General features: G+C 36.1%; 2 protein-coding genes across 3 annotated transcripts; one reads left to right on the forward strand and one right to left on the reverse strand.

Moving 5' to 3' along the window:
* Positions 1 to 38,255: 38,255 nt before the first annotated feature.
* On the forward strand, positions 38,256 to 56,275 carry POU1F1 (POU class 1 homeobox 1). Of its 2 annotated transcripts, none has more exons than XM_047875722.1 (6): positions 38,256 to 38,397; positions 40,704 to 40,853; positions 51,134 to 51,358; positions 53,744 to 53,908; positions 55,078 to 55,138; positions 56,065 to 56,275. In XM_047875722.1, the coding sequence occupies exons 1-6, from the start codon at positions 38,256 to 38,258 to the stop codon at positions 56,273 to 56,275; spliced, it is 954 nt and encodes a 317-aa protein (XP_047731678.1). The 2 variants fall into 2 exon arrangements, with proteins under 2 accessions (XP_047731678.1, XP_047731679.1); XM_047875723.1 differs by having other exon boundaries at positions 40,782 to 40,853.
* Positions 56,276 to 61,691: 5,416 nt separating this feature from the next.
* Positions 61,692 to 91,422, reverse strand: CHMP2B (charged multivesicular body protein 2B). The gene is made up of 6 exons (XM_047876370.1): positions 91,145 to 91,422; positions 77,160 to 77,251; positions 71,055 to 71,249; positions 67,080 to 67,182; positions 62,372 to 62,478; positions 61,692 to 62,187 (listed from the first exon to the last, which is right to left on the reverse strand). Exons 1-6 carry the CDS (start codon positions 91,176 to 91,178, stop codon positions 62,077 to 62,079), a joined length of 642 nt encoding a protein of 213 aa, XP_047732326.1. The 5' UTR covers positions 91,179 to 91,422; the 3' UTR covers positions 61,692 to 62,076.
* Between the last annotated feature and the right edge of the window lie 52,757 nt (positions 91,423 to 144,179).

Consider the following 144,179-nt stretch of genomic DNA (forward strand, 5'->3'; position numbering starts at 1 on the left):
AACAACCCTGCACAGACAGGTTGGAGTCACTGTAGAGGGTTTAAAAGTTGATTATACTTATATACGGTTGCAATTTTTCAAGTTTAGTTCATCTCCAAAATGTTATTAATTGCATTGAAGATTACAGTTCATAAATATTTTTTCCCATTGCCTGTCAACAAAGAATATGGAGTAATAGCTTATGTTCTTAGCCAAGAACAGAACCACCATGGCGGATTTTTCCCAATTTAGTGGCTTTTTATAAGTGCTTTCTTGCTCTAATTTAGTCTCCACCTTTACGTTGCATTCTGGAGAAATGCATGAACTGAAATGGCCAGCAAAGCAGCTCCAACAGATAGTACTAGAGGGATATCAAAAAGTCTAGAAAAATTGTCATACGGGGGGTTAAAATGAAAATTTTATGTATGATCAGGGCAGGTGAATATTCCAGGAATTGGTGGAGGAAACAGATGGCAACAATAGCTTATTAGAGAGTACTACTCATTGTCTTAAATTATAAAGGGCGTCATAAAAAGTACTACACTCTGAGCAGAACCCAATAACAATGCATGAGTGGAAGCTGAAGGAAACTATGGCTGAGGGCCAAATTGCAAACTCTGAGGAGTTGATAAGAAGGAAACACCAACTGTCTTGAGCACATCTTCAAAGGTCTGTAAAGAAATGGACTACTATCTAGTCCATATTGATCGCACCCACCTTTGATGAGCATTATCTGTCTACAATTTTGATGTGGGTGAAGAGATGCTGGTAGGGTTTGTATAAAAAAATTAAGTTGCTTTGAGGGTTATTTGAGAGAAACAAGTTAAATTTTACTCAATGTTATGAGTAGCTATTTTGTTTTGCCAACACTGTAGGTCTGCGTTGAACTTGACTGAAACAGTCATCTATACAAATTGATAAACATAGCCATAGGATTGCATTTTATGTTAATAAGTTCAACTTCAAATGTAGATGAAGCAAGCTGAATATGTCTGTTTTACAAGGAACCCAACGGATACAAAAGAATAACTAATAATAGCATCAGGCGACTGTTTAGAATACTACAGCTTTCTAATGTGCCTTGAAATCCAGAATTGTAGTACCTCTAGCTTTGTTATCGTTTCTCAAGATTGTTTCAGGGGCATCTGGGTGGCTGAGTCAATTAAGCATCCAACTCTTGATTTTGGCCCTGGTCATGAACTCACGGTTTGGTTTGTGGGATTGAGCCCCACACCGGGCTCTGAGCTGATAGCACAGAGCCTGGTTGGGTTCTCTCTCTCCTTTTTGATCTCCCCCTCTCCCAGTCATACTCTTTTTCAAAATAAATAAATAAACTTAAAAAAAAAAGATTGCTTTAGTTATTTGGGGTCTTTTGTGGTTCCCTACAAATTTTAGTATTATTCGTTCTAATTCTGTGAAAAATATTGTTGGTATTTTGATAGGGATTGCATTAAATTTGTAGATTGCTTTGGGTAATGGACATTTTAACTATTAATTTAATAATCCATGAACGTGGAGTATCTTTCCATTTGTGTTGTCTTCAATTTTTTTCATCGGTGTTTTACAGTTTCAAATTACAAGTCTTTCTTTTTCCTTGGTTAAGTTTATTTCTAAGTGTTTTATTCTTTTGGATACAATAGTGAGTGGAGTTTTTTTTGAAATTTCTCTGGATGTTAATTTTGTGTCCTGCAGCTTTACTGAATTCATTTTTTTCTAGTAGTTTTTTGCTTGCAGTCTTCAGGGTTTCCTATGTAGAGTATGATGTCATCTTCTTTTTTATTTTTTATTTAAAAAAATTTTTATTAACCTTTTTTCCTTACCAGTATGAGTGCCTCTTCTTTCTCTTATCTGATTGCTGTGGGCAGGACTTCCAGTACTATGTTGAATAAAAGTGGCAAGAGTGGACATCCTTATCTTGTTCAGACCAATAAATACAGAGAGCAAACTGGTGGTTGCTAGAGGGAAGGGAGTGCGGGGTTGGGCAAAATGGGTGAAAAAGAGTGGGAAAGAAACAGTAGAGGAAATACGGTCAGATAATGTTTTTCAAGTTTTTACTTAAATTCCAGTTAATATACAGTGTGATATTAGTTTCAGGTGTACAATATAGGGATTGAATACTTCCATAAAACACCCAGTGCTCATCACAACTAATCAATGATATTGTAATAGGATTGAGTGGTTTCAGATGGTAGCTATACTTGTGGAGAGCATAGCGTAACATGTAGAGCTGTTGAAGCACTATGTTGTACACCTGAAACAAATGTGTGTGTCAACTATACTCAAATAAAAATAATTAAAAAAATATTATCAGGCAATTGAATAACAGCTTCTTAAAGGAAGTTTAAGATATTGTATATTGTCTTAGAATTTATTTAACATATTTTAGTTACAATGAAGACATTTTGTGGAGAAAAAGCCACTGTGCAAAGAAATAATGGAAATAATGCCATTAATACAAATATAAAAATATTTCAATCACATTGTTTATGGTAATAGTTGAAAATATTTTCTATTATCTCTTTCTGCCCATGTTTCCAAGCAACATGGACATTATAATCCATGTTTGTAATGTAGAGATTGTAACATAGAGAGGAAACCCATGTAGAAATAACTGTCCTGTAATGTTTCATCAATTAAGATATTTTTAACTGGAATACTAATATGGTTATTTTTTAAAGAATATATGTATGATTTTCAAATGCTAAATAGTTAAATTTTAGAATGTGATGAAAACACATGTGAATACAGTTGACCCTTGAACGGCACAGATTTGAACCGTATTGATCTACTTACGTATGGATTTTTTTATAAATATGGTACGATGCTCTAAATGTATTTTTCATCCTTACAATTCTCTTAACATTTTCTTTTCTCTAGCTTACCCCATTGTAAGAATACAGTCTATAATACATATAACATACAAAACATGTGTTAATGACTGCTTATGTTATTGGTAAGGCTTCTGATAAACAGTAGAGTCTTAGCAGTTGAGTTTCGGAGGAGTCAAAAGTTATGCTCAGTTTTGACTACGTGCGGTGTTGGCACCTCTAACTTCCACATGGCTCAAGGACCAACATTTATATGATTGACCTACTACCAACTCCAGTAATTTGATCCAATGATTTGAACAACAATTTAAAAAAATGTAAATAGGATATGTACAATGGAACAAAAATCAGGTTGCCTTCAAAATGTATCTGTGCAATGTCAAATAGGAGAAAATGAAACAATATCTACAGTACTTAGAAATGAAAAAATGAGTCGGTCACACGTTATTTAGGGGTAATAGTTAAATATGCAACCATAGAGATCATCTTAATGGTTAATTACAAAAAGACTTGCTAAAAAAGTGAGAAATGCATAAAAATTAGGAACTCATTATCTGGGTATTATAACTGAAAAGGATTTAACTTTGAGCATTAAATCAAAAATATACAGAGATAACCTAATTTATTGTAAATTTGCATGCCATGTCAAATTTAAACAAATGAAAAAAGGGAAAATTGGATAATAATTAAATCCTGAGTTAAATTAATGAAATTAGGTAAAAAGACAGTGGGAATACTGTTTTTTCCAAAAGGTAGAACAAAAATGGTGTATTTCTGATGTTTCTTACAAGAGTTTCAAAATGATTGTTACACACTTTTACATTTATGAGAAAAAATGGGAACATGAATTTTTAAAGATTTTTATAAGAAATATTGAAATATTTTGACAGTAGAAAAGGGATCTGTGAATTTATCATTAAGAAATAATCCCGTCTGTAGAATAAAATGCGTGAATATTTCAGTAGTATATTATTTTTAACAGCAGAAGCTTGAAAATAAACTTTTTAATACTAGGAAAATGGTTACATAAGTATAGTTATCCATAATACCGTTCATAAGTAGACATTAAAAGTAATGGTGAGAAATAATTCATAATACCATGTGGAAATGCTTAAAGTTTTAGATGAAAAATTCAAGTGTATATAATCTATATGTGCGTGTTTACACATGCATAGTACAAATTGCTTATATGGTCATGAAACTTTAGGTAATGCTTCTTCTTTAGGTAATGTTTAACACACACATGCACAATAGTAGTTCAGTTCTATATAGTCATCACAAACATTGAATTAGTGATATTAGGCTATTACTCCCCAGGAAAATACAAAGTTAGGTCCTTTACACTTTGGGTTGCAATATTTTCATCAATTAATGTATACATACACTTGTTTTTTATGTGTTTCTATTTAAAGACATTATTTAATATATATTTCTTACAAGTAATTATGTTCAGTATTTCTTTATAATAAAGAACTAGTCATGAAAGTTTTAACATTTTCCTGATTCTGGGTACATGACTGTAAATTATTTTGGCTTTCAGCCTCACAATAGTGATGTCCACAACACTGTTTTTAATATCATCTCATAAATTCACAAATTTAGCCATTTCCTATTTTTCCCATAACTTCATCAAGCATGACAGGTGTGACTTCACTTTCTAGAGCAGCCTCATGTCCAAATCAATGAATTTGTTCTTCTTTATCATGGATGTGTCATGTTGATTCATTAACATCGGACTCAAGGACAACAACATGAGAGTTCATGCTTGAATGAAACTTTACCCAACACTTGTATTTTGTCCTCCTTAAGACACATCACAGCCTTCTTCTTAGGAATACCAGGCAGCACGTCAGTCCTATACTTGGGACCCATTTTAAACAACAAATCACCAACAAAAAGCACACGAATGCAGAACACATGGTACTAAACTGACTAGGAAAAGGACACTTGTTCACCATATAAGAGCTGAAACAAGGAAGAGTATGACCTTCTTTGACCTCAGCTGGTCATGTGTGTCGTAGGGTGAATCAAATTTTCACTGCTTTGTGCATGTCCACAAATGATCTGAAATGATCATGAAAGCATTGGCAGTATTGATTTGAGGATTAAAAATAAATTTCAGTAAGTGAATTTGCGAATGCACAATCTGTGAATAATGAGGGTCAAGTGTGTGTGTACGTGTGTGTGTACATATATATGGCATAGTTTATTGCAGTCACATGTTTTTATACCTAGAAACTTAATTGGCTGAGAAAAAGTTATTTGTCTATAAAACTTATCAATTATGCTGCATATAAAAAAAAATTCATGCATAATGCCAACAATATAATACGTGTATCAATATTCTACAAATAGAAATTCTTAATTTTAAGTTAATAATTTTCTTTAGTTATAAATTTAATTGGCTGTAAAATTTAATTGGTTAATTATAAATTTAATTGTCAATAATTTTGTTAAGGAAATTTTAAAAATATAAGTAAATCTGGAAAAATATGTAAAAAATAGCCAAGCTGTATTTTTAAAAGAGGACTACAGGATTTCATAGTAAATATTAAAATTTAGTCACAGAAGGCTAGACAGGAAAAAAAATGTATCATAATAGATAAATCAGAAACACCTCTTATTACTATGTATAAGCATTTAATGAGTAATGAAGAGACTTCACACCTTAGAAGAAAAATCAGCAGTAAATACAGGCACACCTCATTTTATTGCACTTCACAGATGCTGCATTTTTTACAAAAGCCACAAAAGTTTGTGGCAATCCTGCATGGAACAAGTATTTTGGTGCCATTTTTCTAACAGCATTTGCTCACTTTGTGTCTTTGTGTCACAATTTGGTAATTCTTGCAACATTTCAAAACAGTTTTTAAAAGTATTACAGGAGTGCCTGGGTGGCTCATCCCCCTCTTGGGTTTGGGTGGGGTCATCACCTCATGGTTCATGACATGGAGCTCCACATCAGACTCTGTGCTGACAGCGCAGAGCCTGCTTGGGAGTCTCTTTCTCCCTCTCTCTCCGCCCTTCCCCCACTCGTACTCTCTCTCTCGCTCTCTCAAAATAAACATTAAAAAAAAAACACTTTTTTTTAATGTTTATTTATTTTTGAGACAGAGACAGTGTGAGCAGGGTTCACCAGAAACACAGAGAGGGAGAGGGAAACACAGAATCCAAAGCAGGCTCCAGGCTCCAAGCTGTCAGCCCAGACCCCAACATGGGGCTCAAACTCCTGGACTATGAGATCATGACCTGAGCTGAATTCAGACACTCAACCGACTGAGCCACCCAGGCACCCCTAAATAAACATTTTTATTTAAAAAAAATTTTTTTTTAATGTATGTTTATTTTTGAGACAGAGAGAGACCGAGCATGAGCAGAGAGAGAGACACACAGAATCTGAAACAGGCTCCAAAATCTGATCTGTCAGCACAGAGCCCAACGTGGGGCTCGAACTCACGGACTGTGAGATCATGACCTGAGCCGAAGTCGGACGCCCAACCAACTGAGCCACCCAGGCACCCCAATAAAACATTTTTAAAACATATTTTATTAATTAGAGTGATCTGTGATCAATGATTACGACATGCTAAAAACTCAGATGATGGTTACCATTTTTTAGCAATAAAGTATTTTAATTTTTTTAATCTAAAAAAATTTTTTTTAAGTTTTTATTTATTTTTGACAGAGAATGAGTGTGAGCTGGGGAGGCACAGAGAGAGAGGGAGACACAGAATCTGAGCAGGCTCCAGGCTCCGAGCTGTCAGCACAGAGCCGACGCAGGGCTGGAGCTCACAAGCCTGAGATCATGACCTGGGCCGAAGTCAGATGCCCAACTGACCAAGCCATCATGGTGCCGCAGCAAAAAGTACTTTTAAATTAAGGTATATACATTGTTCTTTAGACATAATGGTATTGTACAGTTAACAGACTATAGTGTAAAACTGAAAAACCAAAAAATTTGGCTTGCTTTACTGAGATAGTTGCTTTATTGCTGTGATCTGGAACTGAACCTACAATAATATCTCTGCAGTATGCCTGTAGTGTTAGGTTAACTGAGACCCTTGTTTTTTTTTTTTTTTAATTTTTAATGTTTTTATTTTATTTTTGAGAGAGAGTTTGAGCAGGGGAGGGGCAGAGAGAGAGGGAGACACAGAATCGGAAGCAGGCTCCAGGCTCTGAACTGTCAGCACAGAGCCCCACGTGGGGCTCAAACTCACCAGCGGTGAGGTCATGACCTGGTTCAACCGACTGAGTCACCAAAGCACCTGGAGACCTCATTTATTAATGTGTGTATGTATGTGTGTGTTTACACATGTTTTCATATAAATTAAAACTGTTGTTTTACTAAGCTATTTTTTTATCTAAAACCAGTCACTCAAATCCTCTGCATCTCGAATTCTTCATTTATACAATGAGGTAATAGATCTATAATTCTGTAATGAATGTTTGATAGCCTTAATATTCAGTGGGTCCTGGAGCAAGCCATCAGGTGCATGAAAGCTGCTTGAACACATCTTTTCCCAATTCAATTTTTAGTGGCAGCAAGTTGGTAGCTTGTAATTGACCATGGTGGGAATACTTACAATATAAAGCATTTATTATTCCAAAATAATTTCTAATGAGTAAGAATTTCAATAGCATGAAGGATGAAAACCAGAATGCTGTGAAATTGTATTTGTGATAATAATTTTGGTATAAACATAAAATAGACATTGAGAATAATATGGAGATATTTGGGATATAAAATCTAGGTGTTGCCATTTCAGGCATGCGAATGATTTAGAGTACTGATGCGCGGTTCTGACTATATAGTTGAATCACATGAGGCACTTGCTGGGGACTCTGTCCCCAACATTTTATGATTAATTGATTTGGAATGGGGCCCAGGCATTACTGCTTATTTAAAAGTTCCTCAAGTGAATCTACTGTGTGGTCAGATTGTCCTAAGGTAATTATATAGTGATAAGGTAATGATAAGGTAATTATATAGTGTTCTCTAACTACATAATTAGAGAGCTTCACCTTCCAAGTTCCCATTTATGCCAAGATGTGCTTGAGTATAAAGTTTTGTGTGATTTTAAAAGTTGCAATTAAAAATTTCACTTTTTGTACCTCTGCCTTTACAGACTGACAAGCGAGAATATGGTAAATGAGCTCAGAGCTAGTTTCTTTGGCTTAAAAAAATTTTGTTGCTTAGACTAGCAAATTAAGCTATGAATAGAATGTCTGGAAGTCTAAGGCTGACATATAATTTTTAAATCAGCAGGGAAGTAAACTGGAAATAAGGAAAATTCAGCAATCTAACAGAAAACAAAGGAGTAAAGCATATGATGTAGAAAAATAGCATTTCCAAAACTATTAAGATGGTAGAAATAACATCAATTACCATAAATATAAAGGAACTAAACATGGCAATGAAAAGATGAGAAAGCCTTTATTAAAGAATATCCCGATTATATGTTATATTTGCATATGAGAGATACATCAGAAACATGAGGAAAAGCAAAAGCTATAGTCACTTTCTCATTTTTTCATTTAGCCCCCAATTTTTTTTTTTTTTGAGTACCTGCTCTGTTGGATGATCTTCCGTGTTCTAACAGTGTAGCCATAAAACAAATCCCTGCCCTCGTGGAGAATAAGGGTGAGGTCAAGGGATAACAGACTCGAACCAAAGTAACTGCTCTATACTATGTTAGTAGGGGTGAGTACTTTATGAGGAAAAATCAGAAAAAGATGATAGAAAATGTGAAGAGAGTGCAATTTAAAATAGAACGACCAGGGGGGCAGGACAGGAAATAAAATTTGAGTAAATTCAAAAAGGGCTGCTAAGTTTCAGCAGCATGGGGTTGGGGAGCTCGAGCCCTGGAAGGAAATGGCCACTTGGGGGCCTGCCTGGATGTTCAAGAACTAGCAAGGAAGCCTGAATGAGCAAAGGAAGAGTGGAGGAAATGAGGACAGGAAGGTCATGTCCAGATTGCACAGAACTTCTTGAATCATATAAGCATTTTGCCTTTAATGCTGAGTGGAATTAAAAGCTACCGAAGCTTTACCAAGAGTGGATGAAACTGGCTTTTAATTTAAAAGAAACCTAACTGGTTGGTCCATAATGAGGAAGGGACCAACCTGTTAGGAGGATGTTGTGTGAATCTGCACAAGAGAAGATGGTGATTTAGCCCAGGATGGTAGCAATGGAGGTGCTAGGAGGTAGAGCCTGTAGATTCTCTCATGATTGCATAAGAACAAAGAGAAATCAGAGTTGACTCCAGTAGTTCTGGCCTGAGTAACTGGATATATGAAATTTACATGATCCCAAGTAGGGTTTTTAAGGGTTGCAGATAGGAGAGGGAGAAGGTAGGAGTTTGAATTCAACTGGCTGACAAAAGCAGTGACACTGGAGATTAAGGCTGAATATAGTGAATTTGAAAAGAATGGGAGAGGAGGAAATAGAGTGAGTTCAAATAGTTTTACAGTTAAAAAAGAATGGGGCAAAGTAGTGCCAAGAATTTTTAATCATGGGATATATAAGAACACGTTTGTTTGATGGGTTAAATCTCAGGTAGGGAAATATTTTTAAAATATTTTATATGTATTGACAATAATCCCCAAAGTTACATGACATTACCAGTATTCAAGTTGAAATAAACTTTTCTAAACTATCAATAATATAAAATACATCATTTCCCCCCAAATTTCTTATACTTGAAATCTATGGTGATTTATTTTGTTTTAAATAAATTCTATTTTTTACCTAATTTTATATTTATTATTTTGTACTCTTTTCCTAAAGAGGGCCCTTAAAATTTGTAAGCTCTGGCCCCATAAAACCTGGACCTGTCCTGTTGGCAAGATGTCCTTGGGAGGTTAAAACTAATAGGATTTAGAATGCAAAAGGAGGTACCACTCATAGAAATTGAAGATGAGGTAGAAGACATGGATGAATATGCAGGTAAGTGGGAGAGAAGGTAGTGGGAGCTTCTGGAAGCTTTCTGATTATGCTTTCTCAGTGAAATAGGAAGCCAGGTAGTTATCAGAGAATAAAGATGAGAGAGGACAAGTTAGAAATTTAAGGAATGAGGAAATGGCATGAAATCAATGTGAAACAGAGGGAGAGAATGAGTGGATTGGGGAAATACATGATTCTTGAGCAGCATTCAGAGCCCACTTGAGGCTGGTGATCATGGGTGTCAGGTATCACTTAGCCTGGCCTTTCAAGAGACCTTTCCCTCTCTGTAGGAAGATGCACAAAACAGGCAAAATGGCCTTACTTGTATGATTTCATCATACTAAGAGAGAAGGGCAAGAGCGTTGAAGAAGTATGGTAGAAATAACATCAGTTATCAGAATACATGATAAGTATCAGAATACATGATAAGAAAGTGCATTCACATGAGGAGAATGAGAACACAAGAGAGCAACAATAAGAAGTAGAGATATCTGGGCACCTGGGTGGCTCAGTCGGTTAAGCGTCCGGCTTCAGCTCAGGTCACGATCTTGCGGTCCGTGAGTTCGAGCCCCGCGTCAGGCTCTGGGCTGATGGCTCAGAACCTGGAGCCTGCTTCCGATTCTGTGTTTCCCTCTCTCTCTTCCCCTCCCCCGTTCATGCTCTGTCTCTCTCTGTCCCAAAAATAAATAAACGCTAAAAAAAAAAAAAAAGTAGAGATATCAATGGGTTATAAGTCCTTGTGGGGCTTAAATAATGTCAGAGTTATCAAATATATATATATAGTTGATGTATGGAAAGCTGGATATTTCCATAGACATAATTGAAAATGTCACCATTATGGGTAATAACATAGTCTAACATATGCCCACTAGTGGTGGAGGTAGGATGGAGGAGAAATCAAGGAACTAAGTGACCAGTATCCTAGAATTATTAATCAAATAGACATTGAAATCAACAAGAATTAGGTCACGAATAATGCTGTAGAGAGTGGCAATGAATCCAGATTCCATTGGTGACAGCAATCAAAAGGGAGTGTAGATGATGTAGTTAGATGATATGACATTTAAAGCTGAGGAGGTTTTGAGAGGAGTGGGTGGTGAATAACCTTAAAGGCAGAATGAATAACAAACAAGGTGAAAATCTTCCTTTCCCCTCTAGTCCAATGGCACTTGAGGATGGAAAACAGAACTTCTTTTTTTTTTCTCTTGTTTATTTATTTTGAGAGAGAGAGCATGGGAGGGGCAGAAATAAAGGAGGAGAGCGAGAACCCCAAGCAGAATCCTCACTGTCAGTGCAGAGCCCAATGTGAGGCTTGAACCCACGAACCATGAGATCATGACCTGAGCTGAAACCAAGAGTCAGCTGCTTAAATGACTTAAAAGCCAGCCAGCCAGCCACCCCAAGGATGGAAAAGAGGACTTCTAAACTGCAGAGGAAAAACTGTTCCCATGGGATATCAGTAGAGAGTGAGAGGCACATTAAAAGAAGTAAAATTATGTAACAAAAAAAATTAAAACAAATTGATGGGACTATATTAATTCAGCCAAAACTGATTATGGCAAATGAATGTTAGAGGTGATTTCTAACCTCACCAGGTCCATCAGTTCCTGTGGACATTGCCATGATGATTGCTCCATGCAGCGTTTGAAACTAGTGTCCAAGTCCTCTCAAGAATCTACTTGGCACCCACCAAGTAGAAAAAGTGTGAAGGAGTTAACACTGGTGAATCCATTCTTGACCGAGGAGGATGGGAGTGCTTTTGTTTCCTGGGCAAATAGTTATGAAATGCATTTGTAAGGTAACTAAGAACATCCTCTGGAACTTAGCTTTAGGTGCCGACAGTGATGACCAATTCCATAAGGCAACCTTGATGGGCTTTCCTTCCTTCTTTATTCCACTTGGCTTGTCCCTCCCTCTTGCTCCCCGGCATTGTCTCCAAATAAACCACCTGCCTACAAGCCTTTTTATCAGGCTCTGCTTTTGAAGGAAGCCAAGCTAAGTATGTAATTATAATATTTACAATATTTTGTGGCCAGTTTACATACATGTGTTTGTGATTAGAAATAGATCTTAGGATAGTTCATGTTGTGATGATTTCTGTGCAGTTTGTATACCTTTATAGGTTCCAAAAACTTAAGAGAACCTGATATATTAGTCATGTGGTTTCAACTGAATAGGAGAATTTGATTATGTTTAATGGATTTATAAAATCAAGTTCTTAAACACGAAGTGAGACTCTGACAGTTCCTCTTTGTGCAAAAGATTTCTCAAGTACTGAAGATGTTGCAACAACTCTAACCACTTATGAAAGAGGCACAGAGAACTTTCAGCCTTCCTTGGGAATTTTTAAGAACTTTGGAGATAAGTAATCTGGGAAACTGAGGGTAATGGGTTCTGAGCCTCAGAACAGCAGACCTCAAGTCCTTAGGAATCCTGAGGAGGGGGTGTGGTCTTTCTGTGGCTCCCAGTCAGTCTCATTTAAACATAGTCTGCAGCAACCCCCCTTCCAATCCAGGAACGTATGCACACTTCATTGATCCCTGGCCCTTTCTTAGTCTTTTGGAAGTCTAATGTCTCCATGTCCCTGGAGCTTGTCAGCGAATCTCCAACTTCAGTAGCATCATGTTGCTTATTTTCTGCCAAAAGCTGAACGTTCCTCTTTATTCAATTTGCTCTCTCTCGCACAAGGAAGCTCAGAACAAATATTCCAAAACCTGGTTGTGCTTTTTTAGAGAAAGTAGACAGGTTTAAACAAACAAAAAAAGCTGATTAGTTCATAACGGCAAAATAACTAAAAAAATATCGGGTAGGGGGGACTCATTAATCGATTAGCCAACGTGTTATTCAATAAATGTTTTCTTCTATTTTGAAGTATTTCTTGAGAAGAGATTCCCAGAAGTTCAATACCTAAGCAAAATCACATATACCATTTACATATATAAGTGCACTCTATTTGATCCTCACTAGCAAACTGAACCCCCTACATTACAGAGACCGGTAAACACACCAGTTTTCCTTCATTATAGCTGACGTTGTTTTAAAGCATTTGCTGAGTTAATAGTAAAAATGAAAAGAAAAACTGACCACATACCCATTAGCATTCTCTGTTACAACTGCTACTTTTTGGTAATTAAATTCTGTAATTTTTCTAAATTATTTTATCAGCAAGCAAGTGGAAGCAGCCCACTGTTTGTGTACAGTTTTTATTTAAAACAAAAATTGTTTAATTATGTCATCATCCATTGAGAATAATCATCTGAGCAATTTACGACCAAGGATCCTCACTATCTGTAAATGCCGAGTGTAATCAATTAAGTTAAATGCTTCACTGAAGCAGAAAGAATTGTCCCCTAAATATTTATTCTGATTACCTGCCATGAGTCGAATGTATCCATAAGGCATGAGCTTCAGAATGATGGCCCCATGCAGATTGGTCTCTCTAAACCTTAGCATTAACCAGTTAACTATGATCACAACATTTATTTAGTATCAGCCAGTATTGACTGATAATATGAACCACAGACTAAAATGATTGAACATGTTGGGTAATTGGTAGCAGGAAGTCTCCTTCCAAACCACAAGGTGTGTTCAATCCCGGCAAAGTTAAGTCCATGGGAATTATAGCTGACACCACTTAACCTGTTAGTTCAGTATTTAAGTAACAAGGGTGTTTTTGTGAGCATCCTAGTTTGTCTTCATCTGGCCAAGATATAATTGGGATACATACAAAGTGTGTCTCTGAATTGTTCTAGCCTATATCTGTAAAAAAAAAAAAAAATCTGTATATCTAATTTTAATCTCTTCTTGAACTTCAGGTTTCTATATTCAATTACCTACTGGCTGTTCCTAACAGACTCAACTTCAAAATATGCAAAATTAAATTTTTGTCTTTCTACCCATACATTTGCCTATGCCTAGTGTTCCCTGTCTCATTGAATGGCTCCACCCCCCTGCCCCATTGTCTAAACCGGAAATTCCATTACTACCCTTGGCTTCTCTCTACCTCCATCTATGTGTTCAGCTAAGTACCATCTTCTATCCGAACTTTATGCTGTCATCCAATATTTATTGAAAAGCTAAAAGTGTGATAGGCCAGTGCTTCATAGACTTTAATGTGTATACTAATCACTTGGGTCTTGTTTGGCTACTAATGTAGTAGTTCTAGAATTCTGCATTTTTAATAATCTCCCAGGTGATGCGCATGCTGCTTGGTCCCCAGATCATACTTTGAGCAGCAAAGTGTTATGAAATTTTCTAAGAACCAGGGATAGTACGGTGATACAAAGTTCCTGGCCTCAGGCATCTTATATACTAATGATGGGAGACAGAAAATACACAAAATATCAGAGGAAGATTAGCCCTGTGAAAAAGTAAAGCACAGTAAAGGGGTCCAGTATGAAGGTGAAGCTGTTATAGTGTGAGAACATGCATAGATAACACACAAACAAATGAGAATAACTATGTTCCAATAAAATGTATTTACCAAAACTGATGATGAGCCAGATTTGGCTGCCCACATCTAGAAGGCTTTTCTACTGTGTTGTCCTAGAGTATTGACGAGGATATATTAAACAGAAAACATGCATTTTATTTCATTTATAATTAGGGATACAGAGTAAATCAGTATTCACTCAGTAGATTTTATTTTCTTCACATACTTTGTGATATTTGGCAAGTTTTATGCTAGCAGACGAGTTTAATGTGGGCTTTGATACTGCAAATTTAGAACATAGTTTGTATCAGAGCATAACTTTAGTTTTTTAAAAAATGTTATTTCATTCCCTCATGTATCTATGGTTTCAGTGGTAAGATTATTTAAATAGAATAAAATGTTACATTTTTCTTCTTGAGAACTGAAACAGAATAATTGTCACTTACCTATGATTCAGAATTCATTCCAGTTTCATCATGGAGTATTTTTCTTAGTCAATAAATTCAGTACATTTGGGAATCCCCTGAAAATGCCACTTGAAGGGCCTTCCAGGCACCAGGCAAAACTACAAAATGATCTGCTCTCTTTCTATTTGTCCTAGAAACACATTCAGTGTGCATTCTAGGTGCTTCCCTGTCTCTATGTATCTTTGATCATCTCTGTATAATTCATAAACGTGCTAAGAAGTCAAGCTTTGACTTTTCATTATAGGTATTACTTAAAAAATAATAGACTTGTTTTTAAGAAAAGTCTATTTTCCTGACAGTAATCAACACTCTCAGATAAATCTTAATTCCTTTTGTTTTCCTGGCTCTAGGTGTGTGTAGTGCCACCTGCTGGTGTACATGAAGCAAATGTCAGTATCATGAATAAAAGCAATCCACATTGAACAGAATAAAAGTGGATTGTGAGGAGCTAGAAAAATAACGTTGAGCACTATTCAAGGTGCATAAGGTTGTTTTGCCTAAACTGAATTTCATTTTCTAAAGGTTCATTTTTAAATGCAGTGAAATTATCAATCTCAGACTTTTAATGACCTTTTTTGTGACAATAAAACTTTTTAAACTTTCTAATGAAGATTTATAAGTTTAGGCACCAAAATTTGGTTTCCTTTCAACTTTTTTTTTGAAATTTTAATAAAATGTCTTTATACGTCTTAGTTTTCTTGAACAGGATATTAAGAAAACAATTTATCTGATGTATTCAAGAAAACAACCTAAACAATTAACAAAACTTAAAGCTGCTTTTAAAATAACATTTAAAAATAATCAGAATGGAAAGATTAGTGTCAGTTTGCAAAAAGGCTTGCAATTTATTGCTAGAGTGTGTTTTGCGGGAGGAGGAGAGAAGACCAATCCCTACCTTAGAAAGTTTGTTTTTTAGGAGCAGCTTGGTGGCTCAGTTGGTTAAGTGTCTGACTTCGGTTTAGGTCATGATCTTGCAGTTCGTAAGTTCAAGTCCTGCATCAGGCTCTGACTCATCAGGTTCTGTGCTGACAGCTCAGAGACCAGATCCTGTTTTGAATTCTGTGTCTCTCTCTTTCTCTCTGCCCTGCTTACACGTGCTGTCTCTCTCTCTCTCTGTCTCAAAAATAAACGTTAAAAAAATTTTTTTTAAGACAATTTTTTTTTAACTTTTAGTTATTTAGAGAGAGAGTGAGAGAGCATGGGGCAGAGGCAAGAGAGAAAGTGAGAATCCCAGGCAGGCTCCTTGCTGTAAGCACGAGCTGGATGCAGGACTCCATCTCACAAACCATGAGATCATGATCTGAGCCGAAATCTAGAGTTGGTTGCTTGCTTAACTGACTGAACCACCCAGGAGCTCCTAGAAAGTTTTGTGTTTTGTTTTTTAATAAATGAGTGAACCAAAAGGGTTAGCACCATGTATTAACTCTCAGAAACTGGATAACTTTGATTTACCCCATTCCTCCAACATCTTTTGAGCAACAGTTAACTACTATTATCCTAGGGCAGAAAAATAAGGAGAGAAATGGCAAAGCAGAGTCACCCTGAAGGTAAAGTTGTGTAGTAGACAAAATGCATATAAATGTAGTAGTTTCCTCATGTCAACTTTCTGGGCATTTCTAGAATCTTCTCTGGCAACCGTCCCCCCATTTAATATCTATGTCTTCATGCTACACTCCATTTACACAGTGATTGCCACTATAATACTAATTCTTGGGATATTTACTGTCTCCCTTAGTGCAGGACCTGGACCAAAGTCTACAGTACCACTCTCTGCTTCCCTTTGGATAGATAGCTTTTGATATTTTTTTAGTCCATTTTTAATTGTCAAATTATAAGTGCTTTTGCAGTAAGTGACCTCAAATTCCTTTCCAAAACAGTGTGGGCATTCTTTAAACATATTCAATAAATACCTATCATAGGCTTTTTTTTTTTTTTTTTTTTTACCGCAAACCAGAGTGGCCCCTATGGGAATTTAACAGTGAAGGTGTGTGGACAGCTCTTGCCCTAGTTTCTGTTCACATTACAGCCCAATTTGACAAAACAAACAGAATTTCTAAAACTTTTGTGGGCTTGCCTAGTGTAAAACAAATCTAATGTGATTTCCATACAAAAATACTGAGTGCTTGCATATTCTAACAAAATGCAGCAAAGCCATGTATTATCACCTATCATTGTGGGCACACATTACTTGACCTGAATAAAAAATACTGTGTATTAATTCAAAGTATTAATCTCCTTTTGAGGATAAAATTCCCTGCTGTATCACTAAATGATAGTCAATGCCAAGCATCTGCTTGTATAAGCAACAAGAAAAGTAACTAATTCCACTTGGTGCTAATTTATTGAGGATTTGAGTTGACATACCTTTGAAGAAACCCTCTTTTGTTCTCTTAAACAACTTCTGTCTTTATGTCAGTTGACTGAAAGTATCCTCTCTGCCTCTATGGAACTTTTTAAGAGTTTCAGTCTGAATAAGAAAACTTCAACTTATCCCATTACACTTAAAATTCTCAAACTATACTTGGAGACTGCCTGGCCCATCCTTGACACCTCACAATGTACAGTCAATAAACCACTCTGTAAGCGTAAGTTGGATAACTTTGAATACGCAAAAGCTAATAGAATGAAAAATAAATCCTAATTTTGTGAAAAGTGCCTGCTTTTATGATAGAAGATTATTTGCCATTAGAAGATGATGACAAATTATCTCCCCCTGTGTTATTAACGTTTATCATGATTAACAAGTGGTAACAGACTAATTCTAAGACTGAAAGGTCTGGCTGTGATTTGCTTACGTGCATGTACGTCACTACAGTATTGGTGAATGTGAATGCCCAGTAAATGTCCTGATGGTCAAATGCCAAAACCTGGGACCTAGAAAAGTACATGAAGTATTTCCTAAGTCATAAGGATCCTGGGAAATACAGGGACTCGGGTATTAATTAGTCTATTTGCTTATCTAAACTCAGCGCTGGTATAATTTGCTATTCTGATTACCAACGTGGTAGATAAAGTTGGTTTTTTTTCTTTTTTATATCGTATTCAATTTTTTATCATGATAAGTGTACTTTTTAATTCCCAACCCCTATTTCTTCATCTTCCCACCCATCTCCCTTCTGGTAACCATTAGTTCTCTATAGTTGAGTCTGTTTCTGGATTTGTCTCTCTCTCACTTTTTCTTTATTTCTTAAATTCCACCTATGAGTGATATCATATGTGTTTGTCTTTTTCTGACTTATTTCACTTAGTATTATATGCTCTAGTTCCACCCATGTTGCAAATGGCAAGATTTCATTCTTTTTAAGACTGAATAATATTCCAGTGTGTGTGCACGCGCGCGTGTGTGCACATGCACACACGCGCGCACACGCACACACCACCTCTTCTTGATCCATTCTTCTATTGAGGGACACTTAGGCTTCTTCTGTAGTTGACTATTGTAGATAATGCTGCAATAGACATGGGGGTGTGTGTATCCCTTCAAATTAGTGTTTTTGTATTTTTTTGGTAAATACCCAGTAGTGCGATTACTGGGCTTTAAGTTTTTTTGCGGAAAATCCATACTGTTTTCCAGAGTGGCTGCATCATTTTGCATTCCCACCAACAGTGCAAGAGGGTTCCTTTTTCTCCAATCCTTGCCAACACTCATTGTTTCTTGTGTTTTTTTTTATTTTAGCCATTCTGACAGGTGTGAGGTGATATATCATTGTGGTTTTGATATGCATGTCCCTGATCAGTGATGTTGAGTATCTTTTCATGTGTCTGTGGCCATTTAGATGTCTTCTTTGAAGAAAATATGTTCATTCCTTCTGCCCATTTCTAATTGTATTATTCATTTTGGGGGTATTGAGCTGTATCAGTTCTTTATATATTTTGGATATTAACTCTATCAGATATGTCATCTGCAAATATTTTCCCCTATTCAGGTTACCTTTTAGTTTTGTTGATTGTTTCCTTTGCTGTGCAGAAAATTTTTATTTTGATGAAGTCCCAATAGTGTATTTTTGCTTTTATTTCCCTTGTCCCAGGAGACAGATCTAGAAAAATGTTTTGACCGATGTCAGAGACATTAACTGCCTGTGCTCTCTTCTGGGATTTTTATGGTTTTGGATTTCACATTTAGGTCTTTAATCCATTTTGAGTTTATCTTTGTGTTGGTGAAAGAAAATGTTCCAGTTTCATTCTTTTGCATGTGACTGTCCCATTTTCCCAATACCATTTGTTGAAGAGACTATCTTTTTCCCACTGGATATTCATTCCTCCTTTGTCAAAGATTAATTGACCATATAATTGTGGGTATATTTGTGTTTCCTGTTCTAGGTATATAAATTTTGAACACCCAGTTATATCACTTGCTATTAAGATTATAGTAATATAGACAACGCAAAATTTAAATGCAGCCTATGTATGACATTGTGGTAAGCAACCCTTGATTTAGAAATAATTTAAGTGTTTTCTCAAGTGTTTAACCTGTTTGCTTAAATCTGCCAGTATACCTAGGTAGATATGTACGTTAAGAATAATAAACATTTTTTTTACTATGGGAGGGAATACTTATCAACTTTCTTATTAATAGTTATTTAAAAGTATATTGATACTTTGCAAGATGTAGAAATATGACAATATTAACTGATTCTTCCCTCAATAGCAATGCATTCTATAAATATATTTATCCTCTTTTTAACATCTTCTGTATCCACAAAATCTGACATTTCTTGAGTTACATTTGACATATGGCAATGCTTTGGCAATATTTGCCATTTGAGAAGAAACTGCAAAAATGTTTCAAGTAAACATGTAGAGGGCTTGAGTCATAGCTTATGAAAAAGGTTTAAATACTAGCTCTGGAGAATGCTTCATTCTAGGCACATATTTGTAGGGTCAGTTGTAGGATATCATGATATCATTGGTGCCCTGATAGTTTTACTTCAAATCCTTTTTCACAGTAATATTTCACAATATTTTATTGTCTTATTCCACTATAAAATTTGTAGTTCTCTAGACTATGATACTAGATAGGATATTGACAGCACCAGAAATAATCATTTATCTGACCATCTGGAATGTCACTATCCATGCTAGTGTATGAAGTTGGAAACCACTTATAAACAGATCATGGAGATTTTTCTATCGTCAATACAATACAATTTACAATTTATTTAATGTATGCTGCTAGCACATTCAGTTTTACATTTATACCTGACTAATTTTAGTTATAATTTTACCTTAAAACATACTTTAAACTCTTTTAAATTCTGAAATCCCAGCATATTCTGGTATAATCTCATGGATTGTGTTTTTCTGTGCATTTCACGTCTCTTCCAGTTCTGATTAGAATTGCTACTTTAAGCAAGGTATTGTTGTTAACAATAGTAAGGATAATTCAGCTAGCTGATAATCTTGAACACTAATGTGATTAATAGCTGTATCAGGTTTTTCCTGAGAAATAGACACATAGAATCATAGAATGTGTGTGTGCATGTGTGCGTACATGCATGCATATACTTACAGGAATTGGCTCATGTTTGTGGAGGCTAGCAAGTTGGAAATCTTTAGGGCAGTCAACCCATTGGAAACTCAGAAGTTGATGTTGCACACTTGAGGTAGAATTTCTTCTTGTCTGTGAAATCTCAATTTTTGCTCTTTTATAAAAGCCTTTGACTAATTGGATTGGGTCGATAATATTATTGAGGGTCATCTCCTTTTCTTAAGGTCAACTGCTTGTAGATATTAACTACATCTGCAAAATACCTTCATAGCAACACCTATGTTAGTGTTTGATTAAATCACTGGTGACTACAACCTAGCCAAGTTAACATAGAAAAATTAACATCACAGCAGCTAATGGAATTGATTTCTCCTTGTTACCATTTTTTTTCTCTATTACTTTTCCAAAGCCTTTGAGTGAAAGGACGGAATGTTACAGTCATAAGGGTGGTACTATTTTGGAAAAGCCGCTACACTTAAAGTGCTGTTAAAATGAAATTACTCACATTAAAGAATTAATTGTATTTGTTGAACAGACTGATTTCGGAAGACTCAAAGAGGAGTAAATGTTCTAAAAATGGAATGAATAATGCAAAAGACACCACTATGGAAAGGAAAAAAAGACTATGTTTTTAACAAGGCCAATAAATGGAAGCTTTAAATGAGCAATTATTCAAATGAAGGAAACAAACTGGTTGAATTATGAATTATAATATACCCTGTTCTTTTTCTTATCTATATTTTCTCTTATTGGGGCAACCTAGATGAGGGAATATTTAGTGAGACCAAACAAACACTTGAGAAATATGTATGTTTGTTTCACTTTCTAAATAAGGACGTCTAATTCCTACACTGCACAGATGGAATATTCCTTACACCTGCTCTGCATTATCATGGCAGCTTAGTTCACTGGGCACTTGGAACATGTGCATGCTTCCTCAAGATTTACCAGTGCAAAGTCTCTGAGATGCAAATATCGTGAGCTTTTATCAGCATCCCCAGATGGCAGATGGGTTTATTGTTACAAAACTTGGAAGAGAATATTTCTGATGCTATCCACAATTAAGACTGCCAGGAACAGACAGAAAACTACCAGCTCTCCCTGGATCCCTGCTGCAACCCCACCTGCCCAACATCTCTTCTTTCATAACTCGATGCTGCAACCAAGCAGTCAGGTGGTAATGACAAGCCAGTTAATGTCTGTAGGTCCTTTTCATAAAAAGAACTGTGGGACTAGTTTGGAAGACTTCTTTTGAAAAGCCTTCCAGAACTGACCATTTGTCACCTAAGTAATTTGCTAAATTCTTGGAGGTGTAGATAACTTCCAAAGTCTTTTCTGGCTTTCATATTCTTAAGCAATGCTAGCATGATTGTGCCTGTTAGTCATTTTTAATATTTCCTTCCTGTATGCCAGTCTTCAAAATTAGTCAGGTATAATGGTATCAATGGAAAGGGAAGACTGCTGAAATTATATATATATAATAATATTGACAGTGCATTCAATATTCTTCCATATTAGTGTTCTCCGATAAAAAATTAAGACCGAACAGGGGCACCTGGGTGGCTCATTTAAACATCCAACTCTTGACTTCCACTCAAGTCATAATCTCACGGTTTGCAGGTTCAAGCTCCATGTCAGGCTCTGCGCTAACAGTTTGGAGCCTGCTTGTGATTCTGTCTCTTCCTCTCTCTCTACCCCTCCTCCATTTGCATACTCTGCCTCTTTAAATAAATAAACAAATAAGACAGGACCAAACAAAACTATGTAGTTGAAAATCAGATACCATATTCTTTCTATCCACATACTGTTGTCCAATACTTCGAGGGCATGTTGACAACTTCACATTCCAGAATAGCTGGTAAGAGTATAAACTTAAAGGTCCTCTATAGAAGGTAATTTGCCAGTATGTATCTCAGCTCTTAACATTGTTCCTATCTTTTCAACAATCCATTTTCATTTTCATAACAATTCATTTGTAGGAGTCTAAGGAAGTAACCACAGGTATTAGCACATATTTATAAATAAAATTTTCATGAGTGCATGTGTAGTCAAATGTTGAAATTGTCCTAACTATTCAGCAATAAGTCAACATTAAATGAATACACCAATATATAATGAAATATGTAGACAGTTAAAATATATTTGTTAGACTTTTTAAACACATGCAAAAATACCTATGCTGTGAAATGAAAATGATATGAATATATATTGATAGAAATTATTAACCAAATTTTATATGGCTTCTTAAACACATATGTCCTAGTGGGTTTTTTCTTTTTTTCTTTTTTTTTGTAATTGGCATAAAATTGACATATAGCATTATATTAGTTTCAGGTGGTGTACAACATAATGATTTGATATTTGAATATATTGTAAAATGAACACCAAGGTAAGTCTATTTAACATCCCCTCCCACACTAGTTACAGTGTTTTTTATTCTTGGGATAAGATCTTTTAAGGTTTACTCTCTTAGCAACTTTCAAATATGCAATACAGAATTATTAACTGTAACCACCATGATTTACCTTACTTCCTCTGATTTATTTATTTTATAACTGAAAGTTTGTACTTTTTTTTTTTACCCCCTTCACCCGTTTTGCCCACCTGCACCCCCACCTTGTGACAACCATTAATCTGTTCTCTGTGTCTATGAACATGTTTTTTTTCTTTTTTAATTACACATATAAGTGAGGTCATACAATATTTGTCTTTGATTTATTCCACTTAGCATAATGCTTTTGAGGTCCATCCGATGAAAAAATCAATTAAAAATTAATTGTAGGCCTTAAATTAGAGCTCAAATATTAAATTCAATAACATTTTAGATAGCAGTCATAATCTAGTTGATAAAAGGAAGAAAGTCATATTATTTTTAATCAATATTTTTAACAATATTTAAAAAATACTCCCTAAGTCACTGTAGCAAATCTGGATAGTGGATAGTTGGTTTTTATTTTATTCCCATTAATCTATGGAAAGTGAATGTCCTTGCCTTCTACTATATTTTATATATATTTTTGGCCCCTCAGTTACAAGCTATCCCGCCAGGATGCCCAAATTAAATATTCCCACCATCTGTTTCTAAACCCCCTATCAAAATATACTTCCTTTTTTTTTTTAGTGTTTGTTTATTTTTTGAGAGTGTGTGTGTGTGTGAGTTGGGGGAGGGGCAAAGAAAGAGGAAGAAAGAAGATCCGAAGTGGGTTCTGTGCTGACGGCAGAAAACCCTGTGTGGGGCTTGAACTCACAAACCGTGAAGTTATGCCCTGAGACAAAGTTAGCTGCCTGACTGACTGAGCCAACCAGGCACCCCCAAAATATACTCCTTATATGTCCATTTGGGTTTCTGTTTTGGGCTATATAAATCTTACAAGTAACGGTCATGATGAGCCATAACTGCTTCCTCAACCATGCCAGACACACATCATATGGAGCCCTATCTATATCCAGTTACTCAGTTCACACAGTAAAAATTGTTCCACAGTACAACTTTTAAAATAACACGTTTCTTCTAAAAGCTATCCATATTTGGATAATAAACTATATGGTCACCCTAATCATAAGAGAAGGGGACTAGTCTAGTAAAGCGATAACCGGTGGTCATCATCAAAGACCTGTGAGTGAAGATATCTAGGGAGTAAGAAGGGCATGTTCAGGGGTCACTGGGTGGCTCAGTCAATTAAGCCTCTGACTCTTGATTATGGCTCAGGTCATGGTCTCATGGTTTATGGGATTGAGCCCTGTTTGCTTAGGATTCTCTCACTCACTCACTCTGCCTCTCCCGCTCTCACATACCATGTGCGCATCTGTGAATTAGCCTTAATGTAGGACTAGTCCTGTTCTTGACTTAGTGTCAGAAATGAATTTTCTCAGTGCTTTACAATCATTTATTAATTCTATTTTTGCCACTGATTAATTTTTGGAAACTTGATTCCCTCATTGTAAACTGGTATTACCATACTAATTGCAAAAATGGATTGCACAATTTAATAAAACTATCTTAAATTCACTGGAAAAAATATATGCCACATTATTTTACAAAGATCTGCCTCTTTTTTGTCACATCTATTTTGGTTACTTCTGTTTTTTAATTAATGTGTCTCATTTATGTGTACTTTCGTAAGGTATCATAACTTATTCCATATCCTCATAAGAAGCCTGATTCCTTCTAGCCAAAGGGGTTAAGTTTGATTTATTTATTTTTTTTAATGTTTGTTTTTGAGAGAGAGAGAGAGAGAGAGAGAGAGAGAACAAACTAGTGGAGGAGGGGCAGAGGGAGAGACACAGATACAGAATCCAAAGCAGGCTCCAGGCTCTGATCTGTCAGCACAGGGGCACCTGGGTGGCTCATTTGGTTAAGCATCCAACTTCAGCTCAGGTTATTAACTCATGGTTCATAGGTGCGGGCCCCATGTGGGGCTCTGTGCTGACATTTCAGAGCCTGGAGCCTGCTTCAGATTCTGTGTCTCCCTCTCTCTCTGCCCCTCCCCACTCATGCTATCCTTGTCTCTCAAAAATAAATAAACATTGATCTGTCTGCACAGAGCTGGACTTGGGGATTGAACTCACAAACCACAAGATCATGACCTGAGCCAAATTCGGGTGCTTACCAGACTAAGCCACACAGGCACCCCTGATTTTTTTAAACTTCCCATGAAAGTATTCATTTCATTTTCAAAAATCATCTTTTAGATTTTAATACTCAATGTTAATTGAAGAAGACACTGATGCTCTGTCTCCAAGGCTATGATTTCAGTAAGTGAGATAATACAGCACTGCAAATCATCATTTAAAATCAACAGATGTACGTATTCCAAAATCTAGTTTCTCCAATAGTGGTGGATGAGGCCAGGACACATACATGATTCTTACTCATCTCAAATATGTAATTTTTAAAAATGTAGTAAAGATCATTATACTGGAGAGACCCACATATGAAGAGATTTGGCGAGGTTTTATGGTATATTCTTTTTGTTCCTTTTAATTATTATTATTCAACAAGTTCCAGCTCCTCTCCACATCCAAGATTATTTATTTATTTGGATAAAGTGAGATTTGGATTTTTTAAATTTAAATTCAGTGTTTGAAAATGGTGGTGTAATTAGGATATTGTCCTGGTGGCCATGAAAACTGGCCAAGAAAATGGTCCAGTTGCTTACCGTTTCCTCCAACACCTCTCTGCAGCTTTTCTAATTATGTCTTATAGTTGTGCCAGCCTAGAATGTCTTTCCTTCAGTTGAATTACTACTCATTCTTCACAGCTGGATTCCAGCCTCAAGCTCTCCATAAATAATTTTCATGATGACTTCCACTGGCACAGTATTTTCTATTTGCAATCTCCTTGAAATAAGTCTTAGAATGTCGGGTAAAATACTTTCTGGAAACGTTCATTTATATTTTCTCTTTTCGTTCCCCGTCTTTTCTTTCCATCTCTTAAAGTGTTTCCATGACTTTTGGGGCAAGGCTTCCTGGATTATATTTCCAGAAGTCTAAAGACCTGAGGAAAGGGAGATGTGTGCCCTCAAACTCTCCAGGCTGAGAACAGAGTGCTGTTGGCACAGGGAGACAGGGGACATGCAAACTACTCCCTGGCAGGACCCAAGGAACTCAGGGTGGACACGAGTGCTTGAAAAGGTTCGATCCTTGTGCAGACGTCTGTGCCAGAGATTTCTGTGTCTCAAACATGGCAGAAACATAAAAATCATGGTTTGAAGTGACCATACCAGCAACCCAGATGTGGTATTGATTCACTAATATATTTACCCCTATTTGTTTCTATTATCTAGAGATTCCCTTCCTTCCCTCCTTCCTGTACTCCCTCCCTCCCTGTCTCCTTCCTTCCTTCCTTTCCTTCCATGTATAGCTCAGCTACACATACTAAAAAATGATTTCATGCAGCATTTCTATTGTGACAGAAAGTTTTCTAGGTTATAGGAGTGCCATTGTTCCAGATTTCAAAGTATCAACTTAGTGTGTTTGTGGTGATTTTGATATAAAGACCTTTTAAAATATGTATATATGTAGCCAAATCTGCATGCCTTTTCCTTAAATTAAAAAAAAATTGAAAGTTGGGGTGCCTGGGCGGTTCAGTTGGTTGAGCGTCCAACTTCAGCTCAGGTCATGATCTTGCGGTTCATGAGTTCAAGCCCCACATGGGGCTCTGTGCTGACAGCTCAGAGCCTGGAGCCTGCCTTGGATTCTGTGTCTCCCTCTCTATCTGCCCCTTCCCCTCTCACACTCCATCTCTCTCTCCCTCCCTCCCTCCCTCCCTCCCTCCCTCTCTCTCTCTCTCTCTCTCTCTCTCTCTCTCTCTCTCAAAAATAAACATTAAAAGAAATGGTTTTAAGTCAATTTATATCATGAGTTAATCACCTATAAATTTTGTTTGGAAGATTGCTTTTTTTTAAGTAACACACTTCAATCCATGTGTACTTATTTGAAATATGCTCAGAAGCAAACGTCTTATTCCAGTGTTTTTCAAAAATAAGCCAAGTGTCACAGGACCACTTATTAAATAACACTTTCTTTTCTCACTGATTATTAAAAACATTTTCACCAGAAACAAAATTCTCACATTGACATTTGTATAAATGATTTTGAAATTATTAGAATTTGACAAGTTGTAAATATGAAATATTAAAAACTATTTTGTTAGAAAACAATTCCACTGTAATGTTTTTAGGTTCAAGTCTTCTGTATCTTCTGTTTCAAAGTGTTACAAGTGACCTTTTACAGGTGCTGGGCATTGATTTGAATATGCTGATGAAATCACTTGGCTTGCAAGATGTTTGATAGAAAAATGAAACCTTAAACTACCAAGTGTGTTTGAACAGATGATGTTTTTCTGCTTAATACACCAATATTCATTAAACAGAAGTATGTGTCCAAAGTTCAGGTATGAATAAAAATGAAATGGCTTTTCTGGGTGCTTACATGTTAATCTCCATTAGGTCATTATTTCTCAATACCATTATGATTTGTACTTTGCTCTTCAATATAAAAGAAGCAATTAAAATATTACAAAGCCCCTATGAACTCCAAAGAACTTTTGTTCTCATTACTAACCATTTGTAAACTGAAATTCTGTAGTTAGCTTTACAAACTTGCGTAATTGACTAATTCTAGGAACTTGTTCTACTCCTATTTTCATCCTTATTTCCCTAAATTTTCTCTCCAAATTATGGGCATCAAGTACCAGTAGAGGAACTACTGAGAATAATAATTTAAGAAGACAAAATTCTTCATGATATTTTATATTGTGCTTACTACCTCTATCATAATGAACTGAATCATATGACGGTATAATTTGCTTTTCTGTCATATGTGAAACATAGGTAGCATTCTCTGCTATATATGTTCCATGCACCTGTTCCTACCTACCATAAAACAGGATTCTCAAGGGTCTTGAAATAAGTCGTATATGATTAATCCTCTTCAGTCCCTCCATCTCACTTCCTCTGACTCCCTTCCCCCGTCTCCCTCTAAGTTGCCCTCTTTCCTTCTCCCCTTACCCTTTCCAATCTATTTGACCTCTTGGAAAATACAGAGAGTTAAAGTAAATACAAGTAAGAAACATGTTCATTTCACTGTATACCAACAAGTCAATACATATATTTATTAAAGGGAAATCTATTTGGAAAAGTAATTGTCATGCATTTTTTACATTTTGTAAATATCAGTATTTTAATTCATCATTTATGACTTCTGAATCACTGATTCAATTTTTCGTTAGAAACATTATATTCAATTTAATACATAATGTACTCTTAAGTCATCTTATTTCATAGTGTGAAGTGATTAAGTGATTCTGGTCAGATTCAACTTTATGTTTCATTAGATGACTTTATTAAAACTCACATTTTAATTTTCATGTATCCATGTTTCTTAATATCAATGCCATTGGTTTTATGACACTTACTGGTTTTATTTCTTTTATGTGTTCAGTTTTGTCATAAACACGTCCAGTTGAGTTCATTGTTAGACGATCATCCTTTATAATTCAAAATTTAGCTTACCTAGTTTTTTAAAAATTGTGTCAAGACACTTTGTTTACAGCCTACATGTTCTCTGAGAACCGTGGGAAGAAGAGCTTTATCCTCAGAGATAGTTCCTTTCTTCAGGGTAAAACAGAGTGGTTTTGATTTGCAGACTCAATCTAGTGCAAGGCAGGTGTCTCAGTGAAAGAAATTCTAATTTTATTTACCCTTTATTGAACCCTTCATTTTTTATTAAACTTCTGGGTTTCTGTCAAGAATAATGTAATTATGTTTGTTTTTATTCAGAGACCTAAGATCTAGACAGTTGATTAATTACAAATATATATAAATATGTGTGTGTATACAGACAGACACACACACACTCTTACAACATATTTATATGTTAATTGCTGTTATTCAGGGCATGAGGAAGTATTCTCCTTAAGTTGTCTTTCTCTATTCTCTCCATTTTTCCTTGCAGAGACAAACCGGATCTACTTGCTTCTTAAATGACTAAGCTTGAATTTTTCTCCATAGATTTGTCCAGTTACTACTTCAAAAGACTTCTAGTACTTGGAGAGATTACTATTTTCAAAGTAAAGTGCGAATGTTTGGATATTTCTGTGATAGTAACACTACAAGAAATATAAAAGAAGCAATTTCAAGTAAAGATACAAATACTGATATTTACAAAATGTAAAAAATGCATGATAATATCTAATGAAACATATCTAACAACGTTGAGAAAATAAAGGACAGAGATTAGCATAAAACCCCTTGGAGATCATTAGAATTACATTCATTTAAATAAAATGATGAAATAACATATTTCAAAGCACTTAGGGCAAGTGGGTCACAGAGTAGATGTTCAGTAAACAGTTAATTGAATATGAATTCATATGTTAGAAAGAAATGTCTTATTAAAAACAAAAACGTTCTTTTCTAATAATTGAGCACTACATAGAGCTACATAGTGCACTACATGTGCCTATGTGCCAAGAATTGGCCTCAGCATTATTTTTGAATAATGTCTCTCAATCACTGGAATTTTTCAATACATTTAGTCTACTGGCACTTAGTTCTCCCACATCCATCAAGCCATTCATTTTCTCCATTTGAATTATTGAGAGAGATTTAGCCATATCTGATTCAGGGTAGTAAGGACTTGTGAAAATTTAGGTTATTAGATCTTCTGTTCCTCAAATGATGACACAGAAATTTACAAAGATTTCATCTGCTCATGACATTCCTGCAATATAAGTAGGAAATATAAAAGCATAAATTATACTTTTAAACATGGTAATAAAAAGTAAGTAGAAGAGGATATAAATGGTATAGATAACATTTTAGGGTGGATAGTGTTAAAGCAGAACATAGTATGACTCTGTCTGCTGAAAGCTTTCTATTTCTTCACTATAATCTGCAATAAGTCTTGCTTAAATTCACTTTTATAATTTTTTTTAACAAAACGTTGTGAATTACACAGAAATGACTGATTGTTTTAGTTGACATATTCTGCCCCCCTCAAAAACAACAAAACACCGAGACAATCCCAAATAATCAAACTTAGCCTTTGATCTCTATCAGAGGAAATGAAACACCTTTCTTTCTCCCACTTTGCACCCCTGTTTACCTTGTCTCCCTTCTACAACCCCCTACATTAGATTATCTTGTATCATGAACTAAGCCATAGCCAGATGATTATAATTAAATAACCTCATTGCAGTAACTAAGGAAAACATTCTGCTTCTTTCATCTTCAGAGATGCCTAAATGAAAAAAGGAGGCAGACTCACCCAGCATAGTATCAATTAATTTGCTGTGTTCTGTATTTATTTCTTGTTACACCATATGATATGCCTGTGTCACTCAGTAAGACTACTAAAGAGTAATCATTTTTTTTTTTTCATCATGAGGTTAAGAAATAAAAATGTAACTTCTAATTCAGGTTCAAATTGAAAACATCTCTTGTCAAAGATTTATACACTTCAGAATGTACCTCTATGCATCGTATATTAATGCTGTCTAATAAAATTCAGAGCAAAGAGGTTTCCCAACTAAATTAACTCAGGCGCGGCAGTCCATTGTTTAGACAAGACTTATTCTATTTAAGTGAGTGAGACAAATGATAAATCTATCCATGAACTGTATAGTACAATGGGGATATGGCCCTTATGGGTGAGCATCATTCCTAAGTCAGTGTCTCACCTTGACATTTATTTTCCATAAGTAATGAGTTTACCCTTTAGACAGCCTTAAGACAGCATTCATCTTCAGGAAGGTTGCAAGCCATTGACATTATCTCTTCCTTGGGCAATAAAGAACCTTGATTTCTGGATATGAAAGAATTTACGTAAGAAAGAACTGAATAATGCACACATTCAAAGCTGTTTTCACAATCAATAAAGAGCCAAACATGGCATGCATGACTGATGTGCACTTTAAATAATGTCTGCTTCCAATGTGACAGAGTTCCTTTTCAGGCCATATGGCTGTATAATCTTTTCCCTAAAAAACTGCTTTGAGTAAAATTCATCATCTTTTCAAAAGTTATGAGTTGTGGGAATACTACATTTTATTGCCACTTAGAGTATCTGAATAAATTAATTTAGATTCATTTTCATATCCTAATGGGAATCCCCCATCTTAATTCCTTTTCTCTCCTTCTCTTTCTATATATATGTAAATATAAGTATATAGTTACAGATGTAGATAGATTTATATATATATATATGTATGTATATGTGTGTGTGTATATATATAATAATATGTATATTATATATATTATAACATATATAAATATATGTGTGTGTATATATATAATTATATATATATATATACACACACACATATATTTAAATTTTTTTTAATGTTTACTTAAATTTGAGAGAGAGGGACAGTGCATGAGCAGGGGAGGGGCAGAGAGAGAGACAGAATCTGAAGCAGGCTCCAAGCTCTGAGTTGTCAGCACAGAGCCCACCACGGGGCTTGAGCTCATGAGCTGTGACATCATGACCTGAGCCAAAGTCAGATGCTTAACCGACTGAGCCACCCAGGTACCCCATATATTTAAAATACCCACAAATTTGAATCAGTATGAAATGCTTTGAACTGCAAGTTGGTGAAGAAATAATAACATCAATTGAATGAATTATTTGATAGGGTTATATTATTCAGCAGTGCCGGTCCATTGCCCCACGAGAGGTAATGTCTATGTTTTTCATGTAATATACCTGCATATTCCTTATTGGTGGATATAGCAATCCAGATGCTGAAAATATAGGACACTACATATCTTGGAAAGTTATCTTTTTTGCCATGTTTTCTCTCTGAAGCCATGTGACAAACAGTCTACCTATAGAGGTGCATAGAGATATGGAATGGAGTTAGATAAATCTCACTATCAACATACTTTTTTCTTATACAATAAAAGGCAGTAAGTATTATGTGGCTTGCTTGGCCTTTAAACTACTTGAATTCCTATACCAGCTCCACTATTTACTGTATGACTTTTGGAAAGTCTTTATCCTCTCCACGCCTCAGTTTCCCAGTCTGTACAGTAGAGCCTACCTCATTGGATTAATGTCAGGATTAGATGGAATACTCATAAAGAATGTAGATTTAATAAACATAAACATTAATATAAAAGGGCACTTATTAATAATTGCTAATATTTATTGAGAGTTTGTTCATTTGTTTGTTTATTGAGGCATTGTCCTAAATGAAATGAGTATTTTTATTATCTCCATTTTTTGGGATAAGATAAAGTGAGACACTGAAAGGTGAAGTTAATTGCCAATCATTCCATAGCTGCAAAGGTGTAAAACTTGAGTTAAAGATCACACAGTTTGGCTCCAGAATCTATCTACATGCTGAATCATTATAGTTTTCTTTTTTTAATTTTTTTTTAGTGTTTACGTTTTTTTTTTTTATTTTTTTAAATTTTTTTTTTTTTTCAGTGTTTATTTATTTTTGGGACAGAGAGAGACAGAGCATGAACGGGGGAGGGGCAGAGAGAGAGGGAGACACAGAATCGGAAACAGGCTCCAGGCTCCGAGCCATCAGCCCAGAGCCCGACGCGGGGCTCAAACTCACGGACCGCGAGATCGTGACCTGGCTGAAGTCGGACGCTTAACCGACTGCGCCACCCAGGCGCCCCTAGTGTTTACGTTTGAGACAGAAACAGAACATGAGTTGGGGAGGGGCAGAGAGAGAGAGTGGGAGACACAGAATCCTTAGTAGGCTCCAGGCTCTGAGCTGTCAGATCATGACCCGAGCTGAAGTCAGACGCTTTACCAACTGAGCCACCCAAGCATCCCTACACTATCGTTTTCAACACAAGCAAACACATGGAGAAATTAGAAAACATAGATATGAAAAAAATAAAAGTTCTCAATTCTCTTACCTGGAGATTTGAGTATTATTTCTTAATAGCATGTTTTCTAGATTTGTAGGTTTTTCGCACAATATTATCATTCTGTCAAAATTTAGATACTGTATTTAAGAAAAACTCCTTGGTTTAATTGAAGACAAGATACGATGAATGAGGCTACTAAATTTGCCCAAGACTTCTGCTATATTTTCCTTTATTAGCTTAACCTGATTAGATTTTTCTTTTTATTTATCAGATAGTTTTCAAATTGCGCTATAATATTCATTAGTATCTAAACAATTATAAAGAAACTCTAGAAATATAATGAATATAGCAGCTTATGTCAAGAGGAATTTAAAAAAAAAAATTTTAATGTATGTTTATTTTTGAGAGACCAAGACACAGCAGGAGCAGGGGAGGGGCAGAGAGAGAGGGAGACAGAACGAAGCAGGCCCCAGGCTCTAGGCTCTGAGCCATCAGCACAGAGCCCGATGCAGGGCTCAAACCCACAAACTGCGAGATCACAACCTGAGCTGAAGTTGGATGCTTAACTGACTGGGCCACCTGGGTGCCCCAAAGGGAATTTTTAAGTCTCCAAAATAACAAAACACAAAGCAAAAATAAATAAATATAATTTCTGAGTAAGAGAAAATTTAAAACCTTAAAATTAAGAAATGCACAAAAGGTCAACTAATTTAGCTCCTACCTAAAATATTATGTATGTCGGTGTCCAACATAAATTTAAAAGACAAACAAGAAATTAGAAAATTTTTAACCATAAAATAAAAACACCAAAAATATTAATATACTTTAAAATAAATAAATTGATAATAAAACAAAAGGATATTCAATAAGAGGGTGAATGGGGCACTTGGTGGCTCAATCAGGTATCCAACTCTTGATTTTGTCTTAGGTCATGACCTTACAGTTTGTGCGTTCGAGCCCTGCATCAGGCTTTGTGTTGACAGTTCGAAGCCTGCTTGGGATTCTCTCTTTCTCTATCTCTCACTCTCAAAATAAATCCACATTAAAAGTTAAAAAATAAATTTATAAAAGGTGAAATATACCGTCTGCTAACAAAACTAAACACAAATAACATATATATGAAAAGATAGCATATTAGCAATCAAAAATGCAATTTCTATTAATAAGATGTCATTGTCTTAACAGACTAATAAAGCCTAAGTAGTTTTATTATTGACATTGGGAATGCAAGAGAATTGTCAGTTTTACTCTACTGGTGCATTTGTAAAATGGTGGAACAGCATCTGTCGCATTTTATGAATGTCTTCCCAGATAACAATCTATCACTTATTGTCTACGAATGCCTGAGTGCTTCCAGTGCAAACCAATCCATTCATAAGTGTGGGTACCAGGAACAGTGTTTTACCTCTAGAACACATCCATAGCCGTGGCCAATCAGAATGTAAACTGAGCAGTAGCAAGGTAATCTTTTTGCCTGGCTAAAAGCTTAAGTCATGGGGCAACTGGGTGGCTCAGTCGGTTAGGCGTCTGACTCTTGATTTCTGCGTAGGTCATGATCTCACAGTTTGTGGATTTGAGCCCTGTATGGGGCTCTGTGATGACGGCATGGAATCTGCTTGGAATTCTCTCTCTCTCTTTCTCTCTGCCCCTCCGCACTTGTGATTTTTCTCTCTCAAAATAAATAAACATTAAAAAAAAGCTTAAGGCATGATATGATCTGGAGATATGTGAAGTGGCCATAGATGGAGAATCAGCCAGACTGTTTTGCAGAGATTCAGAAAAGTGAGAGACACAGGGAAAAGGAGATAGGTGAGTCAGATTTAGCAGATGGCTTTCTAATTTCTATTCAGTCTCTCCCAATGGCCTGATTTCCATGAGTTCCAGGAAACCCCATGTCTCCTAATAACAAACAACTATTTTTCGTTCAACTTGTTCTTGATATTTGAAACCAAATAATAATAGAATAAATTGCTTGAAAAATTAATTCAGAATGTAAGCCAAAGACTGGAAGAAAATATTTGAAAAAGACATATCTGATAATGGATTGTTACCCAAAATATAAAAAGAGCACATAAAACTCAACAAGGATACTAACACCCAATTAAAAATGATTAAATGACCTGAATAAGCACCTCACTAAAGAAGATATATAGATAGTAAATAAGCATATTAAAAGATGCTCAATGACATATGCTACCATGGAATTAAAAAATTAACACAGTGAGATACCACTGCACACCTACCTGAATGGCTAAGACCCAAAATAGTGACAACACTAAATGTTGACAAGGATATGGAGCAACAGAAACTCTCTCTTTCATACGTTCCTAGTGGGAATACAAAATGGTACAACCACTTTGGATGGCATTTTGGTAGTTTCTTACAAAACTGAACATACATTAACCATACAATCCAACAGTCATGTTCCTTCATATTTATCCAAAGGGGTTGGAAACTTATGTCTACACGAAAATCTGCAGACAAATGTTTTTAGCATCCTTATCCATAATGCATAAGACTTGGAAGCAACAAAATATTCTTCAGTACGTGAATGGATAAATCAACTGGTGCATCCAGACAATGGAATATTTTTCAGTGCTAAAAAGAAATGAGCTATCGAGCATGAAAGACCAGGAGGAATCTTAAATGCATATTACTAAGCAAAAGATGTCAATCTGAAAAGGCTACATTCTACGAAATTCAAACTATGACATTCTGGAAAAGGCAAAACGTCGTAGACAATAAAAAGGGTAAGTGGTACCAGAGGTTAGACGGGAGAAATGAATAGAGAACAGAGGATGTGTTGGGCAGTGAAACTATTCTGTATTTTCTTGATACTATAATGGTAGACACAAGTCGTTATACATTTGTCAAAACCCATAGAATATTTAACAACAGTGAACTTTGAAATAATTGACTTAGGGTGATAATGCTGTGTCAATGTGGATTCAATTGTAACAAATATACCATTCTGGTGGGTGGTTTTAATAGTGGAGAGGACTGTTCACATTTGAGGGCAGGGAGTATATGGGAACTCTCATACTTTCTGCTCAATTATGCTGTGAACCTAAAACTACTCTTAAGTTTTGTTTTTTTTAAGCAATTTGGGAATGTTTTTTAAGAACTTTAAAAATCTTTTGTTTTCAGAGCTTTTATTTTTTTAATGTATTTCTTTTTTATTTAAATCCAAGTTAATATAATTTATTTAATTTAAATAAATTAATAAATTTATTTAAATCCAAGTGTAATAATGGTTTGTGGAGTAGAATTTAGTGATTCATCACTTACATGTAACACCCAGTGCTCATCCCAACAAATGCCCTCCTTAATGCCCATCACTCATTTAGCTATCCCACCACTCAATACCCCTCCAGCAACCCTGTTTGTTCTCTACAGTTCTCTACAGTCTCTTATGGTTTTCCTCCGTCTCTGTTTTTATCTTATTTTTCCTTCCCTTCCCCTATGTCATCTGTTTTGTTTCTTAAATTCCACATAGGAGTGATATCCTATGATATTTGTCTCTGACTGACTTATTTCACTTAATATATTCTAGTTCCAACCACGTAGTTGCAAAAGACAAGGTTTCATTCTTTTTGATCACCAAGCAATATTCCATTATATTGCATATAATATATATATGCAATATATAATATATATATCATATATATCATATATTATATATACATATATATATATATATATATATATATGTACATGCCACACATTCTTTATCCATTCATCAGTCTATGGAAATTTTAGCTCTTTCCATAATTTGGCTATTATTGATAGTGCTGCTATAAACATTGCGGTGCATGTGCCCCTTCAAATAAGCCCTTTAAAAATAAGATAAACCCAATAATCCCACTTCTGAAAACCTGTCCTATGGGAGGATATTTAGATAATACTGTAAAATACAGATTATATTGTGAAAATGCTTTGTGTAAAAAAAAGTTTAGAATAAAAACATTTATTGCATTGTTATTTATAAAAGTAAAAGGCAGAAAGTGATTATAAATACCCAACGATAAAGAAATGGTCAAATTGTAATAGATCTATACAACTCAATATAATACAATATTAAAACCGCTTACAAAACTGATAAATTTACAGTTGGAAACATCTATTTTTTGGTTTTATACAAACTAAAACATCCAGTTTTTAGTTTTATACAAACCAAACATCTATTTTTTTGGTTTTGTTTTATTTTTGAGAGAGAGCACAAGCCAGGAAGGGGGGCAGAGAGACAGAGGGAGACCCAGAATATGAAGCAGGCTCCAGGCTTTGAGCTGTCAGCACAGATCCCGACACAGGGCTCAAACTCATGGACTCTGAGATCATGACCTAAGCTGATGTTGGACACTTAATCCACTGAGCCACCCAGGTGCCCCTGGTTTTATACAATTTTAACGGGGGCGTTCTGGTTTGCATTTCACACTGCAGTTAAAAATTTTTAAACTTCATTGAAGAAATGCTGTCTAAGATTGCAACTGTAGAATTTTAGATAGCATGGCAAACTGCTGAGAAAGCTTTTTCTTGTCGTCCAGGGAGGTTTTCCAGTGCTCCTCACTATCTACCACTGGGTTAATATACTTACCAGCATATTCCAATGACTCTTTCGTTTAGCTTATTTTTTAAAATATTCTTTGTCCAAGGAACTTATTTTTATTTAAATTTCTCTATAATTTTAATTTTTCTAGTAAATTCTCTTCATAAACACATTGAAAACCATTTTTTTTGTTTATGTGGTTTGAAAAATTAAAAACTAAACTCTGCAAGAGTGTAATAAATACTTTTGATTACTTCTGACTTTCTCTCCTTGGAGAAAACTAAGAGAGCTTCAAAGATGCAGAATTCAGAATGAAAAAATATGTCACACAATAAATATTTTTCAGTCAGTATCTAATGATTTGAGTAACCTTATATTTTCCTATAAAATATCAGTTGGTTAGTACCAAAGTGTCCAAGTTGCAAGATTTTTGAAAAAGTATCTTGTCAATGTTAAGTTTAGCACAAAACAACCAATTCCAAGTTACCTTGAAACATTCCATAATACAAAATTTCAAAAAAATTCTTATGAAGTATGGCCATCGCTTATGTCAGTAATATCTATGGCTCTCAGGTTACTTATGTTTGCTACAGTATCCCCAGCATGGTTTTCATAGCTTTTCAAAATTGCATTGTTGAGTCTGAATCAGTAGTTGGCAATATATTTGTTCATTAGTTTTCTCTAGACCTTTTGATTTAAACTTTTAATATTTATAGTTTCTTAAAATTTTGTAGTATGTTTTATTTTCAAGATCTAGTGAGAAGTCATAAAAAAAAAAACCTGTCACATATAAACATTTGTTACTGTATTAGTAGCAAAAAGACACCTAGTATTTTTCAATTCACTTTAGGATTATTTCTTTGAGGGACACTTATTTTTGAAGTTCTTGATTCCTTTCTAAAATGTCTGAATTACTGAAGTTGTCAAAGTTTCAGATTTCTCCCTTTCCGTCCATCTATACCCCAGAACCAGGTTCCCTCTTGGGCACGGATTATGTGTGGGTGAGGAGGAAGATGGTTCAGATTGATAAAGCAATACCCCTGGGAAAAAGACGATTAACATGTAGAAAGGGATTTCCCTGCAGTATAAATACCAGCACGCGCCCTCCTGGTTGCTTCAGAGCCTTCCTGATGTATATATGCAGGTAGTGAGATTTGAAACGGCCCTTTGAAACAGTAATATAATCAAACTCTGATTTGGGGAGCAGCAGTTCTCCTCCTTTTTCTACTCTCTTGTGGGAATGAGTTGCCAACCTTTTACTTCGGCTGATACCTTTATACCTCTGAATTCCGAGTCTTCTGCAACTCTGCCTCTGATAATGCATCACAGCGCTGCCGAGTGCCTCCCGGTCTCCAACCACGCCACCAATGTGATGTCTACAGGTACTGACTCCCATCCGGGTCTCCGTGCGGCTGGGCCTAAAGGTTTCAGGATGGATCCTTTGGATCTTGTTAGCTTAGAATCTCCTCGCTTCTTTTATTTTCTCCTTTAATTTAAGTTAAATATTAAGTACATTTAGAAAGCCAAAGTACCTAAGAAATTGTTAAAGAACTATTAGTAAGCGTTGTAATTTCAATTGTTGGTTTTATTATAAAGAGGATTTTCTACATAACAGTGAGTCTGGGTGTTTTTAATCCAAAAAGCATTTTTATGTAAGCATTTATGGATCAAGAGCAAACTAAAGCAATAGCCTAAATAGTGTTTAAAAGGTGTTACTTCTTTATCTTAAAGATATATTTGGTTTTACCATGTCCAAAAACAGCCATATACCTCACAGTAAACACAACTGAATGATTCCCAATATCAAAACTACGGATTTCAAAGAATAAAATAATTAAATGATTTTAACAAACATATTTTTAGCATAATTCAAAATACAAAAATCAAAACTAGAAGACACATGTAACATTTAGAACCCATAAAACTGAGTTAAAATCTCTCAAAACTGAGTTCTGAAGAGACTTCAATCTCTAACGAAATTTTAATATTTTCTTACAGAACTTTCTTATGTAAAAATTAAACTTGAAAATTTGAATATATTGTCTCAAACACAAATAGGTATGTGTTGCTAATGCACCCTTTCTTTATGCAGTAACAAAGTTTTTAAAGTAGATTTATAAGCGGACAAAGTTTTGAATTAAGTAAATTTCTTTCATAAGTAAGTTTGGGATTAATCTGCAGCTGAATTTTTTTTTAAATCTAGAGAGTATGTATCTGGATTGTGGTAAAATTATTAATGTAGAGGGTTTTTTTTTTCATCTACCAAAGATTCTCATAATTTAAATAAAAAGGCAATAATGGAAGTCTCCCAAACATATTTTTTGGAAAATATAATAAAGTATTTTAACCAAAAATATGTGCTATAATTAAATGTAAGCAGTTATCACAGTTAATTGTATATTTTAAATAATAGATATATCTATTCTAAGTATATATTTAAATAATATTTACATGATTATAGCATTTGATTTTATAATTTTTCCATCAGACCAAATTATAATATACTAGGTAAGGAAGTAGAAATAATGCCTATAATGAAAAGAGCATTGGATATAACATGGGTTTCATGTTTGTTTAATTTTGGATTGCATAGTGAGATTTTTATATTTGATCATTATAATATAAAATATTATAATATAAAATTACTTCAGTTCTTTCTACATGTCAATTTTAAAATGAAAATTTGAAGATTTATCAATAGTAAGAGAAATGTTGCTTTCTGGTGACCTCATATCTCTAATCACTAGATTGTATCTCAGAATTTTCAAAGGATTCTAATTCTATACTTAATAATATCTTATATTTATTCAAGAATTTATAATCATATTTATGCAAACCTATCACTATGTTCAGGATATGAAGGAAAAATGAGAAAATACATAAGGAGTGGTTTTATTGTCAATACCCATACTTTTAGTCAACTTGGTGATTCATGCTTAAAGCTTGATTAAAGTTTAGCAATTCAAATTTATTTTCATAATACACATTGATTCCACAAGACAAGTAAAACTATGAATGAGGTAATATTTATATACTGCTTTCAAACTTTATAGATCTCAAGTCACTCAACAATTTTTTTTGACCAGCTTTATTATTAGAATTTTTGCATTGATTGTGGGCATCCAGAAAACTTCTTGATTTCAACATCAACATAAAGACATCATCCACTGTCATGGATTTTTCATCAACATCTGCATTTAGTGGGGTTTTTATGATTGTATCCAAATAGAGACCGGTTGCTTGGCCATTTTCTCTTTGATGGAAGAAATTGTTAGGAGAATAGAGATAATGACTGTTCAAGAGTTGGTTTATGTATCCATTCTTCTAGAGAAAGACCACTATATACAACCATATTATACAAGAATTTTACGAGATTATTTCTCCAGTTTATTGTAATGTGTATATGAGATGGAACCTACAAGAATTCTGCAACTCCCAATTGGCCAATGTCCAAGCCGGTCAGTCACCCCTCATAGAGCACAACATAATTAAAGATTGTTATCATCCACATTGATAATTTATGATCTGGTTACCTAAGACAAAATTTGATTTCTGCTTTTAGCCTCCTCAGCAGAGAATTTCCCCCAAGTGAAAACAAATCATTGCCATATAACTTTAAGAATCCCATAAATGTGTCTTTTTGCAATGAAATGACTGTGTCTTGAACCCTCATACATTTTCTTACCAGTCCCATCTATTTTGTCTTTGATCCAAACTCCTAAATGTTTGTGTGCATATTTCCTGGTGACATCGTTGGGAAACACAGCAACAGGACTTCATTATTCTGTTCCTTCCTGTCATTATGGAAACCAGCCATCGACCTATGGAGTGATGGCAGGTAAGAAAAATTGTCTGCATTTGTGAGGTTGAGTCTGGGGACACTAAGGTGGATTTCTTGGGTCTGAGAGAATCTTATTTATTATTTTTTATTCTCAACTTAGTTAACATACAGCATAGTCTTGGCTTCAGGAGGGTCTGAGGGAACCTTTAGCAGAATGTGTCATGAAATTCTTATCGCTTAACCTTGGAAATTGCTGGTAAACCACTACTTACTGAAATGTTCCCTAATATGTGATGCCTTCAGAGATCATAATGGTTACACCTGATTGCCCTTATTCTACATAACCCTGAACTTCTGTGCTTCACTCTTTTGTTTGCTTTGTATGAATTTTACTCTAATTCATTACTGCCAAACTGCAGATTGCCACTTGATGTTATTGATGTTACTTATGTCACCAGTTATAATATGGTTGTGACTAGCCTCTCGTGCTTATTTAAGTTTAAACATAAACTAGCTAAAATAAGGTCAAATTTAAAATTTAGTTCTTCGGTTGCAGTAGCCACATTTCAAGTGTTAATAAACTCATGTGGCTACCAAGGCAGACAGCACAGACTTCTACAACATCTCCCTCATTGCAGTATTTCTTCTGGACATTTGGCCCGTGAAGGTAAATAAGACATTGAAAGCTAAGAGTGAATCGTAGCGGCTTTAGTGATAGTTGTTTAAAGCTGTGGCAGCTCTGAGTTGTTGTTAGTCTTAAATGAGATTGAAATAGTTGAAGTTACTTTTGTTTTTCCTCTGGACAAAAAAGCATCACTAGATCAAGGTTAATTATTTATTGATGCTTGTATGAAAGCACTGATAACACATTTCTTAACAGGAAAATCTGACCTAATCTATTCATAACAAACCTTATGACTTAATTTTAAGATATGGCCAGACAAAAGATTTTAAGGGTTTAATAAAGTACACAATTTTGTATACATATTTTTTGGGTATTCTTTGACCTTTTATATTGGTTACTACAGGGAGAGAAACCTTATGGGTGACAATAAACTACTGAAGTTCTGTGTGAGAAAATAAGAGAGAGAGTATGTGTGATACTGAGGGAGAAGCTTTAGATAAATGAATCCTATATTAAGGAAATCTTTTTTTTTTAAGTTTATTTATTTTGATAGGAAGAGAGAGAATCCCAAGCAGGCTCCATGCTGTCAGCTCGAGCCCCATGTGGAGCTTGATCTCAGGAAAAATGAGATCATGATCTAAGCAGAAATCAAGAGTCAGACACTTAACTGACCGAGCCACCCAAGCACTCTTGAGGAAATCTTTTCTAACTGCTGTGTCTTGTTATCAGCCCTAATAAGTGATGGGGGGGGGGGGGGGGAGCCCATGGATTTACAGCTATAAATTTGAAATAAAATTTAACAAGTATTTTAGTTCAACATTTAATTTCTCCAATTTTTTTCATGTTGAGACTAAATAAAACATTAAAACTTAAAGCTATTCCAGAAACAATGTTCTCCACTTACATTCCGTCAATGAGCATTCTACATAAACTAGTATCCTCACCTTTATGGTAAGATGAAGACTAATGAAGACCTGTAAGTCCTAGTATCTTTTTTTAGTAATTATGAAATGGGGATGGCCATATTTTTCCCCTTGGAAGACTGATTATTTATGATTCATATATTTAGTAGTTAGTCAGTATTCATGGTTAATGAGAACAGCCCTTGTTGATGATAAGCTACTCTCATTATAAACATAGTAGAATGTGCATTGAGCCACTAGAGGTGTAGGCAGAATGCTTTGTATGGCCCACACCACATTGGGATCTTGAAGACCAGATGTGACCAGCACATGGCTGTACGCGACTGTCTCTTGGAGGAGCAGCCTTGCTGACCACAAAGCCAGGTCCAACTTGAGATGCCTTCGAAACTAGCAACAGGTGGCAGAGGATGGAGGTTCACCACAGACCAAACACTGAGATGGTTTTTGCTACCACCTCCCTACCCCTTGAGGCTACTGCCCTAGTGGGTTTGCAGCTGGCCTGAGAATTCTAACCCGTTTCTAGTTTCCAGGCCCAGGCTCACAATGAGAGTCCACAGGCAGTGGGGGCTGTACTGACAAGCCCCTCGGCAGGCACTCAGCAAACCCTCTTCCTCACTGCAGTTGAAAAGGAGAGTTTCCAGAAAAGCCCTTTAAAATGATCCAAAGCCTGCGTTAGTGACATGAACAGCAACATGGTCATGCTAAGACTTGAATGTATCACTAGAGTCTTAAAAGTTATTTATATTTAGTCACCGAAAGAAAAACTCACCGTGGCAAGCATCGAGATTATATTTGAATATCTTTTGAGAGTGATATGCTTTATTATTGGAATGTCATTATTTTGACATATATTTAGTATTGGTTTTTGCATCATAGATTAAACCCCAGAAAATCTGAACTCTTCTGTCTTTGTCCCCAGAGAAGCTACACAAATTGAGTTATAAAACGCAGGAATTCAAAAATAAGAGCACAGAGATATAAAATACACCAGAGAAACCTGGCTATGTCATTGGAATTTTCTGAGAAGCCTCAGAGCATTCATCAAATCAGCCACTTGCCCACACTCCGCAGAAGCGTCTTATTATGTACAATAAAGACAGGTTTATTGTCATGTATGCGATATGAAAGGAATCTAGAGAAAGACATATATTTCAAAGGATGTGAAATTGCTTTATTTTACTGTGGTACTCTTATACCCGTACTCTGATGCTTACATTTAGTTTGAATGTTTTGTTAAATTAATAACCCACTGGAAGGGAAGAGCTATAGCTAATATTTGTTAAGGTTAGTAGGGAGGATTTTTTTAAATTATGAAATGAATCCACCATGCCTTATCCATATGTGGGCACACCAAAGAGAAAGATTCATTGGGAACGATGAATTAGCCACACCATGGACTAATTACAAACCTGTTCAAGTCACTTAGCCTCTCTGAGTTTCAATCTCTTCCTATCTGAGTTGTGGTGAGAGCTACAACTTTATTGAGGTTGAATTGGGGCAATTTTGTACCAACTTGACCTGGCTTTCCCATGATCTTCTCTTTAGATACTGTTGCAGCTAAATGCCTTCTTCTGTCCCTTCATCCCTGAGAATTTAGATCATTCAACAGCCTACAACATGGATAACAGGAAACAGTGAATTAAAATTGCTCTTTAAGGGGAGGCTGGTGGCTCAGTAGGTTGAGCGTCCAACTCTTGACTTTGGCTCCAGTCATGATCCCAGAATCATGGGATTGAGCCCTATGTGGGATTCCGCACGAGCAAAGAGCCTGCTTAAGATTCTCTCTCTCTTCCTCTGCCCCTCTCCCCTACTCTCTTTATTTAAAATAAAAAAATTTTTCAATGTCAATTAAAAAAAATTTTTTTTTTAATTTTTTTTTTTCAACATTTATTTATTTTTGGGACAGAGAGAGACAGAGCATGAACGGGGGAGGGGCAGAGAGAGGGAGACAGAATCGGAAACAGGCTCCAGGCTCCGAGCCATCAGCCCAGAGCCTGACGCGGGGCTCGAACTCACGGACCGCGAGATCGTGACCTGGCTGAAGTCGGACGCTCAACCGACTGCGCCACCCAGGCGCCCCTAAAAAATTTTTAAAAAGCTCTTCAAAGTCTCTTCTAGATGAACACAACACAACACAAAAGAACAACAAAAAGACCTCAAATGCTAATTCTTGAGTATTTGAAATTGTTTCTCTTCTCCAGTTTCTGAAGGGGGGTGAAAGCTAGGCAACACGCTCAGTGGGCTGTCCGCTCTGCCCACCATCCTGGGGAAACTGAGCAAATCAGTGGCACAGTAATGTGTGTTAAACACAGCAAGGTCATATTATATAACGGCCAAGCCAAAATGAGGTATGAGAGTCCTCACTTAAAAATTAATTTCAAGAGGGGGGCTCCTGGGTGGCTCAGTCGGTTGGGCGTCTGACTTCGGCTCAGGCCATGATCTCACAGTTCGTGAGTTCGAGCCCCGCGTCGGGCTCTGTGCTGGCAGCTCGGAGCCTGGAGCCTGTTTCAGATTCTGTGTCTCCCTCTCTCTGACCCTCCCCTGTTCATGCTCTGTCTCTCCCTGTCTCAAAAATAAATAAAACATTAAAAAAAATAATTTCAAGAGAAAAGTAAAATAGCTGAGGTTTGGAAAGATGAATTTTTTTTTAAGTTTATTTTTGAGAAAGAAAGAAAATGGGGGAGGGGCAGAGAGAGAGGGAGATGCAGAATCCAAAGCAGGCTTCAGGCTCTGAGCTGTCAGCACAAAGCCTGACACGGGGCTAGAACCCACGAACTGTGAGATTATGACCTGAGCTGAAGTTGGAAGCGTAACTGACTGAACCATCCAGGCACCCGCATTGTTTTGTTTTGTTTCTTTTTAATAATAAGTGAATAAGAAAAGATAATTATGACCGAAAATGACCTCTCTAACTGCTCGTATGCAATAGACAACAGAAATCAGTTTGATGGTTGACATAGAGAAATAGTCAACTTTGGAGCCCAGCTCTCATTCTGAAGTTGTTTTCTTTCCTCTTCTCCTCCTTTGTCTCCCCCTCTGCAGTTCTTCGTTCCTCCCCCACTCCTTCCTTCCTCTTCCTTTCTCTTCTTCCTTCTTTCTCCTCCTTTTTTCTACTTCTCCTTTTTTATTTTGTTTCTCCCTAACTTGTTCTGGTGGTGTTGACTCTGAGGGAGGAAGTAATTCTGAAGGTTTGGGGTTTTTGTTTGTTTGTTTGTTTTTTAACCTCTGAATCAGAAAAAACTGTTTCGTAGCAGTAACATGAGGCATTTTCCCTAAGTTTTCTTAGTCTCTCAACTACTCAATTTGATCACTGTAGCAGGAAAGCATTCCCAGGCCACGTGGAAACAAATGGGCATGGCTGTGTTCCAAATAAATTACAAAACCATGCAGAGGATCCCTGCTGTATATGGATAAGATTTTCCCCGTGCATAGAAAAGATCACAATTCACACTTCTGGTTTGCCTCACTTGGTCAGGTGTGAAGAAAAACAAACAAATAAATAAATAAATGAATGGAAACATTGAAATACACATTCCTTTGCATGTCTCCAGCAAAATGGTGAATTTTACTGTGACCCTCTGGTTCCCCTGTGTGTTCTTGTAAGGCTTCAAGTCCGGACCCTCAGAGACATTGTCAGCATCCAGAGCCACGTGCTCTGGAAGAGCAATTCGCCCCATACCATAGTGTGTTGAACCAGCCACCCCGGCCTCCCCATTGCTAGCTTTAAAAGATTTACCTCTTTTCTTCTCCCATGTCCGCCACATGGAAATCTATGACCCGGCAATTTAGGAAAGCTTTTGTGAGGAGCACCTGGGTGGCTCTGTCCATTAAGCATTCTGCTCAGGTCTTGATCTCACAGTTTGTCAGTTCAAGCCCCACATCTGGCTGAGCACTGATGGTACAAGGTTCTCTCTCTCCCTCCCTCTCTTCCCCTTCCCTGCTCGTGCCCTCTCCCTCTCTCAACACAAATAAAAGAAAGGTTTGGGTGGATTAATCTACAACATGAAAATATACTTCAGACTGTAAAGAAGGTGCAAACACTTCCAAGAGGTTTAGCTGTGTGCTTCTCTAGGCTCACACTGCTTTATCCGTGTTTTGGAAATTGTTTATGAGACTCTGGCTACAGAGGATTCATTGCTTCTTTTATCTTCTTCCCATTTTTAAAAATTTTTTTGGGCGCCTGGGTGGCGCAGTCGGTTAAGCGTCCGACTTCAGCCAGGTCACGATCTCGCAGTCCGTGAGTTCGAGCCCCGCGTCAGGCTCTGGGCTGATGGCTCGGAGCCTGGAGCCTGTTTCCGATTCTGTGTCTCCCTCTCTCTCTGCCCCTCCCCCGTTCATGCTCTGTCTCTCTCTGTCCCAAAAATAAATAACGTTGAAAAAAAAATAAATAAAAAATAAATTTTTTTATGACATCTCTTTTTTAACATTTATTTACTTTTGAGAGAGACAGAGCATGAGCAGGGGAGGGGCAGAGAGAGAGGAGACAAAATCCGAAGCAGGCTCCAGGCTCTGAGCTGTCAGGACAGAGCCTCACACGGGCCCAAACCCACGAACCGTGAGATCATGACCTGAGCCAAAGTTGGACGCTTAGCCAACTTACCCAGGTGCCCCGTTTTTGTTTTTGTTTTTAATCAGTGCTTCAGAAAGATTTAATATCTTTCCATACATACCCTGCCAGTCACTGTCCACTCTCCCCCAAATATAGGATCATATGAGACACACAGCACTTTGCCTTTGCTTATGACTGTCATGAATTTCTGTTTAAAGTTAATTCCAGGAGAAATGTGTCTGTGCAGATAACTGTGGATATATTCACTTAATGAAAAATGCAAACATATCACACATTGTGTTTTCCTTTGCTCTGGATGCCAAACCTTTGAACATAGTATCTCCTGTGTACTTTTCATGGACTCACGTTCAAATTTATATTTTAAATGTTGATTTTCCCAGAGTATTTTTTAAGTTTATTTATTTTGAGAGAGAGAGGGTGAGAGACAACGCAGGGGAGAGGCAGAGAGAGAATCCCAAGCAGGGTCTGAACTGTCAGATGCAGGGCTCAAACTCATGGACTGTGAGATCATGACGTGAGCCGAAATCAAGAGTCAGATGCCTAAGGGACTCAGCCACTCAGGCACCCCTTTCCAGGGTATTTATAATGTATAAACTACCTCTATAATTTTCCAGAATTAGAGGTGGCTCTCTTCTAATATTTTAATAAGCTATATTTTCATCTGAAAGTATATGTTTAATGTAGCCAAATATATTTAAACTGCAGCTGTCTTTAAAGGGAAGTACACTTGGCTTACCTGAGTACAGGTTGCCTAAAAATTGAATGAGGTGATTATTTCAGTGTGGTTTATTACAGTGCTCATTGGATTTTAGATCTGGTTTTAGCTGTATAGTTGGTTCATTGTAGCATCCAATGGAGGTTGTTTAACTTCCTTTTACTTAAATTTTCTAAATTTTAAATTGTGAATAAAATTTGTTTCTATTTCACTTATATAAAGACAAGATGACAAGTGTGAAATGGACACAGCACAAAGTATCACGTAGATTTGTAGCAGTGTGTGACTATGGTCAGCAAGAAAAATCAAAAACGATGACCACAAAGGCTAATAAATTCAGACCTTATGGCATAGCATATAAAAGATATGTAACAAATTATTTATGGAAAATAAAAATTTTACTTAGGTAAAATGAGTTATCTGAAGTGCTTTAAAATACATTAAATGTGTAAAATCACACAGCAGATGGCACATATACATACACAGTGGGATATTACTCTGCCTTAAAGAATGAGGTGGCCATTTGTCATGGATGGAGCTAGGGAGTATTATGCTAACTGAAATAAGTCAGAGAAAGACAAATACCAAATGAGTTTACTTATATGTGGAATCTAAAAAAACAAATGAACGAACAAAGCAGAAACAGACCCATATATACAAAGAAAAAACTGATGGTTGCCAGAGGAAAAAGGGAGAGACATGGGCAAAATGGGTGAGGGGGAGTAGGAGATACAGGCTTCCAGGTATGGAATGAGTAAGCCACAGGGATGAAAGGTAGAGCACAAGGAATGTGGTCAATGATATTGCTTAAATTTTTTTTTTAATGTTTATTTTTGAGACAGCATGAACAGGGGAGGGTCAGAGAGAGAGGGAGACACAGAATGTGAAGCAGGCTCCAGGCTCTGAGCTGTCAGCACAGAGCCCGACGTGGGGCTCGAACTCACGGACTGTGAGATCATGACCTGAGCCGAAGTCGGACGCTCAACCGACTGAGCCACCCAGGCACCCCTGTGGTCAATGATATTGTAACAGCATCATCTGGTGACAGATGGCAGTAGCTATACTTAGAGCAAGCACAGCAAACAGAGTCGTCCAATCACTATGGCATATACCTGAACCAACGTAACATTGTCAAATATACTTCAATACAAAAAATAATAAAATAGTAAGGTAGAGAAAAAACCTCAGCAGCTTATTTTTTTCTCGCTGCTTTTACTCTTTCTCATAGTACTTCATCATTAAGTGTCTTGAGTGACATTTGGTGTTTCTGAATGATACAAGAAGTGAAGATTGTTTTCATATATCTGAGTACCAACTCTTAAAGCCTAAGTGGAAGCAAAGTCTTGAGATAAATATTAAGCAAATCCTAAAATAAACATGATCGGTTTCCTTTTATGTAATTTCTTTTACTTCAACTAGCAGAAATGCAAATTAGTAAACATTGGGACACCTGGGTGGCTCAGTCAGTTGAGTGTCCGACTTCGGCTCAGGTCATAATCTCATGGTTCATGAGTTAAAGCCCCACATCGACCTCTGACCACTCAGAGCCTGGAGGCTGCTTCAGATTCTGTGTCTCCCTAGCTCTCTGCCCCTCCACCACTCACTCTCTGTCTCTTTCTCTCTCTCAAAAATAAACATTAAAAAAAAAGAAATTAATATTTTAAAAATTGATAGAACTGCTTTTGAAAATTTTATCTTGTCTGATCAATATACCACCCACTAAAGCATAGAGTGGACAATTAACTGACTTTAAAAAGTAAAACTGGGTAATTTGGGTTTGTAAAAGAAGCATGAATTTTTTTAGACAGGAATAGTTTCTTTCAAATATATTTCACAGCAGCTAAATTTATTTTATGCTATTTTTGTTTAACTCCTCACTTGTATATTACTTTGTTCCCAAAAAGGACATAGTCTATGGAAAGGGGCACACTTTATAATTACATATTGTCATATAAATAATGCAAGTCGATCATTTGCTGACTTACACTATTCTTTGGTTATTACATATTGATATATTAATATAAGATTTATATATTCTAGAAAATTACATTATTACTCATGTCTTTGATTTGTGAATGTATTTATAGAAAAATAATAGGTAGCATAAACTTGATATATTTTTTCAGTGTTTCCAAGAATGATTATTGCATACATTCTATAGTAATTTATTTTTAGCTTAAATACTTATTTATACTCATAAGAAAAATGATAAATTACCAAGTATTTTATTTGTATAAAATGTCTTGCTTATACAAGTGTCATTAACTATAAATTGAAGTGAAATCTCTACCAATAAAAACAATGTATTGATGAGGAAAACAGAAATAAAATGTGTCGAAATTTGGCTGATGCTGACCTGTCATCCACCCATGCTCCCCAACTGAGAGTGACTCTCCTTTCCTAGTACAGAATGAGATCTGGAAGAAGTTTTTAAAAAATCACATCTTTTAGTGTTTTTGTGATTTATTATTTAGCTCAGTCAGTTGATCTAATGCTTCATCATTTATGGGCGATTGCCTATCATATCTAGAATTGCACCCTTCCTTGTCATTAGTTTTGCTCCTTCAATAATAATCAAGAAATGATTCCATTATATTGTATACTTTTCAAGAAATCTTGATGCTGCCTTTTAACAGAACTTTAAAAATTACCTTTTTTCCTTTCACTCCTTGAATCTATTTAACCATATTAATGTATTTCATGTTCTCATTATTTTCTTTTCACCTGCCTTTGTTAAAAAAAAAGGACATGATTATTTTCCCTTGAAATTAAGCATTGACTGATAAAACAGGGGAGCTTCTTAATATTGTAAAATTAATTTTCTAATACTAAGAAAACTTCCCAGCACAGCACTTTAAGCATATGCCTTGTTTATAATAAACATCACAGATTATTTGCGTAATGAATTAAAATAACAGAGATTGAAATCTACATTCCAGTTTTAGTTGAACCTCAGATTCACAGGAACAGGTGTCTTAAGAGAAAAATGAAATAATGGGAAACATACTTCTGAGAGTATTTGCTTATTTCTATTTTAATTATTTGCAATTCCCTGCTTTTTTCCTTTGGCATTATTTTTGTTTTCGCTGCTCTGGGGAAGGTGGAAAAGAAACATCATTTTTACTAAGCTACTCTGACTGCTATTTTAGAAGGCTGAATGTTACTTAACCTTTCAGAACTGTGATAGCTAGGGGCGCCTGGTTGGCTCAGTCAGTTAAGCATCCAACTCGATTTTGGCTCAGGTCATGATCTCACAGTTTCTGAGATCAAGCCCTATGTTGGGCTCTGGGCTGACAGCATGGAGGTGGTTGGGATTCCCTGTCTCCCTCTCTCTCTCTGCTCCTCCCCCTCTCTCTCTTTCTCAAATAAATATGAAAAAAAAAATCTTTTTTTACTTTGACAGCTGTAGGGAAATAATGGTTTCAAAGGTGCAAAACTTTTGCTTGTATAGAAATGGCGGACAATTACAAATCCCTTTCCTTTCCTCTCTTTGTTTATTCACAGGTAGCTTAACCCCTTGTCTTTACAAGTTTCCTGACCACACCTTGAGTCATGGCTTTCCTCCCATGCACCAGCCTCTTCTGGCAGAAGACCCCACCGTCACTGATTTCAAGCAGGAACTCAGGCGGAAAAGTAAACTGATTGAAGAGCCGATAGACATGGATTCTCCGGAAATCCGAGAACTTGAGAAATTTGCCAATGAATTTAAAGTGAGAAGAATTAAGTTAGGTATGCACTTTTTAAGAGTAACAGGCATACACCTTAGTCTGCAAATCCTTACTATATTACTGTTCAGTCTCTTATACTCTACTCAGAAGTCTAAGTTCTCATTCTTCATCTCTGCTGTGGATAGAAGTTACTCCAATTATGGAAATCCTACAAAAACCTTTATCTCCTTGTTAATTCTTAATATCCTAAATACATAGGTTTTTAAATTAATGCTATTTTTTCCCACTTACCTACCTCAAAATTTGTCTAGAAGTACTTGTTTTTCTATTTTATTTGAACTTAGGAATAGATAAGTCATTCATATGATTCGAAGGCATAAGGGGCGTAAGTGAGATATATCCTTTCTGTTTGTCTTTCCTGTTTATCAGGTTTCTTTGCATCCTTCCAGAGATACCTTATGTACATATAAGCAACTATAGAGACCTTTCAATATAGATTTTTTTCAAAATATTTTTTATGTTTATTTATTTAGAAGAGGGCTGGACAAAGAGGGAGACAGAGAATCCCGAGCAGGCTCCACGATCAGCAGAGCCTGACATGGAACTAGAACCTATAAACCATGAGATCATGATCTAAACCAAAATCAAGAGTCAGATGCTCAACCAACTGAACCACTCAGGTGCCCCCAGATATTTTTTATTTAACTGTTTATTTTAGAGAGCTTTCCTAATAGTTTTTTTTTTAATGGGTCTATCAAATTCCGTCACATGAATTTATTTTTAATCAGTCCCTATTGATGGTAAATTCAGGTCATCTCCAATCTTACATTGTTAAACAGTCCTCCTACAGGGGCATCTGAGTGGCTCATTCGGTTGAGCATCCGACTCTTGATTTTGACTCCAGTCACAATCTCGTGGTGCATGAGTTTGAGCCCCACTTTGGGCTCCATGCTGACAATGCAGAGCCCACTTGGGATTCTCTCTCTCTCTCTCTCTCTGCCCCTCCCCTGCTTTCACGCTATGTCTCTCTCTAAAACTCATTTTTAAAAAATCCTATGATGATTCACATCATAAATGCCATTTTGTACCTACATAAATTTATATGTAGGACAAGTGTTAAAAACACAATTTCTTAAAGTGTGTGTATTTGTAATTTTGATAGATGTTGTCAAATTGGTCTGTATAGAGGTTGTACCAAATTTTACCACCACGAGTGTCTCTTGGCAAACTGCTCAGAATATAATCTTTATGAAGGCAGGAATTTTTTATTTTTATTTTTCCTTAAAAGCATATCCTTGGCACTTAGAACAGTGACTGACAGCACACAGAATAAAATTGTTGAAGAAAAATGTGGTTTAATCTTTTGGGTCTTTGCAAATCAGGTAAATCAGATAGGTCAAAGTGGTACCTCACGGTACTTTCATTTTAAATTTGAGTGAAGATTGAAAAGCGGTACTTCATGTGTTTTATAGTCATTTGGAATTCTTTCTCTGTGAACTGTAGATAGCCTTTGAATGCTTTCTATTCAATCGTGGTTTTTTAACATAAAATAACTATAAAAATTAACCTTGATTTAAATTCATGAAGTAGTGTATCTTTTAAATGGATTGAAAATGATAGTTCCACCCTCTGCACCTGTGGAATGAACCACAGGTAATTTTGTAATATTTATTGATGGGCATTGTATGTAACCATTTTATGCATACAGATATATAGCTATAGGCCCTGAATTAATATGCAATGACTATATATGATAAACACAGCAATAGGCATCTTTACAACAACCATTTTCAATGAGCTATTTATATTGCTGTTAATATTTCAAATTCAATGCTGATGGTTGATATCAACTTGTACTCTAAAAATGTTTTGGGACAATCGATGAGGATCTTTGGCCTGAAGCATTACCAAATGATATAATAAATGTCCTCGAAGATACATGTAAAATACACATGTAAAAGACCGAAGATCACGGTCTTGTAATAAACATGTTTTTAGGGAAAGTAAACATAATTCTTAGTTTTACTTGGTACCCTTTAGCAATATAGTTGAAAATTTTATAGTTGAGATAAAAATATTTGTGATATATCATATATTTTATGCATCATATTTAATACACTGTATTTTTTAGCATATGTCATCAGACATTTAATAAAGACAGCAAAAATGTTTTAGTGTCTTATAAAATGTTTGACACCTCTATCCAATGTCACTAAGTACTGTGAATGGCACACATTCCTGTCTGAATTGTTTTGCCTTCTAGAAAAAATTAACTAAGAGTATTTTTTGAAGTACTTGACAATTCTACATGGAACTTACTAAACAGTTCTAAATTGCCAATGCATATGTTTAAAAGAAATACTTCATAGTTAAAGACCAAAAGAAAGACCAAAGTGAATCTTTCTTGAACAGCTGGAGCTAATGGGTCTTTATTGCCCTCTCACAGGATACACCCAAACCAATGTCGGGGAAGCCCTGGCAGCTGTGCATGGCTCAGAATTCAGTCAAACGACTATCTGCCGATTTGAAAACCTGCAGCTCAGCTTTAAAAATGCATGCAAACTAAAAGCAATATTATCAAAATGGCTGGAGGAAGCAGAGCAAGTCGGAGGTACTGAAGTTAGATCTCTGAGGGCTGTGTGATGTTTTAACCTAGAAACAATGGTAGGGAAAGACAGATACCATATGTTTTCACTCTTATGTGGATCCTGAGAAACTTAACAGAAGACCATGGGGGAGGGGCAGGAAAAAAAAAAAAAGGTTAGAGAGGGAGGGAGCCAAAGCATAAGAGACTCTTAAAAAGGAGAATGAGCTGAGGGTTGATGGGGGGTGGGAGGGAGGGGAGGTGGGTGGGTGGTGGGCATTGAGGAGGGCACCTATTGGGATGAGCACTGGGTGTTGTATGGAAGCCAATTTGACAATAAATTTCATATTACAAAAAATGTTTCATAATACTAAAAAAAGGAAGGATAATGAAAGCATAGGAATAAGTTTACTGAGAAGGGTAAACCGAGTGAGAAGATAAGCTGTAGAAGAACAGGTTTCTTTTTTTAAATTTTTTTTTCAACGTTTTTTATTTATTTTTGGGACAGAGAGAGACAGAGCATGAGTGGGGGAGGGGCAGAGAGAGAGGGAGACACAGAATCGGAAACAGGCTCCAGGCTCTGAGCCATCAGCCCAGAGCCCGACGCGGGGCTCGAACTCACGCGAGATCGTGACCTGGCTGAAGTCGGATGCTTAACCGACTGCGCCACCCAGGCGCCCCTGAAGAACAGGTTTCTAGATAACGTGGCACAGGCACGAGGTGGTGACATGACTTTTTTTTTTTTTTTAAACACATCCAGATTTTTTGCCTCTGTGCTATACCATAGTGATCGTACAGGAATTTTTATAACCTAATATTACCGTAGGCAGAGAATTTGTACACACCAGTCTTCCAAATAAGTACGTAAGCAATTGCTAATGTAATAAAATTACCTACTCATACTACCATCAAAGCTGGATAAAGAGCAAAGTTTGAGAGCATTTCAATAAAATGTTCTAAGGAAACTATGGTAGGGTCATCATTTATAGACGTTTGTCTTTGCAGAGTTCGTATTTCTGCCTTAACATTTTTGTGTTGGGTCTTGTACTATAAAATAACACAGAATGCAAAACTGTAAAACAAAAATGTATAGACTTTATTTTGCATTGTTTTATAAAGAAAACTTGAAACTCAAATCTGACAGTTTTTTAAAACCTACTTTGTTTTTGCAATTGTTTCTCTTTTCCCCATTACAGCTTTATACAATGAAAAAGTGGGAGCAAATGAAAGGAAAAGGAAGCGAAGAACAACTATAAGGTATTCTTTTGAGACATTAAAAGGTATAGAGGAAATGGAATATATACATATATATAGTATATCTATGTATATGTTCATATAGATATATATATAGTGTGTGTGTGTGTGTGTGTGTGTATATATATATATATATATGGAAGAGTATTTGAGAATATAGGTGCAACATAACACAAATGCATGGTGAATAGAGTCCATTGAAAAAACAAGATTGGTGGAAAAGCATAATTTAATAACCTAGAGCTAGTAATTTTTTAACATTTGATGGAAAAGTATGTTATTTGATTCGAGAACACTCCACAGGTTTTTGGCTAAAACAAGAATTAATTACTTATACAAAGTGTTTATTTCTGCTGTCCTTTCAGATATGTTTTGCTCTGGCAATATGGTATCTATGTTATTAAAAATAGCAAAAGTAGCAATCAGTATTTCAGTCTCTTAAAGTCCAACATGATTCCTTGCATTTCAAGCTAGAAAGACTGTTGGCTCATCTTTTGGTAATTTGTGTGAAAATTACAGAGGAAATGCTAAAATATACATTTTGTTTTGGTCGATGAGTTATTCACTAAATATCTCACCTATTATAAATAACTTAAATGATTTCTGAGGGACATTTAGAAATGCCCACAGAAGTGTTCATTTCCTTTTCAGGAAGTCAGTGCCCTCTAGTGGCACAAAGTTGGATAAACATAGAAAGTCTAAATTCCCTTGTTTCTTCCTGTGACTCTGCTTACGGTACCCTGTGTAACACAAGCATCTAAATGTTCTACAGGCTACACACTTATCTTTGTTGAAGCTTTGGAAATGTTTTCAGTCTTTAAATATTTTCATGTTGATATTTATGAAATTCAACATTATTGAATTTTGATCTGCCAAAACATCATTAAAACACCTTAATCTCACCCTTCTCTATACCCCTCCCTACTCAGTATCGCTGCTAAAGATGCTCTGGAGAGACACTTTGGAGAACAGAATAAACCTTCCTCTCAAGAGATCATGCGAATGGCTGAAGAACTGAATCTTGAGAAAGAAGTAGTAAGAGTTTGGTTTTGCAATAGAAGGCAGAGAGAAAAACGGGTGAAAACAAGTCTGAATCAGAGTTTATTTACTATTTCTAAGGAGCACCTTGAATGCAGATAAAATTTACTATTGTGTAACATCCAATTTTTCTGTTTCTCCTTCCTTTCTTTTCCCCAACAAAAATAGAAATTAGTTATTTGGTTGGCTTCAAAAATTTTATATCAACAACTTTTGCAGACACTTTTCTACTTTAAAAAATTAATACAATTTAAATATTGGTGACTTATTTTCTTTAAAATATTCTCAGAAGCCAAACTGTATATTTTTAAGCCAAAGATACCAATAGGAATAAAACAATAATTCTTTCAAAGTCTTTCTCACTCCCTCTTTATCTACACACGCACACATGGAGTGTGCACATGGGTCTTTCAAGATTCCTTTTCCCAAGGCTGTTTATTAGCTTTTTAATATTTCAGTCATAATGCTAAATAAAGAATATCACCATAGAAAATACAATTAGAAAATTGTGACCAATGTCCTGTTTACCATCAGCACTAATAGTTTGTTTGAACTAAATTGTTTGCACTTAAGAGCTGGAGGTGTGTTAGAATTTTATTAGTGCTTTTAGGAATAAATCTTAATTAGAAGTGACACTTTTGATCTTTTTATTCTTCCCAAAGATTTAGCTTTTTTGATGTTTATTTATAGAAAATAGGCTTTATGGATCCTGAACCCAAACTATTTTGTAAGCTGCAACAGTGCAGGAATGATGTCTGCCTTGTTTACTGTTGTTTGTCCAGTGCCTAGGAAAGTGCTTGTAGTGGGCACGCGAGCTTCGTTAAATGAAGAAATGTGCTGTTGTGATATTACCAATGAAGGAGTGTGCTGTTAACAATTGCTACAAACTTGAAGGGTGCGTAATTTAATAACACTATTTAAGTCTCACAACCCAGAAAATCATCAGGATCCTATGAAAAAGACTATCACTTTGTTTTAATTGGCTAGAATATGATGTTATTGATGAAAAAGTTTGACAATCGAGTATTTTAATTTAGCGATTTATATCTAAGGAACATAGTTAATTTATAAGAATGAACTTTTTTGAAACTTGCAAATAGAAGCAAATGGTAACATAATAGCAATCTAAGTGATTTTTTTTTTGCATTGAAAATATAAATCTGCTGGCAATGTTTATTTTATATAACAAAAATGGAAACAATTAGACCAAATTTTATTAATGATTTAGAATGCTTAATAAATTACACTGTCCAGTCTGCTTTTAGTGATACTAATAAAGATCAAACATTATTTCATAATCTCTATAGATCATATATGTTTATGCACACATAATCACCATTAATTGGATTGCTAGAAACTTGGATATAGTAACAAAAAGAGATTGTTTAGAGTGGCTTAATCATCTATGCTTAAGTACACATCTAGCACCCAGGAGGTGTTGAACAAAATATACATACAAGGACTTTTATTTTTCAAGAGTAAATTCCATATTATTGAGCCATGTAGATATTTAAGTTCTTCTCTGTATAATTCACCTGCTTACCACATACGTTAATTGGGAAGGGATTCTTGAGTTTGTAAAAGGCAGGAATAGGATGTATATACATACATATATACTAGATACATACACAAAAATGCATATATGCATGTCTGAAAGTTGCAAATAGAAAAAAAAATAATGCAATATAAATCTATAGTAGTGACTTTTTTGCACTTTAAATATAAATCTGAGAATGTTTCATCTGACTTTATACAACAAAAATAAGCATGTATAAATGCTTATATCATCCTCACATATATATGATAATATCAGACATTCATCCATAAAGTCATTCAGGTTTAGATACAGCTAGCATTGGGAAATAATTTTTCTCCCTAAAAGGAGTTATTTTGAATCAATACTTAATATCAAAATAACAAATCTATAGTTATTCACATTAGTTGTAAATGCATTAGTATTTAGAATTAATTTATTTGTATTAAAAAGTTTTTGAGACTATTCTAACTACATTGAGATATTTTAGGGGCGCCTGGGTGGCTCAGTCGGTTAAGCATCTGACTTTGGCTCAGGTCATGATCTCGCACTCCGTGAGTTCGAGCCCCGCGTTGGGCTCTGTGCTGACAGCTCAGAGCCTGGAACCTGTTTCGGATTCTGTGTCTCCCTCTCTCTCTGACCCTCCCCTGTTATGCTCTGTCTCTCCCTGTCTCAAAAATAAACGTTAAAAAATATATATATATAAAGAGATATTTTAATATAGATTGATCTTTTTATAAAAATAGAAAATGGTTAATGCTATTTAGAATCCTAAACTGCAATTAAATAAATGACAAATGTAATTTGCTATGCAGTTATCTATGTGTTCATACGTTCAGGAATAAATGGCAAAACCTGACTTTAGCAATAGTCTTTCTATCTAAAGTTCTTGTGAACTCTTCAGTGGTAAATCTTTAGGAATTCAGAATAGTCCATTAAAATGGAAAGATCTGTCACTTATACCAATTGGTACATTCAATTTTATCTTGCACAGATGGTTGACATTCATCCGTTGACCCTTCCATCTCTAATGGTGGAATAATTGATCTAGTAAAAAATATTTTCAGTGTTTTGGGGATGGGAGCAATGTGTCTTTGTGCACCCGCTCTCAACTTCTGGGGGAGATGGGGGTGGGGGAAGGGGAGTGTGTGTTGTGTGTTGTCCCAACAATTAGAGTCCCTTGTATCAGCCGTCACATTCATCAGGCTTCCTCTAAGGTAAATTCAATCCAGTTGACTCAAAGGAACTAAATTTAGAAGAATGGTGTCAAGTCCCTTTATGGGAGACTCAATTTCTACAGAGAGGAAACTGGAAAGTTGATCTGTTTTTCTACAGCTGCAAAAAACCTTTTCCTGCAGAATAATGGTAATCAAAGGAGAAAGTTATTATCAGTCTCTCTTCAGATCTGGACACACACCTAGTTTTAACATAAGAGTATCTAAAATAGGAGTGCACAAAAAAAATAAGAGTGCACATATTTAAATTAGGTCCACAGGGATCAGGCTAGAAGTGTGGCCACTGGGTAGTAAGGAATGTACTTGTGGCTGAGGGGAGAATGCACTTTTCTCCTAAAGGCAATCAGATGCAAATAATAAAATATACATCACTGTGCAGGTTGAATAAAGCCCAAGGCTGCCAGATTCCCTGTGTCTACAGAGACACAATCTTGAACCCCTTTCCACTGGCCCCTGCCTTAGCCAGGTACTCCTCTCCGAGCATGGAATATAATCTATGCAACGCAGTCACCTGACAAATGATTTTATTTTCTAACCACATTCTACTTCTCTGGTATTCTGAGATCTCTTCCACCTGTGACTTTTACATCCCAACAGAATGTGACATTGGACTGCATCCTTCTTGGTAAAACAGGTATTGCTATACTTTTCCATTCTCTATTGGCAACCTCTTGTCTGAATACAGTTGTTAAAGTAATCCTTTCACCGAAAAAAGAGAAATTAGGGAAACAAACAAAAAATACAGTTGACCATTGAACAACATGGGTTTACCCTGTGCAGGGTCCACATATTTATATGTGGATTTTTTTCAATAAATACAGTACAGTACCATAAATGTATTTTCTCTTATGATTTTCTTAACATTTTATTGTCCCTAAACTTACTCTATAGGATACAATATATTATACAGTTAACATACAAAATGTGTGTTAATTGATATGTTATTGGTAAGGCTACTGGCTATTAGTAAAGTTTTGGGGAAGTCAAAAGTTATATGCAGACTTGTGACTGCATGAGGTCACTGCCCCAATACCCACATTGTTGAAAGATCAACTCTATTTTCATTAAACTCAATGTATAAGAATCCTTGTTTCCGAATCTTAAGTGTGGAGAATAAGTTTCATTTTTAGTCAAGGATAGTGTAACATAATTTTACAACGATTGTGAAAATTGCTACAAGAGCATTTTATAAATATGACCAAATCAGAATGGCTCTTCTCTCTACTTTGAGTCCCAAAGCCTTCCGTAGTATCCAGGTTTGCCTGAAAATAAAGGAAATCACTAAGACTTATCTGCTTAAAAATAGTATTTAAAAATGTTTATCCCCTACAAGTTCTAGAAAAGGAATCATCAGATGAATTACATGTGAAACCAATTCTTAGACTTATTCCATTCACAAACATCAATCCTGTACCAACTGCTAATTCTTAGGAAAGACATTTAAAATTTAAGAAGCAGAGTTACCTATTTTCCTTCCAGAAAAATAATAAAAATCATTCTTTTGAAAAATTACCAGATATGCATAAAAATGTTAACTTTAGCAGAAGCCAAAAACAGAGTAAAAGGGGAAAAAAGCATAATAGCAATAAATCTTTATTGGAATCTTTTTAACAAAATAATTTTTAAAAACAAAAGCCCCCCGCATGTAAACAAGAAAGTAAATAAAGTTAGTTGGCATTATTATGTACATCCAAGAATCAAAACAAATTCTGGGTTAACATTCCATAATCCAGTAAAATGTTTTGACCCATCAATGTCCAGGGAAACTAATACTGTAAACAATGCAACCTTATCTATGAACATCATACAATGCTTCATGAATTATAAATTAAATAGTTTAACTTTTCATTCATCCCACCAATCCATATACCATATGGATACTAGCCCTAAAATGGATTTACCTTGTCAACATTAGACCAAAATGTCCATCGTCAGATGTTGATCTGGTCACACCTAATCTCTCCTCCAACGTTTATGGTGGGATGTGCTAAAACCCATATATTACAACAGAACTTTTTCAAACTAACCTAATCCTAAATTCTCTAATCTGCCACTTTACTTTTTCCTCACTTTCTATACATACATTAAATACCATAGCAACTTCACCTTAAAAAATACTGCTAATACATTAATACACATTTAGGAAATAATTTCTGACAAAGTTGTAGTTTATTTACCAAGGAAAAAATGCTAATTTTTATTTTAAAATTTAGGTTAAGTATTGTCATAGTAGTCTTAAACTAAAGATGGCTTCCATTTAGAGTGTTCAATATACACAATAAAGATCAAAATTAAACATATTAAATAGCATCTCACATGGGGAAAATTTTCTCAGTTCTTGGAAGAAAGACCAAAATGTAGTTTTATTACTATAAAATGTTATTAATTCAGTGTCTGTTTTTGCTAATTATTTTCATTTTTATAAGCTTTTACAAAAGAGAACCAGGATAATTTTTCTAAGAGGCCTCAATATTAATTTAAAATGTAATTTTTTCTGTCAGTTAAAATAAAGATGTGCACAATATATTTGTTCTGTTTAAGGCAGGTGCCAAGCACATTTTGAAAGGTAATAAACTTACCAACTAGAATGTTCTCCCAAAGGAAAAAAAAGGAAAAAGGAAAAACCCATGACAGTTTTTAAGACAAATGTTTATATAGCACTCTTCTTTTGGCTCATTTAAAAATAATTTGGCAGCTGAACCGCCTATGGTCATAACACATATCACTCACAAATGACAAGCAACAGATACAGAATTAATGATATATTTTTAATATTTTTTACAAGTCTCTTTAGTTGGTGCCTAGTGGCATTTAACAAGATTTTTGTATTCCGTGTAAAAACACATAGAACGTAAACACTACGTAATGAATATAATTTCTCTATGCCATGCAAAAAAGAAGTCAACTTTTTACACATCCTCGCTCCTAAATAGTTCTCATTAAAATCCAACTGTTCCCATTTTTGCATCCTTGTCATTCTTTGGTAAAAGATTCAAAATAGCCATAGGTTAGGAAACAACTGTTTGCTCGTGGTCTTCATTTTTGCAAATAAATGTGTTTTGTAAAAGGAATCTGCACTGTGCCTGATTTATACTAAATAATTGTAAGTAAGCAAAATATCATGGCTTTTCTGACTAATCTACTCCTAAAGCTTTGAGTTGCCGTTCAATCTCTTCATCGGAGATCGTAGCCTTTGAAGTAGAGGCAGATGGTAAGCTTCGAGCAGCTGATGGAGCTTTGGCCATCTATATTAAAGGTAAAGGGGAAAAAATGTGCATTACCAAATGTGGGGCAAGGACACAAAGGATGTGCTTCAAAGATGTTTACTTTACATTCAAACAAATATAAAATCACACATCTAACAGGAAAGGGTAACTTACAGTGACAAAAGTGGTAGAAACGATTTCTGAGAGAAGAAGACATTCATACCTTTCCAGAGATTTCAATTCCGATTTCATCAAGAACTTGATTCACAATATCTTGGCTTTCTTCTTCATCGTCAGAGCCATCAAAGATGTCATCAAGTGTGTCATTGACTTGGGAAGGGGAGAAACAAAGCAATTACTTTCAAACCGATTTCAAGTTAGATTTACAGTTTTAGAAGGTGGTCCAACTATGTGCACACATTTGTATATTACACAAGGGCAAACTTAACCAACAAACTACAGAAGTCCTTTTTAAATGTTCGTGAATTTCACTTATACATTTTTGAGTTACTAAATCTGGAGTAATTTTCGTTGCAACACAAATTTTCCTATAATAAAACAAGTCTACCCTGATTTTTTTAAATGTGTATTTAATAACAACTATATGAAATTCACAGCTAAAGGCTTAAAGTGTTTTTGTTTTTGTTTTTTTTAAGTTTGAGGAAAAGTTATGGAGGGGCAGAAAGAGAGGGGGAGAGAGAATTCCAAGCAGGCTCCATGCTGTCAGCAAAGAGCCCGAAATAGGGCTTGATGTCACAAACCATGAAATCATGACCTGAGCTGAAACCAAGAGTCAGATGATCAACCGAATTAGCCACCCAGGTACCCCTAAAGTTTTAAAATATGATTCCACAAATTGTATTCATTGAGCTAGTAGCTGTTAAATCTGACCATGGAAGAATATTTAGGAATCAAGTATCTTATAAATATTTGGGAGACAATTTGCTCTGTTTATACCTATAATTATTTTTCAACTTAAATTTATATTCAACATGTAGGTAGAATATTCTAACAAAATCTAAGGTTTGATATACTATTTATGGAAAGCCTTCTGTACAGAAGGTATCATGTTAGGATTATGCCTTGTTTATTATCCCTGAATCAAAGGGCCTAGCATGTAGTACAAATACAATTAATGGATAGACAGAGAAAAATGAAGACCTTAAGTAGTGTACACTTAGAAAAGAAAAAATCAGATTGTGGTAACTAAGATAAAATGATTATAAAAAGGGAAGAGATTACATCCAACTGGGAGGAAGTAACATGTGAGGTGGTCCTTGAAGACTGCAAAGCATTTGATCAAACAGGTGGAAAAGGATGAGCAAAGACTTGGTGGAAGACAATAGGGATATATTCAAGGAAGATTAAGTACTTCTGTTGTGTGCATGAGTGGAAAATGCTTAGGAGGGAAAGAATTAAAGCAGATGGACCATAATCATTCTCCTGATCACTGGGGGATGCCCCCAAAGGAAAAAAGACAGGTAACAAAGTCTATCTCCTTGTAAGTACGCTGCTAATTGTACTCCTGGTAAACAGACTAATATTTGCCAGTAAGAGTGTCCTTGTCTATGGAATGTTGTTAGCAGAATGTCCTTGGTTTAGGACTGCTATAGTAAACAAACCTACAATGTAGGAGTTTATATGCGATGACTTCCTAGGAAATATCAGCTAAGACAGATAACCATCTGAGGGATAAATTTAAGATGTTTCATAACCTAAATGTTTCCTTCAACATGAGATGATATGCAAACCTCATTAGCCACATCATCTATTATTCTGGGTCAAAGAGCTTATGTCTGATATGGGAAAAAAAGATCTGGGGAATAATTTGAGATGTCCCAGCCCTCTCCCTGTTTCACATGTGCATCTTAATTGCTTGTATCCTTGACAATATTAATAAAGCTCTCTGGTTGGTATGAGCATGATTTGACAATTTGATTTTTTGTGTTAGCTCAAAAAGTAAATTTGGAAAAGGTTATATTAAATTTAAGGACAAAAAATGAAATATCATCTCTGAAGAAATAAAGCAAATGTCAAGACTTCAATTAGAGTCTCAATTCTTCCATTTAGTACCTATTCAACTTGTGGAGACCGTCCTTTTACCTCTGCTCACTGGCAAAATAAAGGGGCATGACTTGAAAATTGTTTTTGATTTACATCTGAGAATTTTATTTTGATGTCAGCAAGAAGCAACTAAAGGAATCTCACTGGCATGCTCAGAGATAAGTTTCTGGAAAAATAATTTAGCAGCCCTAATAATCCAATGCTAGTGAAGTAATGATGGAGGTGGGGAATCCAGGTCAAAGTCTGTAAGTGCCTCAAGAAGTAGTGCAGAAAAAAAATGAAAGAAGGGAATAGATGAGAAAGAACAGAAAGGTATAATCCGGGATTAAAAAGAATGCTTTCAGAAAAACTGTAACCATTTATAAATATATGTATACATACATATATATAAAATATGGTTATGTAATATATACATATGTGTGTATGTGTGTATATGTGTGTGTGTGTATATATATATATACATAAATATATATATATATATATATGTATACATATATATATATATACAGACTTCTCAAAGAACCTGTTTCCAAAATACAGACTTCTCAAAGAACCTGTTTCCAAAACTTGAATGTGAACAAGATCTGGAGCAGCAGTGCACAACATAAATATCAATTGGAAAAAGATCTATCAATTTAAACCTTGAATCCTTGACTTTATCTTTAAATGAAACACTGTTAATGTAATTTAGTAGGTTATAGAAGAAATGAGTAATCACCAACAATTACTATTCTTTCAGACTCATTTGCCAAGTACTAAAACATAAATGAAAACTATGATAGATAAGAGTTGTAAGTATGAGCTTATTGATTCTCTTCATTATAGCTTAATGGAAAAGTTAATTCCTCTAAGATCTCACACCTGTGCCATCACTGGAAGCCACATAAACATGATACTGCAATCATTATATAAATGACAATTCTCACAGTCATTAAAAATTCACTAATGATTCAAAAAAGTCATATTTTTAAAGATTCATTATCTCCTAAAAGGAAAATAGATATTCTGAAATTGAATACTTGAACAGTTGTGAGTTTAGTAATTTAATCTGGTAATTTAATCTGACACTATTTTATACACTACATGCCATTAAATTAAAATGCTAGTAACTATGCAGAACTAATCTGGCATAGCTGTACATAATTGTAAAACAATTAGGAAATACCTTTGCAAAATAATGATATCAGTTTGACATATCATTTCAGGTAATTATTCAATGTTGACCAGATGCTGTAACTGGCAAAATAAAGATTGGTATTGTCTTTCTGAGAAGAATTTGGTAGTATAAACCAAAAGCCTTATAAACGTTAATACTCTGAGATTCAGAAAAGTAGACAAAAATAATATAGAAACATTTATCAAAGGATTATCAAATACAAATTTTAAAACAGTCTTATTGACCAATGTAAGAATGGTTCAATAAATTAAGATGGATATTATTTAATATTGATGTTATGCAGTATTTTTTTTTTAGTGTTTATTTTTGAGAGATACAGAGACACAGAGGGAGACAGAATCTGAAGCAGGCTCCAGGCTCTGAGCTGTCAGCACAGAGCCTGACACGGGGCTCGAACTCACAAGCTGTGAGATCATGACCTGGGCCGAAGTTGGACACTCAACCCATTGAGGCACCCAGGGGGTCCAATGTTATGCAGTATTAACACCATTTAAAAAAAAAGACTTCAGGGGCGCCTGGGTGGCGCAGTCGGTTGAGCGTCCGACTTCAGCCAGGTCACGATCTCGCGGTCCGTGAGTTCGAGCCCCGCGTCAGGCTCTGGGCTGATGGCTCGGAGCCTGGAGCCTGTTTCCGATTCTGTGTCTCCCTCTCTCTCTGCCCCTCCCCCGTTCATGCTCTGTCTCTCTCTGTCCCAAAAATAAATAAACGTTGAAAAAAAAAATTTTTTTAAATAAAAAAAAGACTTCAGAGAAGACTTAAGGTCATAAGTACATGCATATGTCATACTAGTATGTTTTTTAAAAGCAGAATAAGGTTCAAAATTACACATATAATAGGATTAACTACTATAAGATATGGAAAAATATAGGAAAGGAACATACCATATTAACAGTAACTATATCTGTGAGATGTGATAATAGATTTTTCATAAATTTCATTCCTTTGTATTCCCTATATTTCTACTACAACATGCAATTAGCTTATAGTCAAAAAGAAGAAAACTAAGTATTAAGTAACTCTGGGAAGGAAAAGAAAAAAATAACAGAAGAGCTCCATTATCTCTACCTCCAATAAAAACACACATCTTCTACAGTATGAAAGAATCAACACAACTCTGAAACTATCAAATTCATATCAGGAAGAGTTATTTTATTCACAAGTTGGTTTTGCTGCACTAATCAATAAAGTAAAACTGCTGTGGCCAATATGGCATAGAAATATGGCATATCATATTTTATATTTTTCCTTCCACTAAAGTTGGATAGAATTTTGAGCCTTATACATTGCCAATTTAAAAATGCATTAGGAGTGCCTGGGTGGCTTAGTCGGTTAAGCGTCCAACTTCAGCTCAGGTCATGATCTCACAGTTTGTGAGTCTGAGCTAAGTTTGAGCCCCCCAAGCCCCCATCAAGCTTTGTGCTGACAGCTCAGAGCCTGGAGCCTGCTTCAGATTCTGTGTTTTACTCTTTTGCTCCTCCCCTGCTCTCTCTCAAAAGCAAACATTTAAAAATTTTTTTAATTAAATAAAAATTATTAGAGTTACAATACAGACATCTATTCAGAAGGGTGCTGTATCATTTTTTTCAACATTTGTCCTTTTATGGATTAGAATATAAGGTTGCTAGTAAATAAACTTGGCTAACTCAAAGATGAAAAAACTGCAAATTTCATTGTAAGTTATTAAACTTACTCATTTCTTCAGTCATTTCCATTTTCATGTTCTCCTTCTGGAAGTTCTGCATTGTTTGTAACGTCTTTTGTGGATCCATCTTCTTGTTAACTGCTTGCATTGTCTTTAAATATATGAAAAGATTCGTGTTGGCTACATAATTGGAAAAATTTTACTATGAAATAAGTTCAAAGGGAACACATCAAATTAGATAGTGTTTCTAAAAATATACATTCTGTCATCATCAAATATAAGAGTATCAAGTATTCTAGAAAAAAATGAAATATTTGGATACCATCTGCTTAACTGTTGTATAATAAAGACCAGGTGAAAAACTCATATGAACAGTAGGCTAAATAAATAAATAAATAAAGTAATTAAAAAACATTGTCAGCAACAACAAAAAATCCAATGCTATTCAAATGGGAAAACTACATTTGCCTATTATGTGCCAAGCAGTTAATGTCTAAATTGAAAATAATTGTAATTTAAATTTTAAAAATTTGTCACTTAGCTTTTGATGTCTAAATGAAAAAGGATACACAGCATGAATACTTAAACCGTTAACATATTTTAAATCACAGTTTGGAGAAATGAACAGAACGAGTTTTGCAAGAAAATGTGAAAAGAATTCTTACATTTTATATTCACAAGTTATTTCATTAAAAGAGATTAATGCTATCTAGTATGGGCAAATATTTATACATATTATATACAAAATTTACATATGTATTACACAGTTAGTTCAGTATTGAAAGATACTATACAATATAAAACACATCAGTTTCAAAGATACCAAGCAGTCTTTTCTCAATCTGTATGTAATGCTGCAGCCAAAGTAACTAGTAACACTGGATTTCCCCCATCCCCCTCCAGCGCATACCTCTCAAGTGGCTTCCCATTGTTCTTAGTAGTAAAAGCCAAATTCTAGAATTCTCTGAGACCAAACACCACCGAACTCTGCTGAACAAGCTAGTCTTATTTTGTACCGCTGCCCTCTAGCCACACTGATATCACTTGTTATAAATGAAATTCTCTATTTATTGATGTAAATTATATTACTTGCAACTTAATAATACTAACAACAATGATGATGATGATGATAAAGCAGTAAATGCCTATATAGCCTTAACTATGTGCCAGGCCCTGTACCTAAAGCATAATTATTTATATATAACATTTAAAGTTAAAAGACATTTAGACCTAACAAATGTTTATGTACTAGGCACCACCATTTTCCCTACACTATAAATGGAGAATGAAGGCACAGAAAGGCAAATTCACTTGCCACAAGTCCTAAAGCTACTAAATAGAAGTGAGATTTGAACTCAAATAATCTGGTTCAAAATGTATGCTCCTAATCACTACACTGAACCACCTCTTCGAGTGAGCTGTTTTGGGAACAGACTGTCCATTTTAAGCCCCTGCCTGGTTTTGCTGTCTACTTCATCCCCATCATTTGTTATAGTTCCTACTCTAGGGTCTAAACAAGTATTTGCAGAATTAAGACATTTCTAAGATAATTAAGTGAAAATTCCAGTTCAGCCATCTCTGCATGACAGGACCATATTCAGTACCTTCTCCTAACCTACTACCTGTGAAAGAAAAAACTGCAATGTAGATGGTTTTCCCCTTATTACTGAAAGGTTACCCAGCTCAACTGTGTGATCATCACATATGATCTTTTCCCAAATTAGATGTTTAGTCCTGTCCACTTGTGAAAACAAAAAAGGAAAACAAAAGTTTTTGGTCTTAACTGTGTATTTTTTACTGTAAAATGACAAAGATCCATCAAGAGTAAATTAACAGAACAAACTTACATTGAAATTTCCTCCATTTTTTTTAAGAACATAATGTGTCACTATACTTACTGCACCTGAGAAAGGCAAATTCTATTTTCGTGTGCTCTGTAATCTAAAAACAATTATAGTTGCTCCTCATTATTTCTGGATTCCATATGTGTGGATATGCCTACTCACTAAATTTATTTGTAACTGCAGACCAATACTCACAGTGCTTTTCTGTTCTTTGTGGACACACAGGGAATGGCAAAAAAATTGAGTTATCCAACATGGTTGTTTCCAGCTGAGGTCAAACAAGGTGACCTCTGCTTTCTTGTCTCAACTCTCATACTGTACAGAAGTGTCCTTATTGTGGTCTATTTAGTGCCACATTTTTGTAACTTTTGTTGATGACTTTGCCATTTAAAATGGCCCCAACCATAGTACTAAAGTGTTGTGTAGTGCTCCTAAGTGTAGGAAGCTATAATGTGTTTGTGGAAAAATACATATTAGCTCTGATTAGGCATGAATTCAATGTTAATGAATCAATAATACTTATTAAATATGGAGTCCTTCAACAGAAACACACATTAAACAATGTTAGCGTATAAGCTGGTTGACAAAAATGTTGTCACCAAAGGCTCACAGGAACCTAACCTTGTATTTCCCTAGGAGCAATGATTCGATATTCACTAACTCAGTGTTCCCAACTACAGAACATTAACTACTTCAAGTAACAAGAATCCACTGTACATACCATTTTTCTAATATGAACCTCATACTTGCTCTTCCTCTGTGGCTTTCTTTTCTTTTGGTCTCCATATTCAAATACTCCTCCTTCCTTATATTTAACAACTAGTGATATTTTTCACACCTAGGTCTTCTAAAAGTCTTTCAGATCACTCAATTCAAAGATCTGAACAGTTCACTGAAATTTAGCACACACTGATGTATAGTGGGTAGTTTCCCATTAGAAATAGTTTAACCTCCCTGCTCCTTACTCCCACCCCATCCTCAACTGAACAATAAAATCTGTGAGAGCAGCGCCTTTGTCTTAAAAGTCTTCTTAGGGGCGCCTGGGTGGCGTAGTCAGTTAAACGTCCGACTTCAGCCAGGTCACGATCTCACGGTCCGTGAGTTCGAGCCCCGCGTCAGGCTCTGGGCTGATGGCTCAGAGCCTGGAGCCTGTTTCCGATTCTGTGTCTCCCTCTCTCTCTGCCCCTCCCCCATTCATGCTCTGTCTCTCTCTGTCCCAAAAATAAAATAAAAACGTTGGAAAAAAAAAAAAATTTAAAAGTCTTCTTATTCTTCACAGTACTTCATACACATCAAGGGGCTCATTATTTATTAAAAAATCAAAAAGCTCAAAGTCCCTTAAACTCCATAGTGAAAACATTTATTTTTTTATACAAAGGGTGTAAGTTAAACATAATTTTCTGACAAAATTAACTGGTAAATCCTTATGACAGAAATCACATGTCCTTCTGACATATACATGAAAATGGATCAAGAGGAAATTACTACTCAGAAGTAATCAAAACTTACAACTTAATGAAATAACAAGACCAAAAATCTTCTGACAATTTAAGGGAAAAAGCAAATAATACTTTAAGTCGATTTAAAAAATTTAGAAGCTAAATGTGACCCTGGGACAATCAACATGTCCTAACAAAGAAATTTTATAGTAAAACAAATCAGTAAAGAATCTATGTACATATTATATACAATATTGTACATATGTACAATATTATACATATTATATACAATATCTAATATAATATTGTTAGTTAACTATATTTCAATGAAAAAAATCTAGAAGTATTTATTTAGATTATCTAGTCTTATAACTTCTTTTACTAAATATTACACAGATTCTGTACCCCATATACATCAGGAGGTACTTTTAAATCTGATTTGAGGGGCGCCTGGGTGGCGCAGTCGGTTAAGCGTCCGACTTCAGCCAGGTCACGATCTCACGGTCCGTGAGTTCGAGCCCTGCATCATGCTCTGGGCTGATGGCTCAGAGCCTGGAGCCTGTTTCCGATTCTGTGTCTCCCTCTCTCTCTGGCCCTCCCCCGTTCATGCTCTGTCTCTCTCTGTCCCAAAAATAAACGTTGAAAAATAAATAAATAAATAAGTAAATCTGATTTGAATACTGACATTTAAATATCTTAGATAAAATTATAAATGTATGGATATAAAGGTCCCCACTTACTTTTGCTGTAGTAGACATTGCTCCTGCCATCTTCATCTGGGAATTCATCACTTTTGTTTGTGTGGACATAGAAGTGACTTTAGAACTTACAGCAAAAGTTCTTGTTTTCTGTTTCCGTAGATGTACAAGCTGTTTCGCTAAAACTCTGCAAGCTTCTTTATTACCAATCTTAGCCATTTTCTTAATTTCTAATTCCTAAGAAAGGAAATAAAAACAGGGGGAAAAAATCATTGATAGGTCGTTCCCAATGATTTATTTCAGAAGAAAAATCAAACACACATCATATACCCTTTTCTCCCTGATCACGAAGACAGGAAGAGGCGGTCATAAGGTCAGAGAAAAAGAGTAATTGGAGAGGGCAATTTCTTCCATATGTTTACATGGGAAAGACAGAACTAGTACCTTCATCCACAAATACAAAGCAAGTCTACAAAATAGTATTCACAAAAAGCCCCAGAAGAAAAGGAAAAAGCTCAACCCAAAAGTCAGTAGGATAAAGAAAAACAAAAAACAAAAAACAAAAAACAAAGAGTTGGTGGGACAGAGAAAAAAGCACAAGGGTAGATTTAAGGCTAATTATATAGACAATTACATTAAGTAAGAAGGTTCATCCAACACTTTAATAAAAGGCAAGTTGTCATTTTAGATAAGAATATAAACCCACATATATGCTATATCAAGAAACCAACTTTAATTACAAAAAACAAAACTAAGTAAAAGGATAGGAAATATACTCTATAATTATTTATTAAATTCTGAAAATCTGGAATGGCTACATTAATATCAGATTCAAAAAAACTTGAGAAAGGAGTATCATAGGAAATAAAAAGGGGCATTTCATAATGATAAAGATATATTTCATAATATAAAGATACTAAAACAATCCTATATGTGCATGCATCTAAGAACAGTGCTTCAACCTTGAAGCACAGGGGCACCTGCGTGGCTTAGTCGGTTAAGTGTCCAACTTCAGCTCAGGTCATGATCTCACAGTTCATGAGTGAGTTCAAGCCCCGCATCGGGCCCTGTGCTGACAGCTCAGAGCCTGGAGCCTGCTTCGGATTCTGTGTCTCCCTCTCTTTCTGCCTCCCCCCTGCTCACGCTCTGTCTCTCTCTCTCTCTCTCAAAAATAAATAAACATTAAGAAAAAATATGTGAAGCACAACTGAAAGAACTGAAAAGAGAAACAAATACACAATTAGTATGAGGAATATCAACAACTTCTCTCTTAAGTACACTGCTATAATTGTTAGAACATGTGAACAGAGACTATGTAATGCTATAGATTTACAAGAACACTATCACCAACTTGACCTAAACAACATTTTTATTTTTAAAATAACAACAGCAGAACACTCTTTTTACAAGTGTACACTAAAGAAAAATCACCAAAATATACCACATTTTGTATCAGAAAACAAGGCTCAATAAATTTACAAGGACTGAAATCATACAAAGTGTGTTCTCTAACCACATGAAATAAAACTGGAAATCTGGAAAACTGGAAGGAATATCATAAATAAGCAGAAATTAAACAACATGGTTCTAAATAAGTCATGGGTTGGAAAGATCTCAGGAGAAATAAGATAATATTTTGAACTTGGAACAAAAAGGAAAATGCAACATATCAAAATGTGTGGGCTATAGTTAAAACAGTTCTTAGAGGGAACTTTATAGCATTAAAGCTTATATTAGAAAAAAATGAATATCTCATAAGCTTCAAAATAGAGAAAGTAAAAAAAAAGTAAAACACTAAGTAAACAAGGAAAAATACAAACAATAAAAGAAATCTAGATAATAGGAAAGAAAAACAATATAGAAAATTAATGAAATCAAAAGCCATTTTTTATAAGAGATTGGCATTGATAGACCATTAGCCAGATAGATGAGGGGAAAAAGTGATACAAAGAGAGCATAAAAATTACAAAGATGAGGAATGCAAAGGGGGGGCATCACTTCATATCCTAAAGATGTTAAAGGATAATATGGGAACATTATGAATAATAGGTCATTACATTTTAACATTTAGTAAACATGGATCTTGACAGATGCTAACTACCAAAGCTCATTTAAAAAGACAGATTATTGGGGCACCTGGGTGGCTCAGTCGGTTGAGCGTCCGACTTCGGCTCAGGTCATGATCTCACGGTTTGTGAGTTCGAGCCCCACGTCGGGCTCTGTGCTGACAGCTAGGAGCCTGGAGCCTGCTTCAGATTCTGTGTCTCCTCTCTCTGCCCCTCTCCCACTTGTGCTCTGTCTCTCTCTGTCTCTCAAAAATAAATGTAAAAAAAACAAATTAAAATAAAATAAAATAAAAAGATTATCTGATGATCCATTCTATAGCTGTTTTTTCTAAAAACTGAACTGGTAGTTTAAGAACCTATCCACAAAGACAGCTTTACTGATGAATCTTCTCAAATATTTAAGGAAGAAATACACATTCTTCCAGTAAAGAAATAAGAGAAACCAACTCATGCTTTAAAGTCAGCATCACTCAGACGTCAAAACCAAATAAAGACACTGCATGAAAAGATAACTACAAATCAGTATCTTTCACAAACACAGATACAAATATTCTTTACTTTTTCTTTGTGAGAGACAGAGGGGTAACACATACAGGAGGGGCAGAAGAGGGGTAGGAGAGAGAGAATCTCAAGCAGGTTCCATATGCAACACAGGTTTGATACCACAACCATGATATCACGACCTGAGTCAAAATGAAGAGTTGGACACTTAACTGACTGAGTCACCCAGCACCCCTAGATGCAAATACAGTAAAACCTTGGACTGCGAGTGCTCTGCAAGACAAGCAAACATTTCTAATAATTTTTAACTTGATAAACAAGCGATGTCTTGCAATACGAGTAGTATGTGATGCTGAACATCACATGATCACAACTGAGCCAATGGTTCTTCTCTCTCTCTCTCTCCATATCACTGTGGAATTGTGAGTGATCGTCTCCCATGCTCAGATGCTCGATCTTAGACCGAGATGTTTGGCAGAAATTGGTGATTTTTCAGAATGTTGGAAGGTGCCCACAACTGGCACTAGTGTATTTTTTTGTCACTTCAAAGCACCAATGGATGGTTTTTTGCTTTTCCAAACAAGAGTAAGCTTAGGAATGTTCTGCTTCATTCCAAGTCAGGCTGCCTTCATACAGAGACCCTTTCCCCTGCTGCCTTATTGTCAGTTACATTAAATACAGTATATGACAAAAGTTTATAAATACTGTACTGTAGTCAACATCTGTGTGAGTGTACCCCACACAGGAAAAGGTTGAAAAGAAAGGCGGTAAGATGAAGGAGGTGATTATGGTGAAAGTTAAGGAAATTATCGAGAAGTACAAACAAGGTATGCAAGTGGCTGAAACAGCAAGATTTTATAAGAAGTCTATGTCTGCATCTTGTCTGCAGTGAAGGAGGAGGAAAAGGCAGAGGAATCCCTCACTTCAAATGAGATTAGGGAGATGTGTAAAATGTGAGATATAGCGCAAAATTTTGCAGAAAAGCACCACCCGAATAAGGCTGTGGCAGTGCAAACAACAAATCTGTTTAACGACAGTGCAATGTCACACTTAACGTGAAATCCTCAAAAGGAAGCAAAAGCAAGTATCATTGGATAGGTTCTTTGTAAAGCTGCATGAAAAGAAAAAGATTCTATTGAGCCAATAGATAGTATTGATTGTTAGTGACAGTGAAAGTTGTCCTACACAATAACCCTCCTCTCTCTGGTCTCTCACATACCAGCCACAAAGGTTTTCAAAGGTAAGTGCAGGCTAATTTGCTTATTTTCCTTTATATTTTGTATTTTCCTTATTATTTTGTATTGTATTACAATATTGTAATCATTTTTATATTAATATTTTGGGGTTGTAGAACAAATCGTGTGAGTTTCCATTATTTCTTATGAGGCAATTTGCTTTGATATACAAGTGCTTTGGATTACAAGCATGTTTCTGGAATGAACTGTGCTCGCAAACCAAGGTTTTACTGTATTCTTAACAAATTTCAGCTTACTGAAAATAGTATCTCAAAAAAACACGTCATTACCAATGTAACTTATCCCAGGAGCAAAAGCCTGATTTTAACTTTAATAAATCAATAAATGCAGTTCACTAGGTTAACAGACTAAAGAAGAAAAACTGCATGACCATCATCTCAAAAGATGCAGAAGTGAACCTCCATGTTCACCTGATAACACAGTGAAACTTAATTCCATATGGTTCAGTGTCCTAAATGTAACAACTAAAACTATAATTCTTCTAGGAGAAAACAGAAGGGAAAATATTAGCGACTTTGGGTTAGAGAAAGATTTCTTAGGACACTAAAAGTACTAGTCATAGAAGAAGAAATTTCACTTGATTAAAATAAAAATCTTCTGTTCCACAAAAGACACTATTCGGAAAATAAAAGAGGCAAGGCCAATAACTGGAGAAGATATTTACCAAATATATATTTAATAAAGTACTTATATTTGAAATATATAAAAAGCTCTTACAAATAAACAAAAGGAAACAACATGATGAAAAAAATGGGTAAAATATTTCAGTAGACACTTTTGGCAAAAAGATATGTAAATGGCAAACAGGCACATGAAAAGATGCTGAACGTCATTAGCAATAAGTGAAATGCAACTTAAAATGACCATCTACTATACACCACTAGAATGACTAATATGTAAAGACTGTTGACTCCAACTATTAGCCAGGTTGTGGAACAACTTTACTTTCACATCTAGCTGGTGGGAACAGAAAACATTACAGCTGATTTGAAAAACTGTCTAGTAGTTTCTTACACAGTTAAATATACATTTACCCCATAATCTAGCAATCCCAATCCTAGGGATATACCCAAGAGAAACGAAAATATATGTTCACACAAAGACTCCAATTGTATCTTAACAGCAACTTCATTCAAAATAGCCCAAACCTGGAAATAACCCAAATATCCACTGGCTGCTGAACAGATAAACTATGAAAACACCCATACAATAAAGTAATATTCATCAATTAAAAAATTAATACTGATTATATAACATTGATTAATCTCAAAATAATTATGACTGAAGGAAGCCACATTTAAAAAAGGTATTCATAGGGGCGCCTGGGTGACTCAGTTGGTTAAGCATCCAACTTCGGCTCAGGTCATGATCTCACGGTTTGTGGGTCCGAGCCCTGCCATCGGGCTCTGTGCTGCCAGCTCAGGGCGTGGAGCCTGCTTCAGATTCTGTCTCCCTTTCTCTCTGCCCCTCCCCCACTGTGCTCTGTCTCTCAAAGATGAATAAATGTTAAAAAAAAAAAAAATTTAAAGTATTCATATTATATGATTTCATTTATATAAAGTCTAGAAAATGTAAACTAACCTACAGTGACAGATCAGTATTTACTGCAAAGGAGGGTGTCAGGGAGGGATGCATAGGTAAAAGTAATTGCGAAGGGAATAAGGAAACTTTTCAGGATGGTGGGGATGTTCATTATTATCTTGATTGTAGTAAAGGTTTCATCATATATATATATATATATATATATATATATATATGCTGAAATGTATCAAATTATATGCTTTAAATAATGGAGTTTACTGCATGTCAATAATACCTCAATCATGCTGTTTGTTTAAAAGATTTAAAGCAACATATAAAAACATAACATAAAAATATTTAAAGACAAGCAAGGCAGTCTATTTAAAAAAAAGGACATTCATTATCACAGACATAATGATCACTAAAACATCAAGTAAGATATCTCTGAGTTAACATAATTATTTCCTGTAACTTTTTGTTATTCAGGACCATTTAATCTTTGTTATTAACTGACAATAAAGTAGCTGTGTTTTGAGAAATATTTCCTCCTGGGCATTCATAACTTCTACAAACTGAAGAATAATTTGATTTTATAATCAGCAGAATACACAGAATCCTGATAAAAGTCAGCAGAATGACACAATAAACAAAGGTAAGCAGAAAATTCAGGAAGACATAAAATGCCATTTCTTAGTAAATCACTTACCACCTGCCATGTGTCTTTTTCTTAGTTAGCTAATTATTCTAACACTAATTTCCAAATTTGTTTGAAAAGTTAAGCTGAAATTTAATGTTCTACTTACCAGCTGTTTTTCTTGTTTCTCTAAAGCTGCTCGATCTCTGATTATAGCCCTCTGCGTACCTCGTAATTCTCGATTCTGTTCCTTTATTACATCTAGGAGAATCACAAAAGAAACTTAAATGTAATTTTCTTCAATACCATTTAAAATATCAGACTTGGAGACTTTATTAAAAAAAAAAAAAGAAACCATGTTTTACTAGATGTTAATTTTTTTATTCAATATAGTACATATATATATATAAAGTCAAATATATTAAAACTTGAATTATAAATATTAATTAAAGAACTACAAAAGATAACTGCAGATATGCTATAGTATCCAAAAGTGTATATACATCACAATAAAAGATTCCCTTAGAGAACTGATACTATACAATGTTTTATATAGCACATAAATATGTCACAAACACATTCTTCATCTCTTCTTACCCAGTATTATATGAAATTCCAGGAAGGAAGACAGGTCACTAAGTCATCATATCATCATAACAGAAATAGTGGACCTTCCAATGAGGCAGACCTGGATTTGAATCCTCCCTCTGCCACCTGATCATTATATGATGGTATCTTGGGAAAGTTAGTTAATATTCTAAACCTCAGGTTGCTTATTCATAAAATAAGGATAACTGTTAAGAAGTAAATAACACACAATGTCCTGATATACTATTAAAGTTCCACTCAATCTTGAAGTTTTTCTAATTTATTCATTTGGATCCATCAGGTCCCATCTTTTGAAGAATTAAAGGCTAGTCTAGGTCCAAGGGACTATAATTTGGGTTAGCTGTTACTAAATAGTAATTTCTTCAAAGATCACAGATATTGATGGTAATTCTTGCCAAAACTGATCTTTCATTACCAGGAACCTTGCGAAGTGTTGTACATATATTATGCAATATAATATCGACAATAATGCTATGGAGTTGATTTTTCTATTATTTTAAATTTTTTTTAACATTTATTCATTTTTGAGAGACAGAGAAAGAGTGTGAGTGGGGGAGGGGCAGACAGAGGAGAGAGAGGGAGACACAGCATCCAAAGCAGGCTCTAGGCTCCAAGCTGTTAGCACACAGCCCAACGCGGGGCTCCAACTCACAAACCCGAGAGATCATGACCTGAGCAGAAGTCGCGCGGGCTCTTAAATGACCGAGCCACCTAGGGGCCCCTTATTTTACATTTAAAGAAAACTGAGAGTTGGGAAGTTTCAATAACTTGCCCAAGGTCACAAGACAGTATGCAGTAATGCCAGATTTGGATCCAAGTGTTCTGTCTCCTGAATCAGTAATCTTAATCACTTCACTAGAGTACCTTTCTAGTCAAGAAGTAGATTTAAAAACAATGGTAACAGAAAGAATAGTCTCTTTATCAAATGGCATTGGGACAATAGGATGTCTACATGAAAAAGAATGAAATTGGGCCCCTACCTCACAATGTATATGAAAATTAACTAAAAAAAGATTAACGACCCAAATGTAAGAACTGAAATTACATAATTCTTAGAAGAATACATAGGAGTAAATCTGCATGATCTAGGACTTAGCAATAGATTCTTAGATATGACACTAAAAGCATGAACAACAAAAGAAAAAAAAAGATAAATTGGACTTTGTTAAAATTAAAGGCTGTGCACCAAAGGAAAGACATCCCACAGAAAAGGAAAAAATATATACAAACTATATATACATATATATATATGTACATATATATATATGTATATATATACACACATACACACATTATTAATATATAGAGAGTCTAGTATTCAGAATATATAAATAACTTAAAATCCCAAAACAAGACTACACACACACACACACACACACACACATATGTCAAGAGTCTAGTATCCAGAATATATAAATAACTCTTAAAACTCAAAAACAAGACAATCTAATTAAAAATGGGTGAAGGACCTGAATAGATACTTATACAAAGGAGATACAGAAATGGACAATAAACACAAAAAGAAGATGCTCAACATCATTAGTCATAAGGGAAATGAGAGACATTTCACATCTACCAGAATGGCTATAATCAAAAACAAAAAAGGAAAATAACAAGTGTTAATGAGAATGTGAAGACTGGTACCCTTATATATTGGTAGTAAGAATGTAAATTGTTTCAGCCACTGTGGATAAAAATTTGGTGGTTCCTTAAAAAGTTAAACATAAAATTACCATATGATCTTACCAACTCCACTTCTAGGTATGAGAGCTGGAGTATAATAAGAAATGAAGTCCTAATACATACTACAACATGAATAAACCATTAATATATTATACTAAGTGAAAGATGCCAGATACAAATGGTAACATTTTATGATTATACTCAGATGAGATATCAGAATAGATTGATCATAGGGGCGCTTGGGTGGCTCAGTCGGTTAAGTGTCCGACTTCATTTCAGGTCATGATCTCACAGCTCCCGGGTTCAAGCCCTGTGTCGGGTTCTGTGCTGTCAGCTCAGAGCCTGGAGCCTGCTTTGGATTCTGTGTCTCCCTCTCTTTCTGCCCCTCCCCTGCTCATGCTCTGTCTCTGTGTCTCAAAAATGAATAAACGTTAAAAAAAATTTTAAAAAAGAAAAAAGAATAGACAAATCACAAAGACAGAAAGCAGACTGGTATTTGCCAGGAGTTGGGGAGAGAGAATGCAGAGTGACTGCTTATCATGTACAGGATTTTAGTGTGAGGTGACGAAATGTTTTAGAACTAGAGATGGTGGTTACACACCATTGTGAAAGTACTAATGCCACTGAACTGCTGTTCACTTTACAATGGTTAACGTTATATGAATTTCACCTCAAATAAAACGACAGAGCCAACACTCGTTATCCTTTTACTGATGGAACACCAAACTTATACATTTCTGTGTATAATGTATAACTTTACTCATAATAAAAATAACTACAGTCACCTGGGTGGCTCAGTTGGTTAAGTGCCCGCTCTTGATCTCAGCTCAGGTCATGGTCTCATGGTTTGTGAGCTGAGCCTCACATCAGGCTCTGTGCTGATAGCGTGCAGCTTGCTTGAGATTCTCTCTCCCCGTCTCTCTGCCCCTCTGCCCCTAATAGTTGAATAGGTTTCTTTGCTCCAAGGCCTCTAAGACTATTTAGTATATGAATATGCAGTCAATTCTTAAGTGGAGAACATATTATAGATTATTTCCTACATTTGTTAAGTCAAGAATTCCTTTTAAGAATCTCTATTAACATTTCCTAGATGTTAATGTTCCATGGAGCACTGGTTGGGATTCTGTTCTAAAATAACACAATTTATTAGTTTCCTACGGCTACTATAACAAATACCACAGACTGGGTAGCTTAAAAAACAGAAAACTAATTTTCTCACAGTTCTGGAAGCTGAAAGTCCAAGGTCAAGGTACTGGCAGGTGTGACTTTTCCTGAGGTCTCTCTCTTTAGCCTGCAGATGTCTGCCTTCTTTGCTGTGTTCTCATATGGCCTTTTCTCTGTGTGTGCCCATCCCTGGTACCTCTTTCTCTTCTTATAAGGTCACCCTCATCCTGAATTAGGGCCACATCTTCATAACCTTTTAACCTCAATTACCTCTTTACAACCCTATCTCCAAATACAGTCACATTAGGGGTTAGGACTTAGCACGAATTTTGCAGGGGTGCCTGGGTGGCTCAGTCAGTTAAGCATCCAACTCTTGATTTCAGCTCAGGTCATGATCTCATGGCTCATGGGATCAAGCCCCAAGTCCATGCTGTGCTGCTTGAAGCCTGCTTAGAATTCTCTCTCTCCTTCTTTCTCTGCCCCTCCCCTACTTGCACTTTTTCTTTCTGTCTCCCCACCCTCCCCCCCACCCTTCCCCAGCTTACTAGCTCACATGTGTTCTCTCTCTCCCTCTCAAAATGAATAAACTTAAAAAAAAAAACAAAAAAAACATGAATTTTGTGGGCATACAATTCAGTCCACAGCACACAGTATCTTTCCTCTGACATGTGCAGACAGACACTAAGTGGCAAAGCTCTTATTTTCCCTATCTTTAAAAGCGATCATGAGCCTTTTCATCCCCAACACTCAAATATTCCTAATTTTCTTCTTTTGAACTTAGCACCCTATCTTGCCAAAGCCAACAAATTGGTTTAAAAACATTCACCACTTACCCTACTGTTTCAACAGAAAATATGTTCTAAATTTAAAACTATGAAATTACAAATAAACTTTTGGAGTGTAACATCTTTGTGTACTGAAAAGTCCCTAAACTCAACTAATATAAAATGAAATGGTAATACTGAGATAGTGATGAGAGTCTTCTAAAGCCACAAGAGTACAGAGATGAAAGAGAAGCCACCATATTGACAAATTAAATTGTGGCCGGATAACTGACACAGATGCAAAGCAATTGCTGAAAGCCTTGATGGAGAAGATCTAGAATTCTATCAATATATACTTTTTCATTATTAGGATGATATAATAAAAAGCATATATTTGATCTTTGTCTGGAGTTCCTGGCACAGAGCTCCTAAAACCCTTAGTGAGCTTCCTTAGTGATAGCAATATCTTTTAACTCAAGAAAGGGGACCCCTAGATAGCTCCTGGAGGGGGCTGGTCACCAGAAAGACCAAATACTTGATTAGAGAATGAGAAGTTCAGCCCCAGCCCTCTGACCTCAGGAGAAGGGAGTGGGGCTGAAGACTAGGTTATAAAAAACTCTTGAACAAAGAGATTAGGAGAGCTGCTGGGTTGGTGAACACACTGATATGCTGGGAGGGCAGCATGCCCCAAAAAAGGGCAGGGAAGATCTTGTGCCACTTACAGTCCCCAAAACTTTGTTTCCATTTGGCTGTTCCTAGGTAAAGCACTTTTCTGAGTTCTACGACTTGTTCTAGCAAATTATCACACTGTGGAAAGAGTTATGAGGACTCTAGAATTTGTAGCTGGTTAGTCAGAAGTATTGGTGGCAACCTGGGACTTGTGACTGGCATCTAAAATGAGGACAGTCTTGTAGGACTGAGCCTTGAACCAGTGGGCTCTGTGCTAACTCCAGTGAGTGTTAAGACTGATCAACTTTTTGGAGACCCCCCATTGGTATCAGAGAACCACAGAGTAGAAAATAGATATAGCTATCTCTGTTGGCAAAACACATTATTATGACAGGAAATTTTACCAAAACATATAACTTAATCAAAACAGTTTTACTTCAATTTTATGTATCTATGTGTACCATAACTGTCACTGTATATTAGAGAAAGAAAAATAAAGAAAATTAACTACTGCATATTCCATAGCCTCATATCATAGTTAATACACCTATTAATATTTAAACAGTTCTAAGCTATAAACTGAGAACATCTAATGTTGCATACTAAAATATAGTCATAACACTTTAAACCATATTATCATGAGAAAAAGATAGTAAAACATTTTCTTCATATGAGATGATAGGCATATCCTATAAAACATCCTTTACCTTTTAGAAAAAAAAAAAAGAAGAAGAAAAAAAAAAAAGAAAGAAAAAAAAAAAAAAAAACTCCTATCCTAAACCCACATTTAATGATTTGGTCTTCTAGATAATTCAGAAGGAATAATTTGAATATGGTTCTGAGAAACTTATAATGTTTTTTTAGGCCAAGTTTATTTCCCATTCTATTTATTTTCTGGTAGGTCTAATTTCCTCCCAAGCTCTTTCAGAGCAAGGAACACAAGTATTTTATTTTTTTATTTGTATCCTGACTGCACTTTATGCCAACTACTGTCCCAATATAGTATAGTTAGCAGTGACCTAAGGGAGTACAAAGATATTTGAAATGTAAAAGAATGTGCCTCATAGGCATAGTTAACACATTCCTTTAAGATGTATAATAAACTCTATTTGTTACCAAGAAAGATGGTTGATAATTTAACAATAACAAAACTATGATAGATCTTTTACCAAACTATGATAGATCTCTTTGTACTGTGGAAAAATAGAGCACTGACATAACCAGATATTTCCCTTACAATTTCCTACTGCCTCTTTTCATTCTGAGTCAAGACAATAATAGAAACATGTACTGGGTGTTGCTGACATCTAGGAGATGGAGCAGCGCTGGACTCCTGTCCATAGTGTGCTTCCTTCTCCAGGCAAAAACAAACAAACAGTCCCAGTTTTTAGATTCCAGCACTTCATCTGCCTTGTGGGGTTGTTGTGAAGCACTTCTTAACAGGTAGTAATAAAAACTTCCACATTGTTAGAATGGCAATGCTACATGGCTGTGACTACAGTATGTTCTCTTTGTAGTATGTTCTGAGAGATAAAAAGGGTCTGGAGCCACCCCACCCATCACCCTTTTTACCCACCCATACCCAGCACAACACTTAGAGAAGGCCACCCAAGTCAATTCCACTGTAGGTATTAAAAGCTTATCTCAAGCCTTTCAGGCTCTTTTTACTGAATGAAATATACATGTATGCACTAGAATGATCACAGACTTAAATTCTGGACTCAAGATACAGACAGAAAAGGTCATTCGGCTCTTCTCGGTTCTGAGTCAATAAGGTGTATCTGCTTACAAAAAAAAAAGTCGAAAATAAAAACAAAACAAAAGGGGTCTCCATAATGTAGTCCAGCCTAGTTTACTAGAATTCTCTACTGGGATTTGAGTCCAGGCCCCAACTTGAATTACGACTGTCCTTCCAGATCCTGCTTATTTATATACAATTTATACATTTCAGGATTAAAGCAAAAAAAAAAAAAAACAAAAAAAAAAAACAAAAAAAACAAAACTTTAAATACAGGCATTCATTAATTTGTGAATTATATTTTAAACATGTTTAAAGTGCCCTTCTTCTGGGGAGAAGAAGGGAGCCTATCTCAAGTTTACAGGGTAGTTGAGAATTATTGCCCTAGGAGCCCCGAGGCACAACATGCAGATGTTTTCCATTCAGTGGGATTCAAGTTGGTCTACTGGACAGCATCCTCCCTACTGTATACAGGATTTGTGCTTTACTACAAGGTCATATTTACTATAAAGTCATAACAAAATCTTAATATAATATACCATATTTTCTGCTTTAAATGTATTTCTTTAAAGAAAAAAAATAGTTTTGATCTAAGCAATTTTATTGCCTATCAGTCGTCCTAAATTTAGCCATCACATGGATTGAAATAGGAGCACAAAATGTTCCCACATCCTGCTTTACCATTTTTACTAACTTGCTCTGGAGATTCAGAGCTGAGACGAGAGGGCACGTCCACTTTAGATCTCATCTACCATCTCTGCAGCAGCTGTGAGTGAAGTGGTGATGGGCCTGCGGCCCTGGTATAGCAGGGTAATGGGCATTAGATACATCCTGATCATGACTGAACAGAAGAACCACCAGTGTAAAGGAGGTGTGGTGGAGCGCACCCAACAATAAAGAGGAAAGTAGTCCTGGCTATGCAGGGATGTACCACCTTCTTGGGTTGATGAGGAGAAAATAACTGCAAAAATGCTACAAACTCAAAAGTTAAGGGATAAGAAAGAAATGTTAAAGGTCAGTTCCTGGAAATGCTGGCTCTGGGAACCAAATTTACTGGGAGGCAGAAGGAAAATGACAATGAGGGACTGGGTAGGGAGGAATCAGAATTCGACATGCAAGCAAATCTGTTTCTTAGGCTTTGGAAATGGTAAACCAAAAAAATCAGGGAGGAATGGTATCAGTTTAATTAACCAGTTTTGATACATAGTAAAGAAAAAATAAGAACAAAAAATAAAACAGAAAACAACTATGGGAAAGAGAAAGGACTGTGGAGGATTGTGCTAACAGATTTCTTCTACATTTGGTCCAGAGAGCCAAGGATCTATTTAAAAACTAGGTTGAAGTTGAAACTCTCAGCAGGTTTTTCTTGGAAGGAAGAGTTGGAATACTAAAGAGAAAATAGGAGGGGTACCTGGGTGGTTCAGTCAGTTGGATGATCAACTCTTGATTTTGGGTCAGGTCATGATTTCAAGGTTCCTGGGATTGAGCCCTGCATCTGGTTGACAGCCCACTTGGGATTCTCTCTCTCTCTCTCTCTCTCTCTCTCTCTCTCTGCCCCCCTCTCCTACTCATGCTCTCTCTCTATAAATGAACAAATAAACTTAAAGAGAAAACAGGAGAGTCTAGCCCTATGGTAGCATAAAAGGAATGCTTCCCCACCCCCCGCCCCCAGTAAACTCTCAACTCACTCAGCCCTAAGAAATTCATTCATATTAATTTATTATTAGTAAAATATCAGTGGTTTTCAAGGGCTGAAGGAAGGTTTTCAGATGGGCTATGTGTCAGTAGATCTTTAGGTCTCAATTGGTCCTCAAAGACACAGGCTTCGGTACCATTATCAATAACAGCTTCAGTTCAGAAAATTGTGAAAGAGCATTTTCTTGCTTTAGGCAAGTGAGGGAATGACCTTGCCTCATAGGAAAGCTCCTATGAAAGGGAAGTTTTACAGACTTAATGGACTTGGAAGGTAGAAAACAGTAGCATGAAAAGAAATACTAGTCTTTGGGGTCATGCTAGGGATGGAGAAATACAAGAGGAAGACATGTTCCTACAGAAATAACCATACTACAAGTATGGAGAACATTTACTGAGAAAAATGCTCAGAAGAGAGTACTGTGCTCCTGAATCCCATGTTCAGTTATTTTTCTTTGTTGTGCCAAGAACATAGGGGCCAAACAGAAAGTAAAATTTGAGTTTTTAAATATCCAGAACAACAAGCACTAAGGGAACACACAGCATACTAGGAAAGATCTAGGTATTGTAGACAGCACCAGAAGGATCTACCTTATTCGGTAGAAAGCAGAAAAGTTCTGGATAGAATTCAGTTTATATAGATGGTGGGTTTTACTTTCTCTTAAGATATCACAAATGTGGCATCACAACCTACCTTTTGACAGGAGATTCATCCCAAGTTAGTCAGAATGTCACAGATTCTGAACTCTGGACTATTAGCGTACATGGATACAATCCCAATAAGGTAAAAACCAAGAAGCTTCCTCCTCTTCTGTCAGTAGGGTTCCTCAATTACGTCTGACCTTGTAGGTGGTGACAATGGTAAATGGATGTAGACTATAGTAAGCTCTGGATTTTGGAAACACTACTTTTGGTTAGTAAATACTGTTATTTTGAAAATGTGTCTCTAAATTTAATCTGCTACAGAGACACTTCCATGTATTCTGAAGCCTCTGCTACCTTGCATATATGGAAAGTAGGAAAAACTCAGAAAAAGCATAATCCAACTTTGGAAGGACATAAGGATCTACTCTAGTTCCAATGAATGCAGGTCAGGAAGCAGAGATTAAAAAAATGAGAATACAGGAGTGAGGTACTTAACGTAGTCTGAGATGGCATCAGAGAAAAGTTCTCGGGGAAGAAAAACACCCAAGACAGTGCAGGTTAGCCAGAGAAAGGAAAAAGAGGATCCTATGCATAAGGACATCATAAGCAAAAATAGGTCAGAGTGAGAAAGAGTATTTATGGTATGTTCTGACAAATATAAGAACAATACTGCTGGACAGTAAAATGTTCAGAGTTATGACAAGAAAGACAAGGGCCAAATCAAGGAGGACCATATATGCCTTATCAAAGAGCTCTCACTGATCCTGTTGGTACCAGTGATATAAAAAAGGAGTTCACACTGGGGAGTAGCATAGTCTGATTCGGATTTCAGGTGGATCAAATCACAAGGCAACTCTGTAGATAAACAATTAAAGAGCTATGAAGTTATAGAGAAGAAAAGCAGAAAGGTGATGTAATAAAGTACAAGGTAAATGGGATCTGAATTAGAGCAGAAGTTGCAGGCACACAGTGAAAAATCATGTGTGTCAAATATTTAAGAGGCAAAAGGAGCAAAACTTAGTAAAGGTAGGAGGCAAAATCAGGACCTGGCAACACTGGAGGAGGAGACTCAGGAAAGGAACTGACTTCAAGGAGATGGTGATGAATTGTTTGGAGTCCCTTTAATTTCAGGTACTTTGAGACATCTAGGTGGAGATACTCAGTAAGTCGTTGGTCTAAAACTTAGAAAAATATAACTAGAGATTCAAATTTGTGATCCATCAGCACTTAGGTAATAACTAAAATAATAGGAGTTTGGATAATATCATGCAGGGAGAGAGTGTACAATTAGCATAGTGGTAGCCCAAGATAGAACCAACAAGAACACTAACATTTAAGGACCAAGTTTAAAAAAAAAAAAAAAAATGAAGAAAGGAAAGAAGAGAAGGAGGGAGGAAGAAGGAAAAAAAAGAAAAGAAAAATGTGTAAGAAAAAAAAGAAAAAACAGTGGTCAGAGGAATTTGGGGAAAATATTAAGAGGGGCGCCTGGGTGGCTCAGTCGGTTAAGTGTCCGACTTCAGCCAGGTCACGATCTTGCGGTCCATGAGTTCGAGCCCCGCGTCGGACTCTGGGCTGATGGCTCGGAGCCTGGATCCTGTTTCCGATTCTGTGTCTCCCTCTCTCTCTGCCCCTCCCCCGTTCATGCTCTGTCTCTCTCTGTCCCAAAAATAAATAAACGTTGAAAAAAAAATTAAAAAAAAAAAAATATATTAAGAGTTTCATGGAAGCCAAAAGAGAATTTCAATAAAGAAATTATTCAATAAAGAAATTATTCAATAAAGAAATGCAAAACGTAGACCCAAGAGATGATTACTAAAAAATGGTCATTTGGCAGTCTAGGAGTCATTGATGATCTTAGCAAGATCTTATCACTTAAGATGTAAAGCAAACTGCTATAGAACGGGCGGGAGGGGGGGGAGTGTCTGAGAAATACAGGGGTGGAGATAGAAGACAACACTACTCCTTCAAGAAGTGTACGTGTAGAGCAGAAAGAGATTGGAAAATACTTCCTCAGAAATGCTGGCTCAAAGGAGAGTCAGCAAAAGGAGGTTGTTTCTAGTTCTAACACTGTTAAAAATAGAGTTCTACCAGTAATTCCAAGAGAAAAAGAGACTGATTCCCAGACAAAAGGTTATCATTACATGGTGCCTACTAAAAGCTGAGAATTCCATACACTAGCAAGAACAGCAAAATTAAATCGTGCCATAGGATCTCTAATAAGAAAATACCAATGAGAATACTCAAGGGATGAGGTCCTGGTTTTGCCACTAAGTTGTGTGACCATGGGCAAATTACTTAGTCTTTTGTATCTCAATTTCCTCACCTATAAAGTGAGAATAATAATAATACTTAAAAGTTTTGGGAGAATTAAATAAGATGCTCTATACGAAATGCCAACACAATGCTGGCTTAGAGTAGGACCTCAAATTTGTCTTTATTGAAGGTAACAGACAAAAATTATGCACACCACACTCACACACACATATGGCTTAAAGAATTTCACTTTTTAAAAGACACACTTAGTTGTCCATTTATGACAAATCTTCAATGCATCCTGATTTACAGGTTCATAATTAGTTTCAATAAATAGGTCACTATTAGTCCACATAGGAGGGAAAACACTGTACACACATTACCCTATGTATATACCTTAAAAATCAGTGAAAGGAAAACCAAATACTCAATTGTAATTTCAAGTTCAAAGGAATCTTTCTCTTCTATAGCACTGAGGTACAATTCTCATTAATTTCTGTAACAAAGTATACACTACAGAGACTTGTTCATCTTTGTGTCAAAAATGAATTAAACATAACTCTGAATAGTAATAAGTGCTGTAATGTTGTCTCCCTTTTTAATTTACAAGTGCAGTAGTCTTTAATGATATAGTATGCAACTCTTCCAGCCAATCCAAAGAGACAAAAAGATTCAATTATTCTCCAGATCTATATGCAGTTACATATTTCCCTTATATATCAGAATTTCATTACTGCTGAAACAGATAAAAAGGCAGCATACAGCAAAAGATCTTATGATCAATAATCAACGAGTCCAAGGATCTGGGAGAAATGCATAAAAATACATTACATTTTATAATATATAGCCTCATTACTGCTAAGAAGAATGCTGTCACCTTTTAAACAAAACAAAACACCTTTTTAATAAAACAAGGAGTAAACATATCAACAAAGCTCTATATCAAAGTAATGAAAGTACAAATATATAATTAAAAAGTCATTAAGTGATTTGAATTGATGTGATAATGTAAAAAAAAAACAAGTATGCAGTTATAGTAAGTAGTAGCAGTAGTTATAGTAAATGTGCATGGTGGGGAAATTTGCATTCAGAATTTCACATAAATCTTTAAATCAGTAGTATAGCTCCTGGCTAAAGTCCTTAAGACTTTATTTTCACAAATAAGTCTCTTTAGCAAAAAACATTATTTCTTGGATGAATTAACCCAACTGCAAATGAGTATACAGTTAAATACCCTCACTGCACTTCCTCACTGTGTTTTTTTTATTCTGCTCTATATACTTCAAGCACAATAGTCACTAGGCTGCCAAAAGCACCAAGAAGCACAGAAATGAGAATACAGAACTGATATTTTTGTCTTTGAAAATATTTGACAGGTATTAGGCAATTAAAGCTGTTTGGCCTTTAACATTAAAATGTTTTTTAAAAATATAATTGGTAACATCACAGTAACAAAGGTATAACTCCTTTCCTCTGCTTAGTCAATTCTCACTGTATAAAACTGAAACAAAAAACCTTTTCTCCCCTGAAGTACTATACAATAACTGGAAACCACAATATTGGTGCTGAAACAGTGTGTGTGTGTGGGGGGGGGCGGTGGAAAGTACCCCATTAAAGATTAGACAGCATTCTCAAATAAAATCCATCCTTCATAATTGTACTACATCCTATACCTACTTGGAATGTGTTCCAGGTACTGTAAATGGTACTTCTTAGTTACTAAAAAGTCCATAAATTGAAGAAAAAAAAATTTTTTTTTACCCACTCAGGTTAAGCAAAAATGTATTATGCTGTGTGCTAAATGAGGGCTAAAATGACATTATGTGTTGAAGTGATGGGTAGAGTGGCAAAGTAAAAATGATGTCTTTGTTATCCTCACCAAAATAATGTTGTTGGCACTGGAACAGTCAATACAAAGGAAAGAAGGAGTTACCCCAGGTCTGGACCAGCACCCTGTTTGTACCAATCACTGTCTAGCTACCACTGCTCCTTTTGTGGCAGAGTTAGACCCTTACAAAGAAGTGATTCTTTAGTTGAACCAGCAGCAACCTAGACTCAACATGTAATAGGAAACACGATTTTTAAATAGCTTGAATGAATTTGATTCCTGGTGGCAGTCAATGAAAATATCAAGAGTAACTAATCAGTGTTATATAAATATACATTACAGTAATTGCTAATAAACACCACTTTGTATATTTCTATACATTCACTTTTTTCCTCTTAAGATGACGTGGAGCTAAATGTCCAAAACAATGCGAGTATCTTAAAATGGAAACTTCTATGCAGATAATACATATCACATCTCTTACTTTAGACAGTAAAAGACAAGCAAAGGGAAGGAAAAATTCATTATGGAAACTAAACCTAAGGCACATTCCTTAGGTTCCTTTTATATTTTTACTGGAGCCAGTAAAGCATTTGTTTCACATCTCTTTGATGGGATATTCTTAGGGCCAAACGACCCAGACCCAGGTTCATTTTGGAACTGGAGCCTGTTACACCATCCTCCAGCTCAGTACAGGTTTCCTGTTCATACGTCTGTAAATAGTACAGCTACAAACTGAAGAAGCAACAAACCAACAGATCAAACCAACAAGGAACTGACCAAATCACAGTCTAACAGTTAAGGCCAGCTGAATCCTGTCTCCTTAAAATGCTCAACACCTCGCTAAAGGAAAAACCGGGCGGGGGTGGGGGTGGTGAAGGTGGTGTGTGTCGTGTTATCAGAGAGAAGCCAGACTGCCCAGGTGAGGTTGAGGTGTGGCGAGTCAGAAGAGATGAGGAAGCAGAGAAGTGACGCACGAGGGCGGTCACCTGTGGGGCCACTTGATCCAGCCCCGCCCCTAGGGACAGCAGAAAGAATCGTGGCCGGAAGCCCCCAAAACACGCCAGGGAAACGCCGAGCTGGGCCCCTTCGGCCCGGCCTGAACTCACCATCCACGGTTTTCTTCTTGAAGAGAGACGCCATGGTCGGAGACCGCGCCCAGGCTGCCCGGCTCGGCCCGGTCCGACCCGCGACTGGGAAAAGGCAGAACGGAAAGGACAGGCCCTTGGAGGGTTTGGGGTGGTGGAGCGATGGGCAGGAGAAGAGGGAGGGGTCACCAGGCAGGACCCGCGGAGGGCGGGTAGCTGCGAAGCCTACCGCAGTCGAGTCACCCCCGAGCTCAGGTGACCGAGAACTAAGACACTTTTTGGAGAAGTCACTTCTAGGCGGCGCCTGCGCATTAGGCGCGCGCGCTTGCGCACTGGGGCGCCTGAAGCTGCTGCCTCTGCCCTCACCTCAGCTGCTGCCCGCTTTTCCCGCTGGCTGGGTCGCCGCGTGGCGTGTCAGGAGGGGGCTTGCGGTGGTATCAGAGCGCGGGAGACCGTGAGCGGTGCCGGGAGGCTTCTGTGTCTGGGTTCCCTGCCGAATACAGAGAGAGAGATGAGCCTTAATTAGCCCTTTCCTCCCTGCTTCGGGGGAAGCTGGAAGTGGGGCTCCCCAGCGTTTTAGGACAAGTGTGGGTCGTCCCGGAACCAGTTGGTTTACGACCATCCCGTTGCTGTCAGTATCAGCACTCTCATAAGTGCAGGGGCTGGTTGCACTGCTGTGGTCCGTGCCCCAGCGGTGTTTGTCCCCGAAGTTCACGTTCTTTCCCGCCCTGAGGGGCCGGCGATCTCCGTGGCGCTGGCCGGCGCCGCCCCCCATGGGTCTCGAGGCGTTTCACCTGCAGTCCTGGGCCCATGGATCTGACCACCCGGCGTGTCTCTGGGTACACTGTTCCTAAGCTTGAGGATGACGGGGCAGGAAGGGAATAAGGAGCAACTTTTTTAATGCAATACTTGGTATTTACAATTCTTGGCTGGAAACATTTAAAAAAAAAATAAATCCACACGTTTGCCTACCGGTTTAAACGTCTCCAATTCTATTTCTTAAAATCTCGATTTCTTGCCATTGCGTGAAAAAAAATCATGGCTGTACTGTGAACCTATTAGAATGCTATATAGCTGCATATTAGTGCTTAATGGGGGGGGGGGGGGGGGGGAGGAGCCCCTAAAGGAAAAGCATAATAAATTATTCAAAGAATACTTATGTGTATAAGCATAAATATGGAAAATACAATCTTAGGATCAAGACCTTAAATTCATTGTTTTACTTAAGCATGTGTGTGTGTGTGTGTGTGTGTGTGTGTGTGTGTGTGCGCGCGCGCGCGCGTGCATATTTCAACTTAATATATTATTTTACTGTTTAGAATATTAATTTTGCTGTGAACTTTTTTCCTTCCAATCTGTTAGTGCTTTAAGCAACACTGCCTTTCATAGGATAAAAATGATAGTAGCCTTTGTTTCATGTCAATTCTGTCAGGGAAAACACTCCAGGAATAGTGGCAATACTATTAGTCATATCTGGATTTATGAATCATGTCTCAAGGATTTTTAAGTGTTTGTGGGAGTCAGACTTCACTTCCCCATTTTTTTCTCTCTCATATCAAAATCCTCAGTGCCACTGAGAATCCTGCTGTTGTTGCTAAAATTTAGCTAAGAGACTGCTCAAGAAACTTTCTCAGAATGGCATGGTAATATGCAAACTGTAATTGTCTTACTCCTTCAAATTATTCTAGATTTTATAGGAAAATGGAGAAGTAAGAAAACAGGGAAAAAATGTAAACAAGAACACTTAGTCCCTGCGCCCAAAGCCTGGCCTTTCTGGTGTAAACTCTGTGGCAAAAGGCAGTTTACCCTGGCTGCCTGTTGTAATGAATGGCATTGAGCTGTGCTTGAATGCATGAGGCAATAAGCTGTTATGTGTGTAGTAATCGTACTCCTCCCTGCTGCAGTCACCCTTGTTTTATTACTCCTATACAATCCCCCCCACTGACCCAATTGTAACAGTTGGGAAAATGCCAAAATACTTAGCAGCAACCATATGGAAGATCCTCCAAAAGTGCACAGCAGGAGCTAAAGACAGGGCTTGTTCATTACAATAAAGACAAAATAAAAATATGTAGTATTTAAACTCACCACTCTAATAGCTTGATTCTCCCATAGTTTGAGCAGGCAGATATTTAGCTGATACACACCAGACTGGCTGGCATCCATTCTGGTTAGTTGGTGACCAAACTGTACCAGTATGTTTTGTATTTGCTCTTTATTTAAAGGGAATGTGCACTTAAATATAGCTGAGAAGCTGAGATACCAAGGAGCTAAAAAACTAGAATACATAGGTATTTTCCATTTATTTAAAACCACTATCATGAAAAAACACACCATCGTCATAAACAAACTCACTGAATCAATAAGACACATATATAAGCATAGTGGATAGAGGAAACATTTTAATTTGATTCTTTTGAAATCTCATTAAGAAATGATGAACTAATACCCTATGGTCATATCATTATGACCCAATGCTCTTCTTCCAAATTGCCCAGATAGCAAAGAATATTTATTACAAACCTAATGCCACATACCATGCTTGAAGTGAAGAAACAAATACAGTTCCTCCCCACTTTTCTTTATCCACCTTCCTACCAGGTTTTTCATCTTTTTTCATTCAGTTGTTACAATTCTGACACTAATTCCGATGTGTGTGTATTTTTCCCCCACACCAAGCAATTCTCAGACACCACATAGGTGTTCTATAATTCAACTCAGTTCTGATACTATTTGGAGATAGTGATACTATTTGGAGATTCCACAGGTTAAAGGTTCAGTCTTGTGGATTGCCCCCACTTCAGATGGCAACCATAAGTCCAGGTTGTTACTTGTTCTCCTGACTGAGAAGCTATAAATCAGAGATTCCCATCCTCCCCACCCTCCTCCTTGGGTTTGATTAATTTGCTAGATAGGCTCATAGAACTCAGGAACACTGTTTACTCACTAGATTGTTGGTTTATTGCAAAATATAATAAAGGATACAAATCAACAGCCAGAAGAAGATATAACCAGGGCAAGGCTCTGAATGCAGGAGTTTCTGTTCCCTTTGGAGTTTGAAACCCGGGGCACAGCGGCACATAGAGGCATTCTGATACACCAGCCCAGAAGCTCCCTCAACCTTGTCCTTTTGGGTTTTCACAGATGCTTCATTACATTGCATGATTAATTAAATCACCAGCCAGTGGTGACTGAACTCCAGCTCCAACCCCTCTCTACTCCCCAGAGGTTGCAGGGATGGGACTGAAAGTTCCAACACCCAAACCACAATATTGGTTTCCCTAGTGACCATCCCCACCCTTAAGTGCTTTCCAAAAGTCACCTCATTAACATAAAGTCAGGTGGGTTTGAAAAGGCTTTGTCATGAATATCAAGATACCTTATCTCACTCTTATCCCTTAGAAAAATCCAAGGGTTTTAGGAGCTCTATGCCAAAAACAGGATGAAGATCAAATATATATATTTCTTATTATAAAACACACTATCACATTTGTTCATCATGGAGAAGTATGCTTTGGCTCCTTGTAAGAAAAAGAGTGCTTAAAACCAGAGCTATTCCAAAATGGGTGCTGTGTGAGTTAGTAAATTCCTTGTCAAGGAAGTGTTCAAGGAGCAGGAGCATGTTGTATACAGGATTCCTTTAAAGAATCAAAGTCTTGATTAGAAAGTTTCTAAGGTTTCTTTAAAATCTGGAATTTTATTTGAATAACATATAGCTCGGGCCAAAGTACCTTGGCATATGATGTTTCACACCCTGCAGATAATACTACCAAACTACCAAATCCTATTGGCTTCACCTTTAAAGTTATGCTAAAGCCAAAAAGACATAGTATTTTATCATTTTGAATCATCCCGATTCAGGTAACCTCTATCTCTCATCTGGATCATTACTGCCTATGTTATTTCCTTGTATCTATCCTTACGTCACTCCATTTTTGTCACAGCCTAGCAGACAGAGTGGTCCTGTTAAAACGTGGATCAGATCTGGCACAAAAACAGACACATAGACCAATGGAATAGAATAGAAACCCCAGAACTAGACCCACAAACGTATGGCCAACTCATCTTTGACAAAGCAGGAAAGAACATCCAATGGAAAAAAGACAGTCTCTTTAACAAATGGTGCTTGGAGAACTGGACAGCAACATACAGAAGGTTGAAACTAGACCACTTTCTCACACCATTCACAAAAATAAACTGAAAATGGATAAAGGACCTGAATGTGAGACAGGAAACCATCAAAACCTTAGAGGAGAAAGCAGGAAAAGACCTCTCTGACCTCAGCCGTAGCAATCTCTTACTCAACACATCCCCAAAGGCAAGGGAATTAAAAGCAAAAGTGAATTACTGGGACCTCATGAATATAAAAAGCTTCTGCACAGCAAAGGAAACAACCAACAAAACTAAAAGGCAACCAACGGAATGGGAAAAGATATTTGCAAATGACATATCGGACAAAGGGCTAGTATCCAAAATCTATAAAGAGCTCACCAAACTCCACACCCGAAAAACAAATAACCCAGTGAAGAAATGGGCAGAACACATGAATAGACACTTCTCTAAAGAAGACATCCGGATGGCCAACAGGCACATGAAAAGATGTTCAGCGTCGCTCCTTATCAGGGAAATACAAATCAAAACCACACTCAGGTATCACCTCACGCCAGTCAGAGTGGCCAAAATGAACAAATCAGGAGACTATAGATGCTGGAGAGGATGTGGAGAAACGGGAACCCTCTTGCACTGTTGGTGGGAATGCAAACTGGTGCAGCCACTCTGGAAAGCAGTGTGGGGGTTCCTCAGAAAATTAAAAATAGACCTACCTTATGACCCAGCAATAGCACTGCTAGGAATTTATCCAAGGGATACAGGAGTACTGATGCATAGGGGCACTTGTACCCCAATGTTCATAGCAGCACTCTCAACAATAGCCAAATTATGGAAAGAGCCTAAATGTCCATCAACTGATGAATGGATAAAGAAATTGTGGTTTATATACACAATGGAATACTACGTGGCAATGAGAAAAAATGAAATATGGCCTTTTGTAGCAACGTGGATGGAACTGGAGAGTGTGATGCTAAGTGAAATAAGCCATACAGAGAAAGACAGATACCATATGGTTTCACTCTTATGTGGATCCTGAGAAACTTAACAGGAACCCATGGGGGAGGGGAAGGAAAAAAAAAAAAGAGGTTAGAATGGGAGAGAGCCAAAGCATAAGAGACTGTTAAAAACTGAGAACAAACTGAGGGTTGATGGGGGGTGGGAGGGAGGAGAGGGTGGGTGATGGGTATTGAGGAGGGCACCTTTTGGGATGAGCACTGCGTGTTGTATGGAAACCAATTTGACAATAAATTTCATCTAAAAAAAAAAAACGTGGATCAGATCATGCTGGCCTGTTTCTCAAAAAGAGATCAACATACTCCCAATACTTAGTCTGGAACACACATGCATGTGGGCACACACATGCACACACACATCTGTTCTACAGACTAAACTTCCATTGTTTATTCATTAAGCATCCAAATTTTTACCATCCAGGTTGCTCTCCTATTTCCCTTCATTATGTGTCACTCAGGTGGAACATAACTGTTTAGAAGTGATCTTAGAATTATACCATCCATTCATTACCTCTGTTGTTCTGATACCATATTTCTGATAGTGCTCCCCTTGAGTGCATTAGCATTTTTGACTACCATTCTTTGAATCATATCAAACTTTTAGTTAAGTAAAGCTCTTGCACTTTTTTAAAAATATAAATTCCTACTTAGTCCTCCCCATCCTGTATTTGATTGATGGATAATTTTAACCTAAAAACCCCAAAACAAAACTTTTCATGCGTCACTAAAGACATCCACTCATCTTTGTATTTATTCACTTACAAGCACTTTTGAGGCATTGTAGTTATGTCTGAATCCATTTATACTAAACCATCAAGATTTTATTTAACTTTCAGTTTTAAGATGATTTTGAAGATTTTTGTGATTTTTAATAAGACAGAAAGACATTTCTGCTAAAGTCAAGGTACATTATACCTGTCTTATTTATATTCATGCTCTATAGTTACAGTAACCATAAAGGTAAAAGAGATGAGTTTGGCATAATTCATACCCGAGGATTAAAATACTCACTTCAATGATTAAAATACTCAAATCAATGATTTCTTTTCCAAATATTAACAAAACATAATTTAATAATCTGTTTAATATTGTTTTTTACAGTATTTCATAAAATGGTTTCCTCTTCTTTGAAAATCGGATATTTGCCATTACTGGCTTTTTGTATCTTAGGTTATAATTTGAATGGATGCCCTCTTCTACTCTGTTGGCTCTTGAGGTGTACAATGTCAAGGTTGAGGGTGCTGACTCTGGACACAAACTACCTGGGTCTGTAACCAACTGTGCCATTTTCCAGCTAATTAGACCTGGGGCAAATCACTGAACCTCTCCATGTCCATTTCATGCATATAGAATCAGGATAATATCATCTTAATTTGGCTGTGGAAAGAATTAAATGAGCCAATACATATAAAACACCCAGAATAGGCCTAAACACATAATAAGCAGTAACAAGGTATTGCTTACCTATATTATTGTTCCCAGCTAACCTTTCCATTTTCTCGAGTAATGTCTTTACTTTGAAATTCACTCAATCCTAGATACCTTCACTCTGTCAACCTCCCCACCTTTAGTCTATTTCTCTATCCTTAATTTAAAAAAGAAATCTGTTTTTCTTGTCCTTGATTCCATTATTTTTATAACAGACTTGTTATAGGAATGTGTATCTAACATTGGTTTTTATTATCTAAGAAGATACATTGCAGGTTTCTTTGTGCATCAGATCCTAAGCTCCTTGGGTTCAGAAAGAATGTGTTGTCATACTCTTCAATCATTTCCCTATTGAAAGATACATATATATTTTTTAAACTTGACAATGCAATAACATCTTTATATTATTCTATATTTTAATATTTTTAATGCCAAAGTGACATGTGTATTTAGTATACTTGTACTGACTTGACATACTCAATTTCAAGCCCCTCTATATGTGAAGGGCACCCAACATTATCTATCTCCATAAACAACATACACCTAAAGAGCCTGGTTCAAAACCAATATATAATCCTATCTTAGGTCTAAGTAAGGATTTTGTGTGGATATCCCCATTTTTGTTTCCTGTTACACTTTGGTTTAAATTGGGGCATACTGCATGATATCTTGCCATTTCATTCTCTACCTTACACTTTATTTTGTGTTACATTCAATAATGCTACAGTACAAAGTATGACTACTTATAAACAAAATTATAAGTAACATGCCAACTTAGGTGGCATTTAAAAATTTAGAGACATAAGTGCAGGACAGAAATAATCATTGGCAAATTCTAAAAATCTCCTATTTCATATAAAAGGTAGATAACCAACAGAGAAATGAAATGGATTTTCTTTTTTTTTTTTAATTTTTTTTAATTTTTTAATTTTTTTTATTTTTTTTTTAATTTTTTTTTTCAACGTTTATTTATTTTTGGGACAGAGAGAGACAGAGCATGAACGGGGGAGGGGCAGAGAGAGAGGGAGACACAGAATCGGAAACAGGCTCCAGGCTCTGAGCCATCAGCCCAGAGCCTGACGCGGGGCTCGAACTCACGGACTGCGAGATCGTGACCTGGCTGAAGTCGGACGCTTAACCGACTGTGCCACCCAGGCGCCCCAAAATGGATTTTCAAAATCCTTTAGTTAGTAAAATATTGAGCCAGAATATATAAGGACAGACTCTTTTAGCGTGCTTAAACTTTATAGGCAATGCTGTAGGGTCTGCTTGTCAATTCCCTTGTGACGGTGACTAGACAGGTTGTATGAGCTCGGGGGGCAGGATAGCCAAGAGCGTGGACTGTCTAAGGTTGCTCCTTCCAACATTTACTCACAGAGGAATATAAGGTTTGATCAGAGAAGGGTAAGCTACAGAAGAATCTCCTGTTGTACTTCCCTTCCTGGCTCCCATCTCTTTTCAGTGTTCGACATCCCCACAAGGATCCCCATCTATCAACCTCCAAATTCACAGCAGTTAGGCAGCTTCTTCTACTTGACTAAACAACAACACTCAAATGAGAGTATCTCAAAACATATGGATAAGCTTTGTACATTTATAGCCAAACAATGTGTGCAACAATTCCCTATGTTTCAGAGTGTTCGCTATGTTTTAACGTTAAAATGTAGAATTTTTTCTATAATTTCTGAACCCATGCTTTATAGTTCCAGAAATTCACCTCATTTCTCTCTTTGTCAAATCTTGCTTTTAAAAATATATGCCATAAAGAATGAGTCAGACTAGTCAGACATTTAGTCAATGAAAAAGCTAAATGAGTACCCTAAATGTGTGTGGCTGCACATCATTGGTTTTATAGTCTAAGAGAGTTCATGTGTTATTTGGAATATGTAACAACATGATCCTTTTTGAAAAATAAAATAAACTTTGCCCTGAATTCCTCACAATGTTAATAGTAGTTGCACATGAGTAAATCAAGACAGAATTTGTGCCCCCTGGCACAACAGAACATATGTATATATTTGCTCTTCAATCCAATAAGGACTCTAGAGTGCAGAACTACTACCAAGCAAAATAGAAATGAACTTCAATATAGGGGTAATGGGTTTGGTTCTTCAATAAAATAAACCTTAATAGCTATTTCACTTTCTATTTCAAATGGATAGAAATTAAGAGAGGTTCTGGATGTTAGAATTTGGTAAATTAGTAAGTATAAATAATTTACTAAAACAAAGGCATTGTGTTTTCTATACAAATAAGGTGGCCTTTTTGTAAGGCCTATTTCAAGCTACATTGAAGTGGCCTTCTCTTCATTGTTTTATTCAGTCTTGAAACAAACACTTTTAGAGCAGTTACTATATAAAATATGTAATGCTGGTGAGTAACTCTGAGGGATGTGAAAATAAAGTAGACATGAATTTTGTTCTAACGAAGTTATAAGTCCAATAAAGATATTAGAGGTACATCAAGAATTAGATGACAATGAACAATGTGTGGCTGAAAAACTTTGGGCCACTAATAAAATTATGTAATTAATTGAATTTATGACTGTAAATTTATGCTTGGTAATCTTTCGGAAAGCTGGAATATAATTAATATATTGAATTTAGAAATTTATCTTCATTGGGGCACCTGGGTGGCTCAGCTCAGCTGAGCTTCCGACTTCAGCTCAGGTCATGATCTCACAGTTTGTGAGGTCGAGTCCCACATTGGGCTCTGTGCTGATGGCTCAGAGCCTGGAGCCTGCTTTGGATTCTGTGTCTCCCTCTCTCTCTGCCCCTCCCCAACTTGTGCTTTGTCTCTCTCTGTCTCTCAAAAATAAATAAATGTAAAAAAAAATTTTTTTAAGAAATTTATCTTCATTTAAAAATATGTTACATATATATTAAAATACATATCTCCTTATACATCTGTTTCTCTTATGTTCAAGGAGGTAATTTGGAAGTTCAAAGATGCCTAAAAGCAGATGAAATATGAAAACAATTTTGAAAATAATTTTAGACATTTCTGATGCAAAGACATATAAGAATGTCCAAACTGTCTGAGTCTGAACTTATTGATAGACACAACAGAAATGATACACAGTACCCGAATGTACATAATGTTCAGACTCCTAGAGAATACTATATTGTTTTTATATGGCTTAATAGGAGAATTGCTAATCCTCGCCTTCTCTACTTCTACTGTAATTGTGAGAATTACAATTTAGGTTACAAGCCACTATTTCAAAACATGAAATAAAAATAAAATTTTTAATATTATGTTTATATTGTAGAATTTTAAAATAACCATTCATAAACAAAGACCTGGACATCGTTTGTTGAAATCTTCTTAATATGTATCTACACCCAGTTTGGGGATTACTCTCTACCTAAGACTCTTATGAGGTTCTTATGATAACACAATCAATAATCATATTTAGTGATGGCTTACTCTATATACAGCATAAAGAGATATAAAGAAGTATTAAAATGGGGTCTCTGCCTAATTAAGAATAATCTATTTTGGATGATGACAACTAACCCCACAAGCAAAGTCACTAGTACTAAGAGGGTTAAGGCATATTGGTTTGTCACATCAGAAGAGACTTTATAGGTTACAACAGTTTTTATGATAATAGTTGTTGCCTCTGGAGATGCAGAGTCTCATGTACTATGCAGAGATTAGTGGGCACAAGCTATTGTCTTATAAGGGAGCCTGTTCAGAAGCTATTTTCTCCTCGTCTCTCTACTGAATGCTTACCTTTGGTTTTACTATCAGAAGGATGCTTATGAGTTTGCCTTTGTTGCTGTCATGAATTATCACAAATTTAGTGGCTTAAAACAGCTCAAATGTATTATTGTATAGTTATGGAGGCAAGAAGTCCGAAATGATCTCACTGGACTAAAATCAAAGTTTGATCAGGGCTGTGTTCCTTCTGGAAGCTCAAGGGGCAAATCTGCCTCCTGCCTTCCCAATTTTTAGAGGCTGCTTGAATTCTTTGGCTACTTGCCCCTTCCTCCATCTTCAAAGCCAGCAGGGTAGCATCTTTAAATCTGTCTCTGACTCTGACTCTTCTGCCCTTCTTCCACATTTAAGGTCACTTGTGATTACATTGGGCCCACCCCCAGATATTCCCAAATTGTCTCCTTATTTTATTTTATTTTATTTTATTTTATTTTATTTTTAATATTTTATTTATTTTTGAGACAGAGAGAGACAGAACATGAGCAGGGGAGGGGCAGAGAGAGAGAGAGAGAGAGTGAGACACAGAATCTGAAGCAGGCTCCAGGCCCTGAGCTGTCAGCATAGAGCCCGACGCGGGGCTCGAACTCACGAACCACGAGATCATGACCTGAGCTGAAGTTGGACGTTCAAGCGACTGAGCCACCCAGTTGCCCCAGTCTCCTTATTTCAAAGTCAGTTAATTAGCAAACTTAATTCCATCTGCAACTTTAATTCCCCCTCGCCATTTAACAACACATAGTCACAGGTTCTAGGCAGTAGGATGTGGACATCTTGAAGGGACAGCATTTTACTTACCAAAGGTGAGACTAATTTTTAAATCAAGTATGAATCATTGGTTCCACATAACGTTGTTGGGCTATTCTAGTTGGAGACTGTTTTTTCAATGGTACCTCCCTAACACCTCTAACATTATAAAGAGCACTGTTGACCTTACTGACATGAATGTGCTATGCTCTTCCTTGTTATTACTATGTCATGGTTAGATGTGTACAAAATGTTAATCTATCTAGCCTTCATCTGGCAGGAGTATTTTTGATGCTTTCTCATATCAGCCCTGGCAGATTCCTAGGAGAGGCAGTAAAAGATATCTGGACAAATTCTGACATGAAATTTCTCATTGAAACAGACCTGGTTTAATACTTTGTTCTAAATTCTGCCCTAGGGATATAGCACATTAGTATTTAATCAAAGTTTTATGTAATTGATATTTAATTTTGGACTCAAGCTGCATCCATAGTATTAACCACTGACATATTTAAATGTTTAAGTAACAGATTGCGTTTTCTTTTATCTTTCATATATCTAGCACATATGGGTCCAATAAATATTGCAATATTGAGTCAACAATATCCAATCAAAAGTTAGCTTACAATGAAATACATTTTAAAAATGCATATTTAAATAAATCACTCAATTTTATTGTAAGAAAGATAAACTAGGTGGAACTAGATCAAAATGTTCAAGAAGTTTATTCTGTCATTCATTTTTTCACTTGTTCATTCACTTATGCTCAAATTTTATTTTTATTAAGTGTTTATTTTTGAGACAGTGAGAGAGTACACATGCACGCGTGGGGGAAAGACAGAGAGGGGGAGACAGAGGATCTGAAGCGGGATCTGCACTGACAGCAGAGAGCCCAATGCAGGGCTCAAAATCATGAACCACGAGAGATCATGACCTCAGCCGAAGTCAGATACCTAACTGACTGAGCCACCCAGGCATCCCTATGCTAAAATTTTAGAGGCAAAAGAGATCTTATAGGTCTATTATCAGCTCTTCACTTTGCAAATAAATATATCAAGACCCATAGCAAAGAATTGCTGAACTTCACTGTTGGCCAGTGTAAGGTCTACAGTGAGAAACTCAGATAACCCAACTCTCAAGCCAATACTTGACCTGTCTCATAGATTTGTCTTAATAAGGAAGCAAAGAATATACAAGAAGAGAGAAGATCTGGAAGGTAGTCTCTGAGAAATCTGCAGTAGTTGTTGATACATTTAAATATCTTAACTTATAAAGAAATGACAGGATGTTCCCACCACCTTCAGTGCCCAGGATATAATTCATGTTCATTGAAGCTGGTTGTGTAGATATGAGGAGCCAGCCCTTAAGGTAAACTTCTCATTCTCTTAAGTATTTTGAGCTAGGAATTTTTTTTTTCTTTCAAAGAATAATCTCTGCTATTCAATATAGAGATTCGGTAGAGTACTCATTAATATTTTTATAGAGACACTCTAATTTTCATGAAGACAAAATTATTCTAGGTCAGAAGCATAAATGGGCAGAGATTAGATTAGTCCCTAAAAGGAATGATGCAGAAATGGGATTGGGATTATGGAGATGGGATTTTTTGAAGCTCTATTCACAATCTGCTAAGGAGATTAGAAAGTGATGAAGACAATTCCCATGAACAAGTCAGGATATAAACTTGTACCCAGATTATCATTAATGTCTAAGCCATCAGAGACTGTTCTTAATTCTCACATTTTTCTCAAACCCAGCCTAAGGTTATCCTGGTTGAGGAGTTGGGGTAAGGATTGAGCGAAAGTACTAGTATTTCCATGGGACATATTCTGCATTGCAGAAGCAAAAAGCACAGAAATAAAAAGGGTAGACATTATAACTCAACATTACAAAGATTCAGTATATTCTGAGTATGTTTTTACCCTGGAAAAATAAATTACAACAGGTTTTATGTCAAGAGAATGCCTAATGATAAACTAGACCTTTCCAAGATAGAATAAGAAATGTTGATCAGTTATATTAAAACAAATATAAATTATGGTTAATATTAGTCATTTAGTAATATCTGACATTACAAGAGAGGGCAGTTTCTTTTTCTACATTTCGCTCATAATCCATTACATAGTAAAGCAGATCTAAGCACAGGATTGTGTTACCAAAGGAGGTTGGAGACTCTCTCCTTGGGGGTCATAAATATAGTTTTCCATCTGCTGGAGACTGTTTAGGTGAAACATGCCTGAAGTCAGGGGCTGGATCAGATGATCTCTGGGGGTCTCTTCTAGCCTTTTGAGTCTTTGAGAGAAATTTCTAATCAGCATGTTAATGAGTACTTTAAATTTGTATTCTGGTTTCCTTGAAGATAATTACCAGAAATGCTAAGTGGAGAACAGCATTTCTAAATGCCCGTTTAAAAGAAGAAGACAGAAAGAAAGAAAGAAAAAACAAAACAAAACAAAACACAGTATTCTGCTTAAAAATTAAAAAAAAAAGAGGTAATGTGACCCGCTTGATATCAAAGAAGGCAATTACCTGAGAAGGTAGTATGGTTCAGCGGTCTTGGTAACGTCTGAAAAAGTCCAAGGCTACTGGATCTTTTCCCCGTTCTTATGATGTCTTGCTGTGTGACCCAGGGCAAGTCACTTGACCTTAGTTTCCTCATCTGAAAACACAAGACCCCAGGAGTTGTGCTTGATTACCTGACTAATATCAAGCTACAGGAATTAAATGAAGAATGGAATTTCATTTTGGGCTTCGTCACCGCTGTGGCGATGACAGATGGGGATCATATGAATTAGGTTAGCCCCTGCGCTTCATTAACCGACAGAAAGAGAGTCTGAATGACATGGAACGGATGGTAAACTTAACTTTGAAAACCCTTTAAGAAACCTTAAGTTAGATATTATATAGGTGATACATACAACAAAGATTTATTTCTATTTCTGCATTATGGAAAATCAATTGTAATATTATCCTATGTGTTTCGTTAATCTAGTTACTCCAAAACTGGCTCTGGGAAAAACATGTACTAGGTTAGCCCAATATCTCTTCTTTTTGTACTTAGTTTTTCAAGAAGAAAACAACTTTTTTTATTAATATTGACATACAGCTTCTTTAGAAGTAAAACAAAAGTGTAAGTCCAAATTATTTTTCTCCCTCTGTCCTTTCCTTCTCTACCTATAGTAAAATAAGTTTAATCTGAATTTTTAGATTTCTTGTCATAAAACATGATTTTCTCTGGGTCACTAAACTGGTAGTCTTCCAAAACTGGTACATAGGGTTAAAGACTTAGCCGTGTGCTATTTTCTTTCAGCTTCTTTTTTTTTTTTTCTACCAGAGATCACTGCTTGTTTTAATAAACATACCCTAAAGAAGAAATCAAATAAGGTAAGAATTAAACAAACATATGTTTGACACACTCTTTAGAGAAGACAAATAACAAATTAAAAAAAAACAAAAAACAAACCTAAGATGATATAAAGATGAATTGATGTTATATTTGTGACCAAGTTTGGAAAACTGAAACATTTATACAAGATTAGATGCCTGAGTACTACTGATAGCCATGATCTACATTTCCATAAACTATATATTTCCATTAAAGTGAAAGAGCCAGAGCCATCCTGAAAAAGTAGTTGGCATTTTGTTAGAGACTGCAATTATATGCAGCCTTTTGTTCACAAACACTAAAGAGAGGGCAGGGATAGCACTGGAAATACTGCTCTACATAAAGGTTTAGGGAATCATAAATTCTGGTTCCGACTCCGCTATTCAGCTTTTAGATGGCATTATACCTTAGTCCCACCATCTGTACAGTATGAATAATCATATTTTGCTAACTCACAGGTGTGTTGTAAAATATAGACAATAAAAAGTAACTCTGAACATACAACCATTCTCAGAGCCCTCATAATAAGGAAAACAAATGGTTAAGAGATACAAAACAAATGGGTTGAACTTTACAATAAAATTCTGAGAATCACATTTAACTTGATATAAAAAAAATTATCTAACAATGTTTACCTACCAAAATTCTCATATAACTTAACTTTATTTGCAAAATATATATGATTTGGACTTTGGAATGAAATTCCAAATAAAGTGAAATTCCAAATCCAAATCATGTATACTTTGTGAATAAAATTTTATTCCAAAGTCTTTAAGGGACAGGAAAGGAGAAAACGCATCCTGAACCTACAGAGGTTTTTTTTTTTTTTTTTTATCTCTCTGTTGAGGGATCAGATAATGGTAGATTCTCACTATAGGTCTATGCAGTATTTAATATGAAATTATACCTTTAACTGAAAAACTGAACAGTGTGCTTTATCAGAAGAGCATGGACCAGGACAACTATTAAGAGTAGAAGGAACACAGGGTGCCTGAGTGACTCAGTCTGTTAAGCATCTGACTTCAGCTCAGGTCATGATCTCATGGTTTGTGGGTTCAGGTTCAAGCCCCACATTGAGCTCTGTGGTGACATCTCGGACCCTGGAGCCTGCTTTGGATTCTGTGTCTCCCTCTCTCTCTGCCCCTCCCCTGCTCATGCTCTGTCTCTCTCTGTCTCTCAAAAATAACATCAAAAAAAAATAAATAAATAAAACAAAATAAAAAAAGAAGAAGAGTAGAAGGAACACATTTTCGTTCCAGGTGTTGACATTTATTACAACACACAGGTAAAATGCCCAGACAGCCTTTGTGTCTCACCCTTCTAAATTCTGAATTCCAAGGATACCAAATCTACATGCCCAATTTGATCAGCTAACCCCAGATATTCAGAGTACACATATGTTCCCTAAGCTCCCACTTTTGCTTATTAATGGCCTATTCCCAAAATAGGAAAAATTATTGTGAACCAGGAAATCACCCCAGGTGGTGACTTTTAAAAAGCAGAGGGGAAGTTAGGGGCACCTGGGTGGCTCAGTCAGTTAAGCGTCGGACTTCGGCTCAGGTCATGATCTCATGGGTTGTGAGTCTGAGCCCCGCGTCGGGCTCTGTGCTGACAGCTTGGAGCCTGGAGCCTGCTTCGGATTCTGTGTCTCCTTCTCTCTCCACCCCTCCCCAACTTGTGCTCTGTCTCTCTATGTCTCTCAAAACATAAATAAATGTTAAAAAAAGAAAAATTTTAAAAGCAGAGGTGAGGTGGGTGGGGGGATGAGTTAAATAGGTGAGGGGGATTAAGGAGTGCACTTGTGATGAGCACCGAGTGTTGTATGGAAGTGTTGAATCATTGTACTGTACACCTGAAATGAATATCACACTGTATATTAACTAACTGGAATTTATTTTTGTTTTAATTTTAATGTGTATTTATTTTTGAGAGAGAGAGTGAGAGACAGAGTGTGAGTGGGGAATGGCAGACAGAGAAGAAGACAAAGAATCTGAGGCAGGCTCTAGGCTCTGAGCTGTCATCACAGAGCCCCACACGGGGCTCGAATCCACAAACTGGGAGATCATGACCTGAGCCTAAGTTGAACACTCAACCGACTGAGCCACCCAGGTGCCCCACTAACCGGAATTTAAATAAAAACTTTAGGGGAGCCTGGGTGTCTCAGTTGGTTAAGCAACCAATCCTTGGTTTTGGTTCAGGTCATGATCTCAGATTTCATGAGTTTAAGCCCTGAGTCAGGCTCTGTACCAGCAGCACGGTTCCTGTTTGGGACTCTCTCTCTCCCTCTCTCTCTGCCCCTCCCCCACTTGCTCTGTCTCTGTCTCTCTCAAAATAAATAAATAAACTTAAAAATCCTTTTAAAAAAAGCATATTACTGAATGTTAGGTAAGCCTTTGGTATATGGGAGAAAGACAACACTCTCACTTCCTTTTCTTCATGCTTGAGAGGACATTTGCTACCATCTGTAGCCCAACAATTTTTGCCTTAACCCCTTTACCCTCCATGGGAGAAAATCAGAGTTAAGACATGCAGAGATGAAAGTTGTGTTTACAAATCCCTTTCCTTATATGACTTTCTGGGAGGATTTTGCCCTCAATATACGTCTTTCTTTTACCAACCTCCCTTGGCTTCTTCCTTTTGTGAAATTTGAACTTGTCTTTTTTATCTTTATTTTATTTTTTAATTTGTGAGAGAGAGGGAGAGAGAGAGAGAGGTACAGGGAAAGAGAGAATCTGTTTTTCTTTTTTAAGGAGGGTGTCACATCTCTCCCCTGTTTTATTATCATTTTTATTATTATTTATTTTGAGAGAGAGTGAAATAGAGCACATGAGTGGGGGAGGCACAGAGAGAGGGAGAGAGAGAGAATCCCAAGCAGGCTCCTCACTGTCAGCACAGAGCCTGAGGTGGGGCTCGATTTCATGAACTGTGAGATTATGACCTCAGCTGAAGAGCTGGACACTTAACTGACTAAGCCACTCAGGTGTCCCTGAGAAGGAGAGAATCTTAAGCAGGCTTGACGTTCAGCGTGGAGCAACCTGGGGCTTGATCCCACAACACTGGGATCCTGACCTGAGCCGAAATCAAGAGTCAGACACACAACCAACTAAGCCATCCAGGTGCCCTGAAATTTGAGCTTCTTAAAAGAAAAATGAGATAAGTAACACAATTAAATATGTTGAAAAACCTTGCTTTAAGTGTTAGGAAAGTAGGAAGAAAAGATAATGTCAAGTATGGGTAGTCAAAATTGTGAAAATCATGAATAGTGAATGAAAAGCATGGGTCAGAGAAAAGGGCCATTTGGTTTTGTGATTCCCATCAGTGACCTTCCCACCTGCCATTTCATTAGTGTAGTGCAGAAGGTCACAGTACTTTGAGGTAAAGAGCAAGTGATGGTGAGAAAGAAAGCAAAGTCAGCAGGTATAAAATACACTTCAAAATTTTGAGAGTTCTCAAAGTAGGCTAGGAAGTGATGTCATCTATTGAGAAAGAAGAAAATGGATGGAATTGTGAGTGGAGAAAAAAAACAGAGAAGTTCTAGAAGGGTCACTGTGCTGAGTTCCCTTGGAATCAACAATATTTTGTTGTTTATAAGGAACAATTTTTTTCCCTAACATTTTAACAACTGATGGCAACTAAGCATCACTGCTGGCTCAGTCTTGATGTAACTGCTGTTTCCAGCACATATGGGAACTCCATCATGGCTATTCATATTGTCACTTAAATTGAGTTATGTGCATTGCTGAAAATGTCATCAAAAAGATTACTTACTTTGTGATTCAGTATTGAAACAATAAGTTATTTTGTACTCAGAAAGGCATGTACTCAGAGCAGTGGAGCATGAATTAGATATTAATGAAGCAAATATTCATGGGGGGGGGGAAGATGAACACAACTCTATAAATTTCTTGTAAAGAACAACCAAAAGCTCTAATGAGATCCAAGAATGTAAGACACATATATTTATTACCGAGTTGTTTATAAAAAGGTTGGCTGTCGCACACCAAGCAACGCAACTGAAGGAAAGGAAAATTGCATACACCTCAGAACAGATGAATGCACTTTTACATCAATGAGAAATTGGTGTGACCAATCCAATTGTAGCCCAGGATTATCTTTAAGGTCCTTCACATCCGCTGGTCAGAAACTTCCAGCTAATTGCTGGTCAGTTCACTTCCAGCAACATGTGATTCAACTGAAGAAAACTGAATAAATATATGTTGAGTCAAATAGGATAAGCTGATGAATACTGGAGCTCTTTGACATGCTGTAAAATTATAGTGTCAATACCAAAGCACTAAATGAAGGTCGTGAGCATTGATAAAGAAAGGCAATGTATCACCATGACGCTGTGCATAACTGCCAATGACCAAATGTTTCCTTCATGGTGAATTTTAACTTCAAGCTATTTCTGAAAAATATCTCCTCAAAAATGCTACTCTGTATTTGCATACATATGCATGGGTACACACTTGTGCACACGCACGCACACATGCAGATGGCTGGTGAATGGCTAAGCTGATAAACGAGATAAATGCTTTCTGAAAGAGGTAACTAGGAAGCTTTCTTCACAAGTGTTAATATTTTACTTCATTTATATATTTTTTTAATGTTTGTTTATTTTTGAGAGAGAGAGAGAGAGACAGAGCATGAGCAAGGGTGGGGCAGACAGAGAGGGAGACACAGAATCCGAAGCAGGCTCCAGGCTCTGAGCTGCTAGAACAAAGCCCAACGCTGGGCTGGGACTCACAAACCATGAGATCATGACCTCAGCCGAAGTCAGATGTTTAACCGACTGAGCCACCCAGGCACCCCAATATTTTATTCTTGATTTTAGTTTGTTAGTGTATATCCACTGGACTAGTTTAAAAATAAGCTTACTGAAACTATAATGACTTGTCATTATTCCTGCCAATGTGAGTGAACAACCGCAACCTCATGATTTTCAATCAGCTAACAATGTAGTCACCATCTGAAGCAGGTCCTTGTTTTGAAAGAAAACTCTCTATTAACACATCGTAGTAAGACTTATAAAGTGTCAGATATCAAAAACTGCCAAATGGGGAACACCAGAGGGGCTCAGTCGGTTGAGCGTCCAGCTTTGGCTCAGGTCATGATCTTACAGTTTCTGAGTTTGAGCCCTGCATCAGGCTCTGTGTTAATAGCTCTGAGCCTGCAGCCTGCTTCGGATTCTGTGTCTCCCTCTCTCTCTGCCCCTCTCCTGCTCGCACTCTGTCTCTCTCTCTCTCTTTCAAAATATGAATAAACATTAAAAAAATGTAGAAAAACTGCCAAAAGGAAGTCAAGAGTCTAGATGAAAATTTTGAAGAAAATAGTGAAGATGGAAGAAGTAACTTCATCCACAACATACTTAGCAGCCCAGGGAATGACAACTGGTATGAAAACATGCTCATTGATGAATAAGTCAAAAAGAGATTCAAAAGAGGGGAATCTGAAAGCGAATATATTTTAGAAATTCCAAAAGCAATTGGGATTGAGATTTAGAAAAGTTATATAACCTGCCCAAAACGATACAGTTTGCTTATAAATTACATTTCAAAACTTTTGCACATCTAAATAAGCCTAAAATAGCTCATGCGATAACTATAAAATTTTTGAAAATAAAAGTTTCAAGAAGGTATTATATCACAGCTTAATTGGGTGAATTGCTTCCTTCTCAATTGCAAATAAAATAACGGCACTTCTAAGAATTGATGGCATCTTAAATGAAGTAGTGTAACAGGAATTTTTGTGATGTTATTTGCCATTTTTCTATGTACTCTCATTCATTGATCTGTGCAACCCATAATAAGTAGCAACTTTGTTCTAGGAATTCCACTAAAAACTAAGGATAAAAAGGCTAATGAGGCATAGTCTTTTGATGCATGTGTTCTCAGTCTAGCATAAATAACTATAAGGTGATAAGGTGTATGTAATAATGCTATTATTGGAGTGCTTATAAGGAAGTCACTGGCTCTCTGCCTGGGAGATTTTGAGAAAATTTAACAGAAGAGAAAATAGAGATTAAATCATGAATAAGAGTTCATTGGACAAATAATAATAAAAAAACAAGGAACTTATTTTGAGCAGAGAGAACAATATATGCCAAAGGCCCAGTGGTAGTAAAGGGTCCTAGGATGTTCAACAGGTAGGGTGAAGATAACAATCACGGAAACATTAGCAGCAACTTACAGGGGTAAATTGCAACCAGGTTTTGAAATATCCTCTGTAGTAATGGGAAATACTAAAGAATTTTTCCCAGCATTTTATTTTTATTTTTTTTATTGCGGTAAAATATACATGACAAAATATATAGCATTTTAACTACTCTTTTTTTTTTCAACGTTTATTTATTTTTGGGACAGAGAGAGACAGAGCATGAACGGGGGAGGGGCAGAGAGAGAGGGAGACACAGAATCGGAAACAGGCTCCAGGCTCTGAGCCGTCAGCCCAGAGCCTGACGCGGGGCGGGGCTCGAACTCACGGACCGTGAGATCGTGACCTGGCTGAAGTCGGACGCTTAACCGACTGTGCCACCCAGGCGCCCCGCATTTTAACTACTCTTAAGTGTACAGTTCAGTACTGTTACATATGTTTACATGGTGGTGCTGACATTTGATGTTTCAGATAATTTTGTGGTGGAGGAACTGGAAATTCAAAGCGAATAAATAAAAGATGAATTCAACATTTCAATTGAGATATGATCGGATTAAAGTTAGAATTGGAGACTACTGTTAAGAGGGAGACAATTAAAACAAATTTTGCAGGAAGAGGATTATTTGAGGGGAATACCAATGAGTTCCATTGCAGACATTTTATTTTGATATGTCTATGGAACATCTGTGGGAAGCCCTTCAGTATACAATTGGAAGTAAAGTTTCAGAGCTCGGGGAAGATGTGGAACTAGAGTCATTAGCCTTGTTGAAATGAATTATCTTAAGGAACCTGCATGAAAGTGAAGGAAATAAAATCAAGGATGAAATCTTGATGAAACTCAGCCTTTAAGAGCTCACTAAGAATAAGGAGTCAATAAGGGACACTGTGTGGGAATAGCAGAGAAAAGAACTAAGAAAGACATTGTAAACCTCAAATAAGGAAAGTATTTAAAGTGGCAAAGGCATCTAACAAGCATCATATATTAACATTCCAAGAGAATAAAGCTTTTATTTATTTTTTTTAAGTTTTTTTTAACGTTTATTTATTTTTGAGACAGAGAGAGGCAGAGCATGAAGGGGGGAGGGGCAGAGAGAGAAGGAGACACAGATTCGGAAGCAGGCTCCAGGCTCTGAGCCATCAGCCCAGAGCCTGACGCGGGGCTCGAACTCACGGACCGCAAGATCGTGACCTGAGCTGAAGTCGGAAGCTTAACCGACTGCGCCACCCAGGCGCCCCGAGAATAAAGCTTTTAAAATTGTTCATTGGATTTGACAATTGAGAGGTCATTGATGCCTCTGGCCAGGAAGAGGTTATGGGCAGAAGTGGACAGAAGAACAATAACAGAAATAATAGGAATAAAAATATAAAAGCATATGAATAATAATAGGTAATATTTATGGAACATTTACACATAACACTTATATAGTGCCAGGCATTGTACAAATGTTATATAACATTATGCCTTTCAATTCTTCTACCAACTTTTTCATGGTAGGTATGAAAATTGTATAGGCTTAGAAGAATTATATAACTTGCCCAAAGACAGATGGCTTTCTACAAATACTAATGCTGAGTTTACACTAGTATATACGCCATCGACAAGGAATAAATGGAAACTTTGGATATTTACAAAAGTAAGTATAAAGCATTCTTTCGAGACATTTGACCACAAATGGAGGAAGGGAGATAAGTCAGTACCTCCCGGAAGAGGGACTAATATTGAGGCAAATTATGGGGGCGGCGAGGGTTGAGTTTTTGTTCTTTTGTTTTTGTTTTTGTTTTTGTTTTTTTGGAGGGGTGGTAGGAGGCAGAGTTGTTTTTAGGTTGAAGAAGACTTAAACTATTTGAATTAGATAAGTGAAACAGCATTTCAATAATGCAAAAGAGAAAGAGAATAATTAGTGAAATGAGAGCCCAAAGAAGGAAAGAAAATAAACTTTTTAGTTCATGGGTCAAAGACTTACTCTCTGAGAATAGGATAAATCTGATCTCAGACACAGAAGAAAAGGAAAAAGGAATGGGTGGCATTACATATAGATAACTGAATATGGTAGTGAAGTTATGGAGTTTTTTACTGAGATTCATCCTTTGTAACTGTGGAGTATGGTTGGGGATTTAAAGAGTGTAGTAAATATTTATAATAAATGTCTCAAAGAATTGGAAAAGAAGAATTTCTTTGAATTCTTTGAATATTATAATTTTGTTGAATTATAATAGCAAGCACGTTAATGGTTCAGTTTAAAGTAGAAACCATAACTTTGTGTGAATATCAATAAACATCGCTATGTGGTTCACCTTTCCCAGTGTATAAGGCATTGATGATAAAAAAGAATAGAAGCTGGTGCTTGTATTGATCCATGGACAGTGATTGGTTCAGAGAATGTACTAGAGAGATGAGAAAGGGAGAGTGTTCAGGAAAGTGGTGAAAATATCACAATGGGGAAATATACCAGTATGAGACTGCTAAGCAGGGTGGGGTTGACTATAGAACGGCTGGTTGGGATCAAAGAAGAAATGTGGCCTAGAGAAAGAGACTCAGAGAGAGGAGGTGAGCAATGGGTGTTTGAGAACACCAGAATTTCAGAATTTAAGCTTACAGAAGTACTCCTCAGAGTTGACTAGTTCACATGTTCCATCTTTTGCTAAAGGAGGGATGAGAGATCCCCCAATTAAAATCATGTCCAGAAAATGTAATTTAAAAGCAAATAAGAGTTTGGGGGCACCTGGTTGGCTTAGTCTGTTGAGCTTCCGACTCTCAATTTCAGCTCAGATCATAGTCCCTGGCGTGTGTTACTGAGCCCTGTGTGGCTCCACACTGAGGATGAAACCTGCTTGGGAATCTCTCTCTCCCTCTTTCCTTCTGTCTCTCTCCTCTGCTCATGCTCATGCTCATGCTCTTGCTCTGTCTCTATTTCTTTCTCATAAATGTATACATACATACATGCATACATACATACATAAATGTAAGTAGGGGTTTTAAATAATTTGAAATTTTACTCCTGGTTGAGTGATTCAACGTTATTATTCAACAGTAATTTTGACAGAGAAAAGTAATTCTCAAGCATACAATTCCAACAAAAATATAGAAATTCCTAGGCCTAACTGCTAAGTTTGTGAAAACTGTTCCTTTTCCTCACCACACTCAGAAACAGACACTCTGTGAGTACACAGGGCAGTTCCTTTTTGACCCTCAGTCCTAGTTAAATGTGGCTACTACTGCTATTCTATTTCTAGAAGCCAGCATTTCCCTCAAGGTTAAAACTTGGACCTGTGAGAACAGAACCATTATTCTTCCTCAAGGGTTAGTTTTTGTGTTTGTAATCAGTCACTGATGATTGGCAATCCTTTTTGAGGAAATTTACTCGTGTTTTCACATCTCTTTATCACTAAGACTGTTCTCAAGTACTTGCATAGTATTGATTTGCATAATGTACTCCATCAGCATTTATGTGACATTTTATTATTTCATCTTTTCTATTGCTTTTATACCCTTTGCCCTTAGCTGTTATATGATTAAGTAGAAGAAGAAGAAGAAGAAGAAGAAGAAGAAGAAGAAGAAGAAGAAGAAGAAGAAGAAATTCTTTTAATGACAAAGGCATCCAAAGATGGAGCATAAACAAGTATCTATGCCTACTATTTTATTATTTTACTATAGAGATCATTTTTAATAGTAAATTAGGCAAGGGACTTCTTGCTGAGTTGCACTTTACCCATGATTACCTTGTTTTTTCAAGAATATAGAAGCTATCTGAAACTGAAATCTATACACAATTAGCCAACCTGTATTTACATCTTTTCTTTAAAGCTAACTTACTTTTCAATAATTAGTATGTGGCAAAATGGGCTCTTACATGCTACCTGATCTTGTTCAAATGCCATTTGTCATAAAATCTTTCCTGATTTCTCCAGGCACAGTTAATTACTTCCTTATCCGTGTTCTCAGGAACTCTGCTCATATATGTCATTTATCACTTATCGCATTGCATTGTGCAATCTGCTTACACATATAAATCTTTCTTTAGACTTTGACCCATTTGAGGGTTGGGGCTGTCTTATTTATCTTTGAATCCACAAAAGCAATAAATGTGTGATTTGAATTCTATGTAATTCAAAACAAATTTTTAAATGTTTTTGTTGTAGTATCAACTATACGAAGAAAGTTATACAAATCCTACGTGCACAACTTGATGAATCATAATGTGTATTCAACTTCGGTCATAAAATGATCCCCTCAGGGACACCTGGGTGGCTCAGTAGGTTAAGTGTCAGACTTTGGCTCAGGTCATGATCTCGTGGTTCATGAGTTCGAGCCCCACATCAGGCTCTGTACTGACAGCCTGCTTCAGTTAGCATCTCCCTGTCTCTTTGCCCCTCCCCATACTCTGGCTCTCTCTTTCAAAAATAAATAAACATTTAAGAAAATTATAAATAAATAAATAAATAAATAAATAAATAATCCCCCTAGAATCACTCTCAGTCACTCCTCACTCAGGGGGACTTCTCAGACCTATCCTTCTACACCCCCTCAGAGTCACTATCCCTTCCCCTTGTCCCAAAGTAACCACATCCAGTCATTTCACGTCATAGATTAGTTTTATAATAAATAGTAAGAAGCTGTTTTACATAGTTTTTGTGATGCCATGTGATTTTTGGGTAAATGAATTTGTACCTTTTCTTTTTATCTCTTTATTTTATGTACACATGAATAAAACACAAACTGATGGCAGGTTCAAGACCCAGAATAATTCAGATTTAACTATACCAATAAAAGTGTCAGCTAGTATTGATAATGTGCATCTAATTTGAACATAGTGCATGTGTGTACAAATATACTAAAAAGTAACTGACAGTAATCATTTCTCTGACTTTCCAGGAAAAGAGAAACATACTTTTTACTTCTTATCTCAACAAACATGTCATTTCTAAGCTAGGAATTTAATTGTTGTTATGGACTGAATGTTTATGTTCTCCTAAAATTCATATAGTGAAGTTCTACCCTCCAGGGTGACGGTATTTAGAGATGGGGCCTTCAGGAGGTAGTAAGGATTAGATGAGATCTTAAGGATTCATTTCTCACATGGGATTAGTGCCCTGACAGGAAGAGACACCAGCAAACTCGCTTTCTCTTTCACCTTGAACACACAAAGAAGTCATGTAAGTACACACCAAGAAAGCAGCCATCCACAAGCTGGGGAAAGAGCTTTCATCAGAACTGTAAGGCTGCGCTCAGACTTACAGCCTCTATAACGATGAGAAATACATTTCGGTTGTTTAAGCCACCATGTCTATGGTATTTTGCTACGGCAGCCCAAGCAGACGAAGACAGTGGTATTTATCAATTTTAGTATTTGGTATTTGGATCCCAAACTTCTCATCTATTTGTAACAATATTTCATTTTCCCAGGAAGTGTATAGGAAATATAGGTGAAGCCCAGCTGTGTCTTATTTCAGCTAGTATGTGTATTATCTTCTTAAAACAAATTGAATTTTGCGAGTGAGAATTTGATGATAGCTTCTTTTCCCATGTTAATGTTGTAATAAAACATTGCCGGATTTCGACTAGGTCTTCCACTTAAGAGGGATTGTGATCATTGAACAGTTTGTTACAACGAAGCATTGTACGTACCCCTCTGTCAATAATACCAAGGTTGAAAACAACTGAATTAAAAGAAATGTCCATAGATTCTTGTTATTCGTTAGATATTTTGCTGCCTAAGCTTTAATAAATTTTGAGTTACATGCTTGTGTCATTTTTGTTTTGCTCTGCATTTTTAATTTCCAAATTATTAATATCAATTTAAGGGAAATTAAGCTAGAAATGCTAGGAGAAATACACGTACTAAACATGTTCGAATATCACTTCTGGTACATTCTGTCTTACATGTTTCAAGAAAAGAAAAGGCTGCCTTGGTTTAAATGTGCTTTGGACCATACTCAGTTCCAGGGGGACATTATTATTTACATTAATAATTACTGGTACTCTGAATCATCCAGATACATTCTTCAACTCTTGTTAACACTACTGCATTTTATTTCATGAATTATTCGATACTAATTCTAAGCAATTATTTTCTTCAACTTGATTAAATTCGCATTCCTTATTTGTGAAAATTAGCAACATGTGAAAACTTTTCTAGTGCAAATACTAGATACAGTTGACTTTCTAGAGCATGGGTCATGGAAAATTTCTATGCTTGAATGTTGTGTTTGGCTTTTTAAAAATGGTTACATTTAAGCAGTGATTCTTTATATGACTTTGCCGAAGGTAAAACTCCAACTAATGGTGTCACTTCAGTAGAAAAATGCAGCTGTTTACTTACCGTCCTTTATAATAAGCCATGTATATTAGTAAAGAAGGAGAGGAGGAGAGAGGCAAAGAGCAGCAGAGGAGACAGATTACAGGGGGCTGTATATATTATCACCCCGAAGTCAGTAGGGAAGGCTGCTAAATGCTCTTACAACTCTAATAGCCTATCTCATGTTAATTCTAGCCTGAAGCTTCCTGACACTTCTTGTTCAGAGATAATGGGGACAAACTACTCTTTTTTTTTTTTTCCTGGTTGAGCAGATTTTTTTTTTTTCCCAAGGACATCAAATAAATTAAGCAGTCTTTGCAAACAGCAATACAAAAGCCTTTTGCTTTGTAGGAATTCCCAGTAATAACATGCAAGAGTTATTACCCTTGATACTTGGTAGATTTTTTAATGGCTAGCAATAATCGTTTTGATTGAATATTGGCTTATAATAGGCTTGTAAAGGAATTCAAGCACCCTTAACTGCTTTCAACCTTAGCTTCATGTGCCTCGGGAAAATCTCTCAAACAATAGATCTTGGAGTCATTAACGTGGACATATTTTATAAAAATGAAAGTTAATACCTATTAACCTCAAAATTGAAGCCAATTAAAATTGACTCTTTATATTAATTTTTAATAATTCAATATATTATTCATTGTCTTCTTTGAAAGAGGAAATTATTTTATGGCAACTTAGAGTTTAATTTCCTTAGACATTCAACTTTCTTTTAAGCCAAGACGTTTCATAGTTTTCATCATTCCTGGTAGGCAAATCAAGTGGAACTCTCTGTACTGAATGCTTCATCTAAATATTCCAGTTTCTCCAACCAGCTGGGGAAAAAAATAGGATTTTTTTGTTTGTTATAAGGAATATAAGAAAACACATTGTTTGAAATACCGGAAATCAAGATTGTTTTAATGTTTTGTTTGATATTTATGTCTCCTCAGTGATAATGCTTCTAGGCTATACTGTTTTACTAGACTTTGAGAGTAAGAAAGAAATACTCCAGAGGCTAATCTGCTGAAAAATATGTGAAGTGATTCCACTCTGAGCCTGTGGAATCCACTAAAAACTCAGCTTCCACAGCATGAAGGACTGCAAGAGAAGCAGGTTTGAAGGCTAAATTGGACTCCGAAGGATTATGAAAAATGATTTCTTACTTGTTGTTTTATCACTTCCTGGCTATCAGGAGAGGGTAGTATCAGTAATTGAAAAACACACCAGTGGAGACTTTGGAGTATTTCTGCCCAAAGGACACTACAGCATAGAGCTATGGGGGAGATGGTTACACATTGAAAGGTCTGCATCAACTACTCTTTTTCTCCTTTGAAGCCATCAGTGGTAAAAATGACAGAATCTCATAGATTGCCAAGGAATTTCCACTACTATCAGCTTTTTTTCAGCCACCAAATAAAGCATTTCTGGACTTCTCTTGCTATTTCCCCACATAGATTTTAATATTTCTTTAGCTTTCATTGATTGATGATTTTGCTTCTATTTTGTATGTGGAGTATTGAAATGTTTATTATGCCTTTACTACACGGAAAGAGTCCATTGCCTTCTTGAATATATGCAATTTCACCACTCCCTAAGCGTCATTAGGTTGGGAACCCATATAATAGGCCTTCATTTAATAGTTACTGAATTAGTAATGTTATGCTCACATATTCTTACACATTTAAAAGACCACTTGATTGAAACAGTACTGGAAAAGAAATTGATTAGAAACCAATTGGTCATAATTTTAGGATATACTTTTTGACTTATATGCACAAAATTAATGGTGATGACCCATAGTCAGTAGAATACATTTGTTAAATGATGCCCCAGTGCTGGTGTTGGGTTATGCCAATTCCTCTACTGATCACAAGGGCACATTTGTAATATTGACTTCTAGGGCTGATGATAGGAGCTGTCACCTTAAAATATAACCAATGGGGGTAGGGAAAATTAACTGTTCATGGTATAATTGAAACATATGACTTTAGATTAAATTAGTATCATATTCTAAGCAGGCATTTAAATATAACAGTAAACTCTGGATTATTCACAACATTCACATTAATGAGTAATCATCTGTCTTAACGTTTCTCCCTCACCAGGTTTGGTTCCCCCACCCCTCCTTGGTATCTTTTTCCTACCACTCTATAACTATCTTGGGACTACAAGCCTCCCTTCTCCCCTCCACACACCCCCTACAATGATGTCTCAGGCCAGACTCTTTGCTGACACCTGCACTAATAGCAGGGTAGATTATCTACTGTTCTTAATTATCTCTCCCACAGCTTGCCTCCATTAGCTTGGATAATTGACTGTATATATAACATTCATAAGCAGAACAATGTGCTATAGAAAAAAATTAAGGGAGAGAAAAAATGAATCTTCAGTTTATATAAGATTAGCTATGTGTGGTGTCAGACGTTGTATAGCATCTGGAGTTTTGGGGGCTACATCTGGTTTTCTTTTGTTGGGAAAGTCATTAAGACTTTGGAATGTGCTTTTCAAAGGGTAGGAGGAAATGCTGCATAAATTCTTCATTGAGAAGGTATTCAAGAAAGAGAATTTCAAGAGAGAAAGTCACACTCTCACTCATGAGAGGACTGGAAACAGAAAATGATGAGAGCTGATGAAGAAGAAACAGATTGGCCATGAGTTACAGTGCTGTTTCTGAGGCCTAGAGGGGGTGAGGATATGAGTTCAGTGGAAATTGGTCATCAACAGAATAATTATAGAGGAAGAAGAAAAATATATTTCCTTTATTCTTTGAGTCAGTCCTATTGATTGCCCTGTAATTTGTGTCTCTGTGAAATGGGTAGTGATCCCTACTACATGACTAGTAAATTCAAGTGTTGAATAGATTTAACAATCTTCCCAAGTTGACAAATGACGACACTGGCATTTAAACTCAGAGAGTATGATGCTTGAGGATGCACTGTGATGCAGCATGCTATTTGTACCATTTGTACTATTTCAAAAATTATAACTCAAAGTTGTATTGCTTTAAAAGCAAACAAATAGCAACACAAATAAAAATAATGTGGAATTATTACTACGAGTCTACAGTGCCTTAAATTTGTAAATAGTAAATGTATGTAGGGAGAGTGAGAATGAAAATAAATTTGTGATTTAGTTGCCAGAGTACTTCCTTAAAAGAAAGGAATCTCAGGAATTTTAGATAAAAGCAGGATTAGAGAATTGTTCACCAGGAAAGTAATAATTCAACATTTCATCTCTCTTTGTGTTAGATTAAATAATAATGCAAAGTTCTTTAATTTTACACATTTTAAAATTAATTTTCATAATAAAAATAAAGGTCATTTATATACTTATCTGTTATAGGCACTTTAGATTACCTACTATGACTTCCTGATACATCATTATTGAGGTTCCAGGGGAAAAAAGACAGAATTTTGCTCTCATGTCTCTTATGGGTTTGAGTGTGCAGAAGAGAAAGTGTACTTCGAAGGGATTTGTTCTTAGGTCTGGTGTGAGGTATAGTTGCTTAAAGCTTCTTCTTCTTCTTCTTCTTCTTCTTCTTCTTTTTTTTTTAATGCAGATTTCATCTTGCTTTGTTTTGCATGCTGCTAGAAGTGTTTGAAGCTGAAAGGTTTCCATTTGTGTTTCTGCTGACTTGCACATTTCACACAATAGGCCTTGTTATTAAGGGTCTTATCATGGTCAGTGCAATTTGCAGTGTTAGCTAATTTTTGAAACTAGTAGTGAATTTGAAATTAATTCCAGACTATTTTGGGTTCATTAGTGTCCATGAAGTGTTTTATGCCTGTTTGTTGGTTTTTAATTGATTAAAAGGGACAAAAACAACAAATGCTGCTTTTGCCCGTATGCAGAAAAGAAGTGGTGAAATCTTCAACTGAAACCGTGAGGGTAGTAGCAGCAGAGACAATATAATCAAATGATTTGGCAATAAGAGAACATACGCATCTATCCTATCTGCCATTTGTGCATCCCAAAGCATGGAATAAGAGGGACAGTGTTAAAATAATTAAGTGACAAAAACCAAGAAAACAACACAAGTTTTGCAATTTCATGCATATTTACCAAAAGGGGTCAAAGTGCTAAGCATTCCATATAATCAAATAATTTATTAGGTTTGTGAGGGTAACTGCTTACAGCTAAACAACTTGTAGCTTAATTGCTTCTCATACTAGAGTAGAGTTAGAAATATCTTTCTGCCCCCTATCCCCAAAGCAGGAAACCTAGCCTCAGGCACTGAAAGTGCTATACAGGAAACAGTAGGTAGCATAATTCAGCCATGTCAAATTAATGTTGCTATCCTGGGAACATAGATAGCATAATGAAGGAAGAATAAGGACATTTAGGAGAAAGAGTCCTTCAGTAGGACATCCCTTCTGGTTTCCATTTATGTGCATAAACTAATGATTTATATCTCATTATAAATAACATTCTGGAAATTAATTTTAAGAGACTAGATATACAGTTTAGATTCATCCATTCATTTTTCTTCTTCTTTTTAATATTTGGTAATTCTCTATCATAACTATCAAAGTCTCTAGAAGGGATAGGGAGTGGAGCATTGTGTAAAACTTGAGAAGAAAATACTGAATTGAATGTATTTTTTTGTGTGTTCAATGTATAAATCTCCTTGTAAGCCAAGTCCATGACTGCTCTTTGCTCCTGTGGTTTAAAGTCATCCTCGCTCTTGTTAGATGATAGATTATCAGCAAAGAGAAACAGCAGGTTTGAATTCACAATGATAGATAATGGGCTGAAAAAAAGTGTGTTCTTGAACTTGGTTGAACAGCCAGCCTCATCACTTGAGACATTTAAAAATACACTGGATAAAGGAAAAGAAAATGCCCTTCAGGGAAAATCATCTTCTATATGCATAGATAATCTGTCTTTTCAAGATTTTGTTCTCTATGAAAAGTGGAACTAATGATATACCAACAGGAGTCTGAGAAATCTCCTTGAAACTCACACGCACACACACAAAAGCTGACAACTGCTATGTGAGAGTGGCAAAAAGGCAGCTTGTCCTCTAACACTGGGTGAAGGGTGACACATCTGGGATGGGTTCTGCTCTGCCCATTGTGTACCCCTGAGCTGAGCCTCTAGTTCCATGCTCTAGGCCATCCTTTAAATACCGTTTGTGTAATTCACAGAGAAAGAACAGGGGGGAACAAGGAGCCATTCATACAAGTGATTAGAAAATTATGTAAGACGGTTTGCACTTTTCCGTAACTCAAGAGGTCGTATTTTGGCGCATTATGATGACCTGTGTAGAAATTACCTCTTTGGAATATTCAACAAAATACACAAGGTACCAATACAGGAGAGTTCTTAAATCATCACTAGAAAAAAATGCTCAAAGACACAGTTCTCACACTAAGTTCCAATGATGAATACAATTTAGAAAATTATATTTATTCAAGGATTAAAGTATTAGCTTTATTTCCAAAACAATCTTGGACACAAGTGCAGTGGTGATTAAAAAAAGAGAGAGAGAAAGAGAGAGACTGAAAGTCATCTTACTCCATTATTTGTTTTAATCAGCAATAGCAAATGAGATATGACCTGTTCCAGATATTTGGATTTCTTAATGTTGTAGTAAATAGATTGTTATTCATATTATAATAGATTGGACTCATTGCCTGGGGAGTGGCACTGCATTATAATTAAAATGTTACCAGAGGGGTTACCAGTGAATATTTCCCAGGTTCTAAACTCCTTTAACCAGAGAATTCATTGTGTTTTATAAACACTTATGTGTTACCATTGAGTAAACTTCCCAGGTTTTGATTTTTATTGCTCTGAGAGAAGCATGAAGGAGTTTTATGTTATCTCTTCAAATACATAGTCCATCTGTGGCTAAGAGGAGGTTAGTTTTAGAAAGAACCAAGTACTGCAAAGCTAGGTTATCAGATTTTTATGTATTTCTCAACACCGCAGATAAAAATGTGCTCTAGAAAGCTTTCCAATCAGTTTCTGGGAAAGAAAGTTTGCATAAAGAAAAGTTGTGTTATCTTTTTGTGATCCCCAAGCGTCCTTTATTTCCCATTTTAATTTTTCACAATACTAATTCCGGTTTCTTCGCCAGGGGCAAGGAATGTTTACCCAGGGCAAGGATCACCTTGCTGTTTTCCCTTTATCCCCAGTTCATCCCTGGGCTGCTCTGTTCCCTTTATGGGTTACTGACTAGAACCAGGGAGATGTGAGAAATAGGAAAAGAGCTTTTTGATAGGCACAGTAGGACTCCAGGGACCTTGCTCTGTGAATGTGGTCATTTTGCCAATACGGATACTCCCTGGTGGATAGTTTCCTGGGTTTCTCAGGTACAGGCCTTGCTGGGGACCTGTGACTGAAGTGCTTCTGAGGTGGGCAATACTGATCTCAAATAGTCCATTCTACTGATGATCCCTCTTTCAGACTCCTCTGGGGCATCCAGAGGTCCATCCTTCTGCCCAAGTCACAGCAACCTACCTACCAGGCAGTCATTTATGTGACATTTAAAAAGGGCTTCAGCCTGCACGTGGTACACATCTTGCCCGCAAGTCAGAATATAACACATACCTTTCTTCTGCTTTCAGTGAAATTTGCTTCTGTTGTGGCCTCTTTACTCTGCTAACCAGTAATTTTTTTTTTTTCAATTCTCAAAGTCCTTTATTTTACAATGTCATCCATTTGGGGGAAGGACACCGAAGGACTAACGGGTAAACAGCGGAGTAGATAAATATTTATAAACAAGAAAGCATACATTAATTACATAAAAATAGTTTTCTAGAGTAGCTTAACTCAACATGTTGTCATCAGTGGCAGCAAAGGAGGAAACCCCAACAGTGATCAAACACTTAGCCTCCACGGACATTTTAAGATGTTCTGGTATCCCTTTCTATGACTAACAAATTTCAAGGGCCAAGTGTTTCTCTACATGATCCTTACACTTGGTTTAGACCAAGAGAGGGAAAATTACCTTTCCTTCAGCCAATGTTTGGACGTGCATGCGCAGGAGGAGGGTGGATATTAAAGCACTCCAGAATTTTCTCTACAACGTCAGCCTGGAAGTGGGTAATAGGTTAAGAGTTGCAAATCAAGTTTTGCCACTCTCTTAGTAACTCTACCTACAAAGTGCATTACCTCATTTGGGGAATGTGGCAACATACAGCACCCATTGTTTTGTTCTTGACCTTGTGGTTAATTAGTTAATTGAATAAGTTAAAATCCTTTTTTATGTAGACGTGAGTTTGAATTTTATTCTGAAGGCCACACAGAGTCATGATATAATTTTAGGGGAATGAAATAAATAAATTATATTGTAGGGAGTTTGTTTCAGCAGCAGGATAGGCAACAGATGCGAGGAAATGAAACGTATTTTAAGGAGATGTGTAGTAATCTAAATAAAACTTAAAGGAAATAGAATCTGTATGACTTGATTATTCATTACAGGCAGGGAGTGAGAATGAGAGGAGACATCAAGCAAGGTATCTGGCTTAAAAAAGAAAAAAACAGAAACAAATGGGTCAGTTATGTAATAGCAGCTGTGTGTTTTCACACGTATATGCATGTTATCTGTGCTAACATTAATGTATATCATGTGCATTCTTCTCCATGAATCCTTTTGCCACCTTTATTTAAAAATTCACGTTGGAAGGCTCAGAAAGATTCAGGTGACCTCCACTGTAAGCTTCAGGCAAGATTCTGGTGCTTGGGACAGCAAAACAAATAATAAGCATCATTTGTTATGTTTCCACAGGCATGATTAGAGCCCTTTAGATTATACATACATACTTTCAGCTAGAGATCATAGGCACATAACTGAAATACTAACTTTACACTACACTATTATGCTGGAGTTTGGGAGGCCAATTCAGGAGGTTTTTGTTTTGTTTTTTTTTTTTCATTGAATAAAAACTTTACTTCTGCAATGGCTACTCCCATTCCCCCAGTTTAAAGTAAAGAAAGAATAGGGATTTGACTTGCTCACATGGAATCAAGGAGCTTTAGCCTGGAAATGTTTTCTTGTGAATCAACAATCAAATAAGTTAGCTGAGTGATGGATAAAATATCTCAGGGCTTTCTGAAGCCAAGTGGACTGGCTGTTCTTTTCATGCTTCCACCTCCTTGCTAACAGTATTTAGAGAAGACCTCAAAACCCAAAATCAAAGTCAGTTTGTCAATTATAGGGCTCATGATGTGCACCCTGTACTTAGATTAGGCCTCAGCTCAGTTAAAAAACATGACTTATTTCTAAATCAGCCGCAGTGACTGTGGTAAATTACAGATGTGGCCATAATTCCTTTCAGTTACTCTTTGTTAAGAAGTGGAGTCTGTTCCTCCATTCCTTGATTCTGGGCTGGTCTTATAACTTGCTTCGGCCAATAGAATTTGGCAGAAGTGATGTACTGATTCTGAGCCCAAGCATCAAGAGGACTACGTTATTTCCTCACTTTCTCACTCTTGACTGCTTTGTGAAGAAGCCTAGATTTAACTGCTGCATGACGAGAGAATGATGCAGTTATCCTTGTCCCCAGACATCAGTTAACCAATACCCAAACATGAGTGTCAGGCTGTCCCAGATGGCCAGTACCCACCTATCCCACCAGCTCAGTGCAGATATATGGATGAACCCACCTAAGATCAACCCAGTCTGACCCAGCTCAGTCTGACCCATAAATGGTTGTTGTTTTGAGCTCCTGAATTTTGGGGTTGTTTGTGACCTAGGAAAAGCTAACTGATAGAGAAGCTACTCTTAATAAATTATTGACAAGCTCAATTTGCTCAAATCGCCTACTTTCTGAGATGTTTACTAAAGTCTGACTGCAGGTATTTAGTGGCAGCCTGACAAGCCAGTTACCAAAATAGGAACAAAGTACCAGTTGTCACTCACATAAACAAAATATCCACATTTTGATGATAACTATAGCTTTTCGTTTGTGTAAACGTTTATTTATAACGTTTGTGTAAAACGTTCGTTTATTATACACTATGTAACTACAACATTGATTGAGGTGTTATTTTCTAACTTTCAAATTCCAGATTATTCAACTATTAAGGAATATTAGTGGTATTAATATTTTTAAAACAGGAAACAAGTTAGTTTCCTTCATTTCTTGCCTTTTATTTAGAATTTATATCAAAAATAGACAAGAGGTAAGTACTTTTATGTCCCTACTCCATCATTATTTTACTGCTAATTAACAGCATTAGGATAAAATCTTCTATCCTAGAATTAAAGATGTTCTGGGGCGCCTGGGTGGTGCAGTCGGTTAAGCGTCCGACTTCAGCCAGGTCACGATCTCGCGGTCCGTGAGTTCGAGCCCCGCATCAGGCTCTGGGCTGATGGCTCAGAGCCTGGAGCCTGTTTCCGATTCTGTCTCCCTCTCTCTCTGCCCCTCCCCCGTTCATGCTCTGTCTCTCTCTGTCCCAAAAATAAATTAAAAAAAAAAAAAAAAGAAAAAAAAAGATGTTCTGACCAAGATACAGGAAAACATTTACGTATTTTAAAAACACATTTTAAAAAAGGGAGATGTCAGCAAATAGACAGTAATAGGGCCACTATTTACTCTCAGGTCATACTGTCCATCATTAGTGGTTTAGATTTAGTTAATTTCTATTGGGATCTGCAAAGAGCACACTGTGACTAATTATCTCATCTATACCTCCAGGGTTTTAGTTATGTTCTCTTGTTCAGCTAAAAATACTCACATGCAATACAAGATTTTCTGTAGCTTTTTAAAAAGAATTTTTGGTACATTGACTAGTAAGCACCGTCAGCTATTATATTAATTGACATTAGTCTTATTTAGAACACTTCCAACAAGCAATGGTCAGTATGAAAATAGATACCCTATTTTTCAAATGGAAACATATTTTATTCATAATAAGTGTGGATAGAAGTCAACTGAATTCATTCTATCATGATATTACTGATATTTAATAAGATTATCTTTAAAAGAATAACATGAGAACAATAAGAATTCTATGATTAATTAGCCACAAGCACATTTTTGAGCTTCGTTCATAGTTTCAACATTAAAATGAACAAAGATGAGATAAGCATAGAGTGTTTATTTTTTCTTTATCCATTTAACAACCACATATAATTTACTCTGTGGCAGACATTGTTATAAGTGTTTATGAATATTAGCATAATAATCCTCATAACAACCCTAGAGATACAATTATTTTGCTCATTTTACTAATGGAAAAATTGAGACAAAGAGAAAAATTGAGGCAAAGAGAGGTAAAGAAACTTGATCAAGGTTACATGGCTAATAAATAGCTGATTATGGATTTCAACCCAGGGAGTCTCTTAGCATCCATGTTTTAATGACTATACTATAAAGTTTGTTTCCTGAGTTCATCACATTCATATCATTAAATAGTTGGTATTGTGTTCCCCAAAAAACACAATATTTCTTTTCTTAACATGAGAAAATTTCCCTGGTATGGACTATGTTCAGCTATTCTATGTAATCTTTTATATGATATTGCACTCATAATGCTCAGAGTTGATTTTACCACTTTTTCAAGATCTAAAGTGATGCTAGATATCTAGATGAAGGTTGAAAATGTTTTTCAAATATCTGACATATAGTCTAACCAATGCTAGATACAGAAAAGTTCTTGAGTCCTTGAGTCACTAATATTATTAATTGTTTTATATAATCTTTTACACTTACCTGTATGTATATATTTAAAACTAAAATTCATAGCACCGAGAAACATTCTAAATACTCAATATTTTAGTTGCCTAAAACCCAAAGTGAAGCAACAGATGGAGGGGAGGATACAGAGAGTTGCCAGGGGTGATTGCTAATTATCATATACTACTATAGGCACCAGAACTGTATGTAAATTGTCAGTTGTATGTTATATTTATCACCAATGTCATCGTTTATCTGCAGGCTATTTTCAGAAGCTAAGTACTCTGCCCAAACTATTAACCACTTCATTTAGTCCAAAGTAGAAAGGGGGCTTTTATGAGTAGGAATGTATGGAGGTAGCAGTCGAATTCATAATTTAGTAATGCATCATGAATCCTTAACTTTCCCATTTAAATATTCTACTATGTGGGCAAATATAGATGCTCTTTCAACAGTATGGCCATAAAATATTATCTCCAGGAAATAAAAAATTATTCTAATGTGGCATAACACCAAGATATTATTTCTCAGTCAACTTTTAGCTATATTATTCCTTAGGGCAATATTTAATGCTACCATTATAAAATATTTTGACAGAACATAATTTCTGTAAACCTAAATGCTGCAAGGGATTTTTTTTGAGATAAACTCAACCTTATTGTGGAAAAATTAGATAAGCTTTTTTAAACATGGGAGGTTATGTTCTACAGAAGGAAATATGACTAATATCTAGACAAGACAAAACAATGTCAGTTGAAACAATATGACACCTGCAATAATCTATTAAGAATGAATCCAAATTTTATATGTTAAAGTGAAAAATGTAAATGGATGATGACTAGAAATTTAAGTGTAGGCATCACTTAGAAACAATTTTTAGAGCTAAGAGAATGCAATTAGATAGCAAAAGAGTCTTATAAAATAGCAGGTATCCTGACAAGTGTTTGAAGACCCAAATGGCTAAAAGAGCACTAAGAAGCAAATTTGGGGGACACAATAACAGTGAGTGAAGGTATCCATGTCTATCCTGTGTCTTTTCCTGTGACTTTTCTCCTGACTTACACCTTTGAGAACAGAATGAGGAAAAAAAATGTGAAAAGAAGCTTACCTTGAGGTAAACATTAGGGAGGTTATGTATTACAAACTCTCAGAGAGAAGTTAAACAGATCATTAGTGTTTCAAGACAGGTTTCTTTTCCTGAAACTGTCTGTAGGGCACACATGGATCAACTCTGGCATATATGAAGTCAGGTAGACTTATTCTGAGGGTTTATGAGCTTAAAGTCTGCCAGAACAGTTGATAATGAGTAACATAAATTTGCATCAGCATGCTGGAAAGAAAATGAAAAGCAAAGTTGTGTTATTGTCAACATTTCAAGTGAAAATGTGAAGAGATTTTGAATTGGACAATTAGGAAAAGTGAAAGACAAAAAATTAAAATGAGAAGATCATAAGAGGGAAAATACAAATAATGATCCAAATAAATGCAAGTTTTTTAAAAGTTTTTATTATTTACTTTTGAGAGCGAGAGGGAGAAAGAGAGGTAGAGAGAGGGAGAGAGAGAATCCCAAGTAGGTCTCCCGTGCTATCAGCACAGAGCCCAATGTGGGGCTTGATCTCATGAACTGTGAGATCATGATCTGAGCTGAAATCAAAACTCAGACACTTAATGAGACACTCAGGTTCCCCCAAATGGATGTGAATTAAAGTAAGAATGATGTATTATTGTTTGTCCATCAACATGAAAGGATTTTTAAATGATAAATTAAAATACTAAGCACAGCGTAGTACAGTGGTTCTCAAAGAGTTATTATCTAGGCATCCCAGGAATCAGCATGGACTCTTCACAGAAACCACATTCTCAAAAGTATTTTCATAACACCATGACATCATTTGTCTTTTTCACTCTTAGTCCCTCACAGGAGTACTGTAGAGTTTTCTAGAGCTTATTTAATGTGTGATGAGTCATCACTCTGATAGCTAATGAAATGTTTATGTGTTTACAATTTTTTTCTAATTTTGATGTCCAATATGGTAAGTACAGATAGCACTGAATCACATAAATGAAAGCTCTTTGGTATCTTCAATAAGTTTTCAGAATCTAAATGGGTCCCAAGAGGGGCATCTGGGTGGCTCAGTTGGTTAAGCATCTGACTTCAGCTCAGGTCATGATCTCATGGCTCATGAGTTCAAGGCCCGCATTGGGCTCTATGCTGACAGCTCAGAGCCTGGAGTCTGCTTCAAATTCTATCTTCGTATCTTTCTGCTCTCTCTCAAATATAAATAAACATTAAAAAAAAATTAAAGGAGTCCTAACACCAAAAAGATCGAGGGCTGCTTATGCAGTTGTGATGAGCCCATCAGCAATCTTTCAGAGGGTAGAAACTACTTAGTTTGAATCAGGAAACTTATAAATAATAATTTCTTTGATCTAGTACTTCAACTGATAACAATCAAATCACAAGTAATCATCAGAATGCAGACCACATATTGTTTCTAATGATAAAATCAAATTAATTTAACAACATATTAGAATCACCCCAAAAAATGGAAATGTTTTAGTAAATGCTACTAAATCCAGGAAATCAAACACTTAGAGATTTAAGAAATGGATTACAAACAAAAGTGGTTTTAGAATAATAAATCCTAATAAAATGATGGTTTATCTGCCTTTTAGGGGGCAGAATTGTGTGGTGGTTAGAAGTATGCCTGCTATTGGCAACGTGCCTGGGAGCCTGCCACAGCTTAAACTGTTGTCTATTATGTGAAATTTTACAGGCCACATCGTCTGTTTCAAGTTCAGACTCCAAATTTGCCAACTGAACACTATGGTGGTTCCTCCAAACACAGTCGTTGTATTAAATGAGATGTTGTATGGAACATTTAGCATGAAGCTTGGCATATTGATCAATACATGTTAGCTATTAAAAATAACTATGTAGAATACTGAAAATCACGTTAAAATATTTATTTATTTAACAAATGTTTGCTAAACACCAACCATATACCCTGCACTGTTCTAGGCACTTGGGTCAGATTGGTGAAAAAACAAACAAAAAAACCCCAAAATGCCATTGTGGAACACACATTAGAGATGGTTCTCTTTGGATGGTAGGGTTGTAAGTAATTTCTTCCTGTAGATGTTATCATATTTTTCCAAATTTTCTATCATGAACATATTAATTTTAGCAAAAACTAGAAACATATGTTAAACACAGAAGAAGTAAACAATTTCTATGCTTGATGGATTTTTCCACTTTTATTAAATTTAGAAAAACTTAAATTTGCAAAGAAATTATGTGATTTATTTTAGAAAAAAGAAAACACATTTTCCAAGGAACTATAATTAGCAATAACCCAATCTCTAGCTAATTTTTACACCAGCGGAATTAAAATAATTGTACAATATCTAACAAACATAATTTAAAGATAGGTTAAATATATTAAATGAAGGTCAAATAATTAATGGTCAATCAATAAGTAACAAGATGTTTCAAGCTTTCTGAAAAAAAAATTCAATACTCATACAATATCAGGAATGTTTATCACCTCTGATAAAGTAATTCCATTTCTAGGAATCTATGACAAATAAATTATCAGAAAAATCTGAAAAAACTTAGGTGAAATGATATTTATCAAGGCACTGACTTCTATATAGAAAAAAAAGAAAGAGAAAAAGGAAAGAAAAAGAAAGAAAAAGGAAAGAACTTAAATATTAAAAGAGAGGGAAAAAGTTAAATTAAGTCATACAGTTAGGAAATAGAATCTAATATAGCCATTAAAAATGAACTTCAATGACTCTGAGGAGTAATTTCTAATGATGGTGTTATGGACTGAATGCCATGTCCCCCCAAATTCATATGTTGAAATCCTAATCCCCACCATATGATGGTGTTAGGAAGTAGGCACTTTAGGAAGTAATTAGGTTATGAAGGTAGAGCCCTCAGAAATGGGATTAGTGCCCTTTTAATTCTCTGGGAGACTCTAGAGAGTTCCCTCACTCTATTAACCATGCACAGACAGAAAGAGAAGATGGCTATCTATGAACCAGGAAGCAAGCTTTCACCAAACGCTAAATCTGCTGACTTTGGACTTTCTAGCCTGCCGAACTGTAAAAAATAAATGTTTGTTGTTTAAGCTACCCAGTCTATGACGTTTTTGTTATAGCAGCTCAAACAGATGAAAACAGATGGGAAAATGTCCATGATATAATATTAAATGGAAACTCAGGCTGCAGCATGGTATGAAAGTTGGGTCTTCACCATTCAGCCATAAACATACACATTCACTCACTGCTCCTCCCCATATTCTCAGAAAAAGAACCTGAAAGGAAATACTCTCAAATATCACATCAATTATATCTGAAAATATAATTGTATAAAATATAATGTATTTTTATTTTTATAATCTGAATAAATAGGCATAAGAATGAAATAGGCATAAGAATGAATATACTATGAATATACCACTTATCCTGAAGACTATTCCTTTTTCTGATTTTAAAAATAAGACCATGCAATGATCTCAGGTCCTTTTGAAACAAAAACACTATTGGGGTACCAGTTTCCATGACAAAGCTGTTGTCTTCAGACCCTCTTTGATCCTAGGCATCCACAGTCAACATGTCACCAAGTCCTGTCATAACTTACAAATATCTTTAAATAGAGCCCCAACTTGGTTCCCTCCCTACCCTATCTTCTCCTGTTTATCATACATCTAAATCCTCAAACTTCTTTACCTGTTGTATTGCCCCTGACTGCTCACCTTACCACTTTCTCACCCTCCACAGACTTCCCAGGTGACCCTTCTCAAAGAACTATCCAGTCAGATCACTTCCCTGCCTAAAATCTTACAAAGACTATGTTGTTCATATAAAAAACAAGGCTCTCATAATCTGATCCCTGATTACTTTTCCAGCTTCATGTTTTACCAATCCTACCTGCAGCCTACCAAATCATTTGCTTTTCCAAACAACCTCCATATTCTTTCACACTTCCATGCCTTTATACTGATTATTAACCCTCTTGGAATGTACATCACCATCTATGACTCAATTAATTATATTAAATTTCCAATATTTAGGTAAAAACTCTCCTTTCCGTTAATCCTTCTCTGACATCTCCTACAAGAACTTTGGGTGTTCTTTTTCTATGCTCCTGGGGAACACCTAACTTTTTCCCTGTGGATTGTGACTGTTAACTTAGCAATCTCCCTTACAGCACATTTAAACTTGTTCATCCCCAGAAGTTGGAAAAGTATCTGGTACTTTGATGGTTCTCATAAAATATTTTGCCTTCATAAATATATCCCTTCTCTCAACTTCATTTCTCTTCTGAATTTCTCCCTCTGCACAGGTATCTCTTTCAGAATGCACCAAGAGTGGGGTTTTATGGTTAAACAAGGGAGCTTCCTTTAAATATCAGTACTGCTTGGGAAGGGCCTTAGTAACCTAATCTCCTGATTGCCATTTCCATTGGACTGTTAAACAAATTGTTAATCTAGTATTACTTAAAATAGTCCATGACTCTCTAGGTATACAGGGAAAAAAAAGGAAAAGAAAAGAGGACCTTCTGTGGTCAATGTGTATAGTCAATATACTGAATATCCTGTTGTCTCTTTGGAGAATGACAATGCATAGAAGTTTGCAAAAAGTGTTAAGAAGTCCTGTAGGAAAGAAACATTTAGTTTTAACTCAGGATTTCCCAAAATCATTTACCATGGATTTCCCTTCTAATTCAGAAAGAAATGAAATGAAGCAGGATAGGATAGGATGGGATGGGATGGGATGGGATGGGATGGGATGGGATGGGATGGAGTGGAGTGGAGTGGAGTGGAAGGGAAGGGAAGGGAAGGGAAGGGAACGGAAGGGAACGGAAGGAAATAAAATAGCACCCATGAACATTTCAGGGAACTACTGTTCTGAAGAATAGTGAAATTTCCTTTAGGCTCCAGATACTGACAATGCCTTAATAGATTTCCAAAGTTTTCCAGGATATTTTTGAAAAGAGCTCATCCCCAAAATAATAGAGTTTATTGTAGAGAAAGGTCAAATTCTCCTTTCAAAGGATTAGATACTTTTTACAAAGTACTTAGCACAGTGCCCGATACACAGAAAGGACTTAGTAGAACTTAGCTGTTGTTATTACATGTGTTATTGTGTATAGCTTACCATAAACCTATTGATAGCACCATCAGCTTAAAATAATTTTGTTCATAAATCCTGTTTTTAGGGGCACCTGGGTGGCCAAGTCAGTTAAGCATCCAACTCTTGATTTCTGCTCAGGTCATATTCTCATGTTTTGTGAGTTCGAGTCCCATGTCTGTCAGTGCAGAGCCTGCTTGGATTTTCTCTCTTTCTTTCTCTCCCTGCCCCTCCCCTGTTTGTTCTCTTTCTCTCAAAATAAAAAATAAACATTAAAAAATGCTGGTTTTTCTTCCAAATTATTTTTGACTGTAACATTTGAACTACATATTTTATTTATTAATAATTTATGTATTGCTTATGTTATAATGCCAGAACTTGACATTTTATCATTGAACTATATTATTTTTAAAAATAATGGGTTTATCATTAAAAATGTTATATTTTATAAGTGGCATTAAGTAAAATATCATGTTATATGGTTTTAAAACTGTTTTGTATACATTAAGCTTTAAATGTATAACAATCGAATTAGAGAAGTCTACACTAAAGAGGCAACTTCTACATACAGAATAATATTTATAGGAAATATGATGAAGATTTAATGTATTTGATTTTAAAAGTACATACAACTTAGAAGAATATAGAACAGCAAGGTCCTAATAAGTGGTAAATGCCATGACAATTTGCATAGGAGAAAATGAATTGCTAAACATATGGAAATATGTGGACCCTAACTAGTAATAAAAAAAATACAAAATTTTAAAAATAATACATTTTTGGTAATACAACAAAAATATAAAATAATTAAAATGCTCTTTGCTCACGAGAATAGTTTGGAATTTTTAAGTAATGCATTTGAAATTAATAGAAACTTTTGGCAAAGCAGTTTAGTTTTGTGTTTAAATTTTTTAAAGAAATTTTACTCTTTTTATCCCATATTCTTAATCTTTACAAATTTCTTGCTTGAGAAGGAAAAAAACAAATGAGTTTCAATATACATATATTAAGCACTCTAATTAAAGATGCTTAGAGCAATTATGCATTTTGCGTAGGTCAAATGGCAAGAGAACATTCTATTTCAGCCTGTTTTACTCATTTAACTTGTAACTATTTCAAGTTAATATTCAAGTCAATTAATTTAGCTTTTCCAATAAATTGAAGATGAAAATGATAATTATATTCATTTTTTGGTTTTAAAAATACATAAATTTCAATTTGAAGACTACACTATTATTATTTGAATTTCTTTTTTGTGGCTTTTTCTTTTAAATCCTCAGACTTGCATTTCCAGACTAGATTGTGAACTCATTGCCAGATATACTTCCTGGAGGACAGGGGCTCTCACTTATCCTTAAACCCTCTGTGCCTAGCTGGATATCTGACATGGAGAACACATTTAATACGTGTTTGTTGACTGAATGTATAAAGGAACAACTTCTAAATATTATCTCTCCTATTTGGAAGCTTTGCTTTCTATTTTCTTCAAGGATGTCTTCTTTGTAGTTTAGATTGGTTGTTTCTATTTAAATATATTCAGACCCTAAGGGATTGTCTCCATCTAATTTTATTCAGATGGTTCCAATCTTAAAAACAAACACAATCTTTCAAATCATCTACCGTTACTAATTTTTGGCCATTTTCCATATTTCCTTTCCTTTGTCTCCACTTCTGGGATATTTTATGGCCTAATTTTTTAAAGCTAAGCCATAGTGTTTGTGGTAGAATGAAGAGTTGTAAAGGGTTTTAGAGACCTAGTAATCCAAACTTAGAGATGTAATAACTGGGTTTCAAATAATTTGCTATTATAAAAATAACTAATGGCAAAGTCAGCACTAGAACCCAGATCCAGATTGCACTGCCCAGGCTTCTTTCAATTATAATCCTAAATTTTAAGTTTTCTCTTTCTCTGATATTGTTTTCTTTTGAGTTTTCATTCATTCAAAAACAATATATTGAAGGCATACTTTTTTCCAGGCCCTGGGAGGGTCATCATTAGTCCTCAAGAACAAGTGGAAAGGTCATCATTTGATATGAATATGTGCACTTGGCAGTTAGGGATGTGGAAATGGTCTCTCCCTCATGTATAATACTTCTACAGTTTTTTCAGTCTGTTGTTTTGTGTCTTAAACAAGCTGATTCAGCCTTGTGCTTAACACTGAATTTCTTTACTACTTTTTAAATTATAGCCTTCCCTTGAGAAACTTGATTAATTCATATTGCTGAAATTATCACTTTAGTGCAAATGACATATGGTTTCATTCTGTTTCTAGTCTCTCTGGTTTGGAACATATTTTTGAAACACTAATAGATTTCTTATCCTGGAATCCTCTTAATGCTTTGACATTAAACATAGGCATTAAAAAATGTAGCAGTGTTAATTGAGAATGGTAATCAGGATGTGACCACTGGGTCCTATTTCGTGTGAGTTAATGTAACTCAATTATGTCTGGTATCCTTAGCATGGAACTTTAACAATGAGCTATTGTTTTAATTTTATATTATTCTATATAGAACTGTGCTCTTTCTAAAATAACAGTATTTAAAATTTTCAAAGTATAAGAAATACTTAATTGCTACTATAGTTGATGCTAGTGTTTACCAACATTCTTGAGGTCGCTTTGTTCAAGTTCAGTCTTTTGAAAAGGATATTTTGATATTTTAAATGTACACATTCCTTATAATACTAGTAGTTTTCTATTATTTTTTAAAAAGCCTCCTGTCCTTAAGTTTGAGAATTCAATTAAATATTGAAAAAATATTGCCATCCAGGAGGAATAAGCCATGATAATAACAGCTGGCTATCCTAAAATGTCTATTTTAAAATTGAGATTTAAATCCAAGACTTTTCTATACCAAATTCATTTTTTTCCTGCCCTACACTGACTCTACCTTCGTATTAATATCTCCCAGAGCATAAAACGAGCCCAGTGGAGAAACAGAAGAGCAGTGCAAGGGCTGTTCACAGGAGATAATGAATTCATTGTAATGAAAATTATCAAGATCAATGCTATTTGACTCTGACTGGATACTCTATGACCCCTACCTTTAAAACCAAAATAGACAAACAGAAATGGTGGGCACTAAATCTGCTCCGGAAATTCTGGGAAAAGTAAATTTTATTCCCAAAAATATTTTGGGAAGGCAACTTGCTGGCTGACTCTAGTTCTTTCCCTTATACTTTTGTTTTGTTTTGTTTTTAGAGAACTTTCACATCTCATGCTGGGCTTTTTTATCGGCCATTTTCTTTGTATCCTTTCAATGCTACTCTTCTATCTGTTACAATTTGGATTCCATCCCTCTCTTCACCTGCCCTATCCCAACCTAGACAATACTCTTTGACTATGTCTCTTCAAAGGCCTGTCTTATGTACTAAAATTAGCCTACACGACAGATACTTTGATTCAGCTCTTGGTCTGTGTAACGAGTTGGCAAATTTTAACTACAAATTATAGAACAAACCAAATTTATAATAGCTTACACATTAAAGAGTCAAGAAATGATTTTGCATAACTGCAGTCTGTTAACAGAGCAGGTTGTAGAACAGTCTGACCAGATGCTAAATAATGTCATCAGGGACCCATGCTTCCCACACCATTGTCATCTTCGGTCAACTGCACACTGAGCTATGTTGCTTTGTGCTCGCATTATGAAAGGGAAGGATCATAATTTTTTTGGAAAGAAAAACTTTTTCAAATGTCCTCAGCTGAGGACATATCTCACAAGTCTATATTGGACATGAGATTTACACAATTGGTTTAGAAACCCATTTGGGCATCAACTACTAGTATATGGACTCTGTGAGAATAGACACCAACTAGTTCGTGACTATTCCCAGTGCCTAGATATTTTCTGGCATGTAATAGAATTTCACCTTACAATCTTGAGTAGATACCAAAACCCCCATGACTACTCCATGTGGTAGGTGACTACAAGACTTATAGATGAGAATGTTGCCAGGAAGTCAGCTGAATGACCCTCTGTCCATTAAGCTCACTGTGCTTTCCTCAGCTCTTTCAGATCCCTCTCCATGTAATCAACCCTGCCTTAACTCCTAGAACAATCTTGACTTAAGAGTTTAAGCCAGACTCTTTTTTGCCTTTAATTCCTTTATCACCATAATGGAATTAATGCTGCCTACCTTAAAGAGTGGTATGCACTCTATATGCCAGACATATAGAAGGAAACTGATAAATGGTAGCATCTTTTTCTGGACTCTTGATTAGCACTAAACTAATCCAGATCACAATGTGGGATCTGTACTGTGCCACTAGTCATATTTGTGGCAAATCTGACCTGAGACCTTGGGTCACAGGTGGTTGACCCTTGAGCCTCACAGTTTTGAACCCTCTCTGGTGTCCTCACTTTGAAAATGTTTTTGATACCAGAATGTCTGTGCTCAAAGTCCTAACTGTGCTTTTCACTGGCCTCAGCTTCCGATTTGGTTTCCACTTTAATTCATGTTCTCATTGCCTGTCTAATCCCTTAGTTGTCCCTGGGATGAGTGAACCTTGCTTTGCTCTGATTTACTCCCTTATGTGGGAGCCGGGACTACCTCAGAATTCAGTTGGTGACTTAGAGTCCCATATCCAAAGACTGAGTTCCTCAAAGCCAGTGTCTTCCTGCTGAAGTGGACATCCATGGGTCATCTAACTACATTGCCCATGTTTATGCTTATCTGTCGTACTGGTGCACCTCATCTCTAAAGCTTCAAACCTAAAACCCAGGTCTTTACTAAAAACCATCACACTTTGTAACTCTATGACTATGTACCCTGCAGAATGGCTAGTAACAGCCAAAACCACTTATAACAACCATTCGGCTGTCTGGGATAATTTATTTTTGTTTATTTTTTTAAATATTTATTTATGTATCGAGAGAGAGAGAGGTAGAGAAAGGAAAGAGAGAGAATCCCAAGCTGGCCTGGCTCCTTGCTGTCAGCACAAAGCCTGACAGAGAGCTCGGTCTCATAAATTGTGAGTTCATGACCTAAGCCTAATTCAAGAGTTAGATGCTTAACTGACTGAGCCACCCAGGTGCCCCTGGAATATTTTAAGTGCCAGTCTTTGGTTTCTATTTCCACACGGGCTATTAGTCAGTCGTTCATAGTCTTGTCTTCTTCCCAACTTTACACTTGACCCACTGTCTTCTCAAATACACACAGATTTAAGGAGTTATAGAATTTTCTTCTCATTGCTTACTTTTTAAGAAAAAATATAAGACTGGGTGTGGAAGAAAGATATATTGGAAGTGATAGAGGAAGGAGAAGGAAGGAGGAAAAGAGAAGAAACTTATTAAAGCACAGTTTTTAATATCAACAATCATAATTGCTAATTTCTTACTTAAAAGAGTTGTTTTTTTAATTTTTTTAAGTTTTTATTTAAACTCCAGTTAGTTAACATGCAGCATAGTATTAGTTTCATGTGTACAACACAATGATTCAGCACTTCCATACAATACCCAGAGCTTATCACAAGGGCCCTCTTTAATCTCCATCACCTATGTAACACAAGTCCTTACCCACCTCCCCTCTGGTAATGATCAGTTTGTTCTCTATAGTTAAGAGTCTGTTTCCTTCTCTTTCTTTCCCCTCTATGTTCAATTGTCAACATGGTTTTTAATTATTCCTTTCATCAGTGCTCATCTTGCAGATTTTTTTTTTTTTGGAAGGGAAGACAATGGTGAAAGAAAGTCTCTGCTTATCTTAATTAATCCCAAATAGGTGAGCTCTTCCAAATGAGCAAATTTAGAGTATGTCCAGTGGTGAATATCTGATAACTAAATGGCACATCATCAGCTACAGTACTTTCTACGGTAGCTCAGGGGGCTCCGCTCAGTCCTGACAATGGGAACAATTTATACATTATCCCCACTCATGGTAGGTAATGATGTACTGATTTACATTTTTCGTACCCTTCTCCATCTACTTTTATTTTTTTTCATCATTTTGTGAGGCATTTATTTCTGTGGCCCAGCTCAAATTATTTTTTTGTATTGAAATGTGTTATAAGGGTTATGGGTAAGTTTTAGAAAAATCCTCTACATATGTTATGAGAAGATTTGCTATGCCTATACCATGCTTTTTCCTTATTATGGAAAGCAGATTAAATTGACAAGCCAAAACTCTGTTCTCAAACAAAATACCCTGAAGTCTGGATGGATTCTATGTAGAAGCCATACATGTCTGTTAGGATAGCTGCATGTATGCATATATGTAAATGAGTTTATTTTGAATTGGTATGTGTGTGTGTGTGTGTGTGTGTGTGTGTGTGTGTATCATATAAATGTTAGTTCTCCAAGGAGGACACTTGTGTTGAGTACTGGGTGTTGTATATAAGTGATGAATCACTGAATTCTACTTCTGAAACCAATATTGCACTGTGTATTAACTAAAATTTAAATTTAAAAAGTTGAAAAAATGCTATTTCTCTATTTAGATATCCTTATATATTTATATATCCATATTCATATCTAATTCTAAATTTATATCATCTTTGATGCTTTATGGAGGTGCTTTATGGAGACCAAGGAGTCTTTCTGTCTTTGCTGATTAATTAATCCCAAATACCTAGATAAGGGACTGTTTTGAATGAAGGAAGGAATGTTGTTAAAATATGTTTTGTAAAGTATTGGGAAAGCTTCTCCATCAGTGTTCTAATATTAAAAAAAAAAAAAAGGGAGATGTTGATTGATATATTTGTACCCTTAGTGAAATAGTAATTGTGTTTAGAACATCTCCTCTAGCCTGGAGATCCAAGTTTGCCTACAGGGGCTTAGCTATAAGTCTAGGAAAAACCCACTGCTGTCCGCCTTCAGTGCTCTTTAAACCCCCTAGGATCAAGGATCCTGCGATTCTTTGAAAAGCGACTGACTCTTATTTTCAGAGAGAAATCTGACAGCAGTGTGGGCACATGAGACAGTCCCAGTGTTGTTAAATTTATAAAGAAATAAACTAGCGTGTAAAAACAAAAGGTCTCCATTTTTGAGTGGGTGATAGAGTATCCATGTATTTCCTAACAATGGCTCTAGGCTTTAGAATATACCAGGTCTAATTGTGAGAAAAAATGAAATAAAATAAAATCCATGTCAAAAGTCTAAGAACATTAGTAAAGCACAGTTAACAAAAATCCTAAATGCAAGAAGTTCCTGGGGCTTCTGTGTCAGTTGAAAAGACAAGTGGGTAAACATATGGTTGGTATAGTTGGCTGCTTTTTATTCAATATTATCTTTAAAAAAACTTTAATATACAAATGTATTTCAATCAGACTACAGAATTAAAGGGTTTGATTTTGTAGTTGAGACATTTTAGGTCACTCCCATTGGTGGGAATTTAATTGATAATCTCATGTCTACTTTTTCATCCTTAGTATAGGAATCCGGACTACATAAATAACCCCTGTCCTTGCACCACATTGCTGTTATTAATTTTATTTGCAGAAATCAATCCATTTCTGGTTCTGGAGATAGCAAATGGTACACAGCACTGCCTGCACGCCTACATTCCTGACATGTAGTGACTGCACCCTCTTCCTTTCACAGATGAGGACATCCCTGGCATTCTACAAAAATTTCAACTGGAATCAATCCTCAGTTGGCTCTCTATACTCCACTTTAGTAATACACCCTGATTTCAAAGAAATGCTGACATGTGGAAGATTAGCATGAAGGTGAGAGGGAGGAAAGAAATCATGCCAGTAAGCCCTAAACTTATGTATGTGTTGAATATTTCATGGGTAACTGCATATGGGATTGTGTTTTTTTTAAGTATGTGTAACATCTGGTTCTTTTTTTCACTGAAATCGTGTGCAGTGCTTTTTTTCTACTTAAGAGCAGATTTTCTATTGTTTCATAAATAATTTTGCTATTGTACCAAAGGCATTTGTATTAATTCAATATGGTGCATTAGAAGTGTTGTGTGGAATGGATCTGACCATATTGTTTATTGATCTCTCCACTTACTGGCTTTATGTTCATCTTCAGCCTGCTATCACATCATCTGGATGTGATATTCATCTATGATCGGTATTCATCTGGATGCAGAAATTAGATATAGAAAGAAATCTTTCTTTTCTTTCTTTCTTTCTTTCTTTCTTTCTTTCTTTCTTTCTTTCTTCCTTTCTCCTTCCTTCCTTCCTTCCTTCCTTCCTTCCTTCCTTCCTTCTTTTCCTTTTTTTGGAAGGCTGGAGGGGACGGGAAATAAAGATTTTAAGGCTGCTACATTCTGCAAGAAAGAAATATTTATATGTAAATTTTCTGCTGCTGCTCTCCACTTAAAGTAACAGCATTGGTGTGAGGATCTGAGACTTGCCAGTAAGTTCCACTGTGGTTTGCATTTTGCCACACAGATAGACATAAAACACACCTGAAATCTTTCTAAGCATGTGGGAAGAAAAGCAGATTTAAAGCTCAACTTGTCAGTTTTACAAACCAGAAAGATCTAGAATTTTCTTCAATTTTGTGATAACTGTGACTTCTTTTTATAATCCCAGTCTTAACCTCCATTATGATGCAGGATGAAGACCTCACACCATGCTCAATGATCAAGCTGAAGGCACCCAGGAGATACCATTCTCTCTCTACCTATAGGTGGAGACTGGAATGTGTCAGTCTTATATGCCAACCTTTATGCTAAATTTCTGTCTTGCCCCACTGTTAACTCAAAATAAGCATGCCTAAGGGCACCGGGGTGGCTCACTTGGTTGGGTATCTGATTCTTGATTTCAGCTCAAGGCATGATCTCTCGGTTCATGAGATCGAGCCCCATGTTGGGCCCTGTGCTGATAGCGTGAAGCCTGTTTGGAATTCTCTCTCTCTGCCCCTTCCCTGCATATTTGCTCCCTCTCTCTCTCTCTTTCTCAAAATAAATGGATAAACATTAAAAAAAAAGCATGCCAAAAACTGAAATTAATGGGCGTCCCCCACCACTAAAGTAGTATTTTCTTCAGCCTCTCTTTAACAATGGACCCATCATTTCAATATTTCTGCTGCCACCACACTTTGTCTAAAGCACACGCCTTATAGTTTGACAAATTCAATAGTTTCTTCATTGATCTGCCTGCTCATGTCTTCTAATTGGATCTGATAACTGGTATATTGACTGTGAGATTTTAATATATAGTATCTGCATATATATTTTTTTATAAACATTTTGCCTCCTTAATTTTTTTCAGTGATTCTTTGTCTCTTGGAGGATGATGCATAAACCTTTAAGCCTGGCATGAATAGTCCTACCCAATCCAGGCGTAATGTACTCAATAGCACACCTGCTACCACTATAAAGTGGTTTTATAGAAGCTTCATGGTTGTGAAAGCAATTGCCACATTTGAGTTAAGTGATAGTCTAGTCTCTTCCAAATTTATGACCCTATAATTCACAACTCTTTGTCTTTAATTCTCACTTAGTCCCACTATTCTTGACACAAACCTTGTTGTCTGTTT

Source organism: Prionailurus viverrinus, chromosome C2 (assembly GCF_022837055.1).
Source record: "Prionailurus viverrinus isolate Anna chromosome C2, UM_Priviv_1.0, whole genome shotgun sequence".
Lineage (NCBI taxonomy): Eukaryota > Metazoa > Chordata > Mammalia > Carnivora > Felidae > Prionailurus > Prionailurus viverrinus.

Bases quoted from the DNA above. Each gene is read 5' to 3' on its own strand.
- POU1F1 (XM_047875722.1), top strand. From the start codon at position 38,256: ATGAGTTGCCAACCTTTTACTTCGGCTGATACCTTTATACCTCTGAAT. The intron at 51,359-53,743 runs GTATGCACTTTT...GCCCTCTCACAG, and splicing joins AGTGAGAAGAATTAAGTTAG to GATACACCCAAACCAATGTC. The intron at 53,909-55,077 runs GTACTGAAGTTA...TCCCCATTACAG, and splicing joins GGAAGCAGAGCAAGTCGGAG to CTTTATACAATGAAAAAGTG.
- CHMP2B (XM_047876370.1), bottom strand. From the start codon at position 91,178: ATGGCGTCTCTCTTCAAGAAGAAAACCGTGGATG. The intron at 62,479-67,079 runs GTAAGTTTAATA...CCCCTTCCCAAG, and splicing joins GGAAATGACTGAAGAAATGA to TCAATGACACACTTGATGAC. The intron at 62,188-62,371 runs GTATGAATGTCT...CCTTTAATATAG, and splicing joins GAATTGAAATCTCTGGAAAG to ATGGCCAAAGCTCCATCAGC.